The 144,179-nt window shown below is 40.7% G+C and overlaps 1 protein-coding gene across 5 annotated transcripts; it reads right to left on the reverse strand.

The window, feature by feature from the left end:
• Window positions 1–42,399: 42,399 nt before the first annotated feature.
• On the reverse strand, window positions 42,400–110,489 carry SLC38A4 (solute carrier family 38 member 4). 5 transcript variants are annotated; one of them, XM_037146011.2, is made up of 17 exons: window positions 82,779–82,885; window positions 82,500–82,559; window positions 72,260–72,493; window positions 68,407–68,497; window positions 67,783–67,898; window positions 64,984–65,057; window positions 64,426–64,518; window positions 60,601–60,682; window positions 60,428–60,510; window positions 60,270–60,328; window positions 59,055–59,327; window positions 58,864–58,943; window positions 57,474–57,574; window positions 55,161–55,285; window positions 47,334–47,478; window positions 46,082–46,179; window positions 42,400–44,617 (listed from the first exon to the last, which is right to left on the reverse strand). In XM_037146011.2, the coding sequence occupies exons 3-17, from the start codon at window positions 72,376–72,378 to the stop codon at window positions 44,516–44,518; spliced, it is 1,641 nt and encodes a 546-aa protein (XP_037001906.1). In that variant the 5' UTR covers window positions 72,379–72,493; window positions 82,500–82,559; window positions 82,779–82,885; the 3' UTR covers window positions 42,400–44,515. The 5 variants fall into 5 exon arrangements, with proteins under 5 accessions (XP_037001906.1, XP_053517529.1, XP_037001909.1 ...); XM_053661554.1 differs by lacking the exons at window positions 82,500–82,559; window positions 82,779–82,885 and adding an exon at window positions 110,428–110,489; XM_037146014.2 differs by lacking the exons at window positions 82,500–82,559; window positions 82,779–82,885 and adding an exon at window positions 104,140–104,342.
• Between the last annotated feature and the right edge of the window lie 33,690 nt (window positions 110,490–144,179).

Below are 144,179 nucleotides of genomic sequence, written 5' to 3' on the forward strand. Positions count from 1 at the left end.
TTATTACTAATATTCCATATTCTTTATCCATTCGTCTATTAATGGCTACCTAGGTTTCTTCCATATCTTGTCTATTTTTTCTTTTAAAATATAATATAAAATATATTTTATCTTATTTAGAGTGCTTAGCCTCATCTCACTGTCTGAATCAAATCATCATTTTTTTAATTCATCCAATACACATTTACGTTGAGCACCTACTATTAAATCAAGAAGCTAGCTCAATATTTTCACCTTCTTTTAGCTTCTTTAAAGTATTTTAATAAGGCAAGTTGACTTTCCTTTTCTTCTTCTCCTTAGTCCTATGAGTTCTCTCAGTAATCAGTGTTTAGTGACAAATGACCTTGAAATCTCATTGCTCTGAGTTCATGCAATACTTTATTCCTACTTTCTTGGTTGCATTCCTCTTCTGTATTAGCTATAAAACAATGAAAACTAGATCGGTAAGTTTAGTCTCCAGGCAACAACAGCAAAAACACCATCGGTTTAGCCCGAGGCAGAGCCTTTTTGTAAACCTGATTCTTTAAAACCACCAGAATTCTTTTAAAAAACTGATAAATGTAACCAGTTTTAAAACATTTGATTTGTTTGATATTGTTTTATACAGCAAATACGAGGTCTGAGGAATATAAAGTACTTAATAAACTAGTTGAATCAATGAACGTTAAGTGTTTACTGAAGAGGACTAAACATTTTCATCTTTCTTGTGTCTTTGAAAAAGGAGACTAAAAATATAAATGTCACGAAAGACAAAGCTGGACTAAGGATTCCTTCCACTTTATTTTTTTTATCCAGTTTTTTTAAAAAGATTTTATTTATTTATCTTTAGAGGGGAAGGAAAGGAGAGAGGGAGAGAAGTACCAATGTATGGTTACCTCTTGTGGGTGTCCTGCTGGGAACTGGCCTGCAATCTAGGCACGTGCTTTGATTGGGAATCAAACCGCGATCCTTTTATTTGCAGGCCCACACTCAATCCACTGAGCTACAGCAGCCAGGGGATTCCTACCACTTTAAAAGAGGCTAAGGTGATGTGAAAGCTAAATGCACAGTGGATCCTGAAGTAGATCTTGGACCAAGAAAAAAATTTCTATAAAGATCATTACTGGGACAATTAGAAAAAATTAAATAAAGACTTAATTAGAAAATAGTATTGTACTGTTACATTTTCTGATGTTCTTAGAAAATACACTTGGGAGGTTTAGGGGCACAGAGAAGAAGGGAATGGTAAAACAAGTAAGACACACGGTCACACACAGGTGGCCAAACCAGGTGATGAATATCAAAGAGTTCTTTGTAATAGTTCTGGAAAACTTTCTGTAAATTTTAAACTCTTTCAGTATAAAAAAGTAAAACAAGCAAACAAAAAATATAACAAAGTTATAAAGATGGCACCAGAGAGACGTCCCTTGGTGGAAATCAGAACTCAATGGTTAAGCGAAATTTGCATTTCACTTGTCTGTGCTTCTTATTGTGAATAATGTTATATTCATTATCCTGGACTCCACCTAGCATACAAACTACTTAGCTTTTTTATAGTTAATGGTGATTATAAATTACAGAAGTTTGAGTTTAATTGGGGTAACATGTAAAAATCCTCACATGTACTAGGCTTGCAGTCAATCTTCGTAGCCTTTCCTCCTTCCCTCCCTTCCTTTCGCGGCCGTTCTCAGCCTGCAGCCAGGCTGATGATGGACACAGACATGTGATGCTCTCAGCTGCGCTGTCTGGCAAGCCAAGGAGGAGACTTATGCATCAAGCTTGGACCCAGCTCAGGAGCATTTCTACCTCAATTTCTATGGCCATGAAAGTGTTTCATATTCAATGAATCTGAGTTCAGATGAGAAAAAGCTTGAGAACAGCTTCCTCACACTATTGATAAGTGTTTAGTTATATTCTATTTTCTGGAATAATTTCTTATAAATTCCGTATCTTAGAACTAATTGCGAAGGAAATAAAATTGTTTCTGGTGAGTTTAGATGGTGTTCTCCTATATTCTATTATGATTTCCTTTATTTTATTTACATGTTTTCAAACCTTTTCTGTAACATAGGTTAAAATTTTTTAAAAGCAGAATCAATATTTTCCCACAAGGTGGAAAATAGGTTATCTGAATAAAATGGGTGACTATTTTCTAAACAGAGGAACAAGAGATATGACCTAACAGCACATTGTTTAAGATGCAGTCTAGGAGATATAGTCAAACTTTAAAATGTTGGGAGCTTAAGGACATCTCAAAGGTACAAGGAGACAATGGGAAGAATATTTGAAATTAGGATTTATCTGGCAGGGTGTCCAAACTTTTGGCATCTCTGAGCCACACTGGAAGAAGAAGAGTTGTCTTGGGCCATGTATTAAATACACTGTAACATGTAATCACACACACACAAATCTCATAAGTAAAATCTTTTAAGTAAATTATGATTTTGTGTTGGGCCACATTCATAGCCATCCTGAGGAAGTCCAGAAGCTCAGAGAGTCCCAAAGAAGTTGGACCCAAGGAAGCACACACCAAGGCACATCATAATTACATTGCCTAAGATTAAAGAAAAGGAGAGAATCTTAAAAGCAGCAAGAGAAAAGGAGACAGTTACCTACAAAGGAGTTCTCATGACTATCAGCTGATTTCTCAAAAGAAACCTTACAAGCAAGAAGGGGCTGGAAAGAAGTATTTGAAGTCATGAAAGGCAAGGATCTATATCTAAGAATACTCTACCCAGCAAACCTGTCATTTAGAATGGGAGGGAAGATAAAGTGCTCCCCAGATAAGGTCAAGTTAAAGGAGTTCATCATCACCAAGCCCTTCATATATGAAATGTTAAAGGGATTTATCTAAGAAAAAGAAGATGATAAAAAAATGTGAACAATAAAATGACAACAAACTAACAACTATCAACAACTGAACCTAAAAACAAAACAAACCAAGCAAACAACCAGAACAGGAACAGAATCACAGAAATGGAGATCATATGGAGGGTTATCAGAGAGGAGGAGGAGGGGTAAAATGGGGAAAAAGCTACAGGGAATAAGAAGCCTGAATGGTAGGTACAAAATAGACAGGGATACATTAAGAATAGTATAAAAATGTAGAAGCCAAAGAACTTATATTTACCACCCATGGACATGATCTAAGGAGGGGAAGTTGCTGGAGGAATGAGAGTACCTGGCAGAGGGGATAAAGGGGGAAAAAGAATGAGACAACTGTAATAGAATAATCAATAAAATATGCTTAAAAAAGAAAATATAAGTCCATATAAAGTGTGTACATGAATGTTCATATCAGCATTATTTATAATAGCCAAAAAGTGGAGGCAAATGTTCGCAATGAATGAATAAACAAAAAGTGGTAATGCATGTGATGCATTATTTGGCCATAAGTGGAATGAAGTACTGACACATGCTACAACATGGATGAGCCTTCAGAACATTATGCTGAGTGAAGAAGCCAGTCACAAAAGGCCCCATAACATACGACTTCACTTATATGGAATGTTCAGAACAGGCAAAGTCATAGAGCAGAAAGTGGTTGTCAGGGGCTGGAGGGGAAGGGGAAAGAGGATTATTTGCTAGGGAGTTTTTGAGGGGGTGATGAATATGTTCTGGAGTTAGATAGTGGTGGTGTTACAACTTTGTGAGTAGTCTCAAAACCAGTGAATTGTACACTTTAAAAAATTAATTTTATGGTTTTTAAATCATGTTTCAATTTTTTTAAAGTTGCTTCAATTTTCCTTTGTGTCCTGAGCACCTTGCCCAATTGGATACCCTCTGAGTAAATCATTTAACTTTTGTTCAAAGAAATGAATTAGAATAACAGGATAAACATTACAAGAAGAACTGTTTCATGTTAGTACCATCCAATCATTCAAAACATACTTAGTGATAGATTCTCTCTTGCTAAACTCTAGGGATATAGTTTGAGCAAGACAAAAATGCACCCTGCTTTTAGGTAGCATAGAGTTAAGTCAGAGAAATTTGTATAGTTACAGTTGTCCAGCTATATAGTTTAAGCCCGACAAAAATATATTCTGCTTTTAAGTAGCATACAGTGAAGTCAGAGACCTCTGTTCAGTTAGAGTGGTCCTTCCTCCAGAAGTGTTAAAACACCTTTAAATCACTGAGATGTTTAAGCAGAGGCTGGATGACCAGCCATTGGGATGTGGAATTCAGGTCTTGGTTAATTGTCCACGAGCCCAGAAGTCTCCATTAGACCTGAAATTCTGATCCTCTGACAAACCTCATCAATATGCCAAGATTGCTACTTTGGTCTATATAATAAAGAAAGTTAAAAAGTGCTTTTGGATTTTGGTTTTATATTTCACAATACTTATTGCAGAACTGAAGGTGTTAAAGAGAGAATGCATATGATCTCTACTGCCATTATGCCTGCCTGTTTTTCCTCCCCTCACGCATTCTGGTTAAGGGAATGGGACCTGCTTAATCTCTGTGCAGGTTTTACCCTTTTGTTTCTCTCTGTGTGATTCGTTTGTTCTTTAAAATTCTTTGCAGTAGTCTTTGCCTGACAGAAAGAATGGTCAGGTTTCATGGATCTTTTCCAAAAGAAATAGGACCCTTAATGCTACTTTTGAACAGTTTCTCAGTCAAATAGACTTGAGCTTAAATCATGACTCTTTCTTGTAACACATAGATGATCTTTCTCAAGTTATTTTATTTCTTAGTGTCTACACCTGTAAGAACATTTGACATGCAAGTTTGTTAAAAGCTTTAGAAATTACTTACAGTCTTTGTTCACAGAATGGGCAGCTATGTTCATCAAGATTATTTTGGCTTTGGCTGGTGTCGCTCAGTGGACTGAGCGCCACCCTGCAAACCAAAAAGTCACCGGTTCAATTCCCTGTCAGGGCACATGCCTGGACTGTGTGGGCCAGGTCCCCAATTGGGAGCATGTGAGAGGCAACCTATCAATGTTTCTTTCACACATTGATGATTCTCTCCTCCTCTGTCTCCTTCCTTTCTCTTCTCTCTAAAAATAATAAAATCTCTAAAAAAGATTATTTTGATAACATAAAGGTTAATTAATAATGACCCAAGGATGATCTTTTTTATTTTTATAAAATGTTTATTCAAAATGTGCCTCTATTTTTTAATACAGAGACCAACCAAATTTTTTTTCCTGGGATAAAGAAGAAACATTTGAGTATAGAGAAGCTATGTGGGATATTAGGAAGAATGTTGTATCTGGCTTTGGAGAGTTGAGTTCCATCTGTAACTCTAACGTAAATAATGTGATCTTAAATAAGTATTTTATATTTTTGAACATTATATTTTTGGACATCAATTCTCTCATCTCCATAATGTGGGGGTTACCTTAGGTCAAGGTTGTCAAACTCATTTTCACCGGGGGCCACATCAGCCTCACAATTGCCTTCAAAGGGCCAAATGTAATTTCAACTCCTTAACAGTTAAGGAGTAGTTACATTTATACAGGCCTAAAATTATTTCAGCTCTTTGAAGGCAACCATGAGGCTGATGTGGCCCCAGTGAAAATGAGTTTGACACCTCTGGCTTAGGTCAACATTTTCCAACGTGGTTCCTTGATTAAGTCAATTTGGGAAACTAAGTTAACTAAGTTAAACTAAATTAACTTTATTTATTTATTTTTTAAAAGATTTTTTATTTGTTTATCTTTAGAGGGGAAGGGAAGGAGAGAGGGAGAGAAACATCAATGTATGGTTGCCTTCGTGCGTCCCCTGCTGGGAACTGGCCTGCAGGGGACCGGCCTGCAATCTAGGCACGTGCCCTGACTGGGAATCGAACCACGACTACCTGGTTCGCAGGCGCATGCTCAATCCACTGAGCTACACCAGCCCGGGCCTAAATTAACTTTAAATAAGCACTTGTAATACTTCTCAGAAACTACCTATAATAATATACGTTATAATTCTCATTTAGGGAATATAATATGCAATGTTACTTAAACTTACTGGGACACAGAACCACTTTTTGAAAAATCTTTTTTATTGTATTGTATTTTTCCCATTATCATTTATCCCCCTTATCCCCTCTTCCACCTCCATACCCCACCCCTCACCTCTGCAATCACCACTCTATTGCCCCCACGTCCATGAGTCCTTTTTCTTTTTTGCTTAATCTCTCCGCCCTTTGGCTCCCTGCAGAGCTGTCACCCTGCTCTCTGTGAGTCTGTCTCTATTTTGCTTGTTAGTTCAGTTTGTTCATTAGATTCCACATATGAGTGAAATCATATAGTATTTGTCTTTCTCTGACTGGCTTATTTCATTTAGCATAATGTTCTCCAGGTCCATGCATACTGTTGCGAAGGGTAAAACTTTCTTCTTTTTTACAGCTGAGTAGAATACCATCCTGTAAATGTCCCATAGTTGTTTTATCCACTCATGAACACATGGGCTGCTTCCAAATCTTGGCTGCTGTAAATAACCTGCAATGAACATAGGGGTGCACATTTTCTTTTGAATTGGTGTTTTGGGTTCCTTCGTATAAAGTCCCAGAAGTACAATTGCTGGGTCGAACCACTTTTTATAGAGCATCTCACAAGACCAATGTGGCACAGAACACACGCTGGGAAATGAAACAATATCTAAGGAAGGTCCTTCCAATTCTAATGTTCTGAGGTGAGCTGCCTCCTGCACCTAAGAGTTATCCAAACTCAAGGGTGTCTAAACCTCTCTGAATTTTAGTTTTATGTCTATAAAATGGGGCCCACTGCTATCTGCTTACCTTACTACTTGGTGGGAGAGTTAAGGAATATGGTTGAAAGTGCCTTATAAACTATAAGGTACTCCAAAAATGCAAGGGTCTCTTCATATCATTACAATATTTTTTAAAACATGAAGATTTGCTGAGACTATTCAAGAAAATGTAAACAGCTGTACACATACCTTTATACCAAATTTAAAATAAAAAATTGTGCAAAATTCCTTTCTCCCACGCCCAGGGAATTTCCTGCTTATTGTTTGGGCTTGGATTAACTAATATGATGCATTTTTAAAGCATTTGTAATTTTTCATATGCTCAAAATGCCTGTTGGTAGAATTAATTAACAACTAATTAAACTGTGAAGGCCCACTGGGTTCTGTAATTGCTGAGGGACAGAGAGTATTCATAGAAATTGTGTTTCTCATATCTGCTCTTATAATATATTCAGTGCCTTTTGTATGTGGGAAATGGTTGTGGGAGACTAATGGGTAAAGATATAGATATGTGGTGAAAAGGAAAGAATATGTTTGGAGCCAGAAGAACTGAATGTGGTCTGATTATTCCATTCACTGGCTCAGTGATTCTGGGCAAGGCATACCCCTTTGACAATAAGATCTTTCCTCTATAAAATGTTTTTTAAAATAAAATGTATGGCTTTTGTGAAGAAAAATTGAGAAAATCCTTTATAATTCTAATTCACTATAGAAATGCTGTCTTTCTGGCTTTGGTAAACTATTTGAAGTATATCAGTTGTCTCCACAGCGATGAGTATACAGTGCACATGGAAAAGCCATTGTGTTAGAGTGGGCACTGGCCGGTCAAATGGATAGTGGTTAATGCGGTTTGTTAAGAACTAGTATGAACAATTGATTGCACAAGAATCAAGAAAACAAAACAGATAAACAAGGCTCTAAAACATGTGAGAGCCTCAGTGACAACCTGAGAAATCAGGTGTGACTCAGACTATACTCTATCATGGGCCTTTGCATCTGGATCCCTGGGCAGAGTTCCTTGTGCAACTGCAGCATCACTAAAGTTATGTGATCAACTAGGGGAACCTAAATATATTGATAGATTAGATAAATATACTAAAGGGTGATGTTCTGAAATCCCTTCTACCAGTCTTAGGCCCTAAATGTGGTGACACATACTTTGCCTCGAATCGAGAAAACTTGCCATGTATTTCTGAAATGAGGGTGACTGCAATGCAATTAAATTTCCAAAGTTTATTAATGGGAGACAGATTCCAAATCCCTCTGGAGGACAGGTTTCTTGAAGTTCAGGCCAAATTTACTTTTGTGATTTCAGGATCATGTTTGTATATGCTTTCTTATTTTGGCAAATATGGTTTTTTGACACTTATAGAAACCCCATTTATTGTTTCTGATTCAAATGATTTATTTTTCTTCATGCAAACTTCCTCTTTGAAGCAGCCATCTAATTCCTAAACTTTCTCTTTTATGAACTCTTTTCAGTTTATTTATAAATGCTTAGTAATGCCTGGATTGTTCAACTCTTGGGAAATAGAAGAGGAAAAGGAAAGGCCATTAATTATTATTTTTGTCATGTTTTTAATTAAAATGAGCACAAATTCTCCCCTTGTAATATGTGACGTTACAGGTCCTCCCTTTAAGGGGCTAGTCTATATCCTCATCCTTTGAATATGGGTTAGCCACGTGACTTGCTTTGTCCAGTGGAATATCAGCAGACCTAATGCAAATAGGGACTTGAAAAGTAGTTTCAGACTGGGGTTTGTGTTTTTGCTGGGCTTAGAACCTTGAGACAGGTCACCAGGTGAACAACCAGAACTAACATGATAGAAGATGGAAGAGGAATTGGGATTGGTAGCCAATGTCCTGCCAACCATTAGATGTGAGTGAGGGCATCCAACATCATGCATTCACCATCAAATGCACCAACTTACCACAGATACATGATAAAGCACAGGAAAGATTACATGAACTTGTTCAGTTCCAAAGAATGATCCAGCTGGCTTGCAGATCATAAGCTAAATAGTGAGAATTAAATAATGTCCCCACACTGTAGCTTTTCTATTGCTGCAAATTAAACCATCCTCAAATTTAGCAGCTTAAAACAACAAAACATGTATTATCTCACAGTTTCTGCAGGCCAGAAGTCCAGGTGCAGCTTAACCGGATGCCTCTGACTTGAGGCCTCTCACAAAACTTAGGTCAAGGTGTTGGCTGAGACTGCAGTCATCTCAAAACCTGACTAGGGAAGGGTCCATTCACTCAAATATCTGTTGGCAAACGTTGGGACTTCACTGGTTGTTGGCCGAAGGTATCAGTTGCTTGTCACATGGGCCTCTCATCAAAGCTGCTTACAACATCACAGCTTACTTCCTCCAGAGTGAGAGATCCAAGTGAAAGAAGACCCCCAAAGCAGAAGCCACAGTCTTTTTATAACCTAATCTTGGAGGTGACATCTCATTACTTCTGCCACATTATATTTGTTAACAGCGAGTCACTAAATGCAGCTCACATTCCAGGGAGGAAATTGTACAAGGGCATGATAGTAGGAGGCAGGGACCATTGGAAGTCATCTTTGATGTTTCCTGCTTCCCATATTCTTATAAAAAGATATATTTTCTATAGCCATGGAAATGAATAATCACCATACCAATTTTAACCCATTTAATAGATCAACTCCAACTTCCCTCATTAAACATGCTTTTGTAAGCCCAGCAAATCAGTATCAGCCTCTCACTTTTGTAAATAGTCAATCAGGAAAGAATTCACTCAAATAAGCACAGTTCTGAGTGTGCCAATTAATCAACAAAAATATCACCCAAGTAACTGTAACTCAACAGATAATGTCAACTCACTTATGACTCTGAAAATCCACCAGTCTTAAACTCCATGGATCCCTCACAGACCCCTCTGTCAAATCAGCAGTCTGTTCTGTTTGGAGAGACTATGCCAATCAGTACAGTTCTCCCCTATCCTGTCGGCAATAAATTCAGCCTTTCATTTTGTTCATTTGCTTGAGATTCTGAGTGATGGTTTGTCACTCTCTGACCATCCAATACATGTCATTTCAAGCTGCTAAATTTGGGTGGTAAGTTGTTAGGCAGCAAAAGCTAACTATTTACCCTGACAAATAATACACCCATCACAAGCCGTTCTTTTTTATCCTCAAAAGAGCAGGATCCAGGCTCAGTTGATATGGAAGTTGGAGAGTAGTCAATTATTAATGGAAATTATGGCTTATAAAAGTGGTTAAGAGTCAAAGGTATCATTGTCATACATTTCAATTAATTTATGATCCAATACCTTTTATATTGTTATTCCTAATAAAGTCTAGAATTTCAGATGTCTTAAATGTTTCTGCAGGAGTTTTCTACCTGACATTAAAATGCATTCAGGGGCTTGCTCTTTTCTCTTAGAATAATAAGAATGCTGGCGTTGAGGGCACACACCCTCACATAAGTGCAGACTGACTTATGAAAATTGTTATCTGAGAGGCACATTTTAAAGGCTCTGATTTATTTTTATGGTGAAAACTCCTGGAAGTGGGCTGTGACTAAGTTTTTTCCCCTCCCATATAACAGGCTTTCATGTGAAGTTCTCTTAATAGGACATTGGTCAGAACATGCTCCGTGGTGTCTTGTGTTAAGTTTCCTGAAGAACAGCACTTTGTTTTTGAGATTCTCAGGTTTGTCCCCTGCTGGTCAACAACCAGATTATCAGCAAATGCTTCCAAGGAAGAATATGGCAAGAGATAGTCTGAAAAAAATGAAATAGTTATTTCCACAACCAATTGTATTCAAAGCACATTCAACTTACCATCTTGGCGTGTATAATAAGCTGGATTGAGGGGCTGAGAGTAGAAAGAAAACCAAGAAGGCTGAACTTTAAATGCCATAATAAAGAATAAAAAATAAAAGTATATTTTTAAAGAGCAGAGGGAGCTTTCGAAGTAGTTTAAATACAGCGACGTCACAACCGGAGTTGCATTTAGGTGTATGAGTACAGTGTGTTGGGTAGGATCAGTAGGACTGGGCAACACTTGCTGGGAGGAGACCAGTTGGGAAGCCCGCACATGACAGCATCCCCCTCACTCATGACTTCACTTTCCATGGCTCCAGTTACCTACTGTCAACAGTGGTCCAACAGTGTAAAATGGACATTTTAACAAATAAACAATGTAGAAGTTTTCAGTGGCTTGCTGTTCTTAGTAGCGTGACAACAATCTCACATTGTCTGCTCCATCCCACCCAGGTGGGAATCAGCCCATTGTCCGGAGTGTCCACACGGCATGTGCTGCCTGTCTGTTGGTCACTGAGTGGCCATCTAGGTTGTCAGATCAACTGTCTCGGTATCACAGTGCATGTGTCCAAGTGACTCTAATTTTACTTAATTATGGTCCCAAAGCCATTCACATAACTTTTATTATAGTATATTGTTGTAACTTTTCTATGTACTAGTATTATTGTTAACCTCTTACTGTGTCTAATTTATAAACTAAACTTTTTGTTAAGATGTGTGTGTACAGGGAAAAAACAGTGTTTACAGGGTTTGGTGCTATTCACAGTTTAAGGTATCCATTGGGGATCTTGGAATGTATCCCCCATGGATAAGGGGAGACTAGTATATTTCTGGTCATGAGTTCAGATCCCCGTTCTATCACTTACCAACCACGTAACCTTAGAAGCCACCTAACAGTGGCACCTCAGTCTCTCCATCAGTAAAATGAGGTGAGGTTGATTCATATAATGACCCCTAAGATCCTTTACAGAACCTAAAAAACCAAAGCAAACCTCTTGAACACTCTGGGTTCTATGAAGCAAAATTAAAGCAACAGCTGAGTTGTGTCCTTGAAAGAGCAAAAACAGCCTTGGTGACTAATTGTTGGTCAAGGGTAAGCCTCCTTTGTGTACTCCGGCCATCTCCCAGTGCAGAAATCCCACCTGCACAAGAGTCGACAGCCAGCCCCCAGCCTCTGCTTCAATACCTTCGGTGACGGGGGCTCACTCTTTTGAAGGATACCACTTCATCCATTGCTGGGCGGCTCCGATTGTGTTTTCATGTGCTTTTATGTTGAGGTAAAATTTTTTTACCTCATTATTTTCAGGTCTGCTGTCTGCAGTTACATTGAGTAAGTCCACTTTACTTCTGCACAACTATTAGACTTGAGACTAGCCTCCCTGTCAGCTAAACCTTGTGAGATGTTTTTAACTGCTTTCTGAGGATGTGGCATTCGTACCCTTCTTCTTGAATACCCAGAGTGAAATGGGTGCAGGTTACAGGAATGTCTGAACGCTGCTGGGATGGCCCCGGGCTCTTCCTCCTCGGTCCACCCTGCCATTGCTGTTGGGGTGAGCACACAGCTCAGACCGTGCTCCCCGAGCAAAACTTGGGGTTCTTCAGGGATGAGGCTTGCGGAGTCACCCAGGAGCTCTCTGTGGACTGTTAACAACAGGCTGGCTGGGACTGGAGGGTCCACTCTCCTAGTGGGAGGGGCCTGAACCCAGCTTGTCAAAGACGAGGTGGCTTCTGGTCTGCTGCCTTCTTCCCCACAGCAGGAGGGGCTGCTAAGTCCCATAGGCCCTCGAGGTCTCCAGGTCCTGGGCAGCTAGTATTTGTCACTATTCCCCTGATCAACAAACCCTGAAGTTCAGTTGGCTCAACACCTAAGTGCAAAAGTGATCGTCTCCTCCACTAAAAAAGTCCACTTTCCAGCATATACCATAAGGAGAGCAGGGGTCGTCAAACCTCAGATCACTTGTTTCCCCAGTAAAGCTTGCACCCGATGCCTGTTCTGAAGTTGTGGAATCCACCTGCGTCTGCTTCACCACAGAGCTACACAAGCACACATACACATAGTTCCCCTTCTGATTTCTTCCCTTTTTTGAGGTGTAGGTCCAAGTTTTAGCATTGGATATAATTTCTCTTCTTCAAACCATGTGGATTGATTTTTTTTTTAACTTAAAGTGTTTTCTGAAAGCAGAAGTATTAATACTATTACTTAAGGGGTGATACATGTCCTTAAGGCAGTTCCTGCCAGCTGAAAATAAGGTCTGGGGAAGGGAGGCTCCAGGGCCTCCCTGGGCCTCCAGAATCTCTCTCTTTGGGTGGTTCTTCCATCCACTCAGCCTCTGGAATGCAGCCAGGCAGGGATCAGGGACTGGTTCTTGTCTAGGCAGATTTTAATCTGTGAACCCAAGGGCTCTGGTAGTTTCTTTGGGAAGGTAAGGCTTTTAGTTCTTAAAAACCTGAACTACTGTTTTTCAAGCTGGTCTCTGGCCACTTAGTCTTCTGTTCATCAGGATACAATTGATCCTCCAATTGTCAGCAAGCAAGAAAGGGTGATTCCTGCTATTGGCCAGAGGTTCTAGGGTGGGACTGGCAGTCTCCCTACTGGGGCAGAGCTAGGGGACCTCAAGGAGATGAAGGGCATACAGCTATCATCCGAAGTACAGGAAGTCTAAAGGAAGAGTTCACCTGTTCTTTATCATTTGCTAAGACAACTCCATATTATCTCAATCAGGTAACGAAGCAGAGCCCTTTCTCAGATCAGAAAGACTCATGGCTTTCTAAAGATCCAGTTGGCTCTGCGGGGTGAGCATTTGAACACGCCTTCTGGCTATGACACTTCATGGTGAGCCTGTCAGCCTGCCTATAAGAACTGCTTAGTGTTTATTGGATTTCCAGGAAGTGCAGGCACAGTTCTAATTGCTTCATAAATTTAACCCTTTTAATCCACAGAACAGAACTACTGTATAGCAAAGGCCCTTGCATTAACTCTGTTTTATAGATGAAGGAACAGAGGCACGGACAGTTAGCGTCTTGCTCCGGGTCGCGCAGTGGACAGGTATGGCAGAATCAGGAATGGAACATAAATAATTTGGCTCCAAAGCCCGGGCCTAACCACTGTGCCACCCTGCCCTCCCTGAGGTCCTGCCACCCCTTCCATGAGTCCCAGTTTACCTTTCCAACTCCATCTGTTTACTTCCTGTGACAAAACTGGAGCACTCGCTCTCTTCTGAACAAAATCCATTCTCTGCACTCTTTCATGATTTTTTCTCTGCCTGCAATTCGCCTCTTGATGCTCCACCTCTGCCTGTAAACCTCACACTTGTTTTTAGGGGGAGTTCATCTCAAGGATACCATCAAAGCAAAAGAAATGAACATTTGCTAAGTTCCTATTATCTTTTGAGTGCTGCACCAACGACATTAAAATAAGATATTTTAGATAGCCCTCAATCTAACCCTCGGCATAAGACAGATAAGAAATGGGCCTGAGGTGAGTTCCGTGCCCAGCTAGTAAAGGGCAGGGCTGCTCTGACTGCAGCCTGTGCCCCGTGGCACCATGGGCCCCGGGCGTGTCCCATCTTCCCCTCGTTGCTCCCACACGGCACTTGCTGCATCCCTCAGGAAACCTGACCATGCCCGGCAGCATGGGTACTTGTGTAATACCCCTATAATGAGACGTTTGCTAGCAGAAATTGTGTCATGCTCCTTTTCCTTCCTTAGGTGTCCAGCCTAGTCTGTCGTAGCTAACTTATCTGATAAATATGTGTGTAATCGAATGACACTGAATCGAGGGAGGATCAGGGAGGCAGGCTTCGTGGGGCAGACAGGCTCACGCTTGCCAACTCCAACGCTTCTTCCAAGTTCAAAATAATGAGCTGTCAGTTCCCTTGTGTTGCTAAGTCTCTTGGGAAGGAAGAAGTGAGTCAAAACAAGCAAGTACGTGCCTTGGTCCACCAGGAGGGGAAGCTCCTGCTTTCAGACATGACGAGTTCCCCAAATATGTGGTGTTCACTCCAACAGTGTGCATCCGGCACTGCCTGCGATATACGGGCATGTGCGGACCAGCTCAGGAACAGAGAGACATCCCAACCCAGGAGTGCCAAAGTACATGAACATACCACAAAAGCGGCTAACTTGAACATTACATGGCTCCCGCAAAAGGAAGTAATTTGTTTGGCCACTTTCTTTTATCATACGCCATGCTTTCCCTTAAATGTGTCTAATTAGCCTATGTTTGTTGTGGGCCAGGTGTGTGGGTAATTACCACTGCTGGATCTTGAGTTCCCAAAAATAAAATAAAATAAAAATCTAAAACTATAAAATGCCAAAATGAAAAAAAAAACTTTCTTTTTTAATCCCTGATTTTTCTCTCATTCCGAAGCAGAGGGTTGAGAGCCACAAAGATAACCTATTTTGTTTTTTTACTTTTCATTTACAGTTTATATTCAATATTATTCTGTGTTAGTTTCAGATGTATGGCAAAGTGGTTAGAAAATCAGATACTTTATAGAGTGGTCTCCCCATTGCTTCAGGTACCACCTGGCCCCATAGACAGTTATTTTGATATTATTGACTATATTCCTACGCTGTAATCTACTATCATCAAAGTTTTAAAATAAAAAAAATCAACTGACCGTAGGTGTATGGGTTCATTTCTGGACTCTCACTTCTCCTCCACTGATTTATATATTTATTTATGCTAGTATTACACTGCTTTGATCACTGTAGCTTTGTAGTAAGTTCTGAAATCAATTACCCATAGTTTTTGGACTGTAAGATGCACTCCCCCCCAAATTTGGGAGGAATAATGGTTGTTAAGGCTGCTGTTGAGTTCTGTTTACATTTACATTGGTGAAATATTATGTTATTTATGTTATTTAATATTTTACCACATTTTTTGCTTCAAATTTTTTTTCTATTTTTCTCCTCTAAAATCTAAGTGAATATTATGGTCTGAAAAACATGGTAATGTAGTCTTCCAGCTCTTCTTGACCCCCCCCCAAAAAAGATAATCTAGCCATTAGGGGCTATAAACAATTTTCACAATGCCAGCCCTCTTTATTTTGCCCTGATCCCAATTGGCTGAAAACCAGACATGGCTTCAGAATACCTAAGCTCGATGATATAATCACCATCAAGTACTGGGGGGAGAAAAGAAGGAGCTCAATTTATATTTCACCCTGTGCATCAGAACACAGGGACGTCAAAGCAGTGGTGGTAGATATCTGATTTGGAATCAATCAAAAAGCCTGTATTTGGAGGGAGAAAAGAAAACTGATGCAGGGTGATCCAGAGAAAACTACTGTAGTCGTTTTCTGAAAGGTGATAAGAACATCATAGGTCAGCGTTAGCAGGAATGATGAGGCAAAGTGGGGATGTATTTGGGAGGGGTTGGAAAAGCGTTGGTGATTGAGGGTTGGTGAGGGAGGAAGATGATTCCCTTTCTGTAGGCTTGGTGACTTGGGTGGACAGTGTTGTCACCACCTGAAATGTGGATCTCAGGAGCAGCAGGAGAGATGAGGAGAAGGTGATGTTGACGTTGTAGCAGCATAAGGCTGTCTTCTCCAGCTTTCTGGGTAAGGTAGGAAGCAATGGCATCTGCTACTAATGAGAGGAGCAGTAGTGTGTCAGGGCCTTGAGGACGGTGGAGGTTTACAATGGTAACTGACTACAGAGAAGAGGCTGACCAAAGGCGGCAAACAGTGAAGGGCGGAGCTGAGGGCCAGCAGAGCCTGGAGAACGCAGATGGGCAGAATAGTGGGAATTTCCCTGGCAGTGTCAGCTGCCTGGCTGCTGCAGGGAGAGCAGAGAGTGGCACCTACAGACATGAGGCATTCTGTAAGGCGCGGTGAGTACTTGCATCACCAAAGTCTTGCCTGAGATGGTCAGTAGTGTCTACTCAGGCCAAATACTGACCTACGCAATTTGTGTTTTAAACTAAGCACTGTGCAAAACAATATACTTTGAGCAGTGATTTTCAACTTTTTTCATCTCTTGACACATATAAGTAATTACTAAAATTCTACAGGACACCAAAAATATATTTTTTGCCAATCTGAAAAAAAAATTAGGTATGATTTTGATTCATTTACCCTGGGTGGTTATTGTTGTGTTGGCTGTTGTCATTTTTTGAAAAAAATTGACACGCTAAGGGAAAAGAGGTCAGTGCCCCTGACTAAACAGTCAGGTATTGCATGTTTTAAAAATTCTTGTGGCACAACGGTGCATCTGCCATGGTCTGCCCATTGGACATCGTTGACTCAGGGTAATCAGTGTGAGGAGAGCTAAGGGAACTGCAACTGGAAGGAGGAGGAGGAGCCGGGAGAGCAGGTTCTGCAGAGGGTAAGGTTGTGGTCTCGGGCGGAAGTAGTTGAGATGTGACTCAGGACTTTATGATGTCAATAGAAAGGTGGATTTTTTTGGTAGCTTTTGCTTGGTTTTATTTGTTTGTCTGCCTTTATGTATGATTGAATCCTTAAAAGAGAAAAATGCAGATGTATCATTTTTAAGAGGCAGTGTGCATTGGCAGGTACAACCACAGGTGCTGGTCAATCAGCTCCCTGGGTGCAAATCCTAATTCTAGCATGTTAGAGTTGTGTGGTCTTCAACAAGTTACCTAGCGCTCATCTATCTGTAAAGTGGAAATAATCATTTTACTTAGTTATAGGGTGGTTATAAGAATTAAATAGGTTAATATATTAAAGGGCTTGGGAAAACTGCCTGGTGCATATTAAAAACTCAATAAATATTGGTATTATTTTCATACATATTTAACCCAAGTGTTGTCATCTCAAAGAATCATCATGTTCTTGATATTAAAATGAAAATGGGCAGGCCCCGTGGACTGCACCCTCCCCCAGACTTGTGTACCTTCCTGTAGAATGTAGCAGCTCTTGCTCACTACACTTCCAATCACTTCTCATGTCCTCTGCTTGTCCTGTTTTCCTACCTTGTTGGTCCAAATGCAGACCGCAGTTTCTTGTCCTGGATTTCCCCAAAGTATCTTCATCACAAGGCAAGTTAGAAGTATTGTATCCAAGGCTGTAGAGGGTAATAGAGCAGCAGCTTACACAACACACTGCAACTTTCTGTGAAATATCACAGCTTGCCTGTGTCGTTGAAAGTCCACTGGATCTTCCTATGGCCAGGAATGGCCCCTGGCCCCTGCTTTGCCTCACAGAACCAAGTTACTGAGTCTCTTCCTTTCTCTCTCAGCTTAACTTCTTCATCTCCCTTCCTTTTCAGCCTGGTCTCCTCACACCCTCTTTCCTGGGCTGCCAAAGAGACTCCTTTGAAAAATATATATTGACAGACATTAAAATCCTCCTTGTTTCAGACTTCCACCTTCCAGAACCATGGCCTATCAAGGTGTTTTGTCCAATTAAAAAATAATTCTCTCACTAAAAAAATATTTTAAAAAGCTGCTGTTGACTTTTAAAACAAGTCTTTCCTCCTTAAATGCACAATGTTAACAATTAACAAATGCTACATAATGCTGTTCTAATATAAATGTCTGCCTGGGTATATCAATAATTCATAAACTGATGAAATTTTATACAATTTGTGACTATTTTGTGGAGGATCACATCATTGTTTGTGAGAAAGATTAATTTACAGTTTTCTTTTATTGTAATACTCTTAACGGTCTTTAGTGTCAAAGTTATACTGGCCTAAGAAAATAAGTTAGGAAGGCTTACTTTTTTTCTTCTCTGGAAGCATCTGTAGGAAAGTATTGTTATATTTTCTTTAATGTTTAGAAGAGTTCACAGTGAAAACATTGAACCTGGATTGTATGTGCGTGTGCATATAAAGGTTTGTTAGTAGGAATTAAAATTATTTTTATTTTAATGTCTCATATATAAAAAAGAAAAATAATTTATAAATTTCTATAACCCATAATTTCTATACAAACATGGGAACAAAATTAATTAATATTCTAAAAATCAACAATGTAAAAACCAGCGTATTCAACATTAACAATATTATTTCAGTGTGTTGGGTAATTGTCTTCCTTGGCTAAGTTACAATTTCAGATGTGACTGTGGTGTTGCTTGGGTCTTCTGATATTGCTCTGCCTAAGCTCTCTTGAGTCCAGGGATTGCTTTAGCTCCCATCTCTTTTCTTCATTCAAAATGTGAGAAGCTTTTCTTATAAGGTACACAATGACATTATTGGGCTTTCATTTAGCAGAAATGCCTCATCTGTATACTAAATCCTCACATTGTTTTCTTTCTGCTACCAGTGTGGTGATCTTAATACAAGGCATTCTCCAAATATCAATGCTGGAAGGGAGTTCGTTTTTGATGAGTAACTTTTCATGCTGTCTCTCTTTCATCATTTCCTCTCTTTATCATTACCTCTCTTTACCAATGATCTCCCCTATTGAAAAAAGTTCCACTGTCTGTCTCTCATTTTCTGTCTTTCTGTTTCTTTTTTTAGAAGATTTTTATGTATTTATTTTTAGAGAGAGCTGAAGGGAGGGAGAAAAAGACAGAAACATCAATGTGGTTGCCTCTCACATGTCCCCTACTGGGACCTTGCCCTCAACTCAGGCATGTGTCCTGACTGGGAGTCAAACCAGTGGTCATTTTGTTTGTAGGCCAGCACTCAATCCACTGAGCTACACCAGCCAGGGCCTGTATTTCCTTTTCTCAGTTCCTTGGTCTTTCTTCTCTCCCTTCCCTTCCCTTCCCTTCCCTTCCCTTCCCTTCCCTTCCCTTCCCTTCCCTTCCCTTCCCTTCCCTTCCCTTCCCTTCCCTTCCCTTCCCTTCCCTTCCCTTCCCTTCCCTTCCCTTCCCTTCCCTTCCCTTCCCTTCCCTTCCCTTCCCTTCCCTTCCCTTCCCTTCCCTTCCCTTCCCTTCCCTTCCCTTCCCTTCCCTTCCCTTCATCTCCCTATTCTGCCTTAAGAATAGGGTTTTTATATTATTAGAAACAGTTTATGTTATTCTTTTCTACAGTAAAGTCTTTTGACTTCATTATAACAAGTTAATATTTGTAAAGCAGTAAAAATAGTTCCAGGCACATAGTAAGCATTGTCTGATATTCATTTTTATTTATTAATTAATTTAAGACTATGGACATACTTAGGCATACTCTGGGGCCCCAAATGTTTTACAGTGATTTTAAAAAAAAGAAGTCTTCAGGAATTAAACAACTCTAGATGAGATCCAAGATAGATATATTTCCCCCAGTTTTATTAAGATATAATTGACATATATACATTGTATTGGTTTAAGGTGTACAACATAGTGATTTCATATGTGTATATATTGCAAAATATTTACCATAATTTTAGTCAACATGTATTACCTCACATAGTTACAAATTTTTTTTTGTGATGAGAGCTTTTAAGATCTACCCTCTTAGCAATTTTCAAATTTGCAATGCAGTATTATTAACTATAGTCACCATGATGTACATTACATCTCCAGAACTTACTTATAATGCATGCCACTGCAAGTTCTTGCCTTTTGATGACCACCTTCATCCATTTTTCCCACTCCCTCCTCCCAGCCTCTGGCAACCACCAATATGATCTCAGTATCTGTGAATTCTGTTTTTTATATTATACACATAAATGAAATTATACAGTGTTTGTCTTTCTCTGACTTACTTCACTTAGCATAACGCTCTCAAAATTCATCCATTTTGTTGCAAATGTTGAAAAATGGGCTTGTTTTATACTAAATCTTGCTCTTGGGTGAAAAACACTAGAGGGTCATTTCAGCGCTGCTATGACAAAGATCTTAAACATCATTCCTGCTATAGCTGATATGTGGCAGGGAGAATAAACTGATGGTGAACATGAGGTCTAATTTCAGATGATTAAACTTAAATATGCATAAAAGCAACCCAGTTAAGGGAGATCCAAGGTGACAGAGAAGTAGGTGGAGGCTACATTAACTTCCTCCCTGGACCAATCTGGAATTTCAGCTAAATTGTAGAGAAAGCATCCTGAGTAACCAGCTGAACACTAGCTGGAGAGAAGCCTTATAACGAAGGACAGACAGGAGAAACCACTTTACCACAGTGTGACTGGTAGGGAGTGGGGAGACATGAGAGGGCTCCCATGGGTGGCAGCTGAAGATCTGGAGGCATGTTTCAGAGGCTGGGGGGGTTCCGCATGAGAATCGTGGGATCTAAATTCCAAGATGGACTCCCCAGCCTACAGCACCAGAGCCAGAAAGGAACTCAGGTAACATCTAGCTGTGAAAAGCAGCAGGGTTTCTGTTGGCCAGGGGGAGATGGCTGGAGATGTACAGAGCTTCTTAAAGGGCCAGTGCACAAAATTTTGTTTGCAGCCACTTATGCTGGGCTCTGGCAGAGGGAGGGCAGAGTGGACTAAGACACTTCTGGAAAGTCTTGGTTTGGTGGCCCTGGGAAGAGAACTGAAGGAATAGCCACCAAGGTCCCTGTGCCGAGTCATCCCCTATACTGCTGAAGCTGTGTTTCTCAGGCAGAGCACTGCCCTCCAGGTGGCATCAGCCTGAGGGGAAGCAACAGCCCTGCCCAGAGGAATTACTCTGTCCCACCCTGTGGAGCTTACACCAGGCAACTAATCACAGCTTTTTTTAGCTTAAAAACTGATCAGTTTAGTAACTGATTGGTTTAACAGTTAAGGTGGAAAATACAAACAAGCAGCCAAAATGGGAAGACAAAGAAACAAACTTCAAAGAAAAGAACAAGAGAACTCTCCAGAAGGAGAATTAGATGGAAGGAGGCAAGCAATTTATCAGATAGGGAGTTTAGAGTAATGATTATAAGGATACTCAACAGCATGAAAAAAGACACAGAAACCATTATAAAAAATGAGCCAGAAATGAAGAATGCAATATCTGAACTAAATAATACACTAAGAAGGAATAAACAGTAGGTTAGATGAAGCAGAGGATTGCATTAGTGATTTGGAAGATAAGCTAGACCCACCCAAGCAGAGCAGCAAAAAGAAAAAAGAATTTTAAAAAATGAGGAGAGCTTAAGAAACATTTTGGACAACGTGAAGTGTAACAGCATCTGCATCATGGGAATACCAGAAGGAAAAGAGAGTGAGCAAGGGATAGAGAACCTCTTGGAAGAAATAGTGACTGAAAATTTCCCTAATCTGGTGAAGGAAAAAGACACACAAGTCCAGGAAGCTCAGAGAGTCCCAAATAAGTTGGGCCCAAAGAGGCCTACACTGAAACACATTATAATTAAAATAAAAAGGCTTATAGAGAAGAAGAAAATCCTAAAAGCCACAAGAGAAAAGTGGGTGGTTATCTAAAAGGGAGCACCAATTAGACTTTATCAGATTACTCAACAGAAACATTTCAGGCCAGAATAAAGTGGCGTGAAATATTCAAGGTGATGAAAAGCAAGGACCTAAAAGCAAGGCTACTTTACCCAGAAAGGCTATCATTTAAAATCAAAGGAGAATTAAGGAGCTTCCCAGACAAGAAGAAGCTAAAGGAGTTTGTTAACACCAAATCAGTACCGCAACAAATGTTAAAGGGCTTGCTTGAAAGAATAAGGACAAAGAGGAGGTGGAGGAAGAGAAGAAGAAAAAGAGAAAGAAAAAAAAAAACAGAGGAAAACAGTCTAACAATAAAAATGGTACTACATACATAGCTACCAATATTCATCTTATGTGTAAAAGGCTTAAATGCTGCAACCAAAAGACTTAGGGTAGATGAATGGATAAGAAAATAAGACCCATATATATGCTGCCTCCAAGAGACCCATCTCAGATCAAAAGTACACAAAGACTAAAAGTAAAGAGATGGAAAAAGATTCATGCAAACAGAAATGAAAAAAAGCTGGGGTAGCAATACTTGTATCAGACAAAATTAGACTTCCAAATAAAGGTCATAATAAAAGACAGAGAAAAGCATTACATTATGTTAAAGGGATCAGCACAACAGAGGATATAACTCTAATAAACATTTACACACCCAACATAGGAAAACCTAAATATGTAAAGCAAATCTTTATGGACATAAAGAGAGAGATTGAAAGAAATACAATCATACTCAGGGTTTTTAACACCCCATTGATTTCAATGGATAGATCTTCCAGAAAGAAAATCAACAAGAAGAGAGACAGCCTTAAACGGCACACAATGTCAAATGGATTTAATAGATATCTTAAGAGCTTTTCACCCCAAATCAGCAGAATAGACATACTTTCCAAGTGCACATGGAGGAAGGAAGTCTCCTAAACTCATTTTATGAGGCCATCATTATCCTAACTCCAAAACCAGATAAAGACACTACAAAGAAAGAAAATTACAGGCCAATATCTCTGATGAACATAAATGCTGAAATACTCAACAAAATATTAGCAAAATAAATACAGCAATGCATCAAAAAAAATCATACATCATGACCAAGTGGGATTTATTCTGGGAACGCAAGGTTGGTACAACATTTGCAAATAAATGTGATTTACCGTGTACCAGGGGTTTCCAACCTTTTGGTATCTCTGTGACACACCACAAAAAGAAGAGTTGTGTTGGGCCATGCATTAAATACATTATGACACATAAATACAAAAATCTCATAATGCTTTAAGTAAATTTACAATTTTGTGTTGGGCCACATTCATAACCACCCTGAGCTGCATGCAACCTGTGGGCCACAGGTTGGACAGCCCTGAATGAAAGACAAAAACCACATGATCATATCAATAGATGCAGAAAAAGTATTTGATAAAATCCATCACTCATTTATGATAACACTCTCAACAAAGTGGCAATACAGGGAACATACCTAAACATAATAAAGGCTGTATATGACAAACCCACTGCCAGCACCATACTCAATGGGCAAAAACTACAAGCGTTCCCCTTAAGATCAGGAATAAGACAGGTTTGTCTGCTTTTACCTCTCTTACTCAACATAGTAGTGGAAGTCCTAGACACAGCAATCAGACAAGAAGAAAAAATAAAAGGCATCCAAATTGGAAAGGAAGTAGTAAAACCGTCTTTATTTGCAGATGACTTGATACTGTACATAGAGAACCCCAAAGGTTCCACCAAGAAACTACTAGAACTGATAAATGAATTCAGCAAAGTGGCAGAATGCAAAATTAATATCTGGAAACCAGTTGCATTTTTATATGTCAATAATGAGCTAACAGAAAGAGAAATTAAGAAAATAATCTCATTCACAATTGCTTCAACAAGAATAAAATACCTAGGAATAAATCTAACCAAGGATGTAAAAGACCTGCACTCAGAAAATTATAAGACACTGAAGAAAGAAACTGAAGGAGATACAAATAAGTGGAAGTACATACAATGTTCATGGGTAGGAGCAATTAACATCATTAAAATGTCCATACTACCCAAAGCAATTTATAGAGTCAACACAAGACTCCAATGACATATTTCAAGACTCTAATGACATATTTCACAAAACTAGAATGAATATTTAAAAAATTTATATAAAACCACAAAAGACCCTAAATACTCACAGAAATCTGAGAAAGAACAAAGCTGGAGGAATTGTACTACCTAGTATCAAGCTATACCATAAGGCCATAGTAATCAAAGTAGCATGGAATAAAAACAGACACATAGATCAATGAAGCAGAATAGAGAGTCCAGAAATAAACCCACAGCTTTATAGTTAATTAATATTCAACAGAGGAAACAAGCACATACAATGGGCTAAAGATAGTTTATTCAATAAATGGCATTGGGAAAATTGGACAGGTATAGGCAGAAAAAATGAAACTAGACCACCTGCTTACACCACACACAAGAATAAACTGAAAATGATCAAAGACTTAAGTGTTAGACCTGAAGCCAAAAAAATCATAGAAGAAAACATAGGCAGCAACATCTTGGACACTGCATGTAGCAATATTTTATGTGTAATATCTCCCCAGGCAAAGGAAACAAATAAAAGAAAAAATAAACAAATGGGACTACATCAAACTAAAAAGTTTTAAACAACAAAGGAGATCATCAACAAAATAAAAAGACAGACCATAAAATGGGAGAACACATTTGCTGATACATCCGGTAAGGGGTTAATACCTAATTTATAAAGTATTTAACAAAACTCAACTCCAAACTACCAAACAACCCAATTAAAAAATAGGCAAAGGACCAGAATAGACACTTCTCCAAAGAGGACATGCAGATGGCCAATACACATATGAAAAGATGCTCAATGTCAGTAATCATCAGAGAAATGCCGATTAAAACCACAATGAGATATCATCTCACACCAGTCAGAATGGCTGTCATCAACAAATCAAAAAACAATAAGAACTGGTGAGGATGTGGAGAAAGGGGACTGTTTTTGCACTGTTGGTAGGATTGCAGACTGGTGCAGCCACTGGGGAAAACAGTGTGGAGAAACCTTGAATAATTAAAAATGGATCTGCCTTTTGACTCAGTGTTTCCACTTATAGGAATATATCCTAAGGAACCCAAAACACTAATTTGAAAGAACATAAGCAGCATTGTTTACAATTGCCAAGATATGGAAGTGACCCAAGTGTCCATCAATAGACAAGTGTCTAAAGCAACTATGGGACATTTACACAATGAAATACTACTCCACCATAAAAAAGAAGAAAGTTTTACCCTTTGCAGCAGTATGGGTGGACCCGGAGAACATTATGCTAAGTGAAATAAGCCAAATGACAGAGAAAGACAAATACCATCATTCCACTCCAATGTGGAATCTAGTGAACAAACTGAACTAACAAGGAAAATGGGGACAGACTCATAGGCAGAGAGCAGATGACAGTTCTGCAGTTGTGGGAGAATTGGGCAGAGGGATTGAGCAAACAGGCAAAAGACTCATGGTGATTTGCTAGTGGGGAGGGGTATATAAAGGACTAAAAGGTAATGAAAAAAAGACGATTAAGATTTAATAAAATTTAAAATAATAACCCAGTTGTTTTAGATGCTCAATTTCTTTTAACACCCAGTTTCACACTTACTTGTACTTCTGCTTAACACAGCTGGATACTGATTTTCCAGAAAAATTCAGGAAAATTTGAAAGAGAACTACACACCTATTTATCACATGCATAATGTATTTGGGACAATTTAATTATAACCTAAGTGTGGGTTTCTTTTTAAAGTACCTTAAAGACAGTAAGAAAGTAGTACACAGACAATAAACACTCCCAAGTCAAGAGAGAATGTACCAGAGCGTGCATTCAGGTCCCACATCCTGGGAAGCTCATCCCCTGAAAGCCTCGCTGGTAAAGATGTTTAGGATTTGCAGGATGTGGAGATGGAGATTCTGGGTGGGAGGCCTGACTCCGGCGACCTGGGCCCTTACAGCTATTAGCTGCTTTGTTTTCCTGCACTTCAAGTACAGTTGTGTTTAATAAATGTGTTTGATGGTCTTTTCATCTACACACGCTTCCTTATGCTTTCCTGAGGTATGACCAGCCCATATGGGAATTATATATGCAGAGCTCTCAGCCTCTGAGATAGCAATTTACCTCTTAAATCCCTTCAAAGGAGCATTTTACAACCTCTGCCCCTCAGCTTTTGAGTGTGAGGAAATGACCATTTTAAACAAGGGTTGCAATAGAGCTCAAAGTTCTCACCTTGTTTGTTAGATTTAACCCCTTCTGGAGTAAAGAGCATGGCTTAGTGGGTGCTCTCCTCAGGAACAGCCTTTAGAAGCGTTTAAGTCAAGAACTTAGAGATCCTGAAGGCTGCAAACCACCCTTTTACATGGAAGTACATCCTTTGGAATGTAAATTCTTCAGCAATGCTGAGGAAAACCCATAAGTAACTTGTGGCCAAAAAAGGATCTAGCTGCTTCCTCCAACCTGACAGGGTTCTGCCCAGCATAGTAAGTGTGACTGACAGATGAGAGCTTTACAGGTAAGATGACCATATATCCCCATTTTCTAGGACAGTCCTGGCTGATGTATATTGTTCCTGCATCTGTCCAGTTAATAGCCCCATTCACTCTCAAGCATGTCCAAACTTGGGCACTAAACTTAATGAACCACTTACAATATTTATAAATAAACAAGAGGTCAGGAAAAAGTCACACCAGGATATGTAGCATCTCCTCTTGTCCTACAGGATTTCTGGAGTTCTGGTAAATTGTGATTTCTGCTTATTGAATTAAGAACTCAATGGAAATTCCAGGGACATTGTGGATGGGGTCCTCCCCACCAATTTGTACCCCGCTGAGCACTGTACCCTCCCTCCAGCCTTGTCTGAAAATCATACAAAACAACACCACTGGCATCATTTTGCTCCTTTCCTAGTCCTCGCCTTTCTCTCTCCTCCCTCTCCTCTTCCTTCTTAAACAATTGCTCCAGATTGTTTTTCAGTTGCATTTTCTATTTTAGGAATTTTCGCTCAGCAGTTGGAACACATGTTACAGCTTCATGATAAGAAGTTATGTATCTTAGTTATATGCTTTACTGGATACTTGTTCTATTCCTTCTACTCTTGTTCTATTTCTTGTATCCCATGTTATTCCATTTCTTGGGTTACATCTTTATTTTGAGTAATATTTTCAGAAGGTTATGTGGGTGGCAAAATTTCTAAATTGCTTTCATGTTTGAAATTGTCTTCATTTTGCCTTCATATTTGAATTGTAATTTGACTGGGGAAGTTTCCAAATATTTTTCCCTCAGAATATTTAGGCTGTTTATCCAAAGCTCTCTAGCCTCTCCGCTTGCCAGTCAGAAGTCTGGTGCCAAATTCATTCCAGCTCCTAATTTTTCTTTTCTTCCACCCTCTCTGTTTTTGAAGGTTTGTGGCATTTTCTTTTATCCTTGGAAGCCATAAAAATCCTCAAAATGCACTGTTTCTGAATATTTGCATAAAGCACATGATGAGCCCTTTTAATCTGAACACACGTGGCTTTCTTCAGGATATGGAAATGTCCTCCTTTTTTTCTTTGACTTTACTTTTTCCTCCATGCTCTCTGTTCTCTCATCTTATTTGGGCAAATAATAGATTTCTGCTTATAGTTCCATGTTTATTAACTTTTCTCTCATAGTTATCTCCCCACCCTTTTCTATGTTCTTAGAAAAGGCCTCATCTGAATCTTCCCGGTTGCTAAGTGTGCTTCCAGTCCTTTCCATTCTTCTGCTCAATCCTTCTACTGAATTTTCACTTTTGCAACCCAATTTTTAACTTTCAGGAATTGTTTGCTGTTCTCATGCTTGAATTTCATACTATTTTCTTATTTAATAGATAGGATTTTCTTGAATTTTCAAGACATTTATTTAAATAATTTTTTAGGATTTATTTCATTTCTTCCATTAATTGCACTTCCCATGAAAATAATTCCTCTATTCATTCCATTCTTCTTTTCTCGAATATTGGGACCTGGCTCTACAGTAGGTGGGCCTGTGTGATGGGTGGGATTCTTCTGAAGGCCGAGAAGCCTCTCCTCTGCATATGGAGATCCATGTCCACAGTGAAACTGGAAGGGACCTGGGACATGACGCTGCTTCCATCTCCAGCCCCAGGGCTCGTGCTGGCACTCCCTGGAAGTAAACTCTGTTATTTGGGGAGGCATTCTCAGAATTCTGACTAGGGGAAAACGCTATCGGCAATTGCCTGGAAAGCAGATTCCCAGAATCTGTTGAATTTTGCCAGCATCCAAGGTTAGCCCTTCTGCTTTACGTCATACAGAAATTCCTCACGGACACGGACAGCGGTGTGGTGATGACTGTGGAGGGGGGGAGGAGTCAAGTGATTGACTAAATCACTTCCTGTACTGACATATCTGGTATCAGAAGACTTTGTTCAGGTCATTTAGCATAAAAGGTGATGGACAGAGATTTGACTGGGGGTGGTGAACACACAATACAGTGTGCAGATGGTGTGTTGTGCTTCTGTGCACCTGAAACCTGTATAATTATATTAACTGGTATCACCCCAATAAATTCAATAAAAAAGGAAAAGAAAGAAATTCATAATATTCTGGTCTGTAATGCCAGCTTTTTGGTTGTCTAGTGCTTCTAAGAACTTGATTTCTTTTTTCTATGACATTTAGATAAAAGCAATAAGTAGTTCATCCATTTGGAGCTTTAAAGCACATCAGTTCACCAGGTATTCTAATTCCAGAGAAGCTTTGTCCAGTTTGAACTGTGTGGGCTTTATAGTCAATAGAGGTAACCATAAAACAGCTCTTACTACATGCTTCCATGTATTGGTTTCTAATTGTGTGTCTAATTTTATAATTTAACATTTTTTTCTAATTAATTCATGTTAAAGGAAATCCTATCATATGTTACAGTGTAGATAAACCTTAAGGACATTATGCTAAGTGAAGTAAGCCAGTCACAAAAAGACAAATGCTGCATGTTCTACTTATGTGAAGTATCTAAAGTAATCAAACTCTTACCAGCAGAAGATAGGATGGCGGTTGCCAGGGGCTGCGTGGGGTGGGCCGTGGGAGGAGTTGTTCAACGTGAACAGAGTTTCAGTTTTGCAAGGTGATGAAGTTCTAGAGATCTGTCTCACAAGAAGGTACTTTGAGTTAATGCTGTGCACTTAAAAATGGTTTAGGTGGTACTTTTGATGTTATGTTTCTTCTACCACAATAAAAAAAATCAGAGCTTTACATCTTGGTTTGAGAGAAGCTTTGTATGTGAATACTTCAGGAAGAGGGAAACAATAGGCTTAAATTCAATGGTCACTAACATGAGCGGGGTCAGGTCCTGTTTGAACAGCAGGTTTTCAGAGGAGGAAGGACAACTGAGAACTTGAATTTCTGGGGCTCCCGCAGGGGCTGGGGACTGCATGACATGGTGCCAAAAGGTCAGACAAAAAGTTGATGGTGTCTCAATGGTGAGGGGCACACTTAGGGGCTCAGCTATACAAGTTTGATTGGCAGATCATGTTCCTGCAAAATTCTTTCAAGGAGTCAAAGAATGTTTGGAAAATGAATTTCCCCTGGAGTCTTGTATGTAGTTCATGAAGCCATGAGCTTCCTTTTCTGGTTATATTGTATATGTGAATGTGCTGTGAGGAGCTGGAAATATACAAAGTTGCTACTGATCACGATGAAATCAGCAACAGGACATTATTTTGACCTATTTCTCCTTTTCATTTCCCCAGTCACCTAACTTGCAAAAAACCACATTAAAAAAAAACAAGTTGGTATTGCTGGACAGCTTCATTCATGACAATAACATCGCACTAAGCAGTAAGGAGAAGTTATAAAAATACCAAAATCCCAAAAGAAACTAACTAATATATGAAAATTAGGAAGTATTAATGTTATCATTTGACGGAAGATTATTAAAAACCAGAACACTCAAATTTTTAAGCTGGGAGTTGAACTATCCTTATAAAACGTTAACAGTTTTAGAGACATTAGAACAAATTCTTCAAAAAGTAACATTTTATTTCAAAAGGAATAAAATATGATGTGATTGATGTGATTTTGAGGAGATTTTTCTGCTCTGGTAATGTTATTTTCTGCCCTTGCTGATGTGATTTTCTGCCCTGCATTTTCATTACTATGAATATTTGCTTTATAAATATATTCTCCCTTCTAAGCGCATCAGGTGACTCAGTCACTTCCTGCACTGAGATATCTGGTATCAGAAGACTTTGTTCAGGTCATTCAGCATTCGTGTTAGTACAATAGCCACAGGAAACTGATAATAATACACATTAATGTGGAAAAAGGAAACATTCTAACAGAAAAATGAGCAAAGAATACAAGCAAACAACTTTCCAGTGACGAAGCGTTTGTTATTAACATATTACTAGATATGTATTCAGAGTTATGCTAGTTAAAATAATGAAACTCTGTATTTCCTCGCATAGAGGCAATTATCAAATAATGAGACTGTCGAGGAGTCATCAGATTGTAGGGAAGTGAGTACTCTCATATACTGCTGGTGAGAGTACACATTTTCACAGTAACTTTGGAGGGTAATGTGGCAGTTTCCATTAAATTAAAGATGCGCAGACTGTATGGCACAGCTAGAAAAGCACTTGTATTTGTATGTAGGGAGATGTGAATTATGGTCTGCATTACTCACTGCAGCATTTTTGTAATGATGAAGACATTAGAAACAATAAATGACTATTACTTGAGTAGTTAAAGAAAATGTGATATAGTCAGACAATGGGTAAGACTTAGTTAAAGCAACGATGGGCTACTATAGTTAAAGCAATAAATGAAATATATGAATGAACAAACATAGATCTCAAAAATTATATTGAGAAAAACAAAGTTATAGAGTACCATATAAACTTACATTTAAACATGACACAAAACAATGCCATATTTTTATTTGTGATATAAAATTATAGAAAAAAGTCTGGAAGAATACCCAGAGAATATGCAAGAAGAAGCTTCCAGGTCTCTGATGTGCCCATACCTGGCACTGGGTCATTTCAACTACATTCGAAGTCCAAGAAAGTCTCAAGGCCAGCCCAGACTCGAGGGGGCTTCCCTCATGGTGGAGGCATGGGGAACATGTGGGTGGTGGTGGGATTATGGTCACCGTCTTTAGAGATGATCTACCTACTCTCCTTTCCCTGTTCTAAGCAGTGGACATCCTCCAGCTCTCGGCTCCTTTACTCTCCCATTTATCTCCATCAAAGTTAGCTTTTAAGAAGATTTTATAGGATTCTTTTACTTGAATTGTGAACTTGAAACAAGATAAGCCCTTTGAATGGAATATTTATGTTTTATATCTCTCTAAGATTGTGGCAAGAAATGATTTATCTCTTTTAAGGCAAGTTCATGCATTATCAGGAGGGGAGAGTGCTTTTCAGAGTTTTGCTTTCGAGTCACACCTCATGATTTTCTAAGTGCTTCACCCCATCCACCTTCTTAAAAGCTGGCTGGGGATAAAAGGGTAATATCATCCTGGAGGGACCAAGTTCTCCAGTCACAGATGCTGCCCAGAGTTTCTGGGCTTCCGAAAGGTGTCCATTGTTACCGGAAACAGAAGTGTCCTGTAACCACTTTCCCACCACTTTCTGGATACTGTTAGTTATTGACCATGTCAGATGTCAAATAGGAGAGGGACAACAAGAAGTCATCTAGTCGTCTATTCAAACATACATGTTGAGGTCAATGTAGCTGGACACCATGCAGGACACTGGGTTTACCAGAAGTGAACAAGACAGGCAGGGTCTACCTTCTCAGAGTTTATAGTCTCGTGGGATGTATAGACAAGGAAACAACAAGAGTAATGTGTGTTAAGTACAAATAAAAGGGAAATTATAAGGTGCTGTGGGAAGACCACAGAGGGATCTAAACGGTGGTGTGCTGGTAAGTGTTTAACAGCTGGCTCTACCAAAAAGACAAAGCAAATCAAATACCCCCCACTTGTCGTGCTTGTCAATTTCCACAGTCTAAAAACTCCAACCAATATCAAGCTATCAACATGATGTTACTGATGGAGTTATAAAGAGGTGGTCTGTATTGACTGGCAGACCTTGAAAGGCAGTACAAGGCAGCTACAGTGCTTCACTGGATCTAAACAAGATGGGGTAGGAGGAGGAGGGGGATGTCAGATGTCAGAAAGGCGTTCTGGAGGCAGACCCTTCGAAGATGAGAACTGAAGGGATGAAGAAGGATGAGCCAGATGAACAGGGCCACAGAGAAATGTTTCATATAGAGGGAACAGCAGGTGCCACGGCCTGAACTGTGAGAGAGGGCATGGCACACTTGGAGAATTACGGAAGATCAGCGTGAGACAAAGCCATGGTACTGAGTGGTGTGTGTGTGTATGGGTCAGGGGGAAGCACCACATGTGCAAGTGTGCGTTTGGGTGTGGTGTGGCAAGTATAGGTGTACATGGTACAGTAAGGTACGTGTGTGTGTGTCTTGCCTCTAGCTGACTAAACAAAATACCATTGACTGGGTGGCTGAAACAGTAGACATGTAATTATCACCATTTCTGGAAATTGAGAAGTCAAGGTGCCTGCAAATTTGGTATCCAGTAAGGGCCCTCTTCCTGGCTTGCAGAAGGTTGCCTGCCTTCTTGCTGGATCCTCACATGTAAGAGAAAGAGAAAGATCTCCTCTCTTTCTCCTCTTTTAAAAAAATTATATTTTATTGATTATGCTGTTACAGTTGTCCTGACTTTTCTTCTCTGCCCCCCTCCACCCAGTACCCACTACTCCCTCAGGCAATCCCCCCACCATTGTTTATGTCCCTGGGTCATGTGTGTAAGTTCTTTGGCCACTCCACTTCCTGTGCTATACTTTACGTCCCCATGACTATTTCGTAACCACCTATTTGTACTTCTTAATTCCCTCACCTCTTCACCTGTTCTCCCCCACAGCCCCCTCCCAACTATCAAAACACCCTCCGTATCCATGATTCTGTTTCTGTTCTTGTTTGCTTAGTTTGTTTTTTAGATTCAATTGTGGATAGATATGTATTTTTGCCATTCAATTGTTCATAGTTTTGATCTTCTTAAATAAGTCCCTTTAACATTTCATATAATAATGGTTTGGTGATGGTGAACTCCTTTAGTGTTTCTTGTCTAAACAAGATAAACACTTTATCTGCCCTTCAATTCTAAATGATAGCTTTGCTGGGTAGAGCAATCTGGGTTGTAGGTCCCTGCTTTTCATGACTTTGAATATTTCTTGCCAATCCTTTCTAGCCTGCAAAGTTTCTTTTGAGAAAGCAGCTGACAGTCTTAGGGGAGCTCTTTTGTAGGTAACTTTTTGTTCTTGCTGCTTTTAAGATTCTCTCTTTATCTTCTACCTTTGGTATTTTAATTCTGATGTGTCTTGGAGTGGGCTTCTTGCATCCATCTTGTGTGGGACTCTCTGTGCTCCCTGAACTTGCATGTCTATTTCCCTCACCAAATTAGGAAAGTTTTCTTTCATTATTTTTTCAAATAGATTTCCAATTTCTTGCTCTTTCTCTTCTTCTTCTGGCACCCCTGTGAGGCAAATGTTGGACTGCTTGAAGTTGTCCCAGAGGCTGCTTACACTATACTCATTTTTTTGGCTCCTTTCTTCTTATTCTGATTTGTTGTTTTTTGCTTCCTTATGTTCCAAATCATTGATTTGATCCATGGCTTCATCCACTCTACTGTTGTTTCCCTGTAAATTGTTCTTTATTTCAATTAGTGTATCCTTTGTTTCTGACTGGATCTTTTTTATGCTGCTGAGGTCTTCACCAAATTCCTTGAGCATCCTTATAAGCCAGTGTTTTGACCTCTGCATCTGATAGATTGCTTATCTCCATTTCATTTAGCTTTTTTTTTATCTGCTCTTTCATGGCATTGTTTCTTTGTCTCCTCATTTTGGCAGCCTCCCTGTGTTTGCTTCTATGTATTAGGTAGAGCTTCTTTGACTCCATGTCTTAGTAGTGTGGCCTAATGTAGTAGGCATCCTTGTAGGGTCCAGTGGCACAGCCTCCCCTATCACCCATGCTTAGGTACTTGAGGTGTGCCCTTCATGTGGGCTGGGTACACTCTCCTCTTGTAGTTGAGCCTTGGTTGCTGTTGGAAGATCAGTAAGAGGGATACACCCCAGCCAGTCAGCTGCAAAGAATGGCTATGACCACTGACTACCACTGTTTGTGCTCCATGGAGGATCAGCTGTTCAAGGGCAGGGTTGTGGTACTCTGTTGTGGTCTATAGCTGTCCACTGGGTGCACTGGCCCTGGGGTTTCCCAGGTGGTGCAGGCCAAGGTCAGTCCCCACCTGTGTTTTTCCCAGGGCCACCCTGCCTGAGCTATAGAGCAATCTGAGATGGCTGCTACTTGTGCTGGGCTTGGAGATTCCCAGGGGAAGCCAAGCAATGACTCTAAGCTGGCTGCTGTTAGTGCCTGGCCTGGGGCTCACTGAGGCCAGCTGTTGCTTGTTTAAGAGGATTTCTAAAGTTGTCTCTTTCTCCTCTTATTAGGGCATTAATCTCTTTATGATGTATGAGGTCATCCTCATGATCTCCTGTAGTGTAAGCCCTGACAATTATTTTATTTATTTCTATTTTGTAATACAAGTGGCTGACTTAAAACTAAGATTGCAGAGGCATCTATTTCAAAGAGGCAACCACTTCTAAGACAGCTCTCTCAACTAAACACACAGCCAGACACACAGGAGCCAGGCTGCCTCCCCACATCGAAGATCCTTTGTTTTAGAGATCTTGGTTGATCAGTAAGTGTTCACATGGAGTACTTTTTTCTCTCTTCTGACACTTTAAATTCTCACTCTTACATTTAAATTTTCCAGTAGAGGGTGACCTCACAAAACCTCACTCCCCCACCCTGGACCCCAATAAAAGCAGGACCCCTGGCCCCTGTTCTCTCTCTGTCTCTATCTCGCTCCCGCCTCCCTCCACCTCACTGTGTGGCCCCAGGTGTGCTTTGTAATTCCCAGGTCCTGTGAGTTATAAACCTTTATTGTCTTCAAAGTTTCCTGATGGTTGTTGCTGAAGGACATCTTGCAGTCCTAATTAGAAGCACAAAGGCTGGTCCGGCCACTACTTTGGTGTTGATAGGCTGAGACCAATACAAAACACGTCATCTTAACCTAATTACCTCCCAAAGGTTTTACCTCCAAATACCATCAAATTGAGAGTTAGCGTTTCAACATATGAATTTGGCAGTGATACAAACATTCAGTCCACAGCAGTCTGTGTGTGTTACTGATGAGAGAAACGCAGGACTAGGGTGTAAAGAGTTGTGTAAACCAGGAAGGTTCATCCTGGTTCTCGACTGTAACACAAGATTCTGTCCAAACTGGGCTGGTCTGTCTTTCAGGGAGATTTTAATAATATCACAAGAACCCAGCAATTTTCCAACCTTCACTTCATAAATTTTCCTCTAGCTGAAGGCTCCTTTGTAGACTCCGAGGGCCCTAGGGAAGATCCAGTTCAGTTCGTTTGTGTTTTCTGTGGGTAGGGCTATGCTCCAGGGAGGGGCTTTCCCAGATCGCCCGGCGGGGCCGCCTTCAGGCCTTCAAGTCTCAGTTCTCAAAGTTTAACTCAGCCGTCAGTAGAGCTGGGGTTGGAAGTAAAATAATTTAATTTAGTTAACTCTTATTCTAAATAAGTCGTCCAAGTCCTGAAGAAACCTCTGCTAAATAGTACTTCATTTCAAAACATTATTAAATAGGAAATTATTCATGTGGTAAGCATCCCTTATAGGTAAATAATTCTCAATGACATTGTCTGTCTTATCCTCTCACTTTCATGCACAGCACAGTGAGGACTGCTGTCGTCTTAGCCCGCTGTCCTCTTTCCAATAACCCGGCAGTGGGGGGGACCAAGTTTTGTACCTTTAGAAAAAGAGAGCAAAGCAAAATGGCAACTATTTTTGTCCCTCTTTAAATTGCTGAGTTAGCATAAGCTGGAAGAAATGCTGATTATACTTCTGGGAACAGAGGTTTGGGCTGCACACCAGCTTTAGATAACCTCTTATTCACCAAGTAACACTTGGTGAGTTTCCAAAATTTTAACTTAAAAAACTGATGATGATAGAAGAAATATGCCCATCACTTTATGGCGAACAGTCAAGTTTATATCTGAGATGATAATACCAGGAAGCAGGCTATAAAGTAATCAATGTCGAGTAACTTATTCACAAATAATCCTGGAGCATAAAACGCTCCGTGACCTTGTGCCGGGTGAAGCTGGGTTAGGCTCAGCAGAGAAGAATCGGGTTTCTGTTTTTCTCCCTGCGGGGCTGGTGGAAAAACCCCAGCTTAGTGACACTTCAACTTAATGTCAGTCTGAGAGCACAGATCGATGCCCAGAAGCCTATTGCTACAACTGCACTCGGCCCTGGCCAGGCTTGGAGCTTCAGAGACCAGGAGGCTAATGCAGTGTGGTGGAATCTCGCTGTTACTCCTCTGTTCCTGGGGCCTCTAGGTCCCTTCAGTAAAATGAATGTAGTATTTTCTTCCTGTGAGTCTACTACACTAATCAATTAAACTAAACTCAGATGAATGTGGAAAAAAATTAGATTGCAGTAAGTGCATGTTTTATTTGGTTACCTTCTATAACCCTCCTTTGGTCTGGCGTGGCCCCTCATTCCCACCTCTAAAATGCACGTGCACACACACACACACACACACACACACACTTCCATTCTAGACTCGGAGTGGCACATGGTGATGGTTACCATGCCATTTTGTACTGCTGTGCACAGAACCCTAGAAAACACGGGGCCCATATCCTTTTGACCACAGAAGGCTAAGGTCTTTTTTTGTTTACAAAAGGGTATTTTATTGCATATAAGATTGTTTTATTTTCAGATAAACCTCTGAAGATTTATAGAGGTTATATACCTCTAGAAGAAGAAAACTGCTGCTAATTGAAATGAGACACAATGCTTTCTTTTCTCTTTTTATTTGTGTCAGTCTTGCCAGTTTATCAATTTTATTAAGTTTTCCAAAGAACCAGCTATTTATTGATTTTTTCTGTTGTTTTCCCATTTTCTGTTTCATTGATATATGCTCTTATCTTTATTAGCTTTTTCTTCTGCTTGCTTTGGGTTTATTTTGTTCTTCTTTTTCAAGTTTCTTTTTTTAAAAAATTTACTTATTTATTTTCAAAGAGAGAGGAAGAGAGGGAGAAAGAGAGAGAGAGAAACATCAGTATGAGAGAGAAACATTAATCGGTTGCCTTTTGTATGCGCCCTGGCCTGGGACCAAAGCTGCAACCCAGGCATGTGCCCCAACTAGGAATCAAACCAGAGACCTTTTGCTCTGTGGGTTGATGCCCAGCCAATTGAGCCACAATGGTCGGGGCTTTTTTTTCTAGTTACTTAATATAGGAATTTATTATTGATCTGAGATCTTTCCTCTTGTCTAATGTAAGCATTTGGTACTATAAATTTACCTGTCAGCACTACATTAACCACACCCTACATATCGCGATATGTTTTCCCCCATATTTATCCATCCATGCAAAGGGTAGAAGCTTCTTCTTTCTCTCTGCTGCGTAGAATCCCATTGTATAAATGTACCAATATTTGTCCTTTTATCATTTACTTTCTGTTCAAAGATTTTTCTTTGGTCAATGTTTAAGGATAGGTCTGCAACAATTCTTTTAGCTTTTTTTTTTCTAGAAATGTTATTTTCCCCTTATTCCTACAGAAGAGTTTTTGCTGGATATACATTCTCAGCTGACAATTCTTTTCTCTTATCATCACTTGAAAAATGTGCCGCTTCTTTCTCATCTCCGCGTGTTTTGCTAAGAAATCCTCTGACATTCGAGTCAGTGTCCCCTACAGGCAATGCATTGTTCCTCTGAGGATGCTTTCAAGGGTTTTCCTTGTCTTGAGGTTTCAGATGTTTGATTATTACTTGGTATAGATTCCTTTGGATTCATTTTATTTATGAGTCACTAAGTTCTTTAAATATGTAGCTTGCTGGCTTTGACTAAATTTTGAAAGTTTTCAGCCATTATTTCTTCAAATTGCCTTCTAGTTCTAATCTTTTTTTATTTTCCTTCTGGAACTGTGAGTTTTTACTTGTCCCACAGGCCCACAGCCCTTTTGCTCCCCTTTCCCTTCCCCCTGCTCCTTCTCTCCCCCAGTCTCTCTCTCTCTCTCTCGTTCAAATTAAGTGAATTCTATTGATATTTACTCAAGTCCATGGATTCTACCCTTAAATTTTCAGCTGGATCTCTTCAAAAACTTTAGTTTTTTTGCCAGCATGGTCTATTTTTTTTATTTGTTTAAAGCATATTTGTAATTGATCATTGAAGCCTTTTTATAATGGCTGCTTTAAAGTCCTTCTCGGTTAATTTGAATATCTGATTTGTCTCAGTGTTGGCATCCATCGATTGTCTCTTCTCATTCCAGTTGTAATTTTCTTGGTTCTTGGTATGATGGGTAATTTTCCACTGTGCCAGACATACTATTTAAATCTTGTGTTGTAGCAAGCAGTCACTCTGTCTGGGCTCGGCACATAGGCCCTGGTCTACTTTGTGGCTGTAGAATGAAATCACAGTTTAAGAATCTGTTGTTTTACTTGGTCTGTTTGGTTTATATGGCTCTACTGGGGCTTCTGCTGATCCTTGCTGGTGCTAATTGTAGGACAATAAAATGTGTTCTTCTAAGCCCCCAAGTGTGTGGTAATTTGTTGTAGCAGAGAAAAGAATCCAATAGAGTCTGTGGGAGTTATAGGCACATACGAGTTTGAGAGAATGTGTGGGATAGGAGGGCAGTAAGAACAGTCACGTTTCTGTGCACGCTGCTCACTCTGCTGCTCCCCCTCTTTGCCTGATAACTCACCTGGGTCCTTCAGGATTCAGTTTGGGGGGCATCTGCTGCCAGAAATCTCTGACTACTCATCTCTCCCCAAAGCTGACTTGGGCACTTCCTTTAGATGCTCTGTTGAATCCTGGGTATATAATGTAGCATTTTTCATTTTACATTGTGACTGTTTGCATATACATGACCCATCCTCTAGACTGTGGAAGAACTACTCTGTTGTTATGCCTAAGGAAGTGCCTGGCAGATGGACTTCACTGAATAAATGTTTATCTATTAAATTATTCAGTCTGAGTGGCAAGGCAGAGTATTCCTCAGAAGTACTTGACATATCTACTCACTTTCAGGAGCAAGCTACAAAAATCATTACTGCAAGGTATTCTTTGTAGCTCTCTGATGATTCCTTATTTATGACTATTGCTAAGCATTTGCACTAGAGATATGGCTCCTATAAGGACCTTCTGATATTTCCAATGATCCCGAGCTAAATGGTCTTAGTAGTTGCACTACACAAAAAGTATCCCAACAAAAATGAAGAAACTGAGGCTCAATAAAATTTAATGGCTTGCTCATATCATGGATCTGAGACTCAAATCCTTGTCTCCTGGCTGTGCTACACTGTGTTTTGAATGAGTCATTCCTTCCCTTTCCAGCCGCCCCTCTGGCTAGGGTCTGCCCCAGCCCTTCATCCTCTGCTTTAGTCATTGGTGACTGTTCCCTAATTGTGAATGGCACTCACATCCAGTTCTGCCTTTAGACCCAGCTGAAAATGTAAAAATACTTGGGAATTGGCAGCATGCTTTATGTCTTCTTCCAGAAAATATAAATTGGCAGGAAGAAATTTCTCTTACTTAAAAGTTTTTTCTAACTATAAAAGGAATTTTGTAGAAAATTTAGAAAGTAACAGAAATGTATGAAGATGAAAACTAATATCACCATTATCTTGCCGTCTATAAGTACCTCCTTCCCCTCCAGTTTTATTGGAAAATAACTGACATACATCACTGGATACACTTGAAGTGAACGGCAAAATGATTTGATTGATATGTATTGTGAAATGATTACTGCAATAGGCTCAACTAACATCCATCGTCTCATAAATACACAATATAAAGAAAAGACTGACATCTAGTTTTAGTATTTTAGATCTATTTCCCTTTTTCCTGTTCCTGTTTTTCTATTCCATGCATTTTAATATGTGAAATGAGATAAGAAAACATTTATTCTCTTTTCACCGATATTATACCATAGTTTTTTATTTCATTAGTGATTATTCAAAAACATTTCATTCCAGCAAATGAAGATACTAGAATTTATTTAATCATTCCACAATTTTGGACATTTGCGGTATTTCCAAGTTGTAACCTATTATATGTTGAAAGAATGCATTAGTACATAAAGGTCAAATCACTTTTCTGACAATTTCCTAAGACCAGTGTCTCACAAAAGAAATTAGTGAATCACAGAACATGAACGTTGTATTTCATAGTTTCCTATTGCTAGCACTTAAAACAGCACTTACTCACTATCTCACAGATCTGTTGGTCCAACTGGCTCAGCAGCCAGCGCTCTGCTTAGGGCACTGGCTGTGCCCACTACTCATCTGCTTAGGTTTCTCAAACCGTAAGTGAGGGTGTGAGTACCCTGGGCTCCTGTTTGGAGGCTCAGGGGGAGAATCACTGTGGCTCATTTAACTTGTTGGCAAAATTCATTTCCCTCTCAGTTTCCATGTGGTCTCCGCCATTCTCAAGAAAGTAATGGTGAGTGGAGTCCCTCTCATGCTTTGAATCTTTCTAAGGTCAGCTGAAGAAATCAGGTGGTTTTCCCACTATTATAAGATTTGTACTTCAATTGTATTGGTGGCGTCCAATTTCCTATGTAAGGTAACATATTCTCAGGTTCTAGGGATTCTGATGTGAACATACTTGTGGGGTGGGGACATTGTGCCTGCTACAGACATTTTCAGGAACCTTTGTAAGTGTCACAGGAATACTGTCCCAATACGCAGAGCCAAGATTTCTGCCACCAGCGTGGAGTGGGAGCGCTCAGTGCCCACACCCACTTGGATGTCTTTGACTCACAGTGAGGTCAAGCTTTGAAAATACTCATTAACCAATCACTTTTCTTCTGATATCATGTCCATCACCCATTCTGCTATTGGATTCTCAGTATTTCCCTTACTGATTTTTATTACCTTTTCATACTTTAAAGATATATTGCTCTTCTTTTGCAGTAGGTAGCTTTTAAAGATTACATATTCTTTAAGGTTCGGGATGCTTCACTGCTGGTGCGTAGTGAGGGGCATTCATCACTGCTTCAGGGTCCCCTCCACTGTGTCTGCTTTCCAAGGAGCCACCCAGGAGTTCTTCCCAGAATGTCCACAGGTTGTTTTGACTCTCACCTGAAGTTTTTCATTTTGATGTGTGATGTGAAGACTCTAAACATTTCTTTTTTCAATCAGTTTCTTAAATACTGCCCATGAAATAATTAATGCAAAACTTTTACTGGGAAAAGATAGTCACAAGTATGTCTGCTGCTGAAGCAAAGGCTGTGCGTCCTGCTTCTGCACATGAAGCAAAAGGCAGAGTCAAGGGAGGACGGCAGAACTTCCAGTGTGGTAAATAAGAACCAGACGAAGTCATTTCTCCTGTTCCTCTTGTATATGTTTGTCACAAGGGCTGTGAAAACTAACAAAGTGCATCACCAGTAGCTGATATGGGTTTTTGAGATCCTGGGCCTGTCTGTGTAGCACTGGGTCTCAACCAAGATTCAAAGTGATTTAGAAGAAGTTATTTTAAATCAAGTATCTATGTAAAACAAGAGCTAGATTAGCGTACATTAATAAGCTAACTACAAGGACCCCTTTCCCCCAAAAAGAAGACAAAGACTCTTACCTACAAATTTGAAAATCTAAGCACTAATGATGACAATACCATTCCAATTAATCTTATTCTAGGAAGATGGGAATGGCAGCATTTCAAGCCATAAAGACCTGGCCCCAGACAGATGTGATTGAAACACCCTTAGGAAAATGAATAGGTGTGCCATAGCCTGAGAAAATAGATTTGCAGTCTGACAAAGGACATATATCCAGGATATATAAAGAATTCTGACAAATCCACAGTAAAAAGACAACCTAACTTTAAAAATAAGCAAAATATTCAAACATACTTTAAAAAAGGAGACACGAGTGGGCATGAAACACAAGGGTGTTGCCAACACTAGTTATCAGGGACTAAAAATGAAAATCACAATGAGATACCATTTCACACTCACTTGATACAAGGCCACGTGAGGAGCAGCTGAAAGTGGTGGAATCTCTCTGGAGCACTATGTGGAGTCTCAGGAAGTTAAGCACACACTTACCGTGTGACCCGTCGCTCCCACTAATTGTCCATTTCCATCCAATCCTCAGCCCTCGCATGTTGCTTTCCTTTCTTCCACATCTTCCCCATTTTTATTTTACTATTCTCATGATTCTTTTAGTGAAAAGAATCTCTCTTTCCACCTCAAATAAATTCTCTCTCATTAATCATAAAGACTCATTTCTTCCACATTTATTCTAGGAGGTGTATTTGTGATGACATAAAGGTGATCAAAGATTAGCTGTGTATTTTGCCTAAATAAGAGGGCAACTGTTTTTGACAGCTATAGATGTTAGTTATATGTCAAGAGTAACAGTGAAAATAGAACCTACACCAACTTAAGAAAGATAATATGTCGATTTAAAGTGTTTTCTTATACAAATAATTCATATTCTTCAACAATAGAAAGAAAATCACATCACCGTCATTTGAAAAGTTCATTTATTATATACTAATATACACTTTCTGTAATAAAAAAGCCTCCCAATACGCTGAACCATCTTACAAATGAAATAAGAAAATAAAAATTTCATCTGCTTATAAATGGGGTTAAATTAACTAGTGCAAGATAGATGCGTACGCCTGCCCTGCAGTCTGTGTGAACTCGTCCTGAAGGGGCCACGAGAAAGCGGCCGTGCTCCGCCGGCCGGCACTGCGCTGCTTCTCTCGGATGCCTACGTAACCACACATGGGGGTGTTTTCAAGTTAGTCATTGGAAGTGTGGAGCATTCAAAATATATACAGATGTTACAGTTTTCCATTTGGGGGGATTAATCTTTGATATTTACATTTAAATATATTCAGATCAAACATTTTTTAACACTCAGGAAGTACCTTTTCCACTTGCTATCTCTTTAGATGAAGGAAAATGTACCTTAAAATGCTATTTGGCAATTTTTTCCAATAATAGTAACTTAAAAGTTATGATAGTTTCTAGTAATGCTCAATTTTTATAAAAAGTGCACCATTTTATATATTGCGCCCCTAGAAAATAATATATAAAACAAACACACACTTTCTTAAAGCACATTGCAGAAAAACAATTGAAATGCGATTTAATATTATCATACTTATAAGATACTTATATTTCATACCTGACTTTACTAACATATAAAATATATAACAAATGTTCTTGCTCCTAATTTGAATAAAAAAGTAGCAAACTCAATTTCCTGTATATTGTAGAATTGAGCAAGAATGACAGTCTGCTTCTCTTTGTAGTGTTAGCACTTTTACTTTTATGGAGAACCACTAAACATTATATTAAATGGCAAATGGATGTCAGCAAATGCCTGTGTAAGATACTATGAACTAAATGCTATTTTAGATATGCTAAATTAAATGAACATTAGTATTAGTAATTACTTGCAAGTAAGAACTTACTTTCTTGTAAATCATCATGATGCTATTGTAAACATTGAAGAGCATTACTGAACTATATACAACTTGGGTTCTAAATTTAAAATATCCTCAATAGACAGATACATACAAATGGATGTTTGAGTCCATCAACTTAATTCCCTGCCCCCACCTCAAATAATATAAATGTTTTGACTATAATGAGAGAAAAACTACACATGTAAAAAATAAAAATCAAATGTACCATACACTAAAATTCTGAAAACTACAGAATAAGATTATATACATAAACACATAGCAATCACAGTTTCCTGCACTGAATGTTTATCAAATAAAAATGTATCAATACTGGGTAGTACACCTCCACATGAAATTGTGGTCTTCTAAAAATTCTAAATGAGAATGGAAGACGAGAGGGAGAAGCATTGTTCAATGATAAAAGAGGAACAAGAGGACGGAGAATAACATTAAAAAGCCAATGCCTCCAGAACAGACAGTTTAGTTATAAGCATTATTTTTGTTGTTGCTCTATAATTTAAATAAACCCCCTCTCTTAACATCTACAGAAATAGCTAAATGAAGAAGTCACTAATCCAATGTTACAAACAGAATTGGCGAAATATTCTTTTACTGTTGATGATAAGATATTCCAGCCTGGTGTTTGATCATTCATGTGCCTTACTGGGACAGTTCACAAGACATGCCTTTTGCCTTCCATTGTTAAATAGACCCAGAGTATTTGGTGCAAGACTAGGGGAAGGTATTAACTGGTGATAGCTTTTCCACCAGGGCATTTTGTTTGATGTTCTGAGAATGCAAGTATTTGGTACTTTGGGAAGGAGGAGAGGAAGAGGGAGGGAATTATCCAATAACCATGATACTCACTACCCGTATTCTTCTGCTTATACAGCAACAAAAATACATCATCTTATTCACCTCTTGCAAAACTGGGGTAGAAATGCACACCACAAATTTTAAACACATACACAGTCATTCTTGACAAAAATGATAATTTCCTCGTCTGAAGGTGCCTGGTAATATTGCTAGTAAACGTCTTTGGAATATTCTTGTTATTTCCTATGAATAATATCCCACTACTTGGGGCAAAATCATTCACATGTCTTTTGGAGCATAATTTGCAATCACTTCCAGTAGAAAAAGAAGGTATTTTTTCTTTGGGTTAGTGATGTTTGGAAGTTGGGGGGTTGTAAATCCAGTCGATTACAATGAGCGCCATGCTTCCGCTCATGAAGACGATGCCAACCACGAGGAAAATCAGAGCCTGAAAGGCAAAGAGAACTGTTAGGGGCACAGAAACAGCACACTGTTCACCAAACAGCACTCCGTTTTGCACAGTCAGTGGTGTTATTCTTACAGCTCAGACATCCATGCCTAGCAAGCAGTTCAGTCAATTTAGAACCCTAGTTGGGGAAAGAGGGTGAATACACTGGGCAGATTGAACTCAAGTGTTCAAAATACAGTAATGGTTCATTGATGTGGTACAGAAAAAAGATGGGATACCCCGTGACACCCTTTCCCTGTTACATTAAAAATCAAGTAACAGAAAACAATTTAGTGACCCAGGGAGTGCTCACAATGTTGTAGGTGAAAACGGGCAGGTCATAAACAAGTAGCATGTATGATATAATCAAAATTTATAAAGAAAACCAATAAAAATAAAATCCTAATACATGTTGCATATTCCTTGGGGGGAAAACAAAGTGTGTGTGTGTGTGTGTGTGTGTGTGTGTGTGTGTAATACAATGTTTAAGAATTTTAACAGTAAAAACAGCCTGATATAGTACCACACAGATCAACCTTCTAATTCTATATATGAAGGAAGCAGCCACTGATTTTTTTTTTCAGTAGAAAGAATCCAGGGTATAATTTTACTGTCTTTTACATGTGATGAAACTGAAAATGGGTATCTCAGACAGAACAAGTAACTTGCCAAGGTCACATTGTTATAAAAGTCCAAGAAGGACGGACGACATAGAGTAGAAATCCAGGGGTGAGATGAAGGGGGGACCTTTCGATGCCAGACTCTCCGCAGTGCCTAAACAGTCGGGGAGGTGGGTGACTCCCAGGCAAAATCCGGGGTAATTTGGTCAAAGGTATTCTTTCCAAGCCTTAATATAAAACTTCATTAAGCAGCCACTGATAATATTCAATTACTGGAAAAACAATGATTTCTAGTATATTTTCTATAGTTTTATTATGGAGAAGAAATACCTACTCTCTAGCTTAATGAAACTACATTTTATATATAAAGAGGTTGACTGGAAAACACATGCTTCCATTCTGGACCTCAGTCCACACCAGAGGACGACAGGTAACTGTGGAGGAGAAACAAAAGCAGTGTCTTTACTTTTGGCCTTACAGACATATGGATATGGCCAAAGTGTTTATTTAAATTATTTTATAGCACTGTTAGGGAGGCTAATTCCTTCCTGCGCAATTCACTGTAGATAGTGTGGCAATAGCTGAGTGGTGGAAACTGGTATGTGTGCTGCCGGTGGGAAAACTCCGTCAGCCTTTGACAGGTGGGGAGAACTTAACACAAGATATTTGACATTTGAACAGAAGAAATCCAGGAATCTTCTGGGTACCCCTCTTTCTCTCCAGCTCATCTATAATTTTTCATTCTTGTTCTTTGATTCAGTTTTTTGAACCATGTATATTTTCTGGTTTATTCCAAGTTGTTAAACAATGACTTCTAATGGGGGAAATTGCAAGCCTTACTTACCCCAACCTTTTGGGGTGACCGAAGAGGTTCTTTCTTGACTAGTTTAAGATAAAAAGCTGCTGGGAGAATGAAAATCAGCATAGTGGCCGAAGAAGCGCCTGGGAAGAGAAACACAGGGCAGGTCAAGCGGCTTACGGAGAAGGCCTGGTGCAGCTCGGCAGAGACCAAGGGCATGCACTTTGAACACACCACGTCCAAAGCTACCCGCATCTTAGCACTGAGAGCACCATAGGTTCTCTTGCCTGCTTATTCAAAGGAGATAGAGAGGTTCATAAAGAAGATTAAAATGTACCTAACATCATAGCTGCATACTATGTATGCATAAGCTATAGTCATTAATAAAACAGCTGGTTGTCACACATGAACAGGAATCTAGTAATGCTGTAAACACCTATGAAGGAGGCAGAACTCATCACACACCCTTCCTATCTCCTAACTTTTCAATGGGCTTACACCCAATGTTTAGAAGTTTCATATGGTACTGGATATTTCAAGTTGGAATAATCCTTCACATCAACAGAATAAAGAAATTAACTATGTCAACAGGCCACACAGTAAAGGGAAATACATGTTTTATAAAATGTCAATCTTTTCCTCCTCCGGAGATATCCTTACTGCTCAACTAATTCTCACAGACCCAAGAGAGCATCCCATAGGTACAATCTACCTTCCTCACTTTCTGATGCAGAGTTAGGACCTAAATGCAAATCCTGGGTCTCAGGTATGTGACTTGCCTTCCATGGGGCTCAGTTTCCTCGTCTGTTAGAAAAGGACTAGATGACCAATAAGGTAGCTTTCGGCACTAACATTTTCCCATCCTGAGAATAACTTCCAGTGTCACCTGGGAGGGAGGGAAGGTGACAGCTAGAGTCCCACTGGACTCCCAGGAATCCTGTGAGCCTGAGACAGGCGGGGATCCTTGATCTCCCAGCAGAGGCTCCCTGTCTGCTATTTAAGGAGCTTGGGTCAACTAAATAAATAGGTGAAGGGATTAAGAAGCGCAAACTGGTAGTTATAAAAAAGCCATGGGGATGTAAAACACAGCATAGGAATACAGTCAGTAATATTGTAATAACTGGGTATGGTGCTGGGTGGGAACTGGAAATACTGGGAAACCACTGTGTAAAGTATGAGATTGTCCAACCACTATGCCGTGCACCTGAAACCAATGCAAAAATAATATTGAATGTAACCTGTAATTCAAAAATAAAACTTAAAAACTATAGAAAAACAAAGCCTCTCTGAAACTTACCTATGAATCCAAAGATGTATTTTATAGTTGGCACAAGGATGACCAAAACATTATTAAGCGCAAGCAGCATGGCTGCAATCAGGAAATGTCTTATCCAGCTGAAGGGTCTTCTGGGAAATAACAATGTGCTCACTGAGGTACGAATCTGCAACAAGGAAGTTCAAAGGCAAGGTCACAGCTTTGTTTTCAACTTAATTATTTCGAATATTCTCATTGCTCTGGAGCATTTTCTTCTTTTTAGATTGAATTTATTGGGGTGACATTGGTTCACAAAGCCATACGGGTTTCAAGTGCACAACTCGACAAAACATCTTCTGCACACAGCATAGCGTGCCCATCGCCCCAGTCGAAGTCTCTTTCTGCCCTCGTTCTGCACCCCCTTGGTCCACCTCCGCCCTGCCCCCCGTTCCCTCTGGCTATTACCACACTGTTGTCTGTGTTTTGTGTTGTGTGTGTGTTTTTTGGTTAATTCTCTCACCTTTATTCATCTGGTCCCCTACCCACCTCTGACCACTGTCAGTCTGTTCCATGAGTCCACACCTCTGTTCCTACTCTTGTTTGTCAGATTATTTTGTTCATTAGCTTTCACTCAGGAGTGAGATTATACGGTGTTTGTCTGTCTCCGACTGGCTCGTTTCACTCAGCATAATAATCTGTTCAGCATCTTCTTTGTTTCTCCCAGAATAGATCTTGATGCTGATTTTTTTTAGAACTTTTTTATTGTGGTAAAATATACATACAATTCACCATCTTAAACATTTTTAAGTGTATAGTTCAGAGGTATTAAGTAAATTCATATTGTTGTGCAACTTTGATGCTGATTTTTTATGTTATTTTTCCTTGATATATTTATCTTGTGCTCAGTTCCTCAGCTTTCAGAATTTTTTCTTAAAACTAATCTCAGTCAGAAATAGGTAAAATATCATATAAGAGGTATAATTCAGAGATATAGTAAAACCCTTATTGATTTCTAATTATGTCTCATCAGACCGGATCACATGTTAAGGGGTGAGCACTGAACTGATTTCCTTGGAATTGCAAATGAAATTTTCACAAATCTGAAATTTGTGAAATTTTAATTTTGGATTGTACTTTTTTCCATGTGACATTTTAAAATATAATACTCTTTGTGTTTACTCCTTTCTCTCTCTCCTCTTTTATCACCCCACCCCCAATTATAAATTATAAATGCACAAAAGCAAGGAATTAATAACATTAACATTCCTTCAAGTTTCTAGTTTAGAGTCTTGTGCACAGCAGGCACTCAATAAATGTTGAACTAAATTAAGCAGAATGAATCTTCCCCCTCCCTTCAGAATCCTTGACAGATTTCAGCCCTATTTTAACAACCGAAATAAGTGGGTGAGAGGTCGAGAGAGTCTCCTTTCCCAGCAGCAGCCGCTCAAATTACTCTGATGTAACTGGATAAAAAGGTCCCTGTGGGCGGAGGGCAGGAGGGCCAGTCCTGTATGAGCAGCTTAACAAAGTTGAATACAGTCTTATCTTTGGGATTGTTTAGAAGACACTTCTGACTTAGTGCAATTAGTCTATGGGCTTTTCAGTAAGTGAGCACTTCACCTAAGCTGGGACTTCACACTTTTAGAAGTGCCGGGATTCACTTTCACTTTAAAATTTTATTTCTGAAGTCTCTTGAGGCATGGAGATGGGAATTTACTTAAAGGAGAGAACATGTACAATGTAGTATTTTGAAACGCGTGTATGAATGACAAAAACTTCTAACTGAATTGCTTGCAGTTTCCAATGTGACATTCCGTTCATTCCACTCCACCAAAAATTAAAGCCATCTGTTCGGATTTAAAAGGCAATTTCATTTCCAGAATGGCAAACCAGAGAGTCTCTGGAAATGGTTTAAGGGAGACTTTGTAACAGATTTTAAAAATTGGATTAGCAAAAATCATGAAAGCCATTGTGAAAAGGACTGAGGAAGGCAAATGCCTTGATTTGTTTTTCCAGCAGACTCTAAATTCTACATTATGTCCTACAGTTGGTTCTTACTTAATAATATCCCACTGGTCTAATTAGTAGGGTTAAAATAAGCTTTCTATGGTGCATATATGGTGTTTAAGTGTTTATTTGTCTGAAAGTGCTAAGTTTCTAGAATGAACAACTAGAATATAGGTTATTTTCAGGCAGAGGTCACATCTATGTTTTTTTAGTCATTTGTCAAAATAATGCCTTTAACTCAGTAAGCTGAATTAGAGGCAATCCTACATGTAGAATATAGGATTCTGCATTAGGATTGTACACAGAGGTTTCTAACGGTCAGATGGCTCCCAGAAACATGAAGGTTTAGGCCAGTGAGGTAGGGGACATAAAGTTTATAGGAATAGTGGTCAGAGTAAATGGCGGGTGCTTGCTCCTCCTAGTGAATAAGGAATAACAAAACCTTGAACAGGACTTCTGGCCGAGATGGAGGCATAGGTGGAAACACTGTCTCTCCTTGCACAACCAAAATTAAGGACCACAAAGATATAGAAACAAAAACAAAACCAGAACACACAGTTGAACTGTACGAAAGTCTGACAACCATTCCACCAGACTGGTAAGAGTGGTGGAGCCGGCAGCCAGCGGAGAGGGATCGAGGCAGGAAAAGGTGGTGGCTGCCAGACCCTGGAGCGCAAGGCAGTTGGCTGACCATGGTCACACATTTGCGCGCAGATAAACCAGGAAAAAGTGGGCAGTGGGACAGATCCTGCAACCCAGGGACCCAGCCACAGGAAATAAAGCCTAAAAGCACCAATTGAAAAGGTGTCGAGAGAGACTCCCAGCCTCACAGGAGAGTTTGTTGGAGAGACCCACAGGGTCCTAGGACATATACAAGCCCACCCACCCGGGAACCAGCACCAAAAGGGCCCAATTTGCTTGTGAGAAGCCGCAGAGGAGATTGAAATCTGAGAGAGAGAGAGCAGAACAAGCGCCATTGCTCCCTCTCTAACCCTGCCCCACATACAGCCTCACAACCCAGCAACTGGGTTGCCCCACCCTGGTGAACACCTAAGGCTCCGCCCCTCATACATAACAGGCATGACCAGGCCAAAAAATTATGGCTCAAATGGAAGAACAAATCGAAGCCCCAGAGCCAATACTTTTAAGTGACCAAGAGATAGCCAACCTATCAGATGCACAGTTCAAAACACTGGTGATCAGGATGCTCACAGAACTGTTTGATTTTGGTTGCAAATTAGGTGAAAAAATGAAGGCTACATTAAGTGAATTGAAGGGAAATGCACAGGGAACCAATAGTGATGGAAAGAAAACTGGGGCTCAGATCAATGGAGTAGACCAGAAGGAATAAAGAAACAACCAAATAGAAAAGAATAAATGAACAAAAATTAAAAAAAAAACAAAAAACGAGGAGAGGCTTAGAAACCTCCAGGACATCTTTAAATGTTCCAACATCCGAATTATAGGGATACCAGAAGGGGAAGAGGAAAAGCAACAAGTGGGAAACTTATTTGAACAAATAATAAAGGAGAACTTCCCCAATCTGGCAAAGGAAATAGACTTCCAGGAAGTCTGAGAAGCTCAGAGAGTCCCAAAGAAGGTGGACACAAGGAGGAACACACCAAGGCACATCATAATTACATTAGCCAAGATGAAAATGAAGGAGAGAATTCTAGAAGCAGCAAGAGCTAAGGGGACAGTCACCTACAAAGGACTGCCCATCAGACTGTCAGCTGATTTCTCAAAAGAGACCTTACAGGCAAGAAGGGGCTGGAAAGAAGTATTCCAAGTCATGAAATCCAAAGACCTACATCCAAGATTGCTCTATCTAGCAAAGCTTTCATTTAGAATGGAAGAACAGATAAAGTGCTTCTCAGATAAGATCAAATTGAAGGAGTTCATCATCACCAAGCCCTTATTGTATGAAATGTTAAAAGGATTTATCTAAGAAAAAGGAGTTAAAAAATATGAACAGTGAAAGGATAGCAAACTCACAGTTATTAACAACCACACCTAAAAAAAAAGCAAACTAAGCAGACAGCTAAATCAGGAGCAGAGTCATAGAAATGGAGATCACATGGAGGGTTAGCAACAGGGGAGTGAGAGGAGGAGAAGGGTGGAGAAGGTACAGAGAATAAGTAGCACAGATGGTGGGGAAAAATAGATAGGGGAAGGCAAGAGTAGTATGGGAAATATAGAGGCTAAAGAACTTACGATACATGGATGTGAACTAAAGGTGGGGAATGTGGGTGGGAGGGGGTGTGCAAGGTGGAGGGGAATGAAGGGGTGGAAATGGGACCACTGTCATTGCACAATCAATAAAATGTATTTAAAAAAAAAACAACCTTGAACAGAACTGAGGGTACAGAGAGCTGCCAGTGCCTTCCTGAAGACGGCAACCAGGCAAACAGGGAGACAGCAGGCTGCTGGTGATGGTAGAGGTAGAGGTGGAAAAAATAGAAGGAAACTTGCAGGTCATTCCATGTTAAAACGCAACCTTGAGAAGTGAACCTGGGATCAAAAGCTCCTCAGCAATGCTGTTTACCTATGTCAGGATAGAGGCCACTTTGGCCAATTACCCACAAAGCACTGCCTGCTATTCCACTTATCTAAGTGCCCTTTCCTCCACAGACACAAACTGATAAGAACCTGGGAATATAGGTCAGACGCTGTGAGGTGTGGGGAGAGTCCCCAGTAACAGCCATGGCGTTTGACTCAGAATGATTCCAGAAAAGTTCTATGCAGCTCTAGAGAAAGTGTTCTGAACAAGAGCCTCTTGGGAGGTGCTACGTTGGAATGGGGGGACCTAATGTCAAGGTCAGAAATGACATGGGAGTGTACAAAGGGGGAGCCTTAGGTCTGAATTCTACCAGAAGGGAATAAATCACAGTATTACTTTGTAGGATTGCCTGGGACAATACCTGTGGATCACGATTCGATTCCAGCTTTCGTAGCAACGTCTGCCATGTTTCTATGCCTACACCTATGGACACTTCAGAACAGGAGATCTGAAGGCAACGTGCCTAAAAGAATAACTGTACTATGGTCAAGTAAAATAAAAATAGCCAGAGAACCTGAGACAGGATCTCTTTTTTGTAAGCAGTGGCAGGTGGAACTTGAGCTTCTGTTCTTAATAAACCTGTTAGGATTACCTGTTTTTCTGTTTTTCGTGGTGCTGTGTGAATTCTACTACCTACAGGGAAGCGTAGGTAACGTGACATTATTAGTCTGAGGGGAGGAGGGGTGATTCTAACAGGAGATGCTGCTGTTGTATCATCTCCCTTCCCCGACTCAGGAAGAGAAGAGAAATGCTGGATGGCTGGGGAAAAGCAGAGTCTTAATTCACTTAATTTATTCATACATTCAACCAACATTTCAAGCTGTCACTATGGGCCTTTTACTAAGAAGAAAAAAGCCAACCTGATGAGAGGAAAAGGATATGATAAATGAATTAATCAAAAGAAAAACCGTCCAACCAACCCACAGAAACAAAACCCTTTTATCTTCCTGGGCTTCTGAGAAAGAGATCCCAGTTATATGTTGAAAAGAGGATAATACCAACCCCTCCCTAAAATTGACATATTTTAATCCAGATTAGGTTTTATTTGCTTGTTTGTTTTATTATTAGTATGGGGGTATCGAGATAAAGTAAATAAACTTCTCACAGGTCAAGAGTCTCTTGATACAAAGGAACCTGTCAGGAGAACCATGCTGTGACTCAGCACTTGACACCTAGAAAATCTTGGCTCTAAGACTGTAAGAAACAAACAAAAACACCAGTAACAACTTTTCTGCCCCTTTGGGGGAAAAGTGTCTGAATGTAGCCCTGTGGCACTGACTGGGACAAGGAGGCTGGATTCGCTTCCTTGTCATCCATCCGTCACGTCCACAGAGGCTCTGTTCATTCAGCCCAGACCCTCAGCCAAGCTGGGACTGGTGACGAATGTCAGCAAGGAGAACGGTCTATGCAGTTGCCGGAAAGGGGAGTTGGTACATCTCCAGAAAAGGCAGGATTCACTTGGAGACCATTTTCCTTAGCCATCTTTGCTAAGACTACCCTACGCCAGTCTTCGTGTACTTCCCTAACTTCCAGGGACTTACCGCCCAGGGAAATGTGGACAAGTAAACAGAGCATCTCAGTGTGACACTGTGAGAGCAAAACAGAGTTACATGCACAATGTTTCATAAAAAGCTAAGGCTGGGTAATGAAGGATAGCAGTTAATCATTTTTCTGAACTTTGTAATGGTCTGTTTTGGTTCTAATGGATGTCGAATGGGGGTATTTCCAACCTATGGTCAGATCTGAGCCAGTGCCTTACCTATGACACAGGGAAGAATGCCTACGGGAATGTCAGCGTAGTTCGTGTAGAGGTGAAAAGGTCGTCAGTAAGCGAAAGGCTGAGTTGTACTTTCCATTGTCATGATCCAGCCCTCGGTGTCACGCCTGGAGCACCGCAGTAGTTCAACTGCTGCTGACTAGCAGTGTGAGCACAGCCAAGCCTGTTATCTCCCGAGACCACGACTTGAAAGCACTACAGTTGGCATTTGTGAATAAAGCCATACAGAAGCACATACCAGCCTTCTCTGATACAATGCTTTGGTTGCACAGTGATGTATCTACCGTGCCCCCAAATTTAGTTAGTACTATCTTTACACACAGAAAGGAGAGCTCTGATATTCTTTTCCCAGTGACGTCGTTTGCTTAGAAATGTGCCCCTGTAATACACTTTCTGTCCACAGCTGTCTTCTGCCCTGTACCCACCAAGGAGTGGACTGTGGGCTAAAGCTATGTGCATGTCATTTAAAATATTTTCAGATGTATGAGAGGCAAGACATTATTTAACAGTAAATATTAGCCAACAGAGTAATAAGGATCTGATTTCATGCAGTCATGAAAAAGGAATGTGCCAAAAAATATTTCAGGACACAAACTGCATTTAAAGTGACCACAGAGTCATTATATGACCAGTCCTCATATGCTTGGCCCTGTATGGAACATTCCGTACAGGACAGTGCTGGTTACTGTGTCGCTTATTTCTTCCCCTAAAATGAATGAGTAAATTCAGTGTTTGTGAAAGGAGAAAAGCTGGCAGGAGAGCGCAGACCCATGTTTATCCATAGGTGGTGGTTTTAACTCACACAGTCCAAATCTCCACAACCAGCCCTGCTCTGTGATCCCAGAGAAGCTGACGTCAATGGTAAATGCCAAGGAGAGTCGCTGCATTGAGGACACGTGTCAGTTTGGGCGGCAGGAGAAGAGATATATGATGGGTAATATCACGTTTTCAAGAAGTTTGGTTTTAGGATGTAATTTACTTAACATAAATCCCCTTTTCATTAGTCTTCAAGGAATTAAATAAGGTGCCTTGTGGACGTTGTTGTTACGCAGTAAACCGGGGGGAAGATGAAATGCCTTCAAAACTATGGTGAAAATGTAATATGACTCACAAGTTATTGTGGTTTTGGCTTTCAAGAAGTGATATGAACTCCCCCTCATTTCTACTAACCCACAAAATGGAGGCTCAAGATCTGTTTTTTAAATTTGAATTTAAAAATAAATTTCTGTCTCAGTAAGGCTGGAAAATAAATAAAAATGAATTTCATGATTTTTCTCTACACTCCAAAAGCACGACAAAAAAATTTGCTCTATTTACATATTAAGTAGTCAATTTTAAGTGGCTCCAAGTAGTTGTGGGGGGAATGGAGACAACTGTACTTGAACAACAATTAAAAAAACAAAATAACGTCTGCAGGCATTGCAAATGCAAACTCACATTATAATTAAGTCCATATCAAGTCAGAACATATGTACTAATCTACAGAGTCAAGCAGGATTCTTTCCTCAAAGCTCCATGTACTTACCGGGAACAGGACGATGGGCACAGTTAGCGTTACTGCCACAAGGACTGCCAGGCGAACCATGAGGAGAGGGGTGTCGAAGGTATACACTTTGATGTAAGCGTGAAGTAGTTCATCTTCAACTTCCCCTACAAAGCGGAGGAATAGAAAGAGTTCATTTGGTGCTGTCAAGGCGTTACCAATTACTTGTGTCAATATTCTATAGAGGGAACATAGTACAGTCGAAAAGATCCATGTCTGTGAATCCAGACACTTCTGTTTTCACTACGTCTCTGAGCTTATTAGCTGTGTGACCACTGAACAAAGGGGGCCTGAAGCTTGTAAGTTGCAGAAGCTGATATGAAATTGCCGAGAGGCTTCTCTAGCTCATCTGCATGGTGATAAATCTGTCTCTGCTCTACAGGAGCATCACAGAACAGACGATAGACCGAGGTGCTCAGGTTGAAGGGCATGAAAAGCCCAAGCCCCCCCCAGTTGTCCCTCACATCCTGTCACCCACTTTCTGCCCCTACCTGCCCAGCCAGCCTTGAGGCAGCTTCTCCTAACCCAGTAGGGAAACCCTAGGACAAATGATCTCTAACATTTTTTCAAGCTCAACAACTGTGACTGCATGGCAACACTGATACACTGATACATTTGGACTTTTTCAAGTTCTTGCTTGTCTTATGAAATTCAGAGTCAGTATAAGCAACATGCAAGGATGAGTTAGTACGATTTTTACAAAGTTTCCCAATGAATATTGCTTTAAGAAGCTACCCTCCTGAAACTCACATTTATTCAGAATTTCAGGCACAAAGAGAAGCTGATAGAATGAAATGTAGTCTGATTTTCCCACTACTCCCCTCAAAATCAGACAAAGGTAGATAAAAAAATACCTTCAGTGGTACTGACCTGACTTTCATTAACTTACAACCAGCAAGGAGTTAATACCCAAGTAAAGCAAGTACCTGGTTAGTAGCCAAATATTAGTCAAGTCGAATAAAATTCAATCACAGGATGATCCCTCTCCCCCAGTCTTTTCCTCCCAACTTGTCTTGCAATCAATTTAATTTTCCAAGTCATTTGGAAGAATGCAAAAAGTTAAGTTTATACAAAAAGTATATATATGTTGGTCACACTGATTATCGGGGACACATGCCAGCAGCTCCATGCTCGACCCCCTGGAATTTGTCCACGAGGCCGCGCTTCCTGGAAGGGAATAGCGGTCCTACTCCCTTCTGCGTCCTGCTAAGATGCCGCAGAGGAAATGTTTTAGGCATTATCTAATGTGACCATAGTCACATTTTGTTTTGATAGTACATTCCCAGATAGAAGGGAATTCTGTCGTGTAACTTTCTTTCTTTAGGAAACCATTCACTATAACAAAATAGAATGGGATGAGAAAAAATAATCCTAATGCTCAAAGCCCTCAGATTCAGCTCGACTGGTAACTAAGAAGCAGGCTCCAACTCAGCAATGTTGTATTTTTTCTGCCATTTGCTTGATAGTTTTCAACATGCAATCAGATTCACTCTTATTGCCTCTAGCCTGAGACAGACTAGGGAGTCAAGCCAAAGAACTATCATCTACCCCAGCAGGAAAATAATTAAATTTGAGGAATCTTTTAAATACAATGTGTATGGATTTTCAGATTGTTGTAACTGGTTAGCCAAGCTGGTTCAGATCCCATTTTCTTTCTTTCTTTCTTTCTTTCTTTCTTTCTTTCTTTCTTTCTTTCTTTCTTTCTTTCTTTCTTTCTTTCTTTCTTTCTTTCTTTCTTTCTCTCTCTCTCTCTCTCTCTCTCTCTCTCTCTCTCTCTCTCTCTCTCTCTCTTCCTCCCTCCCTCCCTCCCTCCCTCCCTCCCTCCCTCCCTCCCTCCCTCCCTCCCTCCCTCCCTCTTTCTTTCTTTCTTTCTTTCTTTCTTTCTTTCTTTCTTTCTTTCTTTCTTTCTTTCTTTCTTTCTTTTTAAGATTTATTTACTTATTTATCTTTAGAGGGGAAGGGAAGGAGAGAGGGAGAGAAACATCAATGTACAGTTGCCTCTCATGTGTCCCCTGCTGGGAACTGGCCTGCAACCCAGGCATGTGCCCTGACTGAGAATCGAACTGTGATACTCTGGTTCGCAGGCCTGAGCTCAGTCCACTGAGCTACACCAGCCAGGGCCAGATCCCATTTTCTTAGATCAAGAGGTATGACTAAGATAGCATGTTAATTGAGTACTTGTATCTCCAGTCCATTCTGCTTGGGAGGGTAATTAAAAGAATGATGCCTTCCTTGGTTAATGATCAGTCAAACTAGGATTTGCAGAAAGAAAATGACTTTGGCAAAGTGACCTACCATAGAAAGTTAGGTAACCAAAGAGGGCGGCAAGCAGGTACATGACGAGCATCCCCGTGATGGAAATATTTGACACTGTTTGCATCTTCCTCCGAGACCGACTGAAAAGAAAAAGAACACTGAGTTTGTTTGTTGTTTTGAATTTATGAACAGATCGCTTTTTACAATTAAAACGAGGAAATAATGAAAGAATGTGCGTTTGTGCTACTCATTCTAAAACCTCATTTCTGGTGCAGAAACACAGCTTTAAATTTGTCTTAGGGAGTTGTGAAGGATTTGTTTCCATTTTTCTAAAACATTACTCCTTCAGTCTTCCACTTTCTGAGAAGAAGACCAGTTTGTTTCATGTTGATAAGTAAGCTTGTCTGCTGAGTATTTAGGAATATGATTAACACGAAAGTCTTAATATTTCATAGTGAGGTGGGTTAAATGAGGACAAGTACCTACTGGAACCAGCAAAGCTCTACTTCCAGGAATTCTGATATTATCACCAGGATGCTTGAAATTTTTACTTGGACAATTTCTAGGAACCGGTCTAGAAGGCACCCAGTGGCTAAAATTCAATTGTCGGGCCTCTAAAGTACCTGCTACATGTGATTTTCCAAGTAAATCAAAGACATCAAAGTACTTGAAAATTCCAAAAATTTCTTATGAGGTAAATCAGAATTTATGGGGAAAGTTATTGCTATTTGGTGAAAAAAAAAGACTGAGATTGTTGTTGTCTGGGATAAAGAAGTTGAAAATTATTATATGATCTTGTCCCTTAAAGGTAAAGAGGGAAGCTGCTCAGAGCTTCTCTATAGAGTAAAGAGTGGGCTCAGACCCGACTCACCCTATAATAGCTGCCAACACCCTCAAAGGGAAAAGGCTATCAGCGATTCATGGAATATCAGCTGGGAGAAACGAGATTGCCTAGCCAGTGTCTCCATTGTACAGACAAGACCATGAAGGTCAGATATTGGCACATCTTTGTGGTGAATGTCTTTTAGACAAGGATTAGGGACTGACCACAGTTGATATCAGTGGCTTAATAAAGTCACCCTAGTCCTAATTTTTGGTCTTCATGAGTGTGGTAATTTCCAGTTCAGGTGACATAAGTTCTTTCCATTAAAATTCAAATTCTCCTCACCCACCCAAATCCTTACAGCCGTTGGCTCCTTCCCCCTCCATACTGTTAGGATACAGGAATAGAAGAGAAGGAAGCAGACAGGGTAGTGCAGTGAGGGGTCTAATTCACACCTTTTTGGTTAAAGCACATTACCAAGAAGTGGTAGTAACACAAACTTCCTCTGAAGAGAAAGCTATAAACCATGCTTCTGGACAAAGCACCTTTGAACATAGAAGCCCATTTTCAAAGCAAATGAGAATGCTAAAAGGATGGCTGCCTTACTCTTTCAGTTCACTGTAGATGGGAAGGACCTCAGGGTGGCATACAAAAGCAAATGCAAGGATAGGAATTGCATAGGCCGTCTGAAAAACAAAGAACACACATATTTAGCATTCCAACGCAGATGGCAATCCCAGATTGTCTCAGCTAATGAAAGAAAAACCCAGGGGCCACACTGCTGGGCTCTCACTTACCCGGGAGTTGAAAACAAAGTATTTGGGCTGACACTTGTCACCATGTGCTTCGTACTCTACTCCACTGCCATAAGGAGAGCTCTCGGCTTGGTGGTCATCTAGTCCTGTAGGGTTCTGGTGGGTGTAATCCATCATGAAGTTCACACCACTGCTGTCTGAGTTGTTGGGGAACATGGCCATGTGCATTGGAAGTGTGTTGTTGAATGTCAGATTTCCAACATGGTGGTCCAGAATGGGCAGAGGGCAGGGTATTTGAAATTTCTTATAAATCACCTGGACACAGTCATTAAAAAAATTAGCCTTCTGAGGAAAACAATGAAATGAAAATCCACATGTGCGCCTTGCAGGATGATGACTAAGGATGATGGTGGGGAGCCTCTGCTGAGGGGGTCCCCTTAGACTAATGGGCAGTGGAGACCCCCTCTAGCCTCTGTCCCAGGGAGAGTGGGGACTGTGCTTGGCAGCCCTCCTCTTTGAGTCGACAGCACAGTATCTTGCATGAATCATCCTAAGCCTCAGACACACTCTTCCACGATGAGAAAGACCATCCTTTCCTTGCTGTATTTCACTTTTATTTCTTCAAACTAACAATAAATAATATTGTTCAAAATTGGTTGTTAAAAATTCTCCTCTCCTCCTTTATCTCTTTGGAGAAATGCTGTATAAAATTTGGCAGCCACAATATTATGAGAAATTCTCTCTTGGTGGGGATTGGAGGGAGGTGAGGAGAGATTTCTGTCTTAATCCCACGGCGGGTGCCCTCTCTTCATGGGAAGAATGTGTAAGAGAAGATGGCTGATTCGTGCAGATATGGCTGATTCTGTAGCTTGCTCATTTCTCTTCTGGGACTCGTATCTTCTTTCTCTACCTTGCTAAATGCTGGGTTATTGTCATGTTCCTGCTTGAAGTGTTTTTTTTTTTGTCCACATATATATTGTGAGCCTAAAACATACTATTAGCAATGGTCTTGCTAATAGTAAGACCATAACTATTGGTCTTAACAATAGTAAGACCAATAGTCTTATAATAACTCAACTGTTTTTAAACTCATGACTATTCTTTTCTCATTACAAATTAGAATACAAAAAAATTGCTTTGACACAAGAACTCTTTCATGCTAGTGAGTTGCTTGAACAAAAAAGAGAACACTAATTCAGGCACTAAATGCGTCTCATACTCCCCAAGCTACAAGAATCATGTCAATAAATCACTTACCACACTGACAAAAAACACCATGCAGCTAAGAGAAAATCCACTGGTATAGCCAAGGTAACCTGGGAGTTAGCAGAGAAATTCTGGAAGGTTAATATGGCATCTACAGTCAGCTTGCTGTTACAATGTAAAATAAAAATAAAACTTAAAAATGACTTTACCTAAATTTTTAAGAAGAGAAAGTGGAAGAATGATTCCAACAGACACAAATATGATGAGGTAGTTGCCATTGAGGTACCATTCTCTGGAAAAAGAAGACCAACCAGAATGTTGGGACTGGAGAAGACCAACTAGAATGAGTCACTGGACATTACAGAGAGAATTGAAGACATACCCAGTATTTTCTTCAAGTCCCATGAATGCTCTGATCACTTCAGGTAGTTCATATTTAATGATAAAGAGGTAGCTGGACATTGCTGAAATGAAAAACATGACACCTCAGTAGGGTGCACAGCACTGAAGTCACAGGTGAGTTGTGAGAAATCCTTGCACTTGGCATATGTATTCTTCCAGTAAGATGAGCATTTAATCCACCAAACTGCATGAAAACTCACCCACTGTGTATTTTGCGCTGTTTCCAAGTTCTTTTTAAAAATACACATTTGGCCCTCTGGCTCTTGAGCATGGAACTTCACTAATGGTATCAATGATGATTCTGTATTAAATTCTGCTCTGAGGTTTTCAGTGAAGCTGCACCTGGAATGTTTCCCCCTCATTAGTTCTAAGTCATCACGGACTGTACTGAGTGTGCCAGGTTCAGTGTCTGTACAATCTGAGGAGGGGGCTGGCAACAAAAGGCATGGACCGGGAGGGAGGCCAGAATGGCAGGGCGAAGCAGGGCTGACTCAGTGTCACTCAGGCTGTCCCCAGATGGGTGCCAGTCTGGGTCTCTGCATCCTCCCTGAGGGGCCTGCAAAGCCTCGGGCCACGATTATCTACACTGGAGACACACAGGGCTGGTGAGAATACAGGAGAGGGTAGCTCCTCCCCTCTTTCTCAGTGAGGTTTTTCCTCCTCTCCATCCTGGTTTCCCTTTGGCTGTATAAGAGATTATACAAAATGGAAACCTTTCTTGAGCATCTGTGATCATGTTCTCTTCTGAAAACCTGATGAAATCTATAAACCCAAACCCTGGAAATATGTATATGTATGTATAATGCACAATAGACAATTTTGCCGGCAATTATAGGGATTTCTGCAACATCTCTTTCTCAAGGCCACACACTCAGGAAAGTTAATCTTGATTTGGTATTTGACACACAGTCAAAAGATTCAATTAAAAATAAATGGACAAGTTTTACATTGGTAGCATTAACTGTATGTGGCATCCTTCTGGCGAGTTTTTGCGAACAGACATTTTAAAGCAAACTCTCAGTTTGTTGTAGATTGAATTATTAATATTAATGAATATTAAGTTATTTCTCTAACCTCAAACAAAAGTAATGACGATGATAATAATTCCCCACATTGTTCAGTTCTGCACATTACTCCATTTAGACAGCAAGATATATGTTATCTTCATTCCACAGCTGAGGATAGAAAGCTTACATGACATGTCCAAGCTCACATAGCTTGAAAATGACAGTCCATGTGCAAAACATAAGTTTCCTGATCTTGGGCCAGTGGCTTCTTCTCGATCGGGAAGTGGGATGATTCTGACAATAACTGACAATATCTTCTGCAAACACTATTTGGTTAATCTTTACAAAGACCTTGGCTACAGCTAAATCTTACAGAGCGTAAACAGGAGATATTTCTGATTAACTGGCTCTGAAAGGTAACATGCAATTTTAGACAGCTATTATTGCTGACTTTCAGTGATGTTACCACTGTTAATGTGTTTGGTCTTTAAAAATTCAGAATGATCCAGACCTGTCTGGGTAATGTCAACATTATTCTGCCAATGTTAAAATATCCATGGTAAATGTTAATTTTCAGGGGACTGAGAAAATTAAACGTTCTAAATGTGGAGTTGCTAAATACAGAAATACAAGTGATTTCCATTCGGGCAAAATAACTACTGATCATATAGAGTAACCAACGTGAGAGCATTGTCAGGGACAATATAAAATTGTACCTTACTCCCTGAAAGCCACACTTCCTTTCGTGTGTATGGCTTGCTCTGGAGACCACTTTGCAGCTCATTCCATTATTTGGAAACACAAGAGCAGCTGTACTTCAAGCAACAGGCCAGCTACTGTCGCCCAGCCTGTCGGATTCGGGGCTAAATGTGTGCATGGTTATTTCAGTTGTCCAAACAAGTAAAATAGATCAAACATGAGGTGATCCTATGAAACCCTTGGTGCTTTAAATCTTGATAAGGCTGAAAATTTGAACCAAATGTAGAGCAGTCTATTTGGTGGAGGACAGGAAGGTGGGGGGACGAGGGGCTCGCTGAAAGGCTTATGACCCCCAAACCAGTAAAATGAATGCGGCAATCCTGGCATTACTGCCAAATTCTGACCAAGACTGTAGTCCTAATATATAAAAATATGAGAAGAAACAAATATAAATCAATATATCTTTGGATTTTATCTGCTTAACTACTCTCCTGGCTCTGCCCAACAAGTATCCATGACTAGAAGCAGGTACAGTTAGATAAAGTTTATAATGAATTGCTGCATTCCTGAAATCCTAGGTGACTCCAGTGAAATTTCATTTATCAAAGAGGTTTCCTATTTTCAAGATCTCTGTGTGAATTTATTTACTGCTGCATTGTTTGTTATTGTGAAAAACTGGAAACCACCCAATTATTCATCAATAAAGGGCTTAGTAAACTAATTATGCTGCATTTGCACGATGGCAAACTCAAAAGTCATGAAAAAGAATGATATGTGAGTATATTTGAGGCATATTGTTAAATTAAAAAAGCAAGCTGCAAACTAGTGTTATAAAAAGATCCAATTTTAACATAAATAATATATTTGTTAACTTTGGTATAGAGAAAAACCTGGGGTTGTTATCTTTAAGGGTGACTTACATTAACGTTTCCTTGTCATTTATATTTTATGCAATGCTTTAGTTTTCACAGATAGCATTTATTTGTCTTAAAATTATAATAATGCTGATTAAAAAAATAATCAGTAGGGCGCCAGACACATGGTATTGTATTGGGAACCAGACAGGAAGGAAGCATGTACTGAACCCATATTATATGCCTTACGTTGTCTTAATTCATCCTTACAATGACCTTGTGAGGGTGGAACATTGCTCTCATTTTCACAGATGGAAAATTAGACTCAGAGGAATAAAGTGATTTTCCCAAGGTCACAGATAGTGACAGAAACAGACTGAAATTCAGAATCCACAATGCATCAGAATCTGCAATTCTGTTACCTATGCAAGGGTTTTAAAATACCTTTTAAAAATAGTGACAGACAAGATACCTACAAAGAGGGCTTAGGGAACCCCAGATCCTAAAAGCCTAGAGAAATGCCAGATCCTGGGAAGAGAGCAAGGGAGACAAGGAATCCGTGTCATTGTGTGTCTGTGTGTGTTAGGATAGAGGGCTACGGGAACAGGGACCTGAAGATAGTGTGTTATGGTGCGACACAGGACACATGCAGGGTAGATAGAGAAACAGATATTAATAGGTAGATAGACATGACAGTGTCTGAAAAGTATCAGAAAGGTAGGCGGAGGAAGAATCTTATGCAGAGGAGAAGCAAAAGTAGATCTGAATTTGAGAAAGTTAATCTGGAGGATGAGTTAGAGAGGAGTGGGAGAAGCTCAAGCTCAGGTGACCACTACGGTGGTGAGAAGAGAATGAAAGGAAAGACTGAAGAGCTTAAGTAAGAGATAGAATGAAAAGGAGCTGCTTGGTGTTTCATTGGACATTCAGGGTTAGAGAGAGGGGGAGACATTTAGGCTGACACCCAGATTTCAAGGAAGCTTTCACTCTATGTTTTAATTCTAGAATTCAGTGGATTCTAGAATACTTACATTCTTACAATATGTATTTCATTCTTACATATTGCTATTTTTAACTAAAGAGGAACAGTGAGTCTATTTTTAAACACTTCTTTTTTTAATTTAAATACTACAAAGCAGCTATTTTTCTGTATTTAAAGTGCTGTGTATTGCTGTAAGAGTTTCCTTATATATGAAACATTCTTTAGAAAGTTGAAGTAGCCTATTGAAAGCTACATCATGCCCTTACCTCCAATATTCTGCATTGTAATGGAAATAAAAGCTCCGATTTTCCCAGGCCATCCAAATGCTTTTTCCCCTAATTTTTCATAAATTAAAGACCCTACAATCAAAGATAAAATAACCTTGTTAAAAAAGAGTGTTTTAATGCCTAAAATATTTCTATAATATAATTCTACACTGGCATCCCACATGTGAATAAGCACCATGTAGAAATTATAAACTCAAAGAGCACAGTCTCAAAAACCAATTCAAAATATATTAAAATATTCTCAATAACAAGCAGTGGCTTCATTCATATGAGCTCCATGCAGCAAGCTGAAACTCTTATTTGCATTATTCACCAAAAATATCTTTATTAATTAGGCTTCTACTTGAGCCAGTTGACTTGTATTCCTCTCAGTTGCTCAAATAACTAAGAACATTGAGAAACCACATCATGGGGGTCAGAAGAAAATGAAATGTGGAATTGACCCAAATCATCCTATAGTTAAGGAGCTACAGACTGACAGACCCTTTAATGAGACTCAAAACAGAACATTTCGAACTTGATGAATGGGCAGCGTACCTCCTTCTTTCGAAGTCTTTAATAAGAGGTGAACTGAGTAGAGTGATAATATTGCCACAGCAAGCAGCATGATGCTGTGAAGGAAATAGAGTAGAAAATAAATAAGACATAATGGCAGATTGTATAATAAATTCTCACATTGGTCTTTTTAATCATTAACATTCGAAAGTATGTGGACTTGGGGTAAGCTGAGACACTCTTTTCAGAGCTCCACACATAATCTTTAATGTCAGAGAACTGGAATTTGCTATTTGTGTACCAAAACCTACTACCTGAAATTCCTAACATACCTCTTTTTAATGTTACCCAGTAGTAAAATCTAGTTTATAACTTAGATGCTAAATGTATAGCAAAATTAGCAAATACCACACCTACTGACTCAGCCCATGGCTCTATGTACATCATATTTGCATGATAGTTGCACCAACATTTATAACTGGAGGGCCATTCAATAGTCTAACTAAACCTTAATCTAAAATCTAAAAACAGAGAAGCAAAAGCGTGCAGAGTCTGAGCTCCATCACTATTGACCCGGCACTTAGAGGTCAAGTGGGAGATCCAGAGGGTCAAGCAATTCCCTGTGTAAGAGAGAAACAGAGAAAGGTAAGTACGGGGTGCAGGGATATTGCTTTTCTAGATTCAGAAAAAAGCATCTCAGGACCCTCTGCATGTCCACATGCATGTATGATCTCTTTATGTAGATAGTGACCAAGAATTGGAGAGCAAATATAAGATGAATAGAGGCAGTCACACAATAATTTAAGGAGTAATACTAAACTTTACCCGATCTTAAAAAAAACCTGTATTCTTTGTTTTTACATGATAAGAGCACACTAAACATTTTCCCCACAACTCATCATATTCTTTAGTCATTCCTGCTGAACTCAGTGTTGCATCTGTACATGACTTATTAATTTTACAACTACCCTACTATGCTGTACCAGAACTAAATAATCAATGACTTATTCATATATTTTTCTGTATGCCTTATGAACTTATCTGTTTTTAAAGAATTATGTAATTCAGATTACATAATTTTGTTTCTTGGAAAAATACTGAACATTCCTTGTATTCTAAACACAAGGTTGCTTTGGCAGAAAATACTGAGAGTAAAACCAATGCAATCCTGTGTTACTTGCTGTGAATTAGGAGAGAGAACTGCAATCAGTCTGTGCTGTTTAGACACCCAAAACATACCCACAATGTCTAGAAATTTAATTTCTGTGGCCAAATTAATCTGCTACATGTTCATAAGCCTGAAATGAGGTTCTTGGTTTTAAAAGTAGAATATTCTCCTCCCATGAGAATGGTCTGTGGCTCTAGTGTTGGGGGAAGCACTTCTTTTTCCTTTTCATCAGTGATCTACTCTAACTTCCTAATTATTTTAATAGTATATGTAATTAATGAGAAAAATATATATAACTACATGTATGAATATATCTAAAGTCATTAAGATTCAGCAAGTTGAAAACAATGAGTTTATTTCAAACATGGCTTATAAAAGTAAAGTTGATTTTGAACATAAAAACCCATTCAGCTAAAAAATATTATAACTAAAATACTTCAATGAAAGCACTAACACAACATAAATATTTATAGTGCTGCCTGATTCTTAGCCCTCAAATGGCTGTGTGATGGTCTAATCATAAGTGATGCTCAGAACATAAATGGCATGTATGGCTAATACAAATGCCGCATTCTTAGACAGTTATTTAATGCTCTAGCATTGCACTGGAGATGGTGATCTGCATCCACACAGATGCCTGACTAACATTAGACTTTATTCCTGTGGAGAATTCCAGTGCTGCCAACTGCGTCTTGGAAAATACCAGGCAGTGCATAATGCATGCAGACATCTGTGGCTGTCCGTCATGGACAAGGCGGTATCCATCCTCCAGGTCAGATATGTGGCTTTGCTAATCTTAGGCAGCATTTACCACGTTTGATTAAAGTACATGGGTTTAGGAATAAACTTGGGCCATTCTACAAATATTCCCTGTTCTAAGCTTGTACTTGGTCCTCGGGATCCAGACATGTGATAAGTAAAAACAGACATAAGCTCAACTGTCTGGAGATTATAGTGTAGCAAGGGAGATAGACATTAAGCAAATGAATCATACAACTGCACTCAAATGTTAAGACTGATGAGTAAGTGTATAATGTAGTTTGTCCCAGCCATGGAGGTCGGGGAAGCCAGCCCAGAGATGAGGCTGAGCTCATAGATCAGGAGTTAACTACATGAAAAGGAAAAGGAGAGGACTCCAAGAGCATGTACAAAGGCCCTGTGGTGAGAGAAAACATGGCATCTTCATGGGATGGAGAGAAGGTTAGTGTGCCCAGCATCTCTGGTGCACAGAGGCATAGGGATGAGGTGGGATTGGACCCAGAGCATGCAGGGCCCTGGCTTGGGGCGGGCCTTTCCCCTAAGAGTGTTACAAAGTCTGACTTGCTTCTGAGAAAAATCTTTTGACTATTAAACACCAAATCATTGTAAGCATCCACTAAATAATGAATTATTTTTTGAAATGGTCCTATAGACTGGGGTTGGGGAGCTTTGCTCCCCCAAGACTGGGTTTGGTTGAGCACGTGAAGTTTCTGCCACTTGGTTAGAAATGGTTGGTTGAACAAATACAATGATTTGACCGCTCTGCATATTCTTCAAGTTGCTGTTTTATCTAAAAGCAAGAGGGATATGCTAATAATTCCTCAGATTATTTCTGTTCACAAAGATCAAACCACAGTTTGTAAATTAAAAGAACACCGGGTCCAAACCAAATGCAGCTATGTCCATTCACTTACATAAAAAGTATGATCCCTGTGTTGGCCATGGCGTAGGACAGGCCCAAGATCCCGCTGCCCATGATGGCATTACTCAGGTTAAATGAGGACATTCCAAAGGAGGTGGTTCCAGGATGCTTAAAGAAAAAGAGATGCATTGGAAGCAAATATTTTCCCAAGGATGAACCACTTTTGGATTATTCTTGTTTTCACATTATCTTTACTGGAGATTAGTGTCTAAGATATAAGACTAAGATAAAATCACAGTGAATGAAAGCTTCTTATGACTCAACCTCAATAAAATCCTTGCAGTTTTCAATGGAATGCTGTGCTGAGCCTTAGCAAGGGTCTCAGTGAAAATAGGAAATACAGGTTGAGTAACATAAAGAAGGGAAAGCATGTATGACTGCAGATTACATTTGGGTTAGAATGATTTTTCCAAAAAACAAATAAATTTCATAAATGATTTATGTAGCCATATGGCGAACAGGAAAAACAAGCCCTTATTTCAGTAAGGGCCTGAATAAACAGAGAATGTGCTGATCAAGGCTTGGAAAATTTCAGTCACACTGTTTTCCCCAAGAGGCCTGGTGGATCAGACACCCTCAGGTCCTGTTTATTGCCTGAAAGCAGAGGTCCACTTACATGTTCATCATCGTAATCTGCCAGCTTCTTTTTCCCCAAAAATCCATTTGTTAGGAATTCCTGACTTTCATCATCTCCATTAGCAAATTGACTGAACATACATATAAAAAAGAAAATAAGAAAGTAAACACCTTGAAGTCAATGCTCTGAATTATATTTATGTTTCAGGTAAGCTCAGTAACTGACTGGGGAAGCAAAAACAAGACACCAAGAACTCTTTTTTCTCTTCTCTAGTGTTCCTTCAAGACCAGTGACTGAGCTCCAGTTATGAGGGTGAGGGAGGAAGTTATGATGGAAGAAAATGTTAGTTTTAGTTGGAATTTTTAAAACCACATTTCTTCTCCCCACATTAACTGTGCAAGAAAGAGAATAATTAGAGTTAATTTTGTTCCCACCTATAGCCCTTCCCAAGGAAGGATGAAGAGTTATAACAGGTGTTTCTCAACTACTAGCACAACATAATCAGATAATTAATTCAATAAATATTTATTAATGCCTAGGCACTCTAGTCCTCATCTCTTTTGGTGCTCAAATAGCCCTATGAGATGGTTTTTTTGTGCCCCTACTCTAAGGATGATGGGACTGTCGCTCAAATAAGTGAAGTGGCAGGCCTAACCCCCTCCCCCAGGCTCCAAGTTGAGCATTCAGTTGACATTTCCCCCTTTTTGACTCCACCTGTTTATTCATATAGCCCTTGCTGGAAAGTAGGTCAATGGTAGCTCGGTGTTGTGTTTGGTTGCTTTCACTATGTGAGTTTGTGTATATTAATTACTCTGAAAATATGCTTGGATTATTAGGTAGTGGATGTAACTAAAAAAAACACTGAAGAAGCCCAATGAATTAGTAGTTGATTTGAGAGGGAAGCAGGGCATTAACACGTAACTCCTGGTGGAACATTGTGATGGTGGTCTCCTTGGGCACAGGCTGGAAGCTGTGCACCCCTCACTGTCCTGGTCGGCTCCTGTGGTCACATGCCAGGGGCTCCGAGGGTATGAATTTTGTCTCAGCCACATTTCCAGAAGGCTCGACTAATGAGTCCAGCTGCCACCATTGCATTTTGACACTTGAAAATATCTCACAGGCTTTCTTTCTGCAATATGGAATGCTCAACTATGCATGCTTCTTAGTTGAAAAGGGAACACTTTTGCACTGTTGGTGGAAATGCAGTTTCATGTAGCCACTGTGGGAAGCAGTATGGAGATACCTCAAAAAATTAAAAATGGATCTGCCTTTTGACCCAGCTTCCCACTTCTGAGACTATGTCTGAAGGAAACCAAAACACCAATTCAAAAGAACATAAGAACTAATTCAAATAACCCCCTAAATTCATTTCAGTGTTATTTATGATCACCAAGATATGAAAGCAGCCTGTGTCCATCAATAGATGAGTGGATAAAACAACTATGGGACATTTAAACAATGGGATTCTACTCAGCTGTAAAAAAGAATAAAATTTTACCCTGTGTGACAGCATGGATGGACCTGGAGATCATTGTGCTGAGTGAAATAAGCCAGTCAGAGAAGGACAAATACCACAATTTCAGTCATATGTGAATCTAATGAACTGAAGTAACAAGGAAAATAGGGAGAGACTCATACACGGAAAGCAGGACGACAGCTGAGGGCAGTGGGGAAGGTTGGGGGTGGAGGGATGGAGCAAAAAGAAAAAAGGACTCACAGACATAGACAACAGTGTGCTGATTGCTGGTGGGGGGAGGGTAAAAGGGGACTAGATGGTGAAAAAATACAATAAAGATAAAAATAAAAATAAAAAATAAAGTAGAAGGAGAAAATGGATATGTTGAAAATGATCAGTATTTGCCATCATGCTAGGCTTTTGGTTACCATGTTATTCTTGTATAAGGTAATACATAGCCTTGTCATCAGAGACATGGTTTATATAACAAGGGTAATTTTAATTAGAAAAGTGCTTTATAATTAGATAGGTTCCAATTTGGGGGACATTTCTTCCATGACACAGTAAGATAAAATAATTGGAGAATGTTTTATTAAAATAACCTTTAGAAACAGAAAAGTGAAAAGTGATTATCATGGGAGATCTGTGCAAATTATAGTTAATAATCGGAATGAATCCTGAAAATAATCTTGTGAGGAAAAGGGACAATGAGGTTACTTTTTGAAAATGGAGAACAATGATCAGTTGTCAATAGAACAAGCAGACAAAATCTCAAAGTTTTGTAGACTTTTGAGAACCTAAGGTGTGGGTTTTCAAGAACCTCAAGTGCACAATCCAAGCTGGGAGCATTTCCTGGCATTCTCCTCCCACTTCTCATGGGAAGCATAATGCCTTCAGATGCTGCCTCCTTCCACCTCTGCACCGCCCCCCCCACTTTGGTGCTTTATTGAGCCTGCAGTTAATATACTTGCTATGTGGAGACTGGTGTGTAATATTCAGAATTGGAATCTGAGACAAGATGAAATGGAGCCTAAAAGGGCCTAAGGATAAAAACAAAAATGAGTTGAACTCTGAAATATCTGACATTCTACTTTTTACCTTAATCAAGAAACTAGAATCCTTTAGTCCATAAGCAGTTTTTAAAATCTAGAATATGGAAGTAATTAGATTTTCTTTTTCAAGGCACTTGCATGCTCTTATTTTGGCATGGGATGAGTTGTACTCATAAAACATGCCAAGACTATATAAAATATATGAGAAATGTCCCCAGTGTCTTAAATGTTTTGACTATGAATCCAGCATGTATCAAAAACACAAGTATAATGATTCCAAATAAATGCATTATGTTGAGTTTCTCAAAAATGTACATGTAAGGGCTCAATGCAAAGCAAACAGAAACAAAACTCATTTTAAGGTGATTGTTCATTTGGGAAATGACGGCCCATGCCTGAGTCAGAAGTGAGAAGGTAAGGCCCTGTGAGCAGTCCAGAGCCTGTTGGATGAGCCTTAACAACAGCATCCTTGTTCTTTCCATTACAGCTTTTAGAGGACAGAGTGGAATGGCTCAATAGGACTCTTCTTGGGAAGGGTCTCCTTCAGCTTGGCCACCTCTGCAGAGCTCATGTCTGTGTGCATCCTTCTCAGAAACAAAAGAGCTCTCTGGTTTAGGTCGATTTACGAAGGCTGATGAAGCAGAGGAGAAAGAATAGAAGTTTACTGGGTACCATCTATATTCTAAGCACTCCTTTTAGTCTCAAAAAAGTCAGTGCCGGTTTGCCATTCTGCACTTTCCAATGAAGCTCAAAGAAGATAAGCATCCGCTTCAGCACTGGGCAGCTGCTCTGCAGATTCCAAAGCCCTGTGTTTTACCACATTGTTCTCCTGCTCCAGAAAATGCCATGATTTACATCTCTAGGGTCTTTCTAGTCCAACAACCCTAAAATTTACTGCACTGGCTCCTTAGAGAAGAATAGTGCTTCCTCCCAGTGGCCTTTCCCTATATTGATATGGTGTATATCTAGTGGGTGAAACCATGAAGGCTATGAATGAGCTTGCTGATAGGACACTCTCAGTGAGAAAAGAATCCCCACAGAACTTGAGATGGAGCAAATTTTAAAGGGTAGCCAGAGGGAGAGGAATCTAAGATAGAAAGATCCAATGGGAAAAAGCAGTGATAACCTAATGTAATTTAAGTTATTCTATCTATTTAATGAGGATAGGAACACTGTAACTTCAGTTGTAAATTAGTCACACAAAGGATTAATATGTAACAGTGGTATAATATGTATACTTCAGGATCAGGCAGTTGATATGTTTAACATCAATGTCATTGTCATGTCTCAAATCAGCCCAGTTCTTCCTGATAAACCCCGTATTCTTCCTGTCCATAAACCCGTCTACTTTCTCCACGGAGCCCGGTCACTTTGAACCTCATACCTGCTCATCACGGCCTTGTCTAGGTTGCCCATCCCAGAGTAGATGTCTTGAGCACTTTCTCCACTGCTGCTCTCGTCATCGGGTCCCATGTTGACATTTCTCAGTTCCACGGGATCCATTTGAGCTGTCAGCGCTTTCTGTTCCACGCAGGAGCTCCTTCAGTGTCAACAGTAGTATACTGTACCTTCAGCTGAAGGCTCTTCTGCTTTGTGTTGGTGTTCAGTACGCACTGTTCTGCAAACAGAACACAAAACAATCGTGACAATTTCCTTTAAATGAGATAAATGAGTGAGAATTACCTACTTTGTGTATCCTCTCTATAAAGACATGGAAAGGAAGTACACTCCTGAAAAGTGCACATAAGTATGTCCAGAAAGATTGAATTGAATTGTAGGAAGAAAGAAAATTATTAATAAATTGCCAAATCTGCACAGGTTTATAATAAGAGTGCCTATGTACATGCACAGGGCACATGCTTTGCTAGTCCCATGGGAAGAAAAAAAAAAAGCTAAAGATGTAACAGTAGTCTTCAAAAAGCTTTAGGTTTTTTAAATTTTTTATTGAATTTGTTGGGGTGACATTGGTTAACAGCATTATGTAGGTTTCAAGTGTACAATTCTATAATACATCATCTGCATATTGTACTGTGTGTTCTCAGCCCAAAATCAAGCCTCCTTCCATCACCCCTTATCCTCCCTTTACCCTCCTCTACCTCCAACAAGCTTTAGGTATTTGTTAGCAGATTGCATGACGTAAAAGAAAGGGAAACAAAAGTAAGTTATTGACAAAGGAAGATCTGCATATGTCAGTGTCTCTACTAGCAGTAACATACAAAAATGACCACTTTAATCTGCTAATTGTGCATGAAAGAGTTAACACTGCCAAGATGCTTAACCACATGTGACACAGGGTAGGATCAGGCTCAGGGAGCCGCCTTCCAGGCCCTTGGCTCATGGAGCCAAAGTTAAGAATAGCAACAAAAAGTACAGGTTTATCTTTGAGTCAGTATCAGTCACCATCCACATAAAATTAAAATACATTTTAACAACAAAGAGACTCAGCTTTTAGATTCTCTTCTATCTTTCATTCAGTAGAACTCAGCACAAGTTATTTACCTATTTGCCCCTTATTTACTTCCTCGATTGTAATGAAAAGTGGCAGACTGGCCTTGTGGGGAACAAAAAAGCTACAACAAACCCATCATGTTGTTGGTATAATTCCTTCTGAAATGGTTACTATTAGAATCATTTGATTCATGTTAAGCCATTATATTGGGGAAAATACTATCACTCTTGCAAGGTGTGGTTGTGGAATGTGTACTGCCCATTTGGTAAGGAAATCCTGAACTGAGAAACTAACATAAAAATTGCTTTAGAACTCATGATATCCATAATCCCCTAGCACATATGTACAGAAATGCTTACACAACCCCGTGCTGCTGCAGCATATCTGTGGAAGGCAACTCACGCCCTAAGTTACAAAAGTTATAAAACACCTATGGAAACTCGTCTGGCTGAGTGTTGGTAGGCATGAGAAATAGCAAGACTCACACCTGAGTAATTACCAATAGCAAAGTAATTAAACGAGGGACTTGAAAATTAATATTAAAAAAATAAATTTAAAATAAGAAATAGCATCTATAGAATAAGAACATTGTAAAAGATCAGAGTGGTTTTAAAAAGAGACAAATGGATACTAAAAGTAGAAAATATAGTCATTGGTATAAAGAAAACTCAGCTGAAGGGAACTCAGTATAATGGAACTGGAGGGTAGATCTGTGGAAAACAGTCAAATTATATCACAAGAAGATAAAGACAAGTATAAAGTTAAGAGACATGGGGAAAAGGCAAGGATAAGAAGTTTAAATATATTCTACTAGTGATTCTGATATGAGAGAATCGTGAGACTAGAGAGAAACAAAATAGATGAAATGGCAAAGAGGTGTGTCTACGACTGAGTAAAAGATGATAGTTTTTAGGGCTTAAAAAAAGTACACAGTGCTTCAAGCAAGAGGAATAAAAATGAATACATTCATTAGTACAAGGTAGTGGAAGACATCAAAGATAAAGAGAAAAATCTTAAAAGCCACCAGAGAGAACAGTAGTCAGACATGCACATGGTTAAGAATAAAAACAGAATGTTGCATTAAGCAAGTACAACGCTTTCTCTCACTGGTCACACAGACCAGCTTCACTTCTCAGCAGCAACCACTAATGACAGTTTCTGTTTTTAGTTCCTCACTTAAATTTAGTCCTTCTAAGTTGAAATTATTCACTAAAACCTCTCTGACTTGGCTTACCAACTCTAGACTGGTACCTATGAAAGATAAGGACATTACATACTTCTTGCCATCATTCCTTACCACATATTTCTGTTTCAGTTCATGAAATACTTTCACAAAGTTGAGATGCACAGTTTCATGCTATTCTGTAAAGCAAGTCTCTTGTAACTTTCTATACGTTGTTTCTACACACTGAAAACTAGTCCTCAGGACTCCCAGTGTTGTGATTGCATGAACAGTCTGCCTCAAAGGCCCGAGTGGGCTATTTGACTAGATAATAAATGAAATATAGTCTTTTATTACTCGAATTTTGAAAGTGAATTTGCCATATTTTTTACTTTCTGAGTGGTTTCCCCTTCACCCTTTGGGTCTCATTCAGCTGCCATTGTTTCTTGAATGCCAGTCTGCCTTCTTTCTTCAACTGATTTTGCATTGTGGCGAAATACTATCTTTAAACAATTTTTCACACGTTTGTAAACAAAATTTCTGACTTTTTCCATGTTGGAAAATGTCTTTACTTTGCCCTCAAACTTGGTTGATTGAATTCTTGGTTCAAAATCATTTTTCTTCATGATGTTGATGACATTAGTCTCTTGACTTGTAGCTTCTACTGATGCATCTGATTCTTTTTTGGTTGATTTTTCCATCTGAACGACTTTAGACTTTTTCTCATTATTATCCAAAATTTCTCCAGGCTGCAACTAGATGTGAATATTTTTAAAAATTCATCTTATTCTGGACATGGAGAGCCCATTCAATTAAAAGGCTTGTATCTCTCTTCCGATTAGAAAAATTATCTATTATTTTAAAACTTTCTTCCCCTGTATTTGCTCCTTCTAAAACTTTATTAGTTAATATTAGACCTCTTGATCTATATTGCTAAATTCTTCTCTTTATTTTCTATCTCTCAGTCTTACTACTCAGTGTTCAGGGATATATCGGTGATGTCATGTGCCGGATAATACAGTTGATCTTCTGCTGCATCATATAGTAAGAAATATGTATTTGGTCTTCTTCATAGGTCCCCATGCAGAGCCCCTAATGCAATACAATACATTAATATTTGTTTTCTCTCTCTAGTTCCTGAAATAATTCTGAAATAATAAAGCTGAAAGGAGTATCTTTTGTTATTCATAACAAGCCCCTTTGAACCACATTGACTTTAACAAGGAAAGTTGTGGAAAGCCCCTGTGGATGGGGGCTGGTTGCCAGGGAAACCCACCATGTTATCAGAGGGCTGGAACTTTTAGCACCACGCCCCCCAACATCCTGTAAATGAAGCCTCCATAAAAACCTAGCAGATTGGTTAGGCACGGAATTGTTGGGAGGGAGCAGAGAGAAGGCGTGGAAGCTCCGGGTCCCTTTCTTCGTAGCTTGCCCTGTGCATCTCTGCCATCTGGCTGTTCCTGAGTTATGTCTTTTTATAGTAAACCGGTAATCTAATAAGGAAACTGTTTTTCCGGGATTCTGTGAACAATTCTAGTGAATTACTGAATTCGATTTACAGCTGATTGGTCAGAAGTACAGGATGTCAGGCCTTGCAACTGCATCTGAAGTGGGGGAAGTCTTGTGGGACAGAGCCCTTACCCTGTGGGGTCTGAAACTAACTCCTGGGAGATAGTGTCCGAATTTAATTGAATTGTAGGACCCCCAGCTGGTGTCAGGAAATGGGGGAGCGGGACAAAACACACACACTCAGTACTGGAAGGAAGTATTGTGCATGGAGTAGAGAAACATTGTTCAAACTGTATCCATTTTATTTTTCAACCAGTTCACTAATTATTTTTCACAATCAGGTTTGTAATTCCTAATAATTTGTTCCTATCCACTTCCTCTTTTTTCATATTACCTTTGTTTTGTTTTGTTTTCAGATGCAATATTTTCTCCACTATTTCTCAGAATACTGATTGGAAGTTTCCAGAGTTCTTTTGCTCTTCAAATGATGTAACTTTTTATGGGGTTATTCTGTTTGTTCATTTGGGCTCTTCTGTTTCATGCTGCTGATTTTCCTGAAGTTCTCAGTGACCTTTGGTTGTCCACTCGTATTTATGAATGAAGAGCACATTGGTTAATGTAGCTAGCGCTCGGGGTGTCTCTGAAGTCTTGAGGGCCCATGTCACTGATGAGTTGCCCCTCGCAAGTCCTGTGTAAGTGGCTTCTCTGCAATTGTCTCTGTGTGGGGCACCTTTTGGGGAGCCCACTCCCCAGACCCAGCTGGCACTCTGGGAAAGAGAGGCTTCTCTGGCAGCAGAACGCTGTGATGTATTCTCTTCTTGGTGCAGCTTCTAGTCCTGCCCGTCACTGCCCTTTGTCTGCTGTGAAGGCCCTTACACCCATCCTAGCATCTGTTCTCAGAATTTCTTCACAGACTAGATCCCAGCCTCATCCTATGGGCAAAAGTGGCAGCTCAAACTGATCCGCTGCACCCAGGCTCCCTCTGGTTCCGCCCCCGACATAACCTGGTTTACCCCGGTTCTTTCTCCCTTTCACAGATTTTCCAGCTTTATCTGCTTTCTGGCTCCTAAGAAGTATTTAAAACTTCTGTTATTTTTCAGAATTGCTTTTCTTTTAAAAAGTGTGATTTTGTTTAAAGTTGCATTGCTTGAATTTCTCCAGGCTAGGTCCTAAACCCCCTTTCTTCCAATCTACTCCCAAGACTTCATATACCGAGCACCTCCTAGGCTCATCGGTAGCCCAGACCTCTCCTCTGGTCTCCAGTTCCATGTGTCCCATGGCCCAAACGGGTGTACATATGTGCACATCTCAAAGGGAGTTGAAATCAAATGTGTCCCAAATCTAACTGTGACAGGTCTTTCCCCTCCCAGTGTTTCCTGACCAAAGGATGTTGCCGCCCTTCTTCATCCAGCTACTCAAACCGGAAGTGCCGTCTTCTGTCACAGTGTTCCCTTTCTTCCCCCTAGCCTCCAGTCCTTTGCAAAGTCTGGCTGATTTTACGAGTCACTAAAATATCTCTCAAATTAGTCTACTTCCATTTCTTCCACCATACCTGTTGTCCAAGCTGCCATCATTTCTTACATTGTCACTTGTAACAATCCTAACTGATGTCCTTGAATCCTCTTTGCCCACCTATTCAGTTCTCACACAACAGCCAGAGTGGTCTTTTAAAAACAAAACTTAGATTGTTCATTTGCTTAAAACCCGTTAATGTCTTCCCTTTACTCTTAGGATCAAGTCTAAAATTCTCAACATGCCCGCAAGGTTCTGCGTGGTCCACCTACTTCTCTGGTCTTACCTCCTTCCACACCTTCCCCGCCCTGGTGTCCTAGCTGCCTAGCCTTCAGGAACTCACCTTGTTCTGTACCACCTCAGGCCATTTGCACATTCCGGTCCTGGTTCCTGGAACAGGCTACCCCTCCGCCTCCACCACCTGACTTGGCCAGCCCCTGAAGGGCTCACAGACTGTACATGTGGGCAGTCCTGGGGACTTCAGCTGGAGCCTCTCTCACTTTGTACCTACTCACTCACAGGAAACTCAATGACTGCATTTGTGTTAAGCCATGCTAGTCCCAGAATTCAAAAAAAAAAAAAAGAATATCAAACACTCACGTGGCCTGTATTCCACACCAGACACTGTGGTAAGGGCACCATGTCTATCAATTCAGTTCAATCTCACAGCAGCCCTCTGACCTGGGCACTATTTTTGCCCTCATTCCCATCTTCCAGGTAAGGTAGTAGGGGCATGGAGAGGGTGAGCAGCCTCTGCGCTGTGCCCCCTCTGCACGGCTTGCTGTGTCTGCTGCAGGGAACTAAGCCCAGGTGGGAGCAGAAAGTCTGGCTTTGATGATGAGTAAAAGTGGGTGTAAATTCTGCCCAAATTAACTAACTTCTCACTGGTTTGTCTTTCCAGATGTAAAAATGAGGAAAATGTCATTTACCACAAAGCAGTGCTGTGAGGGTTTAGAAGATACTATGTATGTCAAAGTTTGGCGTGTAGTAGGCCCTTCATAAATTTAGATCCCTTTGCTCTCCCAATAATCGGCATTTTACGTGCATATGCCTGCATGCGTGGAGTTTACCCGAGGCAGTTAGTCACGCAGTTCTCAAACCCCACACAAACATCGGGGAAAGGTAGGTACCCTCTGCGCAAATAAGGATATTGAGACCTAAACTTAGGCTACTTTGCCATTTGTAAAATACTTATTCCACTCTCTTTTAAGGTCATATAATAGACTATATGCCCAAATGTAGTGGTTTAAGACCTCAGCCCCTAATCCTAATTTTAGCCTCAGTCAAGAGACGACAGAAGTTGGAACACATTCTCAGAGCTCATATCTTTCTCTCTTAGCATTCTGCTACTGATCTGTTTTAAGGGAACACCAGGTAAAAACACAATTTAAAATAATAGAACATTAGGAGAAACTGGATATTCTGAACCGTTTGCCTGCAGCTCAAAACACATACTTTGAAGAATTTATACTGTATCATAACTGCTAAAACTTAATCTCAGGATTAGTCACAGAATTCTTCTCCAGCAGAGAAATATTTTAGAGGTGGTGTCTATTCATTCATTCAACAAATACCGAGAAGGCAACATGATCCAGAAACTGTGAAAGATAAAGCATGAATGAGACAGAACCTGTGCACCCAATGAACTCTGTGTAGTAGGGAAAACAGATTTTTGAACAAACCATTATAACATAATTTACACCTTGACTTTTTTTTCTGAATAAATACTTGTAGAACGAATCAGTGATTTACTGCATGGGTAGGTGAGAAAAGAACGATGCTGGCAAACACTGAGAATGGGAAATACAGTGATAGAATAGGACAATATGTACAGCATATCGCACGATGTCATCTCCACAGGCACAGACTCTGCGGCTCCCTGTGTCTCAGTGCGCAGACGTCCATTCACCCGCCGCTCACGAGAGGAATCTGGCTGCCAGTGCTGACACCTCTCATTCTCTATGCTGAATCCCTCTTCCCAGATCCAGTCTGTCTCCAAATCCTATCAATCCTTTTTCAATATTTATTTTAAATTCATTTACTCCTCTCTCCATGACCATTATTGTTATGCCAAATGACTACTACCTGCTCAAGGCTCTAAAACAATTTTCTCACAACTTTTTTCAACGTAGTCAAATTTGCTGATATGCTGTGAGGCCCCACGTGCTTTGACCCAGACACAGCCCTTTAGGCCCAGGTTGAATTGCGCCTGCCCTCACTCACCGGGTAGCTGGCCTCCTTTCATCTCCTCATGGCCCCGTCGGGACCTTTGGCCACGCTGTCTGCTCTGCCTGGAGTGCTCTGCCTCACATTCTTAACCCAGGTGTCCCCCACAGCCAACCAAAAGAACCTGAACATCTTTAAGTGCCACATGGTCAGAGAGGTCCCACACTGAAAACTGACACCCCCGTGACACGTTCTCATAGCATGTTCTCCCCTGCCTCACAGTACTCGTCACGCTTTGCACTTAGACTTTTCGTTGTGATTATTTGATAAAGAAGTGTCTCTTCCACCAGGCAGAAAGCTCCATGAAGGTGGAAGTGATGACCAGTTTGTAGGCTCGTATGTAATCTCAGCGTCTAGCATGGGGCCTGGTGTTATATTCCACTAAGCCCAATGCATCTTTATGTGAAATGTAAAGTTTTCCTCTTGTTACCAGAGAAAGAGCAGCTTTGTTGCACAATGACTGTTCGAAATTGCCCTAAAACAAAAATTAGACTTGATCTGACAGAACGTCGTGTGGTCTAGCCTTTCTTTCCCATGGAGTTACGTTGCTCTGTGACAGGAAGGTGTTTTGCAGAAACGACCTGGGCGCTTCAGTGCAGCAGTCTTTTGCATTGTTGCTCGAATTCACTCATTCATGAAGATACAAAATCAAAACATGAAACAAAAGTATTTAGAATATCATTAGCATTAAGAGACTTTGTTTCAGCCCGTTTATTAAGAGATGTCTAAATACCATAACTAGCTGATTCCAAATACCCAAATGCTAGTTTTTAAACACCAGAATGCCTTGTTCTTTGAATAAGTACCTAAGAAATTCAGGATAGAAGCTTCTCAAAAAAAGCAAATTTCTCCATTTCTTACTTAGGTTGGTCAGAGAAGAACATCAAATCTGGAAAGCAAAACTGCCCCTGAGCCAAGAGGCAAAAGTTATGAGCTTCCCTAGTTTGCTGCTGCAAACATTTATTATATGTGATAGGCGAAAGCAGAAAGGGAGCTAACATGGTCAGAGCGTCTCCCGCCATCCCATCTGTTTTTCTTTCATGCCAACCCAGTTCTGGCAAATCCACTCTGAAATCCAGGTGAAGGCAGCAAATAGCATCACACGTCATTTACGTTTTGGCTGAGCAAGTAGCTGGTCACGCAGCTCCCGACTGGCAAACTACCTTGGAGCCAAGGAACCGATTTAAACCCACACACAAAACATGTCTGAGATAAATGAACACGGCTGTGACAAGGAAATCAACCTCATATTATTTTTATACTAAATTCTCTTAAACTATTTCCCAAACAATGCCATCCTAGTCACACACTGATAGTCGGATGGCTTGTTAGTCTCCAACATGATTTCTCACAGACATTAATTTTCATAAAAGCGTTCACCTGTCAGTTGAGGGGCATCTTAGAAAAGAAACTGCTGGTAACAGCAGAACCGTGTTTGCTTGGCTCCTTACGGCTGGTGCAAACACAACATTGTCATTCCTCTCCTCAACTCAGAGTTTATAAGTAATACCTAGGGAGGACTAGAAAAGTTAAAATAAATAACCCCACGGTGAGGTCTTTTCCCTTTGCTAAGAAGATTACATTCTCGTTCATATAAGAATTAAAGCAAATGTCTGAGGAGGTATAAAGAACTATTCATAAAATCTGAATATGTTATTTTGCTTGCAGAGTTTCTACCTCTGCTCTTAGAACACAAGGATTCTCTAGTCATCTTAAATATTAAGAAACATTTTAAATTCCTGCTTAAATTTTAGTTCCTATTTCTCCAAACAGTTTCCAAAAATGTACAGGGATATGTAGCATGTATGATATTAACACAGTGAACTCTTTATGCTACCCATGTTAACTCATGGTATTTAATAAGCTAGAACGAGTTGTGGATACAATCAGTTCTAAAATGTCTACGTTCTATATAATCGATAGCCAACCACCACTGGAGGTATCTTTTTTCCCCCCCGAAAAAACTAATTAAACAACATGGTTAAAGAAAACTCAAGAGTTTAGCCCTAAAAATTACATGTCTCAGTACTTAAATATTACTGGTACACTTCTTAGGAGTATAAAGACTCTCAAGAAAATAACCAAAACATTACCTAAATATAAATCTGAACAACTGGTAAAAGTTGGTCCATAAAATAAATAGTGTTTTCTAGAACACACACCTAAATTTCTTTAGTTTGTCAAAAGCAAAACTTTCAGCCAACTGTCCATGAGTATGACCTACATCACCAATTAAAATATTTTCCGCTGAGTTAGAAAATGTCCAGCTTTATCGTCTGGACGTTGAGTTAAAACTATGGCACATGCTCCTTAAGATGCCCACAATGGAAGGCCACCTAAATCCACGGACAGTGCCTCCCCTTTTAATGAATACATTTGAGTACAGTTCTAATTTTAGATAATTTCCTTCAGTTCTTCAAAATCCAAAGCTATGCTTATATTCTGTTCAATTGATTGGTTTCTTCTAGTAAATTTGCTCTAAAAATACCCCATTAACACGGTCACACATGAAGACAAGGTGAGACACAGCTGTCTCTTTTATATGACGGTGATGCTACCCATGCCCTTAGCCTTTCCCATCTGCAGCCTGTGATGTTCTTCCTTTGGTGACTTTTTTTGTTTTCAAGCAAAAGAAAATCTTCAAAGTTATAAATGGAGAATGTACTTCTAAAACTTTATATATTTTCCCCTAAGACCAATTATATCAACCCTTCAGTCTATTCAACAATTAACCAAGAGATATAAAGAACTAAAAACCCTTGTTACCTGCTGGTTTTAAAATGTTTTCCATTCCCGTTCTCCACTGCTCTGATTTTAGGCTCAAACCTAACATTGTCAGTGAAAGAAAACTGCAGTCAGGATCTGGGAAAATCATTTCAATGTCTGACATTATATTAAATTCATCCATTTTTCAGTGAGAAAAAATTACCCAGATAGTATTTTCAAACTTTTTAAGTTGTTAAAAAAATAAACAATGATACCATAAAAAGAAGAAAAGAACACTACTTTAACACTGCATATATTCATGGGGAAAAAAAGCTTTACCTTAATTATTCATCCAGTCCTGGGAGTCTTTCCAGAATTGTTTAGAATGACAGAGCCCTGACATGGAGTTGACTTCTGTGAACCTTTGAGCATCTAGACATGATTTAAAGGCCAGTGGGCGTGAAGGAGACAGGCCAATCACCACCACCCCCTCGCCCCAGCACCGCCCTCTGTCCTACTTGCGTCAGCTTTCAAAAAAAAAGAAAAGTTAAGTCAGTTTACTGTTTTTCACTTGGATTAAACATCAGTTACACCAATTTCTATTTGCTTTTGGGATTTTGGCTTTTATTCAATAAAATACTCGCTTACTGAAAGTTCTGCTTTGATCGGCGTCTTTCTGTATCAAGATTCTATACTCTGGTTGACTAATAAATGTTAATGTTCCCAAAAGTTTAGGAACTGAAGTCAGAGTAAAAGAACACACTAGTAATAGTTATGGAGTTAGACTGTTCAGTGAAATCTTACAATCAGGATGCATAGAAAATATTAATTCTACAGCAGAAGACTTATTTTCTTTTGAATTGTTGACTTACTTAGAGATAATGTTGTGGGAGGGGAGATACTTCCAAATGGCACCAAGTTACTGGAGGTGCTGCGGGGTCAAAATCAGCCCGGTTACGACTGCTGCCATGCCAGAGCAAGTGTGCTGAGGGAGCAAAATTCTTTTTAGAGGTTTTACAGAATTTTTAAACAGATATTTCCCCCCCTTTCAAAAAAAAATCTACTTGGCTTTCCACATATCAGAGAAAAAATTAAAATATGTATGTCTTTCTTTATTGAAAAACCTTTATATATTTTGTCTGCCTAGGTGGCTTAGTTGGTTGGAGCATCGTTCTATATACCAGGAGGTTGTGGGTTCAATTGGTGGGGGCACATACCTAGGTTGCAGGTTTGATCCTTAGTTGGGCTGTGTGTGGAGTGGGGGGCAATCAGTCGATGTTTCTCTCACACCCATGTTTCTCTCTCTCTCCTTCAAATCAATTTTTTAAAAACTATATCCTCAGGTGAAGATTTAAATTTTTAAAAATCTTTTATATGTTTTCAGTTTTTAAAGTTAAAAATTTGTGTACTGAAAATCAGTTTTTTTTAACATGAATGAACCATCTGGTAAGCTATCAGAAGAAATGCTAGATCACAACAGTGCGTTAAGTCCCTGGTTCTAGAAAAAACAACTAAACGTTGTTCTCGGAGTAAGAAATTCTTAAGTTCATGAAAGACATTAAACATGAAACAAGATGTGCAGTTACCTACTTTTCTTTTCCTTATCTAATGTGCCCATTTGGTCTATTAACTTTAATATGATATATTTTCTTTTATTTGTATTTTAGTGACTTGTCCTTTGTTTTTCAGAGTTAGCCTGTGGGTTTTTTTCCCTTTTAACAGATGAAAATTATTATTGTCTAAGGAAAAATAATAATAAATATACTATTTTAATTTCAGGGAAATTCGAAGAATATTTCTTTACAAATATTTTTTGTCATTTACTTGTGATCTTTCCAATTTACAATTTCCTTCTGTTTGCAGAGTTACCAGATGAGTATAAGATTAAGCAAGCAAAACCCTGAAATAATTGTTAGAGAATTAAATACCTGTATCCTGATAAAATCCCACCTGATAGTCAGCTGAAAAAGAATGAATCTACTACAAAATGTGAATTTTGTAGTATGATATCTTCATATAAAATAGGGCAGAGATGAATATATAAATACCAAAGTTTTACCTCTTTAAAATTTTAGTTTTTGATTCTTTATAATTCTGATCTTCTTTAAGTGCACTAAAAATTACAGTAAATTAGCATGTTGGATTAAAACAAGAAGCACACATAAGAGACTTCTATGAAGGGTCATATATTTCTTTTGAACCTACCCTGGTTGCAAAATTCTTACCATAAAAGTTTCCTAACATTGACCCCAAAATCAAATATACACTCATGAAAACTAATTTCACAAAAGTCAGCTGAATTAAAATAGTTTAGGAACTTGGTTTTTGTTTGACTGTCTTCCCTAGGTATTTGACGTGTATGGACATGCCGAAATTAGTGAAGAAATGTGTGGTCTGGTCTTGACAACATGCACAGTATCTTTCCTTTCATAAGGAAAGCACAGACTTAAACATTATAGTTTAGTGTTTGGGATATTTCTTAAAATCATACTATAATGTCATTTCATAGTCTGTTGCTAATAGGTACACACTCTTTTGCTATTTAAAACATGGCAAATGCAACATATTTGATGAGGCTCTGATCTGGTTCAAGTATCACTGTAGAAAGAGGTAATGGACCAGAATATGAATCGACTTTACAAAATGAGAAATATGTGGGCGGTGAGTAATGAAGTCTGAGCAATGAGGTGACACTTCAACTGATCCTTCACGTAAGGAATTCCTGTAAGTGCCACCGAGAACTGGCCCATAAGACTTGGTCTATGGAGGGCACAGAGGGGTGGCTGGCGTAGGAGAGGTCCATGCGAAAGGGACGCTTAGCTTTCCAGGCCGTCACATGATTGATGTTAGCAGAACTGCACTATGTGCCCCCGGACTTCAAAAGAGTCCTGGGTGGCCAAGGCCGGCCAAGAAGCCTTCAGAGGCCGTGTACCTTGAGGAGGGCCTTGAAGTCCAGGTGAGATTCCAGTGGGTTTGGAGGAAATGGAGAGAAATCCTGGAGGAAAAATGCAAACATGCTAAAAACATATTCTGGCAGCACAGAGAAGCAGCCTGGCTGCAGTGGAGACTTTCTGGGGCAAAACAGAACAGAGTGGAATAGTCTAGACTGTACAAAGCAGTAAGTCTAGGAAACCCAGATTTTTGGTGATGGGGAACTCTGGAAAGCTTCTAAAGGAAATCAGAAAATCAGCAGGTAAGGAATACGAGTGGGATCCCACAGTAGAGATGGAGGTCGGAACAAGGACAGCGAGGAGGTTTACTGATAGTTTGGCTTTGGCGATATTTCTCTGCCTGAGAAAAAATGGCAGAAGAAAAGGCTGATGGAAAGGATTTGAATTGGGGTCAGTGATAGTTTAACTCTTTCTCGTACTCCTGTTTCTGTTTATCACTTTCACTAGCTAATAACACACGCTATAAAAAATGTTATGTGTTCATTCAATGAGAAATAAAAACTTGCAATAAAATCTTCATTTTTGTTTACACGGAGAGAGAGAGAGAATGTATGGTGGTAATCATGCCCCCCGACCCCCCTTTCAGCCATCTGTGGCTATCATTTTCCAATAGTACAGAGAAGGCCCTAGTGTGTATTCCAGTGTATTACCTACTGAATGCACAAGATTGTTGGCTCAAGGTAAATTAAGTGATTCAGATCAAACCTATGCCCATATTTAAAAATCATTGATCGTCTTGTTTAAAATGTCTACCCTCAGTGATATCCTCGAAGAGAAAGTGCCAGCTGGATTCAAGTCAAAATTGGTCAACAATTAGGGAAAAAAAACCCTTAGCCAGACCATCGTGGCCTTTTGCAAAGACACTGGGAAAGATAACCTCTTGTTCTAGTCAAGACTGCCCCCAAATTTCTAATTTTAGTCATAGGACAGCATAGCACGTGGCAATGAAATCTGGTGAGAGCCAAATTAGAAGAAAACAGGTAGAAACAGTGATAACTGAGGAACCAGATTATCTCGTTTTTAATCATTTTACATTGCTTTTGACCTGCATTGGCTTGCTATTTTTTTTTCTCTCCCACTTTAAATTCCCTTTTGGTCACCTCACTTTTTCTTTTTTTCTATTTCTTTTTAACCTTCTGAACTATACTATTTTTATGATGCTTTATTTCCCAAGAAGAGCTAGTTAGCTTTTATCATTTCCAGCCTCAGAGTTGTAAACTCAAAATCTAATAAAATAGGCCAAAGCCCAAGATTATGTATCTATCATCATCCTACAGTCAACATTACTGCCTCCAAATACAGAAAGCATTTATATGAATCCAACTCTTTTTTATGGTACTGTAGTTAAATGTCTATCTGTCCTACCCAGACATTCTTAAACATGAGAGGTACTAGCACAGCTGCAGTTAAAAACAAGATTTTTATTATTTCTTTTTAATGTCGGGTTTACCCTTTGGCTTTTGGGCTTCAGGCTTACAGTGATGCAGAGAATTTGGGACCATTTTTGATGTCATGCTCTGGCACTCCAAATCTTTTATTTTATCTCTTAATATGAATTCATGCAAAAAAAAAAAAAAGGAGAAGGAAGTGGAAGAGAAAGAGGGGGAGGAGAAGATCCACACAGAAATATTACAGAAATCTTCATAAATCATTCAGAAAGCAGAATCCCGTGTTATTCTGAAAGTGAATTGAGCGCTTACATATTTGTGTTACTACATCACCTACTAAGTGGTGAACCTTAACTATGCTAATAGGCATCTCTCTTCATGGTTATGCAATTAACCTCCATTTACATAATAAAAAATCCCAAACAGGATTATTACATTATAACACATTTGTAATGTTTCCGTTGAACAAAACAACACCTTAACATACATGCAACATAAATGACTTTATGAATGACCCACACTAGATGATAACTTCAAAAGTCTAAATTTGGGACCCTACTAAATATGAGACCCCAAAGGGCTTCTTTGTTCAGGGCCCTAGGAGAGGACTTGCTTTTCTGTTCTAACAGCTTCCCTAAGAGAAATGCAGTGACCCAGGTGTGTTGAGGACAGAGCCTTTAGTGGACGGCACTCCCTCTCCTTAGCCCCGCCCACACCACTTTTACAGTTATACAATGGTACATTTGAGAAATGTTTGAATAGTCACTTACTATGTTGCAAAATTAGCAAACAAGTTTGGTGTGAGCTGACAAACCCACTGACTTTGCCACAGACCTAAATAGAAAATTCCTTTTAGCCTCGGCTGACAAAAAACAAAAAACAAAAAACAAAAAAAAAACAGGGACAGTTCATGTTGTCAATAAAGTTTTGTTCTGTGCCTTTCCCTTTCCAAGCAACTCAGAGCCTTGCGGTCAGTTTCATGTCTTGATCCCGCATTGAAAGGATGCAGAGGAAAGAGTATAACTAGTACATTCCTGGCTAAGCAGATAGATCACGGTAAAGAAGGAAAACCAAGTCCATAAGGCTTACGGCTGAGTGCAACTAAAGTAACTAACGTACTGCTTCTAAATGTTAAATTAGAGATTTTAGACGTTTGACCGAAAGAGTGATTCCTACCATTTAAAATGCCTACTTGAGAAAATAGCACTGCTAAGAGATGCATGATTATAATGATTACTATAACAACAATTCCTAAACAACTAACTCACCTTGTTAATTTAAGTTCTTCATATAAAATGCAATATTAATACAGTGCTAAGATGGGCTGACTGCCTGTCTAATTCATAATAGCAACTGATGATTTTTTTCAAAATTACATTCTTTGGGGGCCACAGCACAATTTCCATTGCTTTCTTTCATAGTACTACCCATTCCTTTCCTTTAAAAACAAATTCCCTTCCAGAACAGTATCTATGCGTTTTGATTTTTGTAAGTTCATCAGTGATTGCACTTTGTAAATCTGTCATCCTGCTTGAATTCGGACTCCCACAGTGTCTTGGGCTGTGACCCAATTGGCTGAGTAGCGAGGCTGGGACAAGACAGGGCACGAGAGAGGGAGAAGGGTGCCCAGCAGGCTCTGTAATGGGGAGGGCTCTCCTAAAAGGATAACACAAACCTGTGCTACAAAAGAATCATGTGCCTAGTAAGGGGTGATGTGCTAGGCTGGCCTTTGCAGTATCTTGTTTGGCATGTTGAAATAAGGAATGGTGTGTGTGGTCAAATGCAAGGAATTCGAGCACAGCAAGATATGTAACAGATAGTTCACATACATAAAGTGGACATTAACATTTCCTGATGGACTGTTTGGTGACTGCATAGAAGGATTTCCTGAGTCAGGTCTCCTCCGTGAATGTGTGGGGCGCTTCCCTCTCCAGCTGAACTGTGAGCGGCTCCAGGGCTGGGCTCCCCACAGGGCACTTTGCCAAGAGGGTTAGTGGTGCCAGCATGGCTAGATTAACTGAGGTTTTTTTTGTTGTTCTTTATGGGTTGCATGAGTTAGGAATTACAATTCCTGGAGGGTAGAAATCTGGTAACACCACTCTTTAAATACAGGAGAGCTGACTCAGAAAAAGTAAATGTCTTGACCTCATTCAGGAGGACAAGAGCAGGGGGGACATTCAGGCAGAAGGTATATTTAGTAGGTTTGGGATAGACTCAAGTATTCCAGACAGCCAGTTTAGATTAGTGGTGAACAATCTCTTTTGTCTGTTTACCCTGGTTAATATGAGGCCATGGCTGGTTTGTTGGAGGTACCCTATAAATTTTGAATAAATGAAAGCCTTTATTAAAGGTACTGCACCTCCAAAACAATTCTTTAGAACTTATTTAAGGGTTGCAACAAGTAACATTCTAATAAATACTCTAATTGATGGATCCTGCCTTATATTCTAGTGCAGTGGCTCTCATGGTCACAGCCAAGTGTGAGAAGGTGAAGTGAAGGCTCGTGGTGCATGCAGGGAGCCGGTGCTCCCTTCAGAGAGGGCTGCCTTCCCGGGATACTCAGCAGTAATTAGCAACCATGTGCTCAAAGAATAGTCAAAGAATAATAAGGACACGGCAAAGTTATAATTATAATAAGGTTTTCAAAACAAGATACAAAATCTAATATGATCCCTATGTTTTTTTTTTAAATCATGTATCTGATGTATAAAAGCATTTGCAAAGGAAAAATGACTGAAAAACTCAAAATATGAGTAGTGGTTATTTCCAGATGGTAGCAATGTGGATAATTTTTGTTTTCTCATCTATATTTGCCAAATGAGCTTTAAAAAGCATGAATTACTTTCACTCTGAGAAAAACAATGAATGTTATTAAAAAACAAGAACAACAAAACCAGTGAGCTCCTCTCTCAGGTTTTGTAACAGTTGTTAATCAATCCCAGGTGTTGGCCACGGGTGACATCTCTATTTTTAGTGAGCATGCTGTGGGTGCTGGCCCAGAGTAGTCAACTCTCTTAAAACATCTTCAATTCCGAATGAGCGCTTACGAGTTCCTTAGAGTCTAGATAAAACTGTGTAGGTCCAGGTTGTTCTGGAAGGGTCGGTTGTTTTTTCCTCATTGGCCAGAGGTACTCTAATATTTCTCAAAATATGGTTGAGAAAAATGGAGATTTAAAAATATACTTAGAGCCTCAGTATTTTTTCATAATGTTGTGAGACAGTCAATTTTTAGTATAGCATAATAAGGAGTCATCCTCATTTATTTATTCAGGAAATATTATTGAACAACTATGTGCCAGGCTTTATGGTTAAGGGTTAAAACAAGAAAGGTAATAAAAACTACTTTAGTTCAATAACTCAGTGAACACCTTGGGCCTTCACATTCTCTTTTATAGAGAGCACATAATTCCTGGGCTATAACAAAACCATTGGGAGGAGGAAGTGAAATTTACTCATTCATTTATTCATTCATTTACTCAAATGAAATTTACTCAATCTATAATGTGCCAAAAAATACACTATAAACACCATACAGGTCGAACTGGTAAAATAGTTATTTCCTTCTTCAGGTGGAGCTTTCTTTGCCGCCGTTTTGACTACAAGACCTAGAAATGCAAATCGTTGGCAGCTACACTTAATAGCAATCAAAGAAACAGCAAAGTGTCCAATAGAGACTCATCAGACATACAATTCTGATATGCTGACATAAAATTCTGATTCTAAATATTTCAATTTCACCAATTTTCCTCATAGAAATGTTCACCAAAGTTAAAAGGGGAATGGACCAAAATGTTATTAGTCTTTTTTTCTTTCCCTTTCCTGTTTCAGTCAATCAAGCAAGCAGTCACTGAACACCTACTATGCATCCAGAATGGTGGTCCCACGTGTTCCGTGTTCCGTGTTTGTAGACTCTTCTTCTACTTGTGAATACCTGGCTCTGTTTCATCTGACTGGCTACAACCTTTAGAATAACCAGGGAGCTTTACAGTCAATTTGACACACGAGTTCTCCTGGTATCTACATATACATTAATTATATATCATATGTTACATATATGAAGGAAGAGTTCTGCATGCCTATACTGATGTCTCTATCAATCAAGAGTCATAGTGGTTTCTTTCCTATTTACAGAAACTCAGCTTTTATCCTTTGGTTCATATGTATGTTCTTGTAAGTAAGTGCATTTTTGTTCTCACCCTAATTCCAAAATCTTTTTATCAGATATGGGGCTGCCCCATGAAGTGGAGAGCATACTGGAGTTCAACTTCAAGGATACAGATGTGATCCTCATTCTGCTGCCTCCTCTGAGAGACTTTAGACAAGATAGATTTAATCCGTCCCCCCCCCCATGCTACAAGCTCTGCTGTTGTGCTTGCACGCTGAGCTAACATCTTTGCTTATAGGCCTGCCCTTCTAGACTTTGAAGTCCTCAGGAGCAGACACTGTGTCTTATTCAGTATAGCACAGGGTCAGCTGGTATAGATCCTGGAGCTCAAGTGCCTAGATTTACTTAAGTCTGATTCTGGTCACTTATTAACTATCTGATTTTGGGCAAGTTGTTTCCATCTCCATGCCTCAGTTTCCTCATCTGTAAAAAGATAATAATCGTTCCCACTTAACACTGCTATTATGAGGACGAACTAAGTTAATATTTGTAGAACATTTAGAAGAATGTCTAGCACATAGTAAATGTGATGTATTTGTTAGAGGTGTATATTTAGGGAATTGTCTCTAACGTCAAAACCTAATTGTGGCAGAGATTCAGTAAGTCTTTATTGAGAAAGTAAAGTCAAGTAAATATTCTGAAACTCAGTTTTCTCTTTAAAATTGGGTCTGATATAAAATTAGACCCAATTTATATAAGACCCATTATATAAAATTACTTTGAGGTTTAAAAGAGATAAGGGGTATGTAAGCATTATAAATGTAAAAGGTATTTTTATTACCATTCATTCATAAGGGTAATATGACATTAGCAAAATCGGTCATAGATTAAATTAGTTTCAATGCCTTTTGCTTTGGAAGTATATTGTCACCATTCATTAAACCATCATTTCACTTGTTAAACTATTGATTAGTGCTGTAGAAAAGCTAGAAGAATGACAGACTTTGACCCTGGCCCATGGAATCCCAGAAAACAACCACGTAATGAGACATGGCTTGCAATATGTGTTTGTTTAACATTAACCAAACTGTGAAGCTGAACAGCACCATGGTACATGTTTACCCCTGAACTTGTCCTCAGAGCCACTGTTTAAACATGCAAATGTACTGGTAGATGTGGGAGGATTTGGATTGACTTTCTATGGGTCATTTTTCTTTTCAGTCAAATTAACAAAACATGAAGACCCCAAGGTGTACCAAGGCACATTCTCCAAATGCCAAAGTAAGTGACCTACATTATGCTTACGTTCTAGGATTTCAGACTGCTGAACATTTTAGTACTCGTTTTTAAATTGGCCAGCGACATAATTTTGATGTAATCGTAGCTGACTCAAATGTAAGACCCTTTTAATCATCACAAGTTAGTGCACAGATAAACTGAAAATATAAATGAAAGAACTGTCTCTCTTTGAGAAAGCTTGTTGATCGAATGGGAGTGTATAATTAATGGGCGCCTTCCATTTTTACATCCCTTAAATACAAGGAAGTCTTACAAGCATGAATATGTGCTACTTCTCCCTCATTTGAGGTTAACCTGGATATGCTCACTTACAATTTGTGTCTGAAAGTCTGCAGTGTTAAATCCTTTATTAAGTCCAGCCAAAGTCATTCTTTAAAATTTAGAAATGAGGAAACACATGTGCAGGTGTCTCCCAGTAGGAAGCTTGATTGATGTTATAAATAACATCAATTTAAAACCTTTAGTGTTCCTATGAAATAGTCTTATTCCATTTGAGAATGATACCAATTTATTTACCTACAAGGTGGTATAGGTACAAATGGAAACGAATATAATGCCGATGGAAACTGGGGATGTGCACCTCGGCATTTCACATCCTTTCCATCTCTTTCCCTTTCACACAGTTGGTCTTCTGGCTGCTGACACAGAGTTGTTCTCACAGGAGTATAAATGTACTGACATGAATAAATGCCTGCTTCCTCCTAAACAGACTGCTATTGAAGTACATTTATTATATAAGGTGTCTCAAGGTTTAGTACCTATCCAGAGCAGTAAGATTCGTGGTCTCAACAACCCAGCTTCATTTTTGTAAGGTAAATTTAGCTTAAAAAATGAGTAGCACTATTTTGTGGTAGGATAACAAGAACTAGTCTGATGAATTATTTAATTGGCCAGTGTGCAATCACCTAGACTAGTTTTCCCGGGGCAATTGTTAAGTCAACAAGGTTTGTATCACTCCCATGCCCAGTTATGAAAGAATCAACAGGAGCAAGAACTACAGTAAGAAGTAGAGAAAATGAGTTTCAATGAACTGTTCAAAGACCCCCGAGGATTTTACTCAGTGTTTTCTGGTCCTAGTTTAATCACAGAAAAGATTACTTAAATGTTTATTTAAGAGTATAACTTATTTTTATCACACTAATATAAGGATTTAGAAATATGTTGCAATAAAGATGAAACACATTTCTAGATGTCATCTCAACAGAGTAATCACTTCCTGATTATTTCAATAAACTAAATCATCCCAACTACAGTGAAAATTTTGAGGCTCTGTTCATTCTTTTTACTTCTAGAATTTCGGCAAGCAAAAGTACTCATGTGCATTATCACAAATGTTTAGACATACCCATGAGAAATATTTAGGCATGTATTTATAGATAGATTGATTTTTAATGGGAATAAATAGATGAGGTCACATGGCTTTGTAGCACATGAGTTTTCCTCTAAAATGTTTAAGAAGCAACGTTCGTTCTAAGCTTTGCAGTATCTAATCACACTCGGGTATTCTCTGTGTGACTGCTGAGATTTCCTGGGAGTAACTGACACAGATGTACATGACGGTCCGCCTGTATTGAGTAGATTTGGGTGGGCAGCAGGGGGCGGATAATTTTTCAAGAATTCTAAGTAGTTAGAAGGTACCTATCTCAGGCATTTTATTTTATATCTTGACTATACTGAAAAATTAAGACCTCTTTTTGTTTTTTTACTCTATTATTTTTTCCCTCATTCCCTTTATTTTTTTAATTTTGCACAGAAAAGTAACATGTTAAAGAAGGCATGTGTATTCTTTATTTCCTTTTCTACAAGTCAGATAATACATGTAAAATGCTTAGAACAGGGCCTGGGATATAGTAAGAACTAAATAATATCAGTTGTTGTCGATTATACGTATATTTTTAAATCAGTGAACCACATACAATAGCCTACATACTTAGTATTTTATGATAATCTACTCTTAAGCAGTACATTAGTTTCAAGAATTATTCAAGAATAATTACCATATATTAACTAAACCCTAATTCAAAACTTTCATTCCATAATCTTGGCTGAAAACCAGATGGCAAATTTAATTTCTTGGCCTGCTGGGCAAACATATTCCAGGAATGGCCCCCAAAGTCCCATTACTTGTGACATTCACAGATCCTCAGGAGGCACAGCTTTCTTTATGGGCCCCTTAAAATATTCATCCACATGAACAGGAGCATTTGTTGCCTTGTGTTAGCTTGTTAGGAAGTTAAAGTTTCATGTATAGGGAACCTTGAAAATATACATATTTATAGCAGAAATAAGAATATGGGTCTGATGCCTCCTGCACGACCTCAGTCTGATGCAACGTCTGTCTACTCTGGTCTGGTCTTCGATAAAACACACAAACTCGCCATAGCAACCACTGCACCACAAAGCATATATGTGTTTCTAAGATAAGGATGACTTTTTTTAAAAAAACAAACAGACAGAAATATGTTAGTTGTAGAAATACAGTTAGAGTTTCTACAAATAGAAATGTGTATGGTAATAACATTTCTAAGTACTTATTATATACAGTAGGAATCTTAAAGGTATGATGTATTTGTGTGCATAACAATGACTCTGGCAAAGAACACATCACCACAGAGAGGGATGTAAGAATTTGGATTAACGGCCATCATTTTATAAAAAACATATGTCAATATAATGTCTTATTTTTATTTTACTTAATATTTTCTATGTTCCCTAAAAGTGAACTTTGAGGAAGCCGAAACAAAGCCACTCCAAGACACCTATTTCTAAAGAACAAGTGTGAGACGTTCCTTTTAGTGAGAAAATGGTTTGTGCTTTATTGTCAGGTGGGCAAATGACTGGGTCTTCTTTTGGTCCAAATATTTGGTATATTTAGTGGCTTAAATCCCACAGAATTTGAAGTCTGTCACACCTATTTCCTTACTTTCTCTACTCAAAACTTTGTTGCCTTTTATTTTTCTCACTTAATTGCTATTTATTTTTCTCACTTAATTTTGGTGGAGAATAATGCAGTAAAAAAAAAAGGTACTCACATGGTTTTTTGAATTGTTTCTCTAAATTTTTTGCAAAACTTAAAATACAAATTTAGAAACTCAAAAATATATACATATATATTAGTTTTATTGAAAAAATTACAGAGAGGCACCAATTAGCTTTTTATTTCAACTTTGATCAAAGTTTTTAAAAAGCGACTCTGCAGGAAATGACAGCTCAGGGGGATGTGAAGACACAGAATAACCTCTTGCCAGATGAGAGGATTAAATTTCTGAAAAGTCCATGATGAGAGAATTACAGAATGAATAATTTAATAGCTTATGGGGAAGATATGGTTATATGGCTGGGGCCGAGATTGTGTGAATTGGTAAAATATTTTTACATTCACAGAAATAAAAGTATTACCAATGATATTGCTACATATTAACACAATTAAATTTTAATTTTCACCTTTTGTTTATTAAAACATTCCTGGAGTCTTACATTTTGCTGGTGCAGAGCAAATTACACTTAAAAAATTAATTTCTATTAAATAAGCTACTTAAATATAATACTAATGAAGTAATAGAAAAGTATTAATAAAGCCAAAGGCCCTTTAGAAAGGATTTTCCAGTATATATGTCTAGCATAAGCATAAGCCATTAGATTCTCCTATCCTCTCAACAGTTGAACAGAATAAAGAGAACTCAGACTAAAGTTAAAGGTTTGCTATTGACTTTCACCTTAGAAAATAGAGCCTGCACGTTCATCCGGCATAGTAGCAGGGAATGTTTGTGTGACCCCTGTAACCCATCCTAATGTCTCTTCTCATGGGATAAACAAATGGTGCAGGTCATTCCTCCTCTAGGAGTCTTTTGTCAGCTCTCAGTAGACGTGTTACAGGGGCGTGTCAATGAGCTTTGCCACACCACAGCCTTAAAGGTGGCTTAGATACTAAATCACAAAGACTATGATGCACTGCTCCATGACTTACATTTTTCAATAATTTCAAACCATTTACCCAAATAATGAATATTTAATATATGTTAATAAAACATAATAAGATAAAATAATGAAAATTAAAATACTTAATATAAAATATTATTTATATGCTGAATTGTTACTTTATTTGTATTGTTTATTCCATTAAAGTTGTCCCAATATTTTGCTCCCCTCTACCCAGCCCACCCCTCTCACCCACAGTCAATCTCCTCTCCATTGTCTGTGTCCGTGGGTCATTCATTCATGTTCTTTGACTAGTCCCTTCTCCTTCCTTCCACCATTTCCCTCCTCTTCCTCCCCTCCTACAGCTATCAGCTTGTTCAACGTTTCCATGCCTCTGGTTTTCTCATTCTTGTTAGTTTATTTTGTTCATTAGAGTCCAGCTCTAAGTGATGTCGTATGGCATTTGTCTTTCACCAACTGGCTTATTTCACTTAACAAAATAGTCTTCGGTTCCATCCATGCTGTCACAAAAGGTAGGCATTCCTTCTTTCTTTCTATCACATAGAATTCCATTGTGTAAATGTAGCACAGTTTTTCAATCCACTCATCTACTGATGGGCACTTGGGCTGTTTTCAACACTTAGCTATTGCAAATACTGCTGCTATGAGCAAAGGGGTGCACAAGTTCTTTTGAATTGGTGTGTTGGGATTCTTAGGGTGTATTCCCAGCAGTGGAATCACTGGGTCATAAAGCAGTTCCATTTTTAATTTTTTTCAGGAAATTCCATACTGCTTTCCACAGTGGCTGCACTAGTGTGCATTCTCATCAACAGTGCACTAGGGTCTGCCTTTCTCCACATCCTCACCAGCACTTGTTGATTTATTAATAAGAGGCATTCTGACAGGTGTGAGGTGCATCACTCTGATGGCTAGTGATGCTGAGCATTTTTTCATATGTCTCTGGGCCCTCTGTGTGTCGACTTTGGAGAAGTGTCTATTCAGGTCCTTTGCCCATTTTTTAATTAGGCTGTTTATCTTCCTGGTGTTAAGTTGTATGAATTCTTTATATATTTTGGAGATTAAAACCTTGTCCAATGTATCAGAGGCAAATATGTTCTCCCATACAGTCAGTTCCCTTTTCATTTCAATGATGGTTTCTTTTGCTGTGCGGAAACTTTTTAATTTGATGTAGTCCCATTTGTTTTTTTCTTTTTTCCTTTATTTCTCTTGCCCTGGGAGATACATTGGCAAAATTATTGCTGTGTGGGATGTCTGAAATTTTACTGCCTGTGTTTTCTGCTAGGGCTTTTATGGCATCACAACTTACATTTAAGTTCTCTTACCATTTTGAGTTTATTCTTGTGTACAGTATAAGTTGATGGTCAGTTTCTTTCTTTCTTTTTTTTTTTTTTGCATGTACCAGTCCAGTTCTCCCAACACCATTTATTGAAGAGACTGTTTTCACTCTATTGTATATCCATGCCTCCATTGTTGAATATTAATTGACCATAGAGACATGGGTTAATTTCTAGGCTCTCTATTCTGTTCCATTGATCTATGTGTCTGTTCTCACGCCAGCACCAGGACACTTGATTACAGTGTCCTTATAGTATAGTTTGATATCAGGTACTGTGACCCCTCCAACTTTGTTCTTTCTCAGGATTGCTGAGGCTACTCATGGTCTTTTTTGTTCCATATAAATTTTTGGAATATTGTTCAAGATCTGTGGAGTATGCCATTGGTATTTTAATAGGAATTGTGTTGAATCTATAGATTGCTTAGGGTAGTATGCAAATTTTAATTATGTTAATTCTTCCAATTCATGAATATGTACATGCTTCCATTTATTTCTATCTTTCTCAATTTCTTTCTTCAGTGTTCTATAGTTTTCCCAGTACAGGTCTTTTACATCCTTGGTTAAATTTATTACTAGTTATTTTTTTTAAGTCAAACCAGACTTGCAGAATGAGAAAAGTGAGTTCTTTTTTGTTCCTTAGACATTATTTTTATTGAATTTATTGGACTGATGGTTAACAAAATTATATAGGCTTCAGGTATACAGTTCTATAATACATCATTTGTATATTGTATTGTGTGTTCACCACCTTAGACATGATTTTCTCATGATCCTTGGCAAAAGTGTTACAATATAAACCCCCAAAATGAAGTGTTTTATCACTTAGCTTAGATAGAATGGTAAATTTCATTTTTATTTCTTATTATGGAAAATTTCAAATTTGCACAAATGTAAATGGGATAACACAGTGAAACCTCACATGTGCGTTATCTAGCTTCAAAATTATCGACCATGGCCTATCTTATTATATCTGAACTACCACCCCTCCCACCCATTATTTTAAAGCAAAGCTCAAATATATAATTTCCTAGTAAATATATCTGTATATATCAAAAACAGAAAAGTACATCTTAAAAAGTAGTCATGTGTCACAATTGTTAAAACACCCCCTACTGATGGCTGGTGATGTCTTGCAACCCTTGAGAAAGCCAGGGTAGGCCCCAGTGGTCAGGCCGGCACAGGTTTTGAACCCGATTGAATGACCACTCCAGGTCAGTTAGGTTCTATGAGGAAGAAGCGTCAGGTAAGTCATAGAAGATTTACTTAGAAAAAAAGGATATTTGGGAAAACTTGGGCAAAATGTAGGCCAGAAGATCCTCAAGGAAACAGGCAAAGGAATGACAACAAGTTACAACTTGTTTTTTAACAAAAGGCAATTTTATGAAATTGAAGGAGCAGAATACTGATGTTTCAAAATTACATTTTAAACATTGTGTAAGTCAACAAAATTCAAAACATGGGCAATTCTATAGGATATATGGTGTGGTTGTATCATCAAATAAATTGTAAAAGAAAAAAGAGAGATTGAGGGTGGTTGAACCTACAAATTAAGACAGACTCAAGAGACAGACATATCAACCAATGAGTGTATGAACCCTGTTTAGATTCTGACTCGGAGAAACTATGGATAAAACAAAAAGTGAGAGACAATCAGAGATATTTGAAAACTGCATGGAAACATAATAACATTAAGGAAATGTGGTTTATTTAAGGTGTTATAATATTAGTTATTCTTAAAGACTTCTTTATCTTTTTGAGATATAGACTGAATCGTTTTTGGATCAAATTATATGTTGACTTGGATTTGCTTAGAAATAATTTAGTTATCATTGTGGTAGGCATAGAGGGAAGAGAGATGTGGGCACAGATGAAACACAACAGACCAGTACTAAACATTGTGGAAGTGGGGTGAAGATGGAATTTCATTATACTATTTTCTACTTTGGAATATGTTAGCAACTTTTCATATTAAAAAAGTTTAAACTTCTTAGTTTGGAACTACTATAATGTATGTCTTGATATTCCTTCCAAGAGTTTGAAAGCAGAACAAAGATACTATAAATTATTTCAGCCAGCCAGAAGTTTCTATTAACTGGCAATTATGAGTTTTGCCATTAGTTGAAGTTAACAATGCTGAGCACTCTGAGACATTTTTTAAAGGCTCTGGCTGTATTCTAATTCTTTGAAAATCGACAGTCTATGGCTAGTACGATTTCTTTCTAACCAGAATACTGCGTTCATTCCCTAATTAGGTTAGAAAGTGTTTTGGTATATCCTTAGCCAGGCAAGTGAGACTTTTGTGCAGAAATTTTCCTCTTATGTCGCTGTGAAATTTATGCACGTCCCTGTGCACATGTGCACCATGCCTAACTTTTGATGACATCTTCAAAAATTATGAAACACTTGCATACACAAAGCTCCAGTCACCTAACAAAGAATAACTATTTAAGGTGTGGCCTCTGGACAGAATGAAATCAGGATCTGCATGGGACTCCACCCCTTGTCCCAAATTCAATCCACCTTGCTATTAACTCAAAATATTGTTCTGTTCATAATAACAATAATTGCATGCTGTGGTCTAAACAACCACTGTTAGATCTGTAATTCAAAACACAAAAGGGGTTTGTTTAGATATTGGTGTAACCAAAACAAGTGCAAATGGTCATGCCCTTGATTGGACTGAAGCCAGGCTTAGTGCAACGTCAACTAATTTATAGGGAAGTATTGGAAAGCATTAAGACTTTGAATGTGTAGATCAAACAACCAGTTCATTTGTTGAAATTTTTACTTTTCTCGGGCCACAGGTTGTATCTGTAAATACTTCAAAGATAGATGACTCATCATGAGGCTATTTTAATTACTCTTTGAGACTAATATCTAGCATTTGTTTCTTTCTTTATAGAAATTCATTCATCATTTGATTACCTCATACCAAAATAAAATCTCCGCCAAGCCACACATATTTCTATTAAATCTAAGAAGGAAAGGATCATTCTGTTTCAATCTGTTTGGGTCCAATCTCAGTGGGTGGGCGGCGGGAGACTCTCTTCCCGGCTGATAGGCATAGAGGTGCCGTGCCCCTTCCTGTGGCAGCAGTTAGGGTTGAGAGACACAGCGGAGCCTAAATGATCAAGTTTTGTGGTCTGCATCCTCCACTCAGACCAAAATTCTGTTAGTGTTGTAAAGTCTAAAATCGCAGTTTTTAAAGTTCTCATTAGTAATAATCATATTCATGATAGCCCAGCATTGTACCACACAACATCACATGTACCAAATCAGTAACATCTCAGCTTTGGGGTAGGTATTATTATTACCCCCATGTTACAAGTGAGGCAACTAACACTAAAAAAGATTGAGTAACTTGTTTGAAGACTCAAGCTGGTAAACAAATGGCTGAGTCAGGCCCCAAGTCCAAATGCAGAGCCCAGCTTCTAATGATATGCCATTACCATTGGGAACACACTTTGTATGGGGTATTAATCCTAACAGGATCACCATCTTCAAGACAGATGGAAGTGAACTGGAGAGCTCAGCATGAGAGCAAGGGCAAATACAGCAGGTATTATGGAGAAAGAATGATACAAGAGGGCAGAGGGTTCCAGGCAGGGCAAATGGGATCAGAAGTTTGGCCCCAAAACAACTAGAGTTTACTTTAGCTCACATGGAATGTTTGTGGAGAGTCTGGCTGAGGCTGAGCTTGACTGCCAGGTTGAGGAGTTTAAACTTCATGGAATTCTGGTATAAAAAATAATGTGAAGCATTGTGTTTGGTTTCATTCTTCCAAGTGTGGATACTGCTATATTACTACACAATTGTTTGAAAGTAAAGTTAGTACTTCATTTTTGTCTACATTGACATAGTACACGAGGCATTTCTATTTTACTTTTCTTTCAGAAAAACTCAATTTCTTCTCTTTAAAGAAAAAGTTTTAAAAAGCCAGCAAACCTTTCCATCACCCCTTAAAAAAACATCTACAATGCTGGGTGCCAGTCTGTGTGTTTACACTTCCTGTCACACTCCCTGCCGACTGTCACCCTTAGTCGGTGTGACAGGAAGTGACGGTGCACCATCAGAGAGGTGAACCGAACTCAGTCGGCCTTCCATTCAGTCTCCGGTTTAGAGCCAAGGGTCCCTTCCCTCAAGACTACCCGGCCGATTTGTCTGCCCTCCCACCCGCTGTGCAGCCTGACAGAACACACAGGACGTAGGACCCGGAACAGCCCGCAGAGTGGTGTGTAGTGAGTAAGGTCTGCACAAAATGAAATGTGTCGTAAAGACAGCACACGCGACTGTATTCCATGTCAGATGGTTCAGAAGAGCAGATCTGCCGACAAAATGAGTTCTGAATTATTTGAGTCATATCAGTCTTTTATGTATTTACCTGCCCTCCATCATCCGGTAGCGGGTCGGATAAGGGCTGTTTTTCAAATAGAAATCACTAAAAGTGAAGATTTAGGGCAGTACCTTTAGTTAGATTTGGGTCCAGACTGATAGCTTTCGTAATTTCATGAATTAACATGTCTCTGAGAGCCCCAAATGGGAAATTTAAAAACTCAAAGGGGGTTTACATTCCCAGAGAGCAGGGGGGATTTTGTTCTCTCCTGGGCTGGGAAGGCAGGGTGGTGGTGGGGAGAGCTGTGCAGTGCGGGCGGCTGAAGGGAGGGGCTGCACCTCATTGTTCTAGGTACTATTCAAAAGTGATGCACTTTCCATAGCTGGTTCCAGCCACCAGTGTCCAGATTCCCTGTGCTTGTAAGAATTCAGGTGAAGACTAACATTCTCATTTTAAAACCCGACTTAAACCGAGTCTGGGAAAAGCTTCTCCCACCGGCAGGCAGGTGGGCTGAAAGGACAGAAAAGCATAACACGAGCCATCTCAGGGCCCTTGATAGTTGCCCTGGGGCTAAAGATGCTGCTTTGACTTACTGTTACTAAGTGACCTGTGTCAAACTGAACAGCCACTTGCGGTCACCTCCAGCCATGCCTCTGTCCCTGACTTACCATCTATGTGACTGAACATAGGCAGGGAATTTCCTGTAGCAAAGGCATTGTTTTCTTTAGTCTCAAGAAATCTGAATTGTCTTAAGATAAAATCACAGAACAGATTATTATATGGGTGTGAACATTTCTAAATGTGCCAGATTTTATACCTTATTGTCAAAATACATACTTTTCTCTGTCATACCCTGTTTCTCCCTTCCAATCCTCCAGTGGCATCTGTTTTAGATGAAGGTGTGCTTTATGCATCCTTTGCCCTATCACACTCTATCTGAAGAGAAAAACTTATTCAAACTTTGTCCTCACACTTTTTACCTTGCCAAGTGGCTTCTGCACTTCTTGAATTCAACTAAAGCTCTAAATAAGTGTAGCAATTGAGAGAAAAATCATACCATTAAGTGTAGTCAAGCAACTGGAATACTACTCAGCAAGAAAAAGGACCCAACTATTGATCCAACTTGAATGGATTTCAAAAGCATTATGCTTAGGGGCCCTGGCTGGTGTGGCTCAGTGGATTGAGCACCAGCCTGCTAACCAAGGGGTCACTGGTTTGATTCCCAGTCAGGGCACATGCCTGGGTTGCAGGCCAGTTCCCAGCAGGGGACACACAAGGGGCAACCATACATTGATATTTCTCTCCTTCCCTTCCTCTCTAAAGATAAATATATTAAAAACATTTTTTTAAGCATTATGTTTAGGGGAAAAAATCTCAAAAAGATCATGTACAGTGTGATTCCTTTGATGTAACATTCTCAAAACGATTGAACAGTATAGAGTAGGACAATGTCCGGTTGCCGGGGACCGGGAGACGCGGTGACTAGAGGAGGCGTGGGGAGGTCTTTGCTCTGCAGTGAGGGTTCTGTGTCTCGGTTGCGCTGGTGGCTACACAAATCTCTGCATGTAATAAAAATGACATAACAACTGGACATATATTGTTCCAAAGCCAATTTCCTGGTTTTGTTATTGCAAGAAAAATATATCTAACTAATCATTAAAAGAGACTGGGTGAAAGGTATTTGGAGTCTCCTTGAGTGACCTTTGCAACTTCCTATGAATGTATAATTATTTCAAAATAAAAAGGTCATATATATATATATATATATATATATATATATATAGTGTGTGTGTGTATATACACACACACACACACATTATATATATATCAACCAACAGTATGGACACCTCTGTATAGCAAGTATAAATATACCATAGCAACATTGGCCAAAAAAGTGTCTGATATATTTTTTAAGTGTACTATTACTAAAAAACTGCTTCAAAAGACGAAAAATCATAAAACAGTGATGAAATGTGCTCTCAGGACTATGGTCGCCCCACTTATGTAGTGCTTTGAGCCATCTGATTGCTTTTCAGGCATTCACAAAGGCTTGAAACACAAACTCTTTTAGTTACATCACTTGAACAATCAAGGTCAGTTTGATCATAGAATTTGCAAGAACATTCCTATCCATATATCACATTCCTCCCACAGGGAAAAATTCCAGAAGATAAGACCATAGTCCGTGCAGCCACACAGGAAACATTTCTTAAAACAGAAAGGGCCACCACAGTCCCTAATGAATCTCTCCCTCTTCCCTCATTTTTCAGTTCTTTGCTCCTTCTCCTTCCAGGCTCCTGTCATTTCTCGCCTAGTCTCTCCAGCAAAGTTAAGCAAAAACAGACAAACCTGGTGCAGTACTGTGTCCCTGAAGGCACTGGTGTCCCGAGTTCCTCCTGGCTCGCCCACTGCAACCCAGCTCATGCTCCCTGAGCCCTGTGCATGACCCAGTGGCCCGGTGGCAGTGCAGGACACAGGCGTCACCGGACAGCCAGGAGCCACTAGCCACCAGGCACCGCCAAGATGCTGCCCGGTGGGAGCACCAACACTGCAAACACAGCAGCGGCCCGACCAACCTGGCCTCTTGGTCAGTTACATTTTTTTCCATTTCCTTCTTTAACATTTTTATAGTACCAGGAGTGTACCCAATGTTATAAAAGTATGCCAAAACAAAGAGCAAAGTCCTTGTCCTGAGGAGTATGCAATGTAAAAGGGGCAATGACCCAAGGCAAAATGACAGGACAAACACAGGCTAAATTCACTTTGCAAAGGCCTTAAACATTCCAATGAAAATGTGTTTAGTTGAGGAATAAATACTTCCAGGGGAAAAAATGAAGCAGATTGTCATTCTTTCATTCATTCAGCAAATGTCCAAGGGTCTGTTTCAAAGTCTGCCAGGTACTATAAGAAGCACCAGGGTGACAGCAGTGACCAAAAGTGACAAAAATAAAAGGAAACAAGGGAATTGGAGATGATGTTCACTTTGCTGATGGATATACATTAGATTTATCAGGTGCAATAGGGGCAAACAGCCAACAGGAAATAAGGGAACGTTTCCATTTTATGGTATAGGAAATGACAGTATTCTGGGCTGGGCTGCTCTACAAATGCATTACGTAGCCCCTTTTTCTTTTTTTAAAGATTTTAGTTATTTACTTTCAGAGAGAGGGGAAGGGAAGGAAAAACAGAGGAAGAGAAACATCCGTCTGTTGCCTCTCACATGCCCCCAACTGGGGACCTGGCCCACAAGCTGTGCTTGTGCCCTGAGCAGGAATCAAACCGGCAACCTTTCAGTCCTCAGGTCGGCTCTCAACCCACTGAGCCACACCAGCCAGGGAAGCCCTTTTTCCATTTCCTCTCGTCTGTTTCCTTCATTTTAGTTATGATAGTAAGAGGAAAGCACATTATCAAAGAACATTTAGTGTGGACAGATGTTAACATTTCAAAATAATGCTGTGGGTGGCAGAAGTAGTAACAGCTATCCCATATCAAGCGCTTACTATACAGCAGACATTATTCTCAGCATTTTTACACATGCCAACTTATTTAATTCTTATTACACATCTTATGAGCTAAATGCCATTATGATCTTCATTTTATAGATAAAGAGATCGAAGCGCAGAGAGATTAAGAGGCTAAGATATAATAGCCAGGATATAATGCTAAAGAGTGAAAGATTTAATCTATCAATTGAAATTAGGTTTGGGGTCATTTGTAGACTTCACTCACCCTTTGAATTCCCTTCCTAATAAAAATATGACCAGCAGTATTTTAAATGTTTGAAAAGGTGATGAGACATGCAGGCCTCTGAGCCTGGAATGAAAAATTGGTATAAATGATTCCTGAAGGGAAAAAAAGGACATTGGGAGTTAAGTTTTCAAAGTCTGTTATTACAAGCCCGACTCTCAACTGGCATAAACATCCAACTGTTATTCCACCCCCCATCTCACTTTATGCTGTAAATACATTTTTACTTCTTAACTCCTCTATAACACACTGAAATAAAAAATAAAGCCCCTGACAACTAAAATAAAGAGAGAAATCCTTGCCTCAGCCCGGTGACCCCTGGAGAAAAACACAGAAGAGCATCTGTTCGGAAGTCTTTTTCGTGATTGTGAGGATTGTATCTATGGTAAAGTAGAATAGCCCCTTGAGAACCAGAGAAATAACTTGGTTTTTCCAAGCGGAGGGCGACAAAGTCTAGTTTTTCCATTTGTGTATGTGTTTTAAAACGCTAACATTACAAGGAGTCTAAATAACTATAATTCTCTATTGCAGAGCCATAATAAGGTAATAAAATAATAAAATATATTGCTAATTGCTTAAATAATGTCCTTTCATTCCACATCATTTCAGAGGAGCTTAACTCCTGTTCGTGTCAGTTAGCCTGTGGTAAAACTGGTTTTGGTATATGTTCTTTTGTTTAAAGTTGCAGAACCTGTCCACCACGTTAAGTGAGGACCTACTGTATTCAGTCATTCTATTCCCTAGAGCATAGTCGTCTCAGAACTTGACGGGGGGGGGGGGTGGGGGGAGGAACGCAGACACTTGCAGAGACAATGCACGAAGGTCTCCTCCATGGCACCTTTCTCCCAGCCGCCTCCCTTGCATCCTGCACTTTGTGGTACCGAACGGCTATGTTCCCAGAGGGGCTCCCACCTTCTCCATTCTCTGTGCAAACTGCTCTCCCTGTTGAGAATCCTCTCCTGCTTCCCTTGCCTGGCTAACTTTTATTTCTGCTTCAAAACCTAGCTCAGGCATCACCTAGTCTTGAAATGTTCTCTGACCCCTTTTCTAAGCCAGGTTCAGTGGCAGTGCACTCAAATCTGATTTTTCCCTGGCCCTCAACTTGCTGTTAGTGTAACTGTTTATTTATTCTTGCCCTGCTTCCAGACTGATCCATTTAGTTAACAAACATTTCTTGTGCACTTAGTACTTGCCCAGGACTGTGGTAGGTGTTAGGGAGACAGGGATAAAGGAAACTCCCTAATAGCGTTTCTGAAAGACAGTGACACTCAATGCTTGCTTGTGGAATGCATAAATGGAATTAGGTCACTTACAAAAATAGTGGAAGGGAGACCTGAGGGAGGTTTGCAGCCGTATGACAGTGATTCGCTTTTTCCACTCTCTGGTCTCTCACATCCTACTCTGTTAGGCAGTACCTTTCTAAGCCTCTTCTTCCCTCAAGCGTCTCTGCTCCTGGTAGTCTTTCTCTCACTGCTGCCTTTACTGGAGGCAGGAACTTTGTCATAAAAGAGACATAGTTCTGATGCCAGCACTGTCACTTGCAAGCTGTGTGACCCTTGGCTCTTTCCTTAATTTCTCTGAGCTTCAATATCTTCCTTCATTGAAGGGAGATAACCAGCACCTACAGCATGGAGGACCGTGTGAGGACTAAACGTGATCCGCACATGTGAAGGGCTTAGCTCAAAGGCTGATCGGGAGGACCCTCCCTTCCTTTCTTTTGTTCTCCCCATGCCATCCCTTGCCCTTCCTCCAAGATGCCATCAAGGCAGTAGTGCCGTGGGAGGTCATTTCAGGTGATACATGGAAGCACATTTTCAAAAATTATTATTTTTATATTTATTAAAATATATTAACTCTTATTAAATATTGAATATGATTATATAGTAAATATATTAACCCTCATTAAACCTTATTAAATCTTTGATTTAATGAAAATCATTGCATTGGATATATAAAAAGTAAACTAAGCGAGGTTTAGGTTGTTAAAAGTAGTTAGAAACCATCAGTAAGTCCGTATGAAGGGTAGGGGGGAAAAGGATAGATGCCTGAAACACACTGATGAAAATGAACAAAGGCAATAACGTAAAAGAAGGGAAACATTTAGAACAGAGTCCACAAGCTGCTATGCTTATTGTGCTTGCCTTCAGCATTCACTGTGCTGATAGGTAACCATAGTTATACCCGGCATTGCTCAGACATCATCTGTTTAAAAAACAAGAACAAAGTGCAGTCCTGGGGCTGCAAAGATTTAGTCTTTAGCTGCATGATTATGCCATTGACTTTCTTAAGATGGGGTTAGCCTGCAAGAGACCAAAAGGTCAGCCTTGGGTCCCTAGAAAGTCACCTCTCTAGTTCTTCCCATGATAAAGTACAATTCAAAGTGAAAGAATTGTTCCTTTACATTTATGAAAAGTTAATGTCCAGATAGAACTACCAAAGATGTTCTATGCTTCCCACAGTGTACATTTCCCTTTCCTGATCTTTAAAATAGATATAATAATGGAATGTATCTCATCAGGTTCTGAGAATAAATATTAACATAAAAGAAGCACCTGATAATACGAAAGAAATACGTATCTCTCTGCGATCATTAATCTAGCAGAGGCCAGCCTCCCCGGAGCACTGGGTGCTGCACACTCAGCTCACTGAGCCCTGCAGCCCAGAAGGTTATTTGCCTCCTGATGCCAGTCTTCCTGCTTTTTGATGTTTGAGATAAAATCAGCTTAATAAAAGCTTCCTGTGTCTGGACACATGGTATTCAGTAATTTGGGAAGGTCAGATGTTTTCTTCAGTGTCTCTGTCCTTACAATCTGCTACCAAGAACATAGATTTTTTCTGTAGCCTCATTTGTTCGAATTTGAGAGGCGACATCACACACACACATTCATACTCATGTGCCTTGTGAGACAGTCCATCAATCTCACTGACTCTTGTAGACACTTGTTTGCAGTGGGGGGAAAACCCCCATGGGCTTATTTCCCTACTTCAACCCTCTGGCCCCCAAAGTTAAGGGCTACAAAAGGCTGTAACTAAAGCTGAAGCAAGCCCAAGCTACAGCCCTGGCCACCAGGCCTTGGAAATTGTGATCTAGGAGTAGGACGCTCTCTTTACAACATAAACCATTTTAATTGTAATGATTGTGTTGCTGGAAAGCAATCAAAGATGAATTAAGAAACCAGGAAACTGGGAAACAGGCCTTCCACAGCAAAGGCCTGGCCGCTCTCCCCTTCGCTTGGTGAAGGTGAGAAGCTGCACTTCTCCCAAGTGGATAAGGAGGAATGCAGACCTGGGAAGTGCCCAGGCCTGTTCAACTCACAGCCCCAGGGCAGCAGCTGCCGCCTCACCTCTATTCTCAGAATCCGAGATCCCCCCCTCCCCAGGCAGGTGGAGATGCACCTTTGGCACCCAGAAACAAGCCGCAGCAGTCAACCTTTCCCCTTCCGGTAAAACCAGCCTCAGGCTTCTAAAGCCCCCTGCAGAGGAGGGCGCGCAGCTGGGCATCTCGGGTCCTCGCCACGAATCTCAAGGCCCCCAACTACTGCGCCCTTGCTTCCCCGGACACGCCCTGGCACAGTAGGGACAAGGTTCCCTGGCCTGGGTTTCCCCAGTTTAGTTCGTCCCCTTTCCTCTAACCAAATCAGCGGCTCGCTGTGCACCTCCTGGGCTGGTCCCGACACGCAGAGAACAGGGGGTCTCGCGGGTCCCTGCCCCCCACCACACTCAGCGCCTCCCCCCACCCCACATGGCATCCACGCAGGTGGCAGTGTCCACCTGTACCTCCGACGGCAAAGAGCCAGCCGCTCCCGCCCTCTGTCCCCGAGAACAGCTGGCTGGTCCCTGTCCTCGCCGCTCTAGTCTCCAGACTCGACTCGGAGATGCTCCCGACTCACCCTCCCAGGGGCTCCTGAAGTCCGGGTTCCTTTCTCTCTTTTCTTCATTCATTCTTTTTTCTCCATTTTCCCTCCCACTCCCCCCTTCTTAGGATCCGGCCTCTTATGGTTCCCGCCTTCTCCCCTCCTCTGCGGACTTCCCCGCTCTTCCCCGACATCCCCTCTCGGTTCCAAAGACTTCACTTTTCAGGGTCGCTCCGCATTTCTGCGCCCCTGCCTTTTCTTCCCAGCGTGGCCCCTACCGCACCCTGCTTCCAACCCGACGGCGCACAAGGGCTCAGTCCACCACACCCCCCACACCGCGCACCCGCGACCGCAGCCAAGGACCCTCGGCCCAGCACTGCACTGGCTTTCCTCCTCCCTTGAAGAAGACTCCCCCGGGACTCCTGGGGTCGGAGACCCCCAGCTGGCCTCTCGGGTGGCCCAGCTCTCGGGGACGACGGGTCTATTTAAAGTCCTACACCCGGTGCCCTCCGGCTGAGGGCGCGGGCACAGGTCCCGCGGCTCGGATAACACCTTGCCAGCCCCATCCTGAGCTGATGTGGAGCCAGCACCCGATAGGCAGGCTGCACAGCCACGGCCCACCCAACTCAAAATCCCAGCGCCAAGGGAATCCCGGAGCCGGGGCGACCCCACGTTCGCCACCCACTTCGCGCCCCCGGGGGCAGCACCGCTCCGCGCAGGGAGCCACTCCAGCTTTCCCAGGGAGACCGCTTCACCTCCGCGCTACTTCGCAGCTATTCGGTCCGGTCATCAGCCAGCAATAACCCACCCAGAGTGCGAATTTTTAGAAAATAATAAGAAGAATCTGGGATTATCAACAAGTTATGAAGAGCCGCAACACCTAACCTAAGCCCTAGATGGTTGAGAGACGGGCTGCACACGTGTGCGTGTTTCCACACGCGCGCACGAGCGCGCACAGACACACCCCAGCTAGGATCCAGCCACAAGTTTGCATATTGACAAGTCTCTAACAGAAAACATAAAAACTTCCACTCACCTGCCCTCCTTTCTACCCTCTCGGGATTGAGATCCAGGGGAAGTATCGGAAAAGGGTGGATTAAGAGAACCTTCCTCCTTTTCTTTCCGCCTAAGAGTGGAAATTTCCATCATGTGATAGGGGGCAGCATCCCCAGTGTCGCGTTTCCTGTGGACCCTCCCTTCCAGCCCAGCCGCCAATCGGCAGACAGCAACCTGAGATAGAAACCAAAGCATCCTCCCAGGTGGGGCAGAGCTGTCCCCTGTCCCCGAGAGCGAGGGCTGGGAGTTGCGGGTCTCCCTGCTCCCTGCCCTGGGTTCCCCAAAACACAGATTTTTGTGTGACCGGTGTGTGTGTGTGTGTGTGATTAAGTTTCTTCATTAGCCAAGGTTGCATTTATTGGATCCTCCCTCTATGCGGAAATACATGTTGATCCTCATTTTGAAGCCTGTGAAAGTCTTTCCGGTAGGTGACCATTGGGTTCAGAGATGTTACACCTGAACTTAACATAAAGAAAAGAAAAATAGACAAATGGGGCAGGGGCACAAATGAGAAACCTGTCATTCACAGTTAAAGTCACCTTACGCGAGAGGGCAGTGGATCATCACTGGCCTAACACTTTTCTGTGGGTAGGAGGCCTTCCAGGGGGAACTTCTGTCCCCCTGGGAGTCCAGTGTAAGTATAATCCTCAATGTATGTGAAAAAGAAATTAGAATATAATAAACGACATTTCAATTTCAGTTATGTTTATTAAAGGCACTACGTACCATTTTAAGGGAAAAGTTGTTTGTATTTAAACCATTTTCTGATGTAAAGCAAAATTCTTGGTTCAAAGAAAGTCCATATCTAACAAGTATGTTCACAATCCCCTGTTTGTTTAGTACTCGTTTGTCATTCTTTAGGGGGAAAATATTCTCCTTTGGAGGTCTAACCCCACACTTCAGCAAACTCACCAGGCAACACAAATTACTTTCTGGATTCTCATGTACCCAACTTAACTTTATTTGGAAGAGTCTCACTGTTTGTTCATAAACGAATACCTAGAATGCTCTCATTTTACAATTCCCATTAACTAAAATTCCAGGAGCACCTCAGCATTTAAGAAACAGGGTAATAACAACAAAAATCCATCCAGATAATGCATAATAATAAGGAACATTAAAAACCTACTAGTGAGCCCTGGCTGGGTAGTTCAGTTGGTTAGAGCATCATTCCAATACTCAGGGTTGTGGGTTCAATCCTTAGTCAGGGCACATACAAGAATCAAGAAATGAGTGCATACATAAGTGGAACAATAAATCAATATCTCTTTCTCTTTCTCTCTCCCTCTCACCAAAAAACAACAACAACAGCAAAAATGACCAGTACACACAAATACAAGTTGTGCTAAAGCCATTTGACAATGCAAATTTAATAGAAGGATGATGCAATAAATGTTTTCACTGGAGTAACCACTGTGGAACCTAAAGACAATTAATTATTAAAAGGATATATAAGAAATATTTGTTTTATGAAAGCTGGTTATCCCCCATCTGACTAAACATGGTATACTTCTTTACTCTTTAATTTGTCCTGATGTTTCCATTTCATGAAATTAGAATACATCAGAACAATTTTGAAAGTCCTTTAAACTTATTGAAACTAGATTATCTTTACACTATCACATTTCTCCATTTGATTCTTATTTAATAAATATAAGTACCTTTTACAAAGCTACTAAAATGTTAAAATCGGTAGGCTTGGGAGAGGGTTAGTGGGAGATGAAGACGGATACATATTTCTCCCCACCTAACCTGAGATTCAGTGAAAGTAAAACCAAGATTTCTAAAAGCCCTTCCAGAGAAAACACAAACAAAGATAGAATCAATGCAGTTCTAAGACAGATACCAGTTTACTATGCAACTGCTCAGTGTTTTAAAATCACTGCTTATTTAATCAGTTCTTGGTCTCTCTATCTTAGCTGGCACACACAAAAAAAGATCAAAAACAGTACCTTATTGCCTAATTTGTCAGAGGACTATGGGTTACTTGTCTATATATGCTCTTGTTAATTATTAACAGGTTCTGGGTGAGGCAAAATGAATTGCATTCATCCATAAAGCAATGGAGTGTTGAGCAAAGTTCAAATTCATCACCTTTTGAAGCTCCATCATTATTAGAAGAGCTCAACACAGTGTCTTGGTGATATGAGAAAACTGAGAATCTGTTATCTTCTGTGGTACAGTAAAAAACTTGAGCCATTAATGACTATGCAGAATCTACCCAGCAATCCCCAAGGGTTTGTTTTAACCTGGTGTTTGAAAGAACGTGTTTGAAACACCAGGTTTTAACCTGGTGCTTGAAAGCAGCCCTGACCAACCATGTGCTTACTCCTGCAGGACCACAGTATGAAACACATTTTGATTTATCATCAGTTCATTCTCTGGCTTGAGAGCAAAAAACTTTAGTTTGAATGTCAGAGTCACCACGCACCAGCTGTGTGACCTTGGCCAAGTCACTTTATGTTCTAAGCGACTCAGTTTCTTAATATATTCTTTTCCTGTCTTATTTTCAGAGAGTACTATAAACTCATATAGTGACAGAGGAAAAGAAAATGTTTTCAATCGAGAAAAAAGTCTACAGAACAGTTAGAATGTCTTACCCTTTGACAAAGCTGAATTGCCTGAGGCTCTCTACTCTAAAATCATATTAACATACTGGCCCTAGAATTGGTATTCTTGGTTTTGTCATGGGTGTTTTTGTTTTAAGAAGAGTCTATATTAAAAACATTTCAAAAATATATTCTTTTGAACTAAAACTAATACGTGAAAACAGAGTTCTGTTCTCCAAGAAGTTCTGAAAATGGCCCTGGCTGGTGTGGCTCAGTGGATTGAGCACGGGCCTGTGAAGCAAAGGGTCACTGGTTCGATTCCCAGTCGGGGCACATGCCTGGGTTGCAGGCCAGGTCCCCAGTAGGGGGTACATGAGAGGCAACCACACATTGATGTTTCTCTCCCTCTCTTTCTCCTTCCCTTCCCCTCTCTCTAAAAATAAATAAATAAAATATTTTTTAAAAAAGAAGTTCTGAAAACGTTGTACTAAAAGTTGCTGTGGATTCCCCAGAGGTTTTAACCAGTCGAAGTTGAGTTAGTGTGTGCAGTGTTTCCCTATGACCCTGAGCCCCTTTGCAAGGAATAGCTCTAAGGTGTAATGATCCAGAGCCATCACTGATTTTAAGGGGAACAAACACCTTAGAAAGGAAATAAAACACAATTATTACTCCAACACCTTGCGTGCAGAGTTCCTTGGTTTATGGGTTATCACTGCAAAGTTTGAAAGCAGTGATTTTGTAGACATTTGTATAATACTTTTTCTTTGATAGTAGACTTTTAACATAAGTTATTTTTCCAATTAATTATTCTCATTAGTAAGAGGACTTTAGGTTATGGAGCATCTTAACATAATACTATGCTTGATACTCTTAACATAATACTATTTTACTTGATACTAAAATCAGTAACCACATAGGTATTATTATTTTCTTCATTCAATGGGAGAAGGAAATGAGGTTCAGATAAGTTAAGTGACTTCTCCAAAGACAAAGAGCCAATAAAGGGCGGACTGGAGCATGAGGCAGGTTCCTGACTCCAAAGTCAGTGTCTCCCCTTCTATAACTCATCTCTTTTTCCTTCTGAGCATTTTCTTTACCAAGATTGATGGCTTTTTTTCTGCCTACAATGTAGCCAACCTTAAGTACCATGCTTAGCTATAAAATTATGATTTTTAAGAGAACTACTATAAAAGCAATTATTTATCATAATTACATAAGTCTCTATAAACTTCTAATGTCAGTATAATGATTTTCTTTTCTGTGAAGTTGAATTGGATTTATGTGAGAAACTGAGTAATAGCATGACATAACTGTGATTGAGTTTCTTTGGTGTATGTGCTCTAAATGGACTACCATATCTTACTGGCACTAGGAAAAAGATACTTGGATAGATCACTCACCGTCTCAGTTTCACACATGATGTAATAACCAGATACCAGATCTCCAAACAAAAATGTCAAACTAGATTTACACTCTTAGAAGATCCAACAGCAGTGTCCAAGATTGAGACGTCAGGGCTCAGACTCCGAGGCCCCTTCCAGGAGGTGAAAAGGGAGAGCAGAGCCCACACTGCAGGTAGTTACAGCTCGGACAGGAGAATGCAGTTCCTGTGCAGCCCCAAGCAATGCCCAGCCTTGGAGAGGTCGGTTTTCTTTTTCTTTTTCTTTTTTTTAATCCTCACCTGAGGACATTTTTTTATTGCCTTTTAGACAGAGAAGAAGGGACAGAGGAAGGGAGAGACAGAAGCTTTGGTGCAACAGAGAAGCATGGACTGGTTGCCTCCCGTGCACGCCTGTACAAGGGATCTTACGCATCTGGACCACAGACCCAACCCACAGCCTAGGTATGTGCCCTGACTGGGAATTGGACCCACAACCCTTTGTTTACCAGACGATGCTTCAAGCAACTGAGCCACACTAGCCAGGGCAGGGAGGTCAGCTTTGGTTGCTCCGATCTGGAAAGGGCACTACATGCAGACAGCTGACCAGCCATAACCACCTTTGCTTTCCATCTTGGTGCTCCCAGCACCAGTCAGCTGTACCCCTCAGACACCCCACAATTCAAACCACTCACCATCCCCAGCTCCCCAATGCCACCATCTTCCATGCCTTAGTGCTTTTGAACACACTGTCCCCAGTTCCTGGAAGCCCTTGCGACAGACCCTGCCTGTCGGCCTCACCTTTTACTCATCTTTCAAGCCCCAGCTCACATGTCACCACTTAAGTGAATGAAACCTTCCCCAACTGCTCCAGCTATTTTCTTTTTCTTGGTAGGCTGGGGACATGGAGTGGTGGAGAAATTTGAAGAAGGGTAAAAAAGAGAACTAGCAGGTATTGGGCATGGAATTCAGTACGTACAACTGCCCTGTGAGGGGGCATTTTTACCCTTACTTTACCGTTGAGAAAACAGAGTGATGAGTTAAGTGACTTGCAAGAGGCAGACTCAGAATCAGGACTGAGGTGTCTTTGATTCCGTGTTTGGGCTCCAGAAGCACATCAAATTACACTATTTTGGCTCCCATTTGACTGCCATCCCCTCAGCAGCCAGTTCTCTGAGTTATTACCTGCATTCCTGGCATTTGCCATAGCGTTTGGCACCTAGGTACTCTGCTGACATTTTTTGAATGAGTGAGTGGATGAGTGAGGGGTGAGAGGAACGCCCCTATGATTTGCATGTTGTAACAAATTCTCTCTGCCTAAGCTATTTCTTAAATAAAGTTACCTGTGATTTATCTCTAGTGATGTTTTGTATCTTCTCTCTGTTGTTTTTCCTCTAAGGTTAAGAGGCGCCATGCGTAGGTGGCTAGCTGTCATTTTGGTGCCCAGGGAGACAATCCTCGGTGAAGTCGGCCAGGCTGCAGCCTCCGACATGCTTTGCACAACTGGTGTGTGAACAGAGACTGACACTGATGTGCAATTGTCAGGTAACACAACAGCGTGGCAGCTCTCAGAAAATATCCGATTACTCTAAAGGCAAATTGTGCCCTTCGTGACATTCCTCTGAGAGTAAGAGACTTATTCTTGTCTGTATTAACTTTATATTTTCTTTACCTAGAAAAATGAAAAATTGGGGGGCATCACCAAAACTAGACAGGTTAAATGAGAATTACCACATTAAATATATATATTTCAGTATGTAGTCCAGATGTAGTGTGTGAAGTTAAACACTTGGCTTCTAATTTCTGGAACCAGTCTCCTTGGGTTTGAATTCTACCTCTGACAGTGACTAGCTCAGAACTGGTAATTAGTAATGTAATAATTAGGCAAATCATTACCTCTCTATGCCCCAGTCTCCTCATCTGTAATGCGGGGTTATCAACTGTACCTCTTGTGGAGCCATTAAAAAATTAAATGAGTAACTTAAGGCACTTAAACCATATGTCCTTTTCCTAAATGGAATTTGCTGATTAAAAACACATTACTTGGTAGTGATAAATTCTTATAATTATTCCCCCAAATTTTGTCCTACTCCCCTGGGCCTGTTCCCTCATTCTTCGTACTGATATGGGAAGCTTTGGAAAACCTTTGTTCACCCAAAACCCCAGGCACCCTGGGAGAGTGATAAGGCCGTCTGGGAAAAGCAAACAGCAGGATAGTCACAAGGACTGGGACTAGCACCCTGCTAATAGAACTAATTTTCACATTTAGCCTTTGTACTCTGCTTCTGCCCCGTAGATAGAACTAATTACCGCATTCCGCTTCTGTATCTCGCTTTGCTACGTAGACAGGAAGACCCAAAGGCTATATAAACCCCAAGAATCCTTTGTTTGGTGCTCAGAATTTGGAGCCTGACTCCTCCGGGCCCGTACATGTTAATAAACCTCATACTCCAGAATCCCTCGGTGTCTGGTTGCTTCGTTTTCCTGTAACAGTACAAGAGGGAAGACGATCAGATCCTGCATCCTGTGTGAGGCTGACCATCCACAGTCACATAGCATCTGAGTTTTTACTTCTTTTATTCCCTTGTCACCACACCCAAACCCCGTGTTCCTACTACTTGTATTCTGAAGAGGTGGAGAACAGGAAACTATTATTAATCTATTTCCTAATTTTCTCAAGACTGTATCTAAAATAAAACAAAACTTGCCAAGTCCCATGAAAATCTTTAACTTTTAGCCCTCAGTGCAGGAGACGGACAGTGTGTGAGAGGTCAGAATTATGTGCTTGTCTTCCCATCTACCCCAAGCGTCTACCTGTTCCACGGCTGCAATGCTGTTTCATTCCTTCTCACTGTATAATAGCTTATTCGCATGGTTCTTCTTGAGAATGTAGTTCTGTAGATGCTTTTTCAAAATATATTTTCTGAATGAATGAATGGGTAAATCAGTTGCCCATTCATTCATTCTCTGATGTTTCTCTGTTTTCAAGAAGTTGAAAAACTGAGTAAAAATTTTCTTAAAGATAAGGATGGAATTTAATCAAACAATAGCATTTCAGGTTGAAATACTACTGTGAAGAAGATACTGGTTCTATGGGTAGCCTAATCTTACTTCAGTCTGTGGCAGGCATCCTTCGAACCTATGTGGGACATTGGAGAAGCTGAGTCTTCCTGGGGTCTTCTGTGCCACTCCATGCAACTGCACTGACCGAGAGAAATGCCACCTTCTGCTCTACCTGGAAGGCCAGGACTCTTCCAGCCTCTTCTTTAACGAGCTGTCAGCAGAGTGGGGGGTCCAGGCCCTTCTCGTTCATGCCATCCTGCTTGGCCAGCCTTCAAAAACTCACAGGCACAGGACTATGTAGATCTGCCAAGTTCTAAAGAGTGAGGCACATCTCAGAAGGGTATCCAAGGTGGGAGATTCAAAGTTGAAGTTCTGACTAATGTAACTGCACAGAGGAAGGCTCCAACACCTTGTGGATGCTGCTTCATTTGGGACATCTCTCCCTCCACACTCTGAATGCCCCATTCAAAACTGGTGACTCCCTCTCCTCCCCCAGAAAACCCAGTTCTGTCCACATTTGTGCATCCTCTAGTTTGACAGAAATTCAGGGGCCATGTCCCAAGGGCTAGGTGCTAGGTACAGAATCATCATCAAGACTAGACACAGTCCTATCCTTGTGGAGCTTATAATTTGGTAGAAGGAAACATTTTAATCAAAGAATGATGCTAATAAACATGAAATGACAAAGACTGCAGGGAAGGAACTGTGCACTGGGCCTGGGCAAAGACTCCCTGGGAAATGACTCTTGAAGATGAGTGAGAGGAGGATGCGAGGGTGATCTGGCTGTGACATCTGTCACCCCAGTGACCACCAAGGGTTGATAGAGCAGATCTGGCTGGCTAGGCGGGGTCCCCTTCCTCCCTCACAATCCATGTGCATCCCCCCTGAAGCTGTACACTCGGTCAAAGAGGACAACCTTCCCACTAGAGGCTAGGACTGGTCTTCAGTCAAGGGTATGCCAGTAACTACATTCCCCTGCTAGAGCCTCCAAACAAGCCCTCAAGCTGAGTGAGAGGAAAGTTTTGTTTCTCAAGACAGTAGAAGCTTCAACATATTTATAAGCCTCTGCAAAGGCCAGGCCTGCAGTTTAGTCAGGACATGGCTATTGCTCCTGAGATGGTAGGAGGGGTGAGTCCACCTCAGGTGGAGTGATTGCTTAGGTAGCAAGACCTCCTCCCTGCTCAGTGCTCTGTACTCATTCTCTCCAGATGGGGTAAACACCAGAACCTGATTCTAGTTCTGTCTCCCCATCAGTGAGACCCATGGGCTGGCAGGTCTGTGTTCTGCAGTCCCCTGTCCATCCGCAGGCATGCAGAGATAGGCCCTACTTGTCTAGAGGTAACCAGGGTTACTCCCCCTTTTGTCAGGTCTTTTAAGAATAACCGAGGATCCCATCCCACCCCCAGAACAGTGCTTTTGATCTTTTCTGTCCTGCCTTAGGCCAGTCACATCGTACTGAATGTCATCCATAGTACCCCCTCGCACACACCCTCCTCTGCCTCCTCCTCTGCGGGCTCCTCAGCCTCCATCACAAGTTCAAGGATGACATGCTCAACCTGAACCTCAGCTCAAACCTTGACAGCATGTCCCTGGGCAGTGTAAGCTCATCGTTGGTACTGGACCAGGACCTGGACTTCACCCTGGACCCAGGCTCCGTTCCTACTTCAAGTTCCCAGACTCCCGGAGGGCTCAGGTCAGCAGGGTGATCTCAGGGGCACTGGCTCAAGTGCAGCGTCTGTCCCCAACCCAGTCTTCACCTCCTGTCCCCTCATCCTCTCCGGAATGTGTACCCTGGAGGGGAGGGTGGGGCAACAGAGGGAGAGAAAGTAGACAGAAAAGGTAGAAAGAGAAAAGAGGAGGGTGGGGAGGAAAAAGGGAAAATGTTAAAAACAAGTTGTCAGGTTTGCTCCCTTTGCTGTCTGGAAGGAATGATCCAGTTTGATAGGATTTTTTTTTTTTTTTTTGATACCAGATCTTCTGCTGATTAGTGAGGCCGGGAGGGAGGAATCTGCTGGTTCAATTTGCCACAGAGAGTTCAGGGGGAAAGGGAAGCCGGTTCTTATAATAAGCCAGACTCTAAGCTGGACATAGCCTCTGAGTGAGTCAGGGAAGAGTGACTCTCACGTGCAGGGACAATGAGTGCCATCATTCTGAGGGGCGTCTGGTACATGAAACCCAGAGAGGTTCCTTTAAACCTTAAACAAACAAACAAAAAAAATGGGAAAGTCCATTTGAAACTGGGATTTACAGTCAGTCCCCTCATTTCTTCTTAAACTCATGTTGACATATTGCAGCATGTAGTGTGTCAGGAAAATGTGTTGCAATATTCGGCAATATTTAATGTGTGAAGGACAAAGTCACACCTCAATCCCAGCTTCTGGGTTGTTCTTTTTTTTTGTTTTGTTTAATTTATTTAATGTAACCATTTTTCACGATAGCAGTTTAACTTATAGCATACAGGGAAAATCCTGCCAGATGAACTTGGTCATCCTGTTTCAAAGGTATGAGGTAGAGCACGGGTTTGTTAAGATGATCACGATATTTGGTTTCCAAACATGCTTGTCAAACAGAGCTTCCTGCTCATAAACCTAGCATTTTGCTTGCTCTCACTTTAAAATTATCCCACGTCATAGGCTGCTTTTTAAGTTGGCGGAAGAGTAAATTGGATGGAATGTGACATTGGCACACTGGCCCATTTCTCCTTTGAATGTCCTCTGGTCCCCGCATGCGTGTTTACTGCCCCATTCCTTCCCCTTCCCCCATAGGACCAGAAAGAGCGTTCTGTCCGCACAGGAAGGCAAACTTCCTGCTTTGCTCCCCGCTGTAGTGGTCCAATCTCTGGACACCCTATCCAACTGAATGTCTTTTTTTTTTTTTTTTTTTTTTTCATTTTATCAGAGGCTTGTTCTTATTTAGATATCAGCAGACTGAATATTTAGGGCGAGCAGGCCTTTGGGTACAACGCACACCCAAACCCACAGAGGTACTCCCTCTTCTTGTTCGCAGACAAGCCCCGGAAGAGCTCTGCTGGGGGAGCCTACACGAGAGGTGAGCTGGCGCTGGAGAGGCAGCCTTTTCTAGAACCGACCTCAGCACAAAGCACAACCACCTGACACACTGAGCGTGTCTTCAGCTTTCTCCTGCCCCATGGGGGCTGGTGGGGGGCGGGGGAGAGGGGCGATGTCCCACTGTCCTCATATTCTCACCCTCCTCCATGTCAACACCTACTCAGAGGGAAAGGCCTGATAAACTCACTGGCACTGAGATGTCAGGATTTAAGGCATTAACTTGTGTTCTAATTAGGCAACAATTTATTGAACATTCACATGCTAGACAATGTCTAAAATACAGGGATAAACCAGGCATTCTCTGTTCTTAAGCATTTGGAGTTTACTGGTGGAGAGCATCTGTGTAAATAATAATTACTCTAAATGACAATAAATGTTGGGATGGGGTAGAAGGCAGTGTTGAGAAGCATGAAGTGTGAAAATATGGCTCTGGCTGGTGTGGCTCAGTGGCTTGAGCACCAGCCTGTGGACCGAGAGGTCTCTGGTTCAATTCCCAGTCAGGGCACATGCCTGGGTCGCGGGCCAGGTCCCTGGGTGGGGGTGTGTGAGAGGCAACCAGTTGGTGCTTCTCTCCCTCTTTCTCTCTCCCTTCTCCTCTCTCTAAAAATAAATAAATAAAACCTTAAAAAAGAAAGAAAATATGTATAACTAAGCACCCTCATGGTTCCAGCTGGGACATTGTTGAAACATACCTCAATATTCTCCTCAAAGGAACTCAGTGGTGTTTAATGTTAATTATTCCCATTCTTTAACATATGAAGAAGTTCTTTTCCCTAGAGATGTTTAATATTAGCAGAATAATAGAACAACCTTTAGACCAAAGCAATGCATCTCCCGTTGTAGAATTTCGGGTGCCAGGAAGAAATACCCCATGGTGTCCAGTAGAGCCCCTCCTCACTGACAGGTCCACCCCTCCTCACTGACAGGTCCACCCCTCCTCACTGACAGAGCCCCTCCTCACTGACAGAGCCCCTCCTCACTGACAGGTCCACCCCTCCTCACTGACAGAGCCCCTCCTCACTGACAGAGCCCCTCCTCACTGACAGGTCCACCCCTCCTCACTGACAGGTCCACCCCTCCTCACTGACAGAGCCCCTCCTCACTGACAGAGCCCCTCCTCACTGACAGGTCCACCCCTCCTCACTGACAGAGCCCCTCCTCACTGACAGGTCCACCCCTCCTCACTGACAGGTCCACCCCTCCTCACTGACAGAGCCCCTCCTCACTGACAGGTCCACCCCTCCTCACTGACAGGTCCACACGCCGGTTTGTACCAGATTCCTTGGGAGCACAGAGAGACTCCCAGACTGCATTCTGGGGCAGTTGATTCAGTGATGTTGGGCCGAGACTTTGAATCGCTATTTAACAATATACCCAAGGTCGTTTTACTGTGTGAGCAAGATTGGAAACCGGGTGCTATCTCTTAAAATGCCTAAAGTTGTACCAGGTCGGGACACGTCTGCTTGGAAGGCCAGCTCTTGCCCTTTGTTAGGAACATCACTCAATTCCAGAGTATGACTTAGGTCCCTGAAAAGATTGGGTTCTTTGAATTTCAATGCCCATACCTATTACATAGATGCTGCTTGCTCCAGAATCCTGGTCCATTTCCCCAGCAGGGGAAATGGCATTGGGCCTGGAACCAAATCGACGTTTTGCAAAGCAGGGTCCCAGGATGGCCGCTTGACTGAGAATTCCTGAGTCCTAGTGAAAAACTCCATAATCCGACCCCAGGCCTGCTGCTCAGAATCTCTAGAATGAGCAGGAATTCACGTGAACAGATTCCTCAAGGGGGTCTTGCTCCTACTAAGACTGAGAACATCTAGACCAGGCTCCCTGACAGAGAAGACAGATTTGAGGGCTGTGTGGGGAGAGCAGCAGGTCCAGCAGGCCAAATACAGCACCTAAAGGACCTGGTGGTAACTCACCGTAATGAAGGTGCAAGGGAGACAGGCAGGGGCATGGCTGCTGAGGAAATGCTAGGGCGGGGTGCAGGGAGGGTGAAGAGAGGCCCTGATGTGGGAGATTCAGGAAGCACTTGGGTCATGGGGTTCTCTGAGCCTCAGAAGGACCTTGGTGATGGCATTGGGAAGTGAAGGCAGGACACCAATCTCTTCAAGGAAACTGGAGTCCAAGGAAGGTCCCCAAGGAAGAATTGAGGTGGAAGAGATGGTGTAGGATCACACTGTCAGCTCTGGGTACACCAGTGATGGGAAATGGAGTCCCTGAACATAAGATGCCTGTGAGCTGGGCTGAAATCAACCCTGCAGATGGCAATCCAGTGGCCACTCTGAGGGAGGGCAGTTCAAGGTGAGGAAAGGCGTGCCTGACAGTGCTGGTTAACACTAAGGTGCAGAGCAGGAGGGCCGGCCCTGCTACTGGACTCTGGGCAGTCATTCCATTCTTCCATCTCCTCGTGATGTCTCAGTCCTACAAGCAAAAGACTATTAGAAAACAGAACCCTGAGTAGTGGCAAAAAATCATGCATTCCTATTTTCACTTACAAAAAGCACCATTTTATATAGTCAATAAAATTAATTTGCATAACTTTTGCCCATTTTAATAACAAAAGGAAATGAAATAAAAGAATGTAAAGAAGAGTACATAACTAAGAGAAGTACAGAAATAGACTCCTGTTAAAACTATTCTGGAGATGCTTTTTAAAAAAAACAGTATTTTACCACCAATTTGTGTTATGTGAATTGGGACAAGTAAATTTTTTAAATGTGAAATTAGGCAAAAGAGACATCTGCTGTCTCTTTCTGCAGGTCTGTGTATATAAAGGCATTATACAGAACTTTAATGTCCTAAAAAATGCATACATCTTTTCAGTCATAAATACTTATTGCCTGTTTATTCTAAAATACAAAGTTCTATTTCTATGTAAGCCTGAATCTAATGGAGGGTAATATGGTACCATATGATCTGAAAAAATATATGATGCCATATAGTATAACATCCCATAGTACTATTTTTTGTTATTTACACACACACACACACACACACACACGTTTATACATATGAGTTCCCATCGAAGTTACGAGAGGTCTGGGGTCTGGTTCTTCCTTGCAGAGTGCTCCTAGTCATTTCCAAGTACGTCCAAAGGGGGCACCTCACACAGGCCCAAACACCAGTCACTATGGTCAGCTGCTGTCACCACCCCTCTCCTCCTCCCCTGCTCTGGTACCTACTCCACAACAGCTGCCCAAGGAGCCACTTCATAAAATTCAGAGAGGGACATCCCAGTCTGCACACACAGTATGGTCTCCAGAATACCCAAGCATCCACCAGGGCCGGGACTGGCTGGGGCAATGGTGGTGGAGGGGCCTCTCTGATCCTGGGTCTCTGGGCAGCAGGCAGAAGCCACACTGGCTCCTGCATCCTCCTCCTCCTCTTAGCTCAGCCCTGAGAGCCTTTCCTGCACGTTAGTGGCAGGAAATGAGTTGGGGGCAGGGGAGAGAAAGGAGATGGGGCACGGCAGCTCCTGGACTAGCAGCCAACAAGCCCGAAGGGTGAGTTTCTCAACTGCTGAACCCTTGCCTGTGCTATTCTCTCTCGAGTGAAAGAATAATCATGTTTTCTACAAGACCCAGGGGAGCTACCAAGGACATACCGGCCATTCCACAGGCCTTGGAGCCAAACATTGCTGTTAGGCAAATGTTTTACCTCTATATGTGATAGTGAAAGAGGTGAGTATATTAGAAGTGTTTAGAATGCTAATATATAGCTATTAAATTGTGCTTTTCTGGCAACTTGTGTTTAATTGTTCTGGGAAACACAAACACAGAATCTGATATTAAAATCTCAGTGTCATGGGGATTGTGGTAACACTGTGTGCGTGTTATCTCCTCACAGGTAAGAACTGTAATTAGTGTCTGAACTCCGATAAAATAATTGGGATCTGTTTAATGTTGAGAGAGGGCTGGACAGAAAGTCATCAGCTGGCTTCAGATGTTCACTTTGGAAAGCCGAGGACCCCAAGCCCTGCTTCCAGGACAGAAGTTGCCCTCTCCTCCCTCAGGGCACAGTGGGGGTATAGGGTGAGGTGTAGGAGAGGGAGGGAAGATGGGAGGAGCTGGTTCTGCTTCCCTGGCCTCAGAGTGGGTGCTATGAGGTCTCTGCAGCCTTGCATCACCTGAGACCTCAGTTTCTGGATCTCTGGAATGATCAGGGACAGGCCCTCATGCTGCATCTCCAAGAATGTTCATGGTTCTCTACACCTAGGAGCTCACAAAGATATAATTTCACAATGGTAGAATGGCCAACCTCGAAAAGACAAGAGGCAAATGCTAGCGAAGAAATGGAGAGAGGGAACCCTCATGCACTGTTGGTGAGATTGTACATTGATGCACCACTATAGATAAACAGCATGGAGGATCCTCAAAACTTAAAAATAAGAACTACGAAGAGAGACTTCTGCCAAGATGGAGGCTTAGGTGGAAACACTGTACCTTCTCACACAACCAAGTTTAAAGACAACAAAGTTTTAGTAAAACAAATACGCAGCCATAACACAGCAAATTAAACTACTGAAGTCCCTTAAACTACTGAACACAACAAGGAACACTTCAGCTAGACAAGTAAGAGGGGCAAAGCCAGCGGCTGGTGGAGTGGATCATGCAGGAAAACTTGGCCAGACCAACCCAGGCGCCTGGTCAGTGGTTGGTGGATCCCAGGCTTGGGGCTGCGACGGGCAGACCCAGTGAGGGTGCAAGGCGGCAGTCTGACCGGGGTCACACATTCATGCACAGATAACCTAGCGAACAAGCGAGCAGTGAGACGGGCCACACAGGCGGACGGGGCAGGAAGCAGCAGGGGGGACCGCTATTGTCCTGCTCTGGCCCCGCCCCCACATACAACATCACAACCCAGCAACCTGGGCGGCCCCACCCTGGTGAACACCTAAGGCTCCCCTCCTCATATATAACAGGCGCGAACAGACCAAAACATGGCTCAAGAAGAACTCAAAGTCCCAGAGCCCATAACTCTAAGCAACGAAGAAATAGCCAACCTATCAGATGCACAGTTCAAAACACTGGTGATCAGGATGCTCACAGAACTGGTGGGTTTTAGTCTCAAATTAAAGGAACATATGAAGGCTAAACTAATTGAAATGAAGGGAAATGCACAGGAAACCAATAGTGATGGAAAAGAAACTGGGATTCAAATCAAGGGAGTGGACCAGAAGGAAGAAAAAAATGACCAAACAGAAAAATATGAAGAAACAAGAATTCAAAAAAATGAGGAGAGGCTTAGGAACCTCTTGGACATCTTTAAATGTTCCAACATCCGAATTATAGGGGTACCAGAAGGGGAAGAGGAACAGCCATGAGTGGAAAGCTTATTTGAACAAATAATAAAGGAGAATTTCCTCAATCTGGCAAAGGCAATAGACTTTCAAAAAATCCAGGAAGCTCAGAGAGTCCCAAAGAAGTTGGACCCAAGAAGGAACACACCAAGGCACATCATCATTATATTAGTCAAGATTAAAATGAAGGAGAGAATTCTAGAAGCAGAAAGAGATAAGGGGACAGTCACCTACAAAGGAATTCCCATCAGACTATCAGCGGATTTCTCAAAAGAGACCTTACAGGCAAGAAGGGGCTGGAAAGAAGTATTCCAAGTCATGAAATCCAAAGACCTACATCCAAGATTGCTCTATCCAGCAAAACTTTCATTTAGAATGGAAGGACAGATAAAGTGCTTCTCAGATAAGATCAAATTCAAGGAGTTCATCATCACCAAGCCCTTATTGTATGAAATGTTAAAGGGACTTATCTAAGAAAAAGAAGATTAAAAAGATGAACGGTGGAAGGACAGCAAACTCAACAGTTATTAACAACCACACCTAAAACAAAAGCAAACTAAGAGGACAACTAGATTAGGAGCAGAACCATAGAAATGAAGATCTCATGGAGAGTTAGCAACAGGGGAGTGGGAGAAGGAGAAGGGGGGAGAAGGTACAGAAAATAAGTAGCATAGATGATAGGTAGAAAATAGATAGGGGGAGGGCAAGAGTAGTATGGGAAATATAGAATCTAAAGAACATGAGACACGTGGTCATAAACTAAAAAGGAGGGAATGGTGGGGGAGGTGGGTGCAGGGTGGAGGGGAATGAAGGAGGGGAATAGAACAACTGTAATGGCATAATCAATAAAATTTTTTTAAAAATAAAAAATACAATTAAAAAAATAAGAACTACCATATAATCCAGCAATACCATTTCTGGGGAAATGTCCAAAGGCAACAAGAAACTGAAAAGATATCTGCATCCTCATAGCAGCATTATCTGCAATAGCCAAGACATGGAAACAACCTAAGTGTCCACAATGGATGAATGGATGGATGGACAGATGGATGGAAGCATTACTCTTAGTGAAATAAGCCAGAGGCTTCTGTCTCCGTGGCTACACTCCAGGTCCTCTAGGTTTCCTGTTCCACTCTGCTCCGCTCCTCCCGGCCACTGGTCTTGACAGCCCCAAACTCATGGATTCCTGCAACTTCCAGAGGAGCACTGCTGCCTGTTTGTTTCACAAGGGCCTTCACAAAGGTGAAGTAGTTTGCTAGGGCTGCTGTAGCAAATTCAAACAAACCGGATGGCTTAAAACCACAGACACTTATTCTCTCACCGTTTGGGAGGCTGGCAGTCCGCCATCTAGGAGTCAGCAGGGTTCCTCCTGGGGGCATGGAGTCCATTCAGCGCTGCTGTCCGAGCTCCTGGTGGCTGCTGGCAAGCCTGCTCGTTCCTTGACTTGCTGGTCTCTCTAATCTCTACCTCTGGCCTTGCCTGGCCTTTCCTCTTCATCTCTGTCATCCCTTTTCTGTCTTTCACGAAGGACACCAGTCTTTGAATTCGGGGCACTCCCGAATTCAGGGTAAACAAAGACTTATTCCAAATGGGATCACATTATGGGGTTTGAGGTGGATATGAATGACTGGAGGACACTGTAAGAGGTGAACGAACACTCCTGTGTTTGGCCCATCCTTTTCCCTCTGTAAGTCACCACGCCAAACTACATGGGTTAGTCAGACTTCGCTGAAAGCTTGGTGAAAATAAAACACAACTACAGCAAATAAGGGGAAAACAGCTGTATGCTTGCATAATGTTCTTGCACCAGATAAAAAATACTCTGAGAAATTAAACCTTTTATAACCATCACCCCATGAATAACAGAACTTCTCTCCTTCAAGCCTGTGAGCCCTGAGAGGAGACCACTTTCTTCACAACTTTACGGAGCAACTGCATCTTCCCCTCACCAGGTAGCCCGTGAGACGCAGGCATTGTTAGCCATTTCCCTGAGGGTTATTCACCACTAGAGCAACAGGACAAGGACGAGTCTGAAAGGTTGGTTCGAGGTGGGCTTGGGAAGCCCCAGCACAGTAGAAAACTCCGGGTTAGGCGAAGCACTCCATGCCCTTTTGAAATGACACCACCATTGTGAGTGACAGCTGTGAGCATTTCTTGTGCTGATTGTGTCCATGTCTCCATATAAGGATAATTTCTCAAAGCAATGGCATTTGTGTTCTTTTAGGTACTTTGAGTTCCTACCTGAGTAGGTAGGAACCTACTCAGGAATGAGTTCCTAACTGAGCCATACATCCCATAATGTAAGGGCTGCAGTCAGTGGTTTGATAAAGCGGTCTGCTAAAATCATCCCTTCCCCTTCATGGGTAGGAAGGGACGATGGAGGCTGTAGTAGCAGGAGACAGTAGTTTCATTACCGTCTGATTTCAAAGCCATTTCTGATTAGAGATCACCTGTAGATCACAACTCTTGTTTCAGACATAGTCTGCTTCCAAACTTTAAGTACAGTTTCTGTTTATGCTATATCAGAAGAATAATAGCTATTCATTAAACCGGACTAAAGACTTATGTACAGCCAAGGCAAATAATATTGGCCAACTTCTTGCTTTTGGGTGCATCTTATTAGGTTGAGCCTAAACGTTTCCTGCTGGGGCCCAGGGGCTCCTCAGCAGTGCCTCTGATCCCCCTTAACCACTTCTGATATTTAATTTTCTGACCCGGCTTTTTATTGACTCAGGTTTTATTTCCTGGGAGATTTTATTGCTGCTGTTGTTTCATTACGACATATTTCATTCATACAAAAAAATACAGAGACATATTGTAATCGACACCCATGATTCTAGCCCTCGACTTAAATAAATGCCACTAATCTCGTATGCTTTGGAATTTTTTTAAATAAGTAAAACATTACAAATTTATTTGAGGTTAGATAGGTGCAGGTTTTTTTAAAAAATATTCTTATTGATTTCAGTATTTTAAAATATTGTTAACAGAGATTTTAAGAAGTGCATACCTTTCTTCACAAAATGTCTTCCTGTTCAGTGGCTGTAGAGCTAGCGCTTTATCTCCGTGTGGCCCTGGACCCTCTCACTGGGCCTTGCGCTGCACACCCATTGTCCGCCTCCTGCTGCCTTCCCTCCGCCTTTCGTCCGCCCCTTCGTTTCTTCAGCCTGCACTCGCCCTTCGGGTCTGATGCCCCACGTAGCTTCTCTGGCACCTGGCCACTGTTCTCCTTGACCATGCTACTGCCCTCACCCTCAGCTGTTGCAACTCTTAGCCACGCTAAGTAACCACCTAAATGGGAGTAACCACTCCCTGACTTGTCCACGTGGAGAGAAAGTGGTTCCTAGACGAGACCACAAGAGGGTGAAACCTGGGACCCTGGGAAAGGCTGCTTTGCAGCTGGGCTCGGGGAGGCGGAGGCGAGGAAGGGAACCCGGGATTTGCTGGGGAAGGCCACTGCACATTTCCTTCGATATAATTCAGTACTGTGTGGGGTTTTACCATAATGATATATTACACTAAAAACAAAACTTCTGTTTTTAAAACAAAAATGTATAAATGAGGAGGGAGTACGTTTATTCATGTATGGGACAGATCCTCTGGAGGCCCTGGTAGACCCTGTGCTGGGCGCTGGGGACACTGGGGAACAGGTGCCAACCCTCATCTCTTGGAGCTTTCTAATGAGCAGGGACATGTGCGGACACTCAGCAAACAATCACGCACCTACCTGCGTCAGCACAGAAGTTGGGACCGTGGGAGAGTTCGACCTCCTGTTTTCACTGGAAGGTAGAAGGCAAGGTCACTTGCTGAGAAAAGGGGACAAAATCAAGCAGGGGGCTTGAAAGGAGGGTGAAGATTAGGAAAGAGATGGACCAGGAGCACATAAACAAAAGCAGAGCTCTGTACGGCTCTTCGCTAGCATCTCTCTACATTCAAGCCCCAGACCTCAATCTTAAGCTGGCTGGTGTGTCACATATTTGCTTCTGAAAAGCAAACCCTCTTCCTTTCAGAATCTGTTAGTTCCTGCTTTTTAACATCGCCAACTACCATCTCCTTCTGTAGAAGGACCTTCAGTTCACGATATTATAGTACTAATAGATAATCCATGTCTTCCGGACTGTTACGGACAAGACAGATATTTAGGTTAAAAGCAATACAACTGTCTGAGTCCTTATTAGATTCTCAAGCAGACTTCTAACACAGCGCTTTGCAGGGTCGCTCGGCCCTGTCCCCCGGGTTTGCCAGGGGCAGCCCCAGCCTTCCCAGAGCGCGGGCACTGTGGCCTGACCTGAGTTTCGCAAGTGTCACTGACTGATGGGCTCCCGCTGGAAGCAGCATATGTAACAATTACATCTAATTAAATTCTTGTACAAGTGCCTCAGAACATTTTTTTCCTAATCTTAAATGCACATTTCATAATGTCATTTACTAATTTGTAAGAACATACTTGCTGAATACTGGAAAAGAGAACTGAAAATACGACAGACATCTCGAACACTTTTCCCTTGTATGAAATACCATGAAATAGCTTACTCTAATGTACCCAGCACAGGTGTTTATGTTCCATATAGTGAAATTCTAAGGGAATCTAGTTTGCTTTTCAATGATGGTGCTAAAATCAGATGTTTTCAGACATTAAAGAATAAAAACAGCCCTGGCTGGTGCAGCTCAGTGGATTAAGCACGGGCCTCCGAACCACACGATCGTGGTTCAATTCCCAGTCAGGGCACATGCCTGGCTTGCAGGCCAGTTCCCAGCAGGGGACACCTGAGAGGCAACCATACATTGATATTTCTCTCCTTCCCTCCTTCCCTTCCTCTCTAAAGATAAATAGATAAAATATTTTTAAAAGAATAAAAGCAGAAAGGTGGTGACCAAGAGAAATGTTTTACTGATACACTCATATTTTATAAGTAACAAACTCATTTGTTTTCTGTGTCTCTTTCCTATGTTCCCTCCATTTGTCTCATTCATTTTCACAGGGGACCTGTCTGGGGCAGCGTGATCTGTTAGCAGCTGTGAGGAGGGAGACGAAGAGAGAAAAGGTATGTTGCTGAATTCTGAATAACACCTGTATATGTTGCACATCGTAGACAAATAGTTATTCAATTGAATTCTTTGAACCAGGATCAAAAACATGTGGCTGACGGTTGAGAAACACGATCCTTTGGTACTAGGTTGAGTCAAAAGTGCTGGGGAAACAGAGAGAAGGAGGTAAAATACACAAGATGAAGTGAGAAAATAGAAGCGAAGTTACAAGAACGATCACAAGCATAGAGACGGATACATACATACACTACACATTATGTTATGTGTTACACGTACACTGTCACACACACATGCATACTGCTGCACCTGCGTCTCTGTGTGTGATGTAGCACGCTCCACCCTTGTGTGTGTGTGTACGGCAATAACATTACAGGGTCAGACTTCAATAAACGAGACATCGAGTTAAACCTAATCGCATCTAGTTCTTTCATTTTAAACTAACACCTAAATTACTGCATCTCCTCATGTTGCACAAAGATCCATTTAAATGGAAAGAATTTCAGTAGCCTGAAGGACAATTCGATTATTAGAAAAAAAACTTTTTTTCAGTGAAGATCCTCACTTGTACATGGGCTGACCTCTTTCAACTGATTTCCCATAGTCTCTTGTTGCATTCAGGCATCTCATTTGTCTGTTCTTCCGAATGCCAGAAAGGTCAGTAAAGAAGCAAATACCGGAAACAGCAACAAGTAAGTATGTGGCAGTCTTCCCAGCAGCCCAGCCTCCAAACCTCCTTCCAGTGCTTGGGGAATCCCTCACCTTCTGAGTCTTGGGGGCAAAGGTGCAGGGGGGGCGTTCGGACACTGCTCATCCTGAAAGAGGAGTATGCTGGGGACTTGCTTTCCCCACCTCCTTTGAAGGAGGTGACTCCAGTGTTGCCAACACACTCCATCCGGGGACCTGGAGGATGCGTCGTCTCTCTGACAGCAGTGACAGGCATGCCCGTGGTGTGGGCAGAGCCGTCCTTGCTCCGTCACCCTGCAGGCTGCTGTGCTCAGGGCGGTGCAGTGACGGCCTCCTGAGGCCAACACTCTGGTGTGGTGAAGGCATTTTCCAGAGCTGTCACCCCATATCAAATTGTCCACCCAAGGCCCCCAGGAGCCTGTGGAGGCCTTTGTGTGAAGAAGAAAAAGGTGCCCCCTCCTGGCAGGTACAGGGCTCTGCCAGCATATTTGATTTTTATTTCCAGCAATTTTGTTAAACTCTTCTTATTTCTTCTAATTTTCTGAAGCTTCTTTTAGACTGTCTGTGCACAATGTAATATCATTTGCAAATAATTTTGTTTTCTTCCTTCTAATTCTTACAGTTTTACTTTTTTCTCCTTGTCTTTTTTGCATATAGCCATGCTTCAAAAGGAACAGTGGTGTTACAAGTAATGTATCACACAACCGAATTCCAGTTATTTGTATCCGTTTGCAATAGTTCATTGGTAGTGAGTGAAGCGGTAACTGCATAGTGAAGAACGTTCATTAAAGCTATTAAATGTCACATTAATGAAGATTTCTAAATGTTGCAATGCTATATCATCTTGATGTTAGTAAGTAAACTTTACAAAACTATCAAATTGTGCCTCCTTAACAATTCCATTTGAAGACTGTCCATTGGCAAAATTTGACTAATATGGTATCCGATTATATTGAAGTAGGAACTAAAACTTTGATGGTAGTGACATCACTTTTTTACAACACATTTGAGAACAGGCATTTTCATTTATATCGTTAGTAGTAAAAAAGTAAATAAAAAGAGATTGCATCTGTTAACTATTAAATCAAGCTTTGGCAATGTAGGTTTTGCAAAAGAACATCTTCTGTAATAATATATATTAATATCCTAAATTCGAGTTATATTTTCCTATTGGTTAATTTCTAAATTGATTTGGCTTTGTAGTAGTAGTACAAGAACTATAATTATACATTGTTTATGCCTAGTTTTATTACATACTTAAGTAGTATTATCATTAAAATAAGTTTCATAAATCCTCATTGTCTATGAGTATTTTTCTTTTGAAATAGTCTCTCTTAATACTTACATTTGAGAAATTCTGCTGTGACGAACCAGGAGACTCCCCCGGTCTCACTTCGGGGGGCCCTGCCTTTGCTGGCCTTCTAAGTTTGCCGCTCACCTACTTAGGTTGGTCGCGTGCAAGTTATAGCATCAGTTTCACCACCGTGAGGGCTCCCGAGTGCTTTTTAAAAGCACAAATCTGGTTCTAACCTTTGCCTCCTTAAAAGTCTTCAGTAATTATTCTTTATTTCTGAGATAAGGTTCAAAATTCTTACCATAATTTAGAAAGCTCTGTATACTTTGTTTCCTACTTATCTCTCTGAACTCATCTTTGCAAATTGCTCCTTCCATAGTTCTCCATTTCAGTGGAAGCTCCATTCTTTTTTAAGAATTTAATTTATTAATTATGCTATTACAGTTGTCCCAATTTCCCTATTTGCCCCCCTGCACCCAATACCGCACCAACTCCCTCAGGCAATCCCCACTCCATTGTTCAAACTCCATTCTTTTAATGGCTGAGATTGAAAACCTTGGAGCGATCCTCCACTCCACTCACACACCACATCAGCAAACTGTGTAGGCTCTGCTTCCCAAAGATCTGAGCACTTCTCATCAGTCGCTTCCAAACAGTTAGTTGCCTGGACCATGCTATCAACATCTCTTGCTAAAATTTTGGAGTAATTTTTTATTATTGTTCATGCCCTTACTCCTGCATTAGTTTTCTGTTGCTGCTATGACAAATGATCAAAAATCGGCATCTTAAAAAAACACTGATTATAATCTCACAGTTCCATAGCAATCCGGTAGGCACAGCTGGCCTTCCGATCTGGGACCTCCGAAGCCGAAAGTGTTGGCAGGGCTGTGTTCCTCTCTGGAGGGGCCAGGGATGAACCGCCTTTCAAGCTCATTCACATTGTTGGCAGAATCGAGCTCCTTGTGGATGCAGGCAACACAGAGTTGCTGTCCTGAGAGAGACAGGCAGGTGGACGGTTTTCGCAGGGTGGTGCCGGGGGCTCTGGTGGTGGAGCTGGCTCTCACCGAGATTTCGGGAAACACTCGCACCACCGGGCATTGCAACAGAGACTTTTATATACAACGTGCTCTGTGTGTGTTTGTCTTTCAAGGAAAGCATTTAAATATAAATGGTGTTATAATACATCAACACTGCCTATGTCCGCTGGCTATAAGTGAGGTGTGTGTGCATTTATATGACTTTGCTATAAGGCTCTTCCCCTGATAAACTGTGAGCTTCCACAAGGTAGACGCCCTGCTCATGCTGTTCACCCCTCTGTCCTCAGTGCCACAGTGCAGGGCACAGAGGAAGTTCTCAGTAAGTACATGGTGAATAAATAAATGAACAACGGTTTTGTACTGATCAGTAAAACCCAACTATAGAAATGTTTTAAATCCTAGCATTAGCTAAGTGTTACCTTCATAAGCAAGATAAAACCATCTGTTTCTGAGTGGGTTTAGAGGAAAATTAAGTCTGGGGGAAATGCACTTCTGCTCCTGATGCAATAGCCCCAGGGCAGATCAACCAAGAACTAGCAGATCCGGTTCCAGTGAATGGATATGAGGTGAGGACCAAGCCCTGGGCAGTCTGGGGCTCCTGTTGGATTTAGCTCGCTAGTCCAGGTGGTGTTTTAAGACCCGTTCCTTTGTCCTTTTCCCTTCTGACAAGAATGCGAGAATGGAGATCCAATAGCAATCAAGCCTTGGTCCAAGAAGGGCCCTGATATGACCTTTGTCCCAACCACAGCTGCCCAAAGCCACCTGTACAGACTCAGAATCTACAACCTTAGAACCGGAGAGCAGGCTGTGTGGGGGATGGGATGGCCAGTCTTCTTCCAGAATTTTCTCTGTTGTCTACTATTCTCTTTAATGATGCCCTTCTCTCTTTTGTAAGGGCCCACTGTGGAAGGCTCCAGTTGAGCTGACAATGTGGGTGGGTCACCATGGATGTTTTTAATTTCATTAACTGTTAGAGAAGAGATCCCAATTAAACTTTTCAGAATAAAGAGAACAAACCTATGCCATTGGTTACTATTTTTCTCCAAATATTATAGAAGGAATGATTGTTCGGGTCTGCGGACTCCATCCCACAAACCAGAAACTACTCGGTCAGCTCATGACGAGCAGACCTTCCAAGGAGTCTGGCTCTTTAAACAAGAACATGAGTTCCACATTTTAAAAGCAGGCACATGTTTGTTCCATTTGTACATTAAACAGACATTTAAAATAATCATCATTCAATTTTTGTCAATGGGCCAAAAAAGAAAATGCTATCAGATACCCCTCTGGGGGTCCCTGGGTTTCTCGGACTTTCCCGGTGCAGCGAGCACACATCCTTCAGGGTCAAAGCCAAGGAGACGGAGACACTTTGGAGTGGAGGCTAATGATCTGCCATACAACTTTAAGATTTGGTTTTCAATCTCTCTGAGCTCAGTTCCCTCCTCTCAGAGACGGGGTAAACATTTCTCCTTAAGCATTCTGAGAAGTAATCAACAAGCTAATTATAAAACTCTGCCAAAATACTATGCCACACAAGTACTCGCCCATAAACGTCTCTTCGTAATTGCAAAACATTTTGAAAGATCAGAGCTGATGAAGGTGATGTTAATTTCCAAGCTAAAATTTTGGTTAAATTTTTTTTTCTTTTCTTCTGGGGTGGTCCTGTGAGGGGGGCTGCAGGTCAAGGCAGTTAGTGATGGGTCTAGGCAGCCTGTGTGGTGGGCATTTTGACAAGCAATACGAAGACGGCAGTGAATACATAGTTCTTGCCTTCAAGGAGCTTAGAGAACAGGAACGTCAGAAAAAATATTCCAGGTGGTATGTGCTTCAAGAGAATAAATGGTAGTGCTATGAAATATACAGGGGGGGGGGGCGCGTAGTAAAGCAGCTGAGACCTGAAAGAATCATAGAAGGGAGGGGAGGTCAGGAGGGGACCTCTGGAGGAGAGAAGAGAGAGCAAGCCAGACGCCTCAGAACTAAAAGTGGCTTCTGTTTGGCCAAAGTGCAGAGAAGACGAGCCTTCCAGCGAGATCGTGGAGGGCTTTGATCTGTATTAGGGATTTTACTTAGGCAACAGGTAACTTTTAAAAGGTTTTAGACAGGGAAGCAATGTAATCAGATTTGTGTTTTAAAAGGTCACGTTAGAAAAGCATTTTAAAAGGTCGTTATGTTATGTCTGTTTTGCCACAATGTATTTTTTTTTAATGGTCACCACTATGGAAAACTTTTCCACAAATGAAAACAGTTGGGCCTCAAAATTAAAAGCTTCTGCTGTATAAAAGCCTATGTGAAGGAGACAATGTTTTCAAACCATGTATCTAAAAAGAGTTAGTATAAAGAATATATGAAAAAACTCTCCAAATTAAATAGTAAAACAGCAGCAACAACAAAATGATGAAATTTTAAAATGGGCTGGGGAGGAGACACAGCAATAAGCGCGTGCAAAGGGGCTCAGTGCCATTAGCCATCAGGAAAATGCAAATCAAAACCCCAAGGACATCACGACATGCCTTTCAGAATGGCTAAAACAAAAAAATAGTGGCTATAATTGAAAAACGCTGGTGCATTATATCAATGTTAAAATCCTTGGTATGACACTATACTATAGTTTTGAAAAATGTTACTTATCACTGAAGGGAAATGGGCAAAGTATACAAGGAATCTCCCCGTGTTATTTCTTGCAGCTGCAGGTGAATCTACAATGATCAAATAACATCTCAATTAAAAACAAGTTCGCTCTGAGTGGCAGGACACTACAGAACAAGACCAGCCACTTGTCTCATTTCAGGCCTCAAGTCATCTGCCATCCAGGAGAATCCCACTGGGCAAAGCAAGTCAAATGTGCCAGTCTGCAGTCAGTGCCCACAAAAGCAGACTTCGCCAGCATGAAGTCAGAGCAAGGCCACGTGGCGGATCGCCACAGCTGTGGTCTGGGAAACACAGTCTTCCCACAGAGGTGTGTGGGGTGGGCGTGTCCAGGGGGCTAGGAAGTGGCTAGTAACTGAACAATAGTAAGCCCACCCAATCTCAGGAGAGACTCTTTGCTGTGTTTGTCAGATGAGGTTTGCTGGAGGCTTTTTCTGTCAAAACCCAGAGAGGCTCTTTAATCTCGATATTTCATAAAAACAGAAACATTTCGTTGTAAATAAGGGTGAGTATGAAGTTCGCTGCAGTAGTAACTACAGAGTACATGTGTAACAGGGCAGACACAGTGCACTGGCCACCCGACCCCCAAGGCGGCCGCAGCTTCCTTTGTCTTCCTCTAATTCTTAGCCTTTCACACTGCCCTTTTGCGGGATGACTGTATTATTTTATTCTAATCTGCAACAACTTACCTTATTCCTTTTGCAATAATAACATTTAAAAAAAACTAACACGGAAGCTTTATGCTTTTTCTGTAGCTGTGTCCTTCTTTCTGCCTTCATCTCGCTCGAACGCCATGCTTGAGAAATCAGTGACTGTCTTTCACCCGGGGTGTTTAAAGCTGCGAGCCAAAGGTAACCAAGCTAAAATAAAAGGGTCTGAATATTCATGACATCTTAGAGTTGTTAGACTAGCTCTGGACTTCTAGATGCACAAGAAACAAAAATCTATGTAGTTAAGCCATTGAAAGTTAGACTATTACTTGCAGCCTATTGTAGTTGAATATAATGAACTAGAAGTGAAAAACAGGATTTCCATTACAAATGGTTGATTATCTTTAAATAATAATAATAATAATAATAATAATAATAATAAAGGCCACTCCGACTGCCTTGTAGAGAATAGAGCCAAAGCAGTAGCTCACCCACTTCAGTGCCGGGGGAGGAGGATAGTGAAACAGATTGCGGGGCTCCACTTCCAGAATTTCTGATTCAGCTGGTCTGGAGTGAGGACTCAGAATTTGCATTCCTAACAGGTTCCCAGGTGACCCTGATACTTCTGTTTGGGGAACCACCCTTTAAGAACCACTAAATTAGAGGGTCTTTGTGGCTTCCCCCATTTCTATGCATTTCAAAGGGGAAAAAACAAAGTTTGGTTTTTCATCCGTGTTTCTCTTCACAGAGGCCTGGGTCCCCATGCTGGGCACCTGCCAGCCTGGGTCATTGGTTGAGGACTGCCCACATCTTTGTCTTCCAGGGCAGCTTTGAGGTGTTGGTTAGAGCAGTAGTTACTCAAAGTGTACTCCTCCCCACCACGCCCCCTCCCTAGCTGGCAGCATCAGCATCACCTGGGTACGTGTTAGAAGTGCAAATGCAGGGGCTCCACCCTACACCTAGGACAGAAGAAGCTGCCAGGGTGGGGCCTGCAATCTGCGCTTTAACGAGCCCCCCAGGTGAGGACCACTGGGCTAGAGCACAGCACGAGAAGATGTTGAGAAGCTACTTAGGACCTTTTTCGTTAAAACAAACAAATGTGAAGGGCTTTCCAGGTTTACATGATTTCAAAACAAGGCGTGGCCCGGGAAATACCGAGAGTTCGTTTCCAGAGGCCGGTGTAGGACTTCCAGCCCCTTACCAGTAGAGGCAGAGGCAACGCTGACCTGCCTGCTAACGCAGCTCCTCAGCAGCCGTGCTGGCTAACTAAGCAACGAGGGGATCGTAAAGCACACAATGAATAAAGCTCAAGATTAACCCTAAGTGGTAATCAGTGGTATTAGGCAGCACCCCATTCGTTGTGTGCCCGTGAATGTAGCAACCCGTTGCTCTTACAGGGAACTCAGCCAGATGGTGGTCAAGAAAGCCCAGCTTTCAGAGGCCTCTGGTGACCGCAGGGCCCAGGAGGGCTGCCTCTTGAACGATGACCCTTCGGGCTTTAATTCTGCCGCCCAGAACGTCGTAGTCTTCCGGCTGCCTATTGAAGACCCACTTCGTTACGCGGCAGTGAGGTTCTGGAAGTGGAGATGGTGTCTGGTCTCTCGGTCCCCTTCTATTCCCCACAGTGATTGTAGAAGCGGCTGGCTGTCAACGTTCAGAGACACAGTAAGTTGCTGGGGACCACAGGTCAGGGTCCGTGAGTGAGCAAGGGGGGTTAATGCCAGGTCTGTGCACATAAGTCACCAGCTGCTCTGTTTGTGGAGGAAGAGGCCAAGATCGCCAGGCCATCTTCAAAGCCTGACTTGGCCCAACGGCTGTCTCGGCAGATGTTAAGTTAAAATAATTCTCTTCATGTATTGTTTTGCTTGCAAAGTTAACCAGTAAAATGTCTAAAACTTTTAACACTTTTTCAACACATTGTGAGGGAAATATTGACAATGCCCAAACATGCGCCTTCCTTGAGAATTTCCTTCAGGTCCTCTGAAACTTTTTGCCAACTTTGGACTCTGTAAAGAGACAGTGTGGTGTAGAGGAAAGAACCTGAGTGTTGGAAGCAAAAAGATTTATGTTTAAATAACAGAACGGCCACTCACTAGCTGTTTGGTCAAGTGACAAATTCTCTAAGCCTCAGGTTTCCATCCCTAACGTGAGCTATGATGCCTGCCTTATGTAGTTGATTTGAGAAAAACAAAACGAGATATATATAGTGCCTGGCATGTGTTAAGCACAAAAACCTCTTGGTTTCTTTCTCCTAGTATTAAATATAATTGCTTGATGTTGCTATGAGTTTTCTCTGTAAGTTTAATAGTGTTTGAAAAAAATTCAAATGATTTATGACAGTTTGCTCCCCACCCCAGCTTTTTTTTTAATCCCCTGCTTCCGTCAGCATAAAGTCAGTCCCTCCCAGGTTCAGGCAGTTCTGGTCCATGTGCCAAGGATCCTATCATGCCTTCTATGGCCAGAAAAGTGATACTCATATCTGGACAACCTCCAAATCATAATGATGCTTTAGCTCATGTTTGTCAGACAGGACTCCAAAAAACAGACTGTGAAATATTAAAAGTAACAGAATTCTTTTCCTGTAGCCTCAAAAGAACCAAACATAAAACAACGAAATGCTTAACTACTGTGACCAAAATTATACTGTGGCATATGATTATAATAAAATGATAAAGCAGGGTATAAATTGATATTATTCAACTCTATGAATAATAAAAATTCTGTGGGATACATTAGGCCTTTGGTAAATCTTAAAATAAGATAAAAAATATTTAAAATATTTTAGGGAAGTGAAAACCAACGGACATAGAAACTAGCTGAAAATCTGCTTTGTTAGAAGAACTTTCCGTAAAAATCAAATCCAAGTGCCCGTGGACCAGGCATGCGTTCTCCAGCTGGTCATAGCTCCTACCACCCTGATTATTTCATGCCCACCGGCCCACCTGCTTCCTAGGTTACAGGCTTCGCCAAGGCCCTGGAGGCATTTAAATTTGTGGACCCCGGTCCCAACCATTCAGATCAGATTACTGAGTGCTACTCAGGCAACTGGGCTCTGGCAGCTGGAGCCTTAGCAACACATCTGACCTGGCGTTTGGGTCAAGTCCTTCCTCTTCAGCACAGAGATGATAACAGTTTCCTGTAGTTATTAATCTTTGGGTAACTTGACCTTACTTTCTTTTGGTTCTCCAGAATTTCCAACCTTGTAAAGAATCTCTCTATTAAATTTGACCTGTAGGGATGTGTGATTTCTGTTTTCCTGTTTGGACTCTGATACAGAGCCAACCTGAACACAGCTCCAAAGCAAAGTCAAGTTCAGGTTGTGCACTTAACGACAGTCATATACCTAAGAAAGAGATCGAGGGTCCCGGGGCATGTGAAGAAAACAACGACCTGAGAGAGAAAGACCAAGATGAACAAAAGAAATGCTAACCCTCAAGAAAAAAAAGATAATGTGGTAAACAAGAACTTAGACTTTAAAAAATAATATTAGAATTGACATGATTTTGCAGCCAAAATGAAAACAAGCTGCTATGAAAATGGAGCAATCAGAAAATGGGAAAGTCTTTGTGGTCATTAAAAATACAACTGCCTGAATGAAAAAAATTAATGAGTGGTCTGAACAATGAATTGGACTACTAGAAAGGTGGTGATATGGAAGGAAATTCTATGAACTCTTTAGAAAATATAAACAATCAATGAGGTGAGAAAAATAGCACTTAATATGTGCCATACTTCCCCAAGTGCTTTAGTTATAATAGCTTATTTAATTTTTATAACAACTCTGCTGAGAACTCCTATTATATACACAGAGAGGTTAAGTAACATGCCCAAAGTCACACAGCTAATGAGGTAGGAGAGCTAAAAGTCAAACCCAGGAAATCAGACCCCAGAGACCTTACTCTTAACTACTATTCTACATTGCATATTTAAAAATAGGATGCAAGAGATATGGAAGGTATATTCAGGAAGTCCAAAAGCCACTTAATCGGAGTTCCAATAGAAACAAATGGGATGAACAAAAGGAAGGAAATAATTGAGAAACAATAGTAGAAAATGTACTGAGCTAAAATGTACTGATGGATCCTACTAAATGCTGAGAATAATAATTTTTTAAAAATAACATGTCTAGACACACACTTGTTTAAAAAAATTTAGAATTCCAGGAGAAAGGGAAAAATGCCTTCTGTGGAAAAAAACAACAACAACTAGCTACAGAATACAGTAAATCAGGTTAACAGCAGATGTTTCATATACGGCAATGGAATAATGGGTTGTCAATTCTGAAGTTTGGTGTTTAGAATTGTGTGTGCAGACAGGTATGAATCAAATTGGCGGTCAAAATAAACTTTTGGATATGTAAGAATTCAGATGTCAAGCGTCCATTGCTATTCAAACAGACAAACGAACAAAATATGAAATGTGCCTGAGTCAGTTTGGGGTGCTTTAACACAATGCAATGGACTGGGCAGCTCATAAACAGACATTTTCGTCCCACAGCTTGGGCGTTGGAAGGTCCAAGAGCAAGATGCCCGCAAACCAGTGGTCTGGTGAGCCTTAGTGACCTCACAGACGCCTGCCTCCTGGTTCATAGCCAGTTGTCTCTGCCATTCCTCACATGGCAGAAGGGGTGAGGAGCTCTCGGGAGTCCCTTTTAGAAGAGCGTTAATCCCTCCGTGACAGCCCCACCCTCAGACGCGATCAACTCTCCAAGGCCCCTCCTCCAAATGCCACCACGGTGGAGATTAAGTTTCAACGTGCAGATTTGGGGGCAATGGCAAAAGTCTGTCCACAGCAAAAGAATTTTAAGAAAAAGGAGGACTTAAGATACAAAAAACATCAGCAGTTAAGTATGATTCAGAAATGAAGGACTCCAGAACAAAGTTGAAAGTGAATTTATTTGGCTGGGGCTTGTGAAAGGTTCTCTTTTTAAAAAACATATGACAATAATATATTTACCTCTCTGCTCAGTATATGGTACTACCAGCGAAATATTTACACAATCATAGTATAAGTAATAAGTGTAAATGACTTTTCAAGTTATTTTAAGTTTTTTTAATGTAATTTTTAATATACCCACCATGTATCATTAGTTATAAAGAGTTTAGGCCAAAAAAACAAAAACACAAACAAAACAGATTAGAATCATCGAGCAGAATTAGACTGAAATCAAACAACCTTTCCCCACTTTTGTCGCAGGAACACTCTACTTCTGCTTTTTGTTAGAGGAATAGGAACATATTTTCTTCAAGAATGGGGTCTCAACTATTCTTAAAAAGATAAGCAACCACGTCTCCTCACCATCACAAAGAAACCGCTCGGCAGTAATCCGAGGCATGGGCTGAGACCAACGTGACGATTTAGATGTGCTAGGTGTAAAAGTTGCTTGAAACTTTCCCAGCAAGCTAAGCATTCTGGGAAGTCCAGTCACCAAAACCTTCTATTTTCCGTTTTCTATTTCCAGAGTTTATCCAAAGTTTACAGACTAAATTGAGATGTAGTAAATATGTTGACTAAAACCATATAAAATTATAACCATATATTATAATGTTCTCTGCCCATTTTTCTCCTGCTTCCTAAAGTATCTGCTTCAGATCCCTTATTACAGCTCTCACGATGTCTTGATGACCTCATACAAGAAAACAAATATTAAACTCAGAGTAAATGTCTCCATGGATTTTAATAATGAAATGTCTAGAAAAAAAAGAGTAGGGAATATGGAGTAAAGGGAGGTAAAATAGAAATAGCCATAGTAACAGTAATAATAATATATATAATAATGCTTATGACTAAAGGAGGTGAACTTCCAGATTTAAAAACTTCACAGAGAACAATAAAAATAAGGTTAAAAAAAAACCCTTACAGAGCACTTTGAATATTACATTAGTAAAAAATTTATGTTAAGACATTTTAATATTTAATAATGCCAAAAACTATATATATAATTCTCAGAGAACATTTAAATATCCTGAACACAACTGCATATAGATTAACATATGGACATATATACATTTCTATGAATATATCTATAAAATCAATGGCATGTCATCAGAACTTTGAGCTGTAACAATGAAAACTATAAGACAATGAATCAATGCCTTCAAAATCTGAGGGGGGAAAAAAGACTTTAGGCCAAAAGATTTGTACTCATCAAGTGTGAGGGCAAAAGATATTTTTAGATATGATAGGACTCAGAAAAATAACCACCCATACCCCCATTCTTAGACATGTACTGGAAAATATTCTTTAACAATGGGGAAGCAAACCAAGAAAGAAGTTATGTGACCCAGGAAACGAGGAGTACAACACAGGAAAACAGCAAAGGGGAGGGTCAGGATGAGAACTCGACCCAGGACTGGGAAGTGATTCATGCCAAGTAGTTCAGAGAAAAGAAGACTCGGGGATGGAGATTTGGGGGTGGGGGAGAGGATGAAATCAGTAAATATCTGACATAGTAATTTAATGAGAATCTTCCAGATCTCTTGGAGCAGTTGAATAGACACATGAATAAGTACAAAAAAGGGAAGGAAACTGCAGAGCTATTTGTGCAACAATGAAAACATATCAAACTATGGTGCCTGACCCAGCAGGGGCCAGTGTGTACAAAGCTGTGGTAGTGCAATCGTGGGCTGATCCTTTAATTTTAGAAACCATGATACGGTTGCACTGGGAAAGTAGTTAGGAGGGGGGACTTTACAAGAGCTGAATAACCTCAATGGTGAATATTGGCTGGTGTTGATAAGTATGAAGATGAAGAAGTTAGAGTTTTGAAACATAAAGACAAAACCCATAAGAAACAGCTAAAGAAATTGAAATTTGTTTTGGGGAGTGATGGAAAGAAATAGGTTAACCAACTGCTGATTCATAATAAAACTTTATACTGCTGCTTGGTTTTTTAAACCAAGTGCATATATTAATTTGGATAAATATTTTTAATGATTGTTGGGAACTGCTCTGCCTGGTTTCAGGAATTGTAATTACCCCCCCATGGCCAAGGATGAGTGAGCCACCT

The sequence above is a fragment of the Artibeus jamaicensis genome, unplaced genomic scaffold (assembly GCF_021234435.1).
Source record: "Artibeus jamaicensis isolate MK-2021 breed Jamaican fruit bat unplaced genomic scaffold, CSHL_Jam_final contig_233, whole genome shotgun sequence".
Classification (NCBI taxonomy): domain Eukaryota; kingdom Metazoa; phylum Chordata; class Mammalia; order Chiroptera; family Phyllostomidae; genus Artibeus; species Artibeus jamaicensis.

Coding starts and splice junctions, on each gene's coding strand:
- SLC38A4 (XM_053661554.1), bottom strand. CDS start 72,378: ATGGATCCCGTGGAACTGAGAAATGTCAACATGGGACCCGATGACGAG. Junction 68,498..72,259: donor GACAAGGCCGTGATGAGCAG/GTATGAGGTTCA, acceptor ATGTATGTTCAG/TCAATTTGCTAATGGAGATG. Junction 47,479..55,160: donor TGCCCATCGTCCTGTTCCCG/GTAAGTACATGG, acceptor TCCTTGTTGCAG/ATTCGTACCTCAGTGAGCAC.